This window comes from Ricinus communis, chromosome 7 (genome assembly GCF_019578655.1).
Source record: "Ricinus communis isolate WT05 ecotype wild-type chromosome 7, ASM1957865v1, whole genome shotgun sequence".
Classification (NCBI taxonomy): domain Eukaryota; kingdom Viridiplantae; phylum Streptophyta; class Magnoliopsida; order Malpighiales; family Euphorbiaceae; genus Ricinus; species Ricinus communis.
This window is the reverse complement of record NC_063262.1, coordinates 6,233,250-6,356,314: the sequence shown is the minus strand read 5'-3', so window position 1 is coordinate 6,356,314 and position 123,065 is coordinate 6,233,250. Positions and strand designations below refer to the sequence as shown.

Below are 123,065 nucleotides of genomic sequence, written 5' to 3'. Positions count from 1 at the left end.
AAAGCTAAGTAAGTATAAATTAATTATAGATGTTGATATTTTCATTAACTAATGAACAATATTTTAGACATTTAGTCATTAAACTAAGATCTAAAATAAGAAAATGGCCTATATTTCTAAATTAACTAAAAAGAAAAATAGCCTATTAAAAATAGACGGAAACAATAAAATTTTGGGATCAAATTGAACCTTATTCTTTAATGTTAACCAAAAGAATAAATTCTGGAATAGAGTAGGGCACAAATCTATCCATCACTCATTGTACTAATCCTGATCTTCGTATTGAAGTGAAATAATCAATTTCATTTCACATAATCACATACTTTTGCAAGAATTATCATAATGGGTACAGACATATCACTATTTATTCATTTATTTTGTTACTTTTTTCCTAATGATCATACTGCTTGATCAACTCGAAGGTGAGAAGGAGAGAGAGGTCCATTAACTTTCTAGTTAATAAGGAAGGACACGTGTGGTGTTAGATCACCACCAATGAAAGAAATCGGCACACACAAAAAGAAAAGAAAAGAAAACGAAAGGAAAAGCAGACTGTTTAATGTCCCCACCAAACAAAGTGCATCAACACTTGCAGAAAAAGCTTTTCCTCAAACACTCAGTATGTCGTTGAGAAATGAGAATCTTCGAAAGCAATATATTTTGCCTATGCAAACAGTCAAAAGAAGCGATCATCAAAAGATAGGCCCAAAATATAAAAAAAAGGTGAGCAAGTACTCATTATATTATGAACAGCTACAAAGAAGCAGACCTTCAAAATTTGATTTCTTTTGGAAACAGCTTCTTATACAATGTTTGCTTAGTGTGGTTTACTTTTGGGAAGTGTATGGCCCAATCTGTGTATGCATTGTGCACCAGGAATAGGATATGTAGTGCTTTTGAAACAGGACACTGACATGGATTTTTGAGGTTGTTGTTGGTTGGAATATAATAAGGGCAAAGGTTTAAATTGTCTTAAGGTGACAGAAGTGTCCTAATAGAATGTGCAACCCAAACCTATATGATATATTATCGTGTTTTTTTTTTCATAAGAAAATATGTTTATTTTATTAATAAGGTGGAATAAATATATTCTTTAATATATAAAATAAATAAATATATATATATATATATCAAATACTAAGAAACACAGAAAAATAATTATTTTTAACAATAATCAATCTTATTGATATAGTAATAGACTGTAATTATATAAAAAGTACACTCTATTTGGTGGTGTTAAATTATATATCAATTTTATAAATATTTTTTAACGAGTCTAATTGTTTAAATGTCAAATTTAATCTTTCATTCTTTTCTCGCTCTTACAAAGAGAAAATTCAATATATATATATACTATTACTCCTATAAAATATAAAAAAAAGAAGATAAGTTCATCATTCCCATAAAGAAAAAACTCATTAATTTTATAAGAGAAACCATATAAGTCTAAAAAATAAATATATTTATTAAAAATAATTAATATAAAATAAAATAATAAAAGGGACTGCTACCAATCCCAATAAATTGAAATATGAGACTTTGATAAAAAAAAGAAAAGAGATAGCTAAGGTTTCAATTCTTTATATATATATATTATTGGACGTTAGAAAAATAGGTCTAATTTTTTATAATTTATCTTTAAATATTACTTTATTTTATAAAAAAAAATTTCATTTTTCTGAAAAAAATAAATGGCAGATTTGACCATGGCAATCCTAAACAGGGATCATAGAGGAGCAGCATGTGTTTTGTGCTATCAAAATGGAGTTTCTAGAGGGCATTATTCATCTGCCACAATTGGTTAAGAGCAGGCCAACTATATAAGACAGAAAAATAGAAACACTCCCACATGCTTGTTTTTCTTTTTCTTTCTAAAACTCAAAAGGGATGTTTACCGTTATTAACTATTCAGAACAAACGCAGCAATGTAGTGAGAGATTCCAAAATTAAAGTTTGCGGACAAAGGATAACTTTAGCAATTTTAACTTATAATTAAGGTTAAATGTGGTCTTATATATGTTTAAATTCCTCGAGAGAGGGGCAGATACAATTTTTCTTTTACGAATGCCAGGTTTATGGATTTGATTAAATGGGTGCTTATTAATTTGTCTCATAATTTTTATACTTCACTTTTATTGTAACATGCAAAAGATTTGTGTAGTCTGTATTATATTATCAAAGAGGAAATAATACCATTAAAGAGCTCCTAGCCATAAGACTTGGAAAAGAAATTTATGGTATTCCGGTACCTATATTATCTGGAGGCACGCATATCACTTCCGGTAAATGTTTTGAGTTCAAGTTTTTGTCAATGCATTAGATAAATAATTTTTTTTTTTTTTAAGATAGGTATATATTGTTTGAGGTTCATTTGCTTGTCCATTAAAAGAAATGCACATTATTTGGAGCATCCGTTATTGAGGTGTGTTTGAGATTGCTGTTGAATATTAATAAAAACAGCTAGAATTTTTTAATTTGATTTTTTAAATTTAAAAAAACTCAGGAAATAACATATAATACAAAAATTGTGATTTGAAAAATACTTTTCAAACTTCAATACCAACCGACCCCTACAGAGCTGTGATCTTGTGATTCTTCCGTTCATAAACATGGTGTATCCTTTGCATATCAATTTGGGCCCAAATGGAAATAGATATAAACACACAGAGCCGGACACCACTTGTTGAATTCCGCCCGATAAAAGAGAAAAGAAAAGGCTTTGTTTAGGGCATGGCAGAGTGAGATCTTTCTTTTCATTCTTTTAAGGCGTAATTGCAAATTAAATTATCACTTTTAGTGTTTTTTATAACTTTAATATGGTATTTTAATTTTAGTAATCAGATTTTTACAATTCAAATCACCCGTACACTTTCAGAGTTAAAAATGGGTGTGCAACAACTCGTCCAAATTAAATGCCACGTGAAATTCAGCAATGTATTATGTATTTTACAATTTGGACTTTCTGCACACTTTATCTAAAATAAAGTAATTTTATTTTATATTAAAATACCATTAATTTTTAATCAGTTTATATTATTTTTTAAATTCAAATCACAATCTATTAAACTGTCTATAATTTTACAGTTATAAAAATAATTAATATTTATGAAAATAATAATCTTTTTTTTTATATTTATTTACAAATTATATTAATTTTTCAATAAGTATTATTAGTTGGGAAAAGTGATTGATATTATGAAAAATAATTATTTTTATTAAATTTAATGATTTAAAAAAAGTTGATAAATTTATAAAAAATTCTTAATTTTTTTGTAACGACGAAATATATTGTTAAATTATGAAAAATGACAATCATTTTCATATATTTTCATAAATTAAACCAATTTTTTGTAAATGTTACTAATTACGAAAAAATGAACAATATTATAAAAAATAATTACTTTTACAAAATATAATGATTTACAAAAAAAATAAATTTACGAAAAATACTAAATCTTTTTATAATCGTGAAATATATTGTTAAATTATAAAAAATAGTAATCTTCTTTCATATTTTTTTACAAATTATACTAATTTTTTGTAAGTGTTACTAATTGCGAAAAAATGAATTATATTATGAAAAATGATTACGTTTGCGAAATTTAATGATTTACGAAATAGTTTGATAAATTTACAAAAAATATTAAACTTTTTGTAATAGCGAAATATAATACTAAATTATGAAAAACGACAATTATTTTCATATAATGTTGCAAATTAAACTAATTTTTGGGAAGTGTTACTAGTTACGAGAAAATGAATGATATTATAAAAAAATAATTACTATTACAATGATTTACAAAAAAAATGATAAATTTATGAAAAATATTAAATATTTTTCTAAATCACAAAATATATTGTTAAATTATAAAAAAAGACAATCTTTTTCATTTTTTTTTATAAATTACACTAATTTTTTTTATATATGTTACTAGTTGTGAAAACATAATTGACGAAAAAAGTATTACATTTACAAAATATAATAATTTACAAAAAAATAATAAATTTATAAGAAGTATTAAATTTTTTGTAATCGCGAAATATATTGTTAAATTATGAAAGTGACAATCTCTTTTATATTCTTACAAATTATACTAATTTTTCGTAAATGTTACTAGTTGTGAAAAAATGATTGATGTTATAGAAAATTATTATTTTTATAAAATTCAATAATTTATGAAAAATTAATAAATTTATGAAAATATTAAATTTTTATAATTATAAAATATATTTTTAAATTATAAAAATAACAATCATCTTCGTATTCTTTTCATAAGTTACACTAATTTTTTATAAGTGAAAGTAGTTGCGAAAATGATTGATATTATAAAAAAATTAAAAATTTTATGAAATTTAATGATTTATGAAAAATTGATAAATTATTAAAAATATTAATTTTTTTTATTATAATAAAATTTATTGTTGAATTATGAAAAATGATAATTATCTTTATATTTTTTCATAAGTTAAGTTAATCTTTGTAGATCTTAAAAGTGTATAAATTTTTAAAACTAGCTTGTGCCAACACTGGAATCATCTGTCTCTCCTTTGTATTTCCAGCCATCACAATGTCTTTCTTCATCATCTTACCTTTCCTTCCTTTTCTTGTTCTTGCTGTCCTATTTTTGCTTCAAGTCAAGCTTGCATGGCCTTTCTCCTTTGTTCCCAAGTCAAATTCTGTCGTTGATCTTGCACTGTCATATAGTTAATCTTCTTACTGCAATTGCAGGAAATTCATGAAAGGAGGCAAGAAAATGGAACAATCCTTGTTGAATGTTTTTGTTGATTTTCGAATCTATAAATATTTTCAAGGAATGTTCAATTTGGCCCTTGAATTTTGCAGAGAGGTTAAATTTGACCCCTTTTGATGCTTTTGAACTAATTTAGTCTAAAATGTTAATTTTTAGTTCAAGTCACCTCATCTAAAAAAGAGTGTAAACCACTTCCTAGAAAAGAGAGTCATATACTAAAAAGATAATAAATTAATAACTTTAACCAATGTTATAAAAAATGTAAGAATTTACAAAATAAGTTTAACCATTAAATTAAATTAAAAAAAATATTTTAGTTGTTTTTAAAATATGTATTCAATTTTTTTAATAATTATAAAATAGTTTCTTTAAGAAATTAATAATTTTTTACTTTAATTTTTTTAATTTTTTAATAAAAAATGACTCTTACTTTCTTGTTTAATAACTAATTTGAATAAAAAATAGTAAAATTTTGGACAAAATTGGTTCTAAAAATAAAAAAAAAAGAGTGAAAGTCAACCTGACTATCAGAAAAAATAAAATTTAACTATAAGGTTTGAGAGCTAAATTGAGCCTTATTCCTATTTTTAAAGTAGTGAAAAAATGAAATTGTCATAATAAAAAAATTAGGATTTTGAATTTATATTACAAAAAATTACTATAAGTTCTTTAAAGTAAATTTGAAAATTATAATACATAACACAAAGGACAATAAATGCGTCTAATGTGGACGTATTGCAACATAAACACGAGATTGGGTTGGCGTGAGAAATCAATTCAAGGGAATGCACATATGGGATTCGAATTGCAAAAATTTAAAATTTAGAACTTTATTATCAAGATTAAAAGACCATGAAAGTGGTGAATTAATTTGCAATTAAGTCTTCCTTTAATTGGGTCCAAACAACATCTACTTTTCAAGTAATTCTTTTAAATAACAGTGTCTTAAGAATAAATAGAATTTAATTTGGTGGGTCTTCAAAGATATGGTATTTGTAAACTTGGTGTTGTGAAAGCCCGTAAGAATAGTCATGACCCACTACTTAATATTTAATTAATTAAGGTTTGGGCTGAAGTGGAGAACGAGCTTGCTTGCATTTAAATAGAAAAAGTTTAAATGCGTAAATTGTATTAATGGTAGGTATAAGCTTTTGTTTCAGTGCATTATATGCTCCTAACTTAGTATTATAATATAATCACTTTACCAACTAGCTTTACTCCAAAGTAATGGCTTTGCATCGAGTCTCTTGTTATTATTTTAATTAATAAATATTAATTAAAATTAAAAGAAATTATACATATTATTCTTATTTTAGTTATAGATAATCTTTTGTATTTAAATATTGAAATCAAATTATTTAATATTTGACTAATAATAAATAGTTATATATATATATATATAAAATAAAAACTTAATAAATAATTATAATTTAAAACACTACATTAAATACAATATTTTAGAATTTATTTTTATAATAGAACTTTAAATATTTAAGATTCTTCTTTTTAGTCTAGCATCATTAGTTAATACATTAATAATATTTATAGAAAAGCTGGGCAAAATAAATCATCCCCATTATATTTTGACCATTCTTTTTTTTGCCCTTTTCCCCTCTTTCTTCAAAGAAGCTAACAGTCAAAACAATTCTAACAGTAAAAAGCTGGAACCTGATGATAGGCAACGCCAACGCGCGCAATAAACCGCAAAACGCAGAGAAAAAGAAAAAGAAGCGCACGTTAGCTGAGAAACAAAAGGGAAGAGAAAAAAACAAAAGATTGCAGCGATCGGACTTCTCTCGGATCCGATTTACCGGGTCCGGTTCCTTGTCTAACAACATTCCTAACTGTGGAAAGAAATTATTGAAAAGAAAGTGAATAGATAAGAGGGGGAGAGATGTGGGTGTTTTACCTGATCTCGCTGCCATTAACCCTAGGCATGGTTCTTTTGACATTGAGGTACTTTTCAGGACCTGAAGTTCCTCGCTATGTACTATTCACCGTTGGTTACACCTGGTTCTGTTCTCTCTCCATTATCATCCTTGTTCCAGCCGATATTTACACGGTACTATTATCATTCCCTTTTTTCTATCTTACTCCATTCATTTCTTAATTTCAAATTTCTAGGGCTAATTCAATTTGATGCTGCAACCAGCTAAACTGAATACGTTCGGAGGTTTTTTTTTTTTTTTGTATTTTTTTTTGGTGTTTAGTGATTAAATTGATAATCCTTGGTTCTTATTTTTGAATATTTAACATTTTACTCCTACTTATAAATACTTTTTTTTATGTATAGGCACTTATTTTTTATTTCCAGATAACCACTCTACTTCATGTTATTGTCATAATCTTAACTCAATATCCTGTAAAAGGGAAATATTTTTGGCATTGAGCCAATGCCAAATGCTTTTGCTTTAGTTGTGGACATATTTTTTGTTCATCCAAAGAGAGAATGGAAATTCTTTTAACTTTTACATCAGGTTTTTTACTGAATAAAGTAATTATCAACTTAGCTGAGTCTTACATCATATGTACAGGCAAAATTTCATCTTGACAATGGAGGGATTTCTTTCTTTTGGAGCTGGTCATATTGGAGTACATTTTTACTTACTTGGTACGCCACATGTAATTTGTATTCTTTATTTCAATTCTTCTATCTGTTTATTTTTTACCACACCGAATTCTGTAGCCATATGGATACACAGACACATGATCCTGGTGTTGGTAAACGTTTCAAAGAATGCAATCTCTTTAAATAGTTGTGACCGACCTAGCTTCACTGAATGGACTTATGCATTCATGACAGACATGCATGAGTATTAGTTTCTTAAGGTGCCATAATATCAACTTATCTCCTATATGAACACATTTTCACTTAAACCCTATTTTTTCCAAGAAAAGTGGATTGAAATTTTTCAGGTCAGAAAAGGAGAGAGTCTGTTATATTGATGATACTATTACTCTTAAGAATGCTTGTAATAGAATTTATTTTTTCAAAACAATTATTATTATTTAATTTTTCTTTGTATATGCACGATTCCTCATTACTTTAAATATGTTATCTCTAAGCAGGGCTGTGGTGCCCCTTATTCAGGGTTTTGAAGATGCTGGAGACTTCACTGTAACAGAAAGATTAAAGACTAGTATACATGCTAACTTAGTCTTCTATTTAATTGTCGGAGCCATTGGACTCTTTGGACTTATTCTTCTCATCATGATGAATAAGATAAAGTATCTTTCTTACCCTCCTAAAGTTAATTTCCTTTTTGTGAATTATGATTCTTATTTCATATTCTTAGATTTGTTTTTTAAAGGTCTTTTAGTTCTTGATTCATTGTTTGTTTTATATTTGGTGGCTCCTTCATTCTTTTTCTTTCATTTACATATTACTATCTATTGCATTGAGCTTTTTCTTTGCACACTAAATTAATTTAGTTATTCACAAAGATGCTGTATGGGTACGGTAAAGTGATGGGTAAATTTAGGGATATCAACAGATACATATAGAGCTATCAATCTATACATTTTGCACTTAACCTTATCACAGTGTGGTTAGATCTCATGTTGTTTGCTAACTTCCTTGCAGGAGTGGAGTGCTTGGTTTTGCCATGGCATGCTCGAATACTTTTGGTCTTGTTACAGGTGCCTTCCTTCTTGGTTTTGGTTTGAGTGAAATTCCAAAGAGTCTTTGGAGAAATGCAGATTGGATAACCCGTCAAAAAGTTCTTTCTCATAAAATTGCAAAAATGGCTGTGAAACTTGATGATGCTCATCAAGAACTTTCAAATGCGATTGTCGTAAGTTTTTTAGTTCCTTTCCCTTATTATGAAGTCGTATTGCATCTCCACATTCTATGAAATATTTTTAAAGGCATATGACAAAACCAGACTTTGATATTTAAATTTTAAAAATCCTTTCTAATGTCTGTGCTTATAATTTTAATCATAATCTAGAAATTTATGATTTCTCTTGGGTGTTTTAGATTGGGGCTTTTCTTCTTCTCTCCCGTTATAATATGTGATTTATTAAAATTGCAAGTTTGACGAACTTTGATTTTCTATTGCATTGAATTTAGTTCAGTAGTCATGGTAATATCATAATTATCCTATATGTTTGCGCCATGGTGTATATGTTCTTCTTGGGCATTAAAAGGGCATGTTTCAATATCAGAAAGCAATTATTGGTTGTACCACACGTTCCAGATCAATATTACAGGATTAGTTTATGTTTTCTTTTCTTGTTTGATTAAATGAATTCTCTCGATTAGATGTGTTAGTATGTCTCTGTCTTTCAGTGAGATTTTATCCTGTCATATATTTTGTAGAATAAGCAATGTATTTATTTGTGCTAAGTCGTGTTGGAAAGTATTTAAAACTAAATTGTTCCTTAGGTATCTTATTTACTAGGGATCCAAAGTACCATGATTCAGAAAGTGCAAGTCCTAAATCGCAGTAATTTGTGATCTCAATAGTTGTAGCACATGATCCAGATCTCAGAAATTTGGGCATCCATCTCTGTTGAGATTTTGGAAGAATGATTGTTGGAAACATGAGAGTTGGGGTAATTTAGTAGAAGTTTGACATGTTCTTATTGAGGATGATACTGCTATAGTGATGATCCTGCTTGTTAACACTAGATTTTGGTAGATCAGGAAATCTTGTGTTTCGAGTGGGGGACTTCCTGGAAAAAAAGCTCGAATTTGTGGATGAATTATGAAAATCAAACTTCATGCTATGTTTCTTGATTTTGAGAGAAGAAGAGAGGGAAATGACAGCTCTGACAGTGATAGAGATACAGTGAGATGGGGCAACAGCCGAGTATGTTCTATAGTTTGTTTTTTTAAGTGGGCTTCAGTGGATTTTGATTAACTTCAAAATTGTTGTAGAGGATATGTTGGGTCCTTATTCATTTAATTTATGATAGGTCAGTAGTTAAGTTTGTTTATATGGTTTGTGGGCTTAACTTAAAATTGGTCATTAGTTGTTTATGTATTTAATTGACAATGTATTTTTAGCCAAGGAAATCCTAGCAACCTGATTACATGGTGTCCCCAAAACCAAAACACTGTCTCTAATAAAATGTATCTGCTGCTGTACGTGTCATAGGAAATATCTCGCAGTTTTAACATCTAACTTTCCAGTGGATAAATCATTGTATTTTGGTTCGGTGAGCAATGGATTAGTTTTTTTGTTCTAGAAGAAATGGGAGTTTTTGAATTAATTGTTCCATATGCATAAAACTTGTGCACCAAGGTGGTGGGTTCAATTCAGCAACTTATCGTCTTTTATTGCTTACTTTCCCAGTTTATTGATTGTGCTTTGCTTCAATAGGTTGCTCAAGCAACATCCAATCAGATGTCAAAACGTGACCCTTTGAGACCTTACATGGATGTTATAGATAACATGCTAGCTCAAATGGTATTTTGTTGTTCTCTCTCTCTCTCTCAATCGCTTTGCTTGATGCTCTTTTTCAAACATCTTGAAAATTCTATTCTGATTTTGCAGTTTAGGGAAGACCCATCTTTTAAACCGCAAGGTGGTCGATTGGGGGAAAATGATATGGACTATGATACAGATGAAAAATCAATGGCAACACTTCGACGCAATCTTAGAGGAGCTCGTGAGGGATATTATCGTTATAAAAGGTAAACTGAATGCTCTACTTTTGTACTTAATGCGTTTTCATCAGATGAAGGACTCAATCAGGACTTGTTCTTTCGCTTACCTCGATTTCTTCTTAATTCTGTATATTACCCGTAATGGCTTTTTTGCATCTATAATGTTAGTGTCTCTAAGTTGCTCATTTCATTCGCAAAACATTATCTATCCCTTCTTTTAGTGGATGTGCTTTTGGTCCCCTCGATTTTTTGGTGGAAAGTATCAGATCATGAATTCAGAACATCATTTTCAATTTGTTGGGCAATATAGTGATTAATATCTTCAAATCCAGGAACCAGTTATTTTGTTGTAAATCTTCCTTTCCATTTTTTCCAGTTGATGAGGGCCTTTAGATGATTAATAGGTAACAGGTGGTAAGGTAGATGAAGAGGCCTAGGATACGGATAGCATAAGCACGCGTGTTCCTTTGGTCTCCTAGGTCATAAATAATACATCAATGTTTGTAACCTTCACCCTTGCAAGTGCTTATATGCATATGTTTGCTAATAAAAAAATTCTTTTCTTGTACTGTATACTTTTAATTGCTGAGAAAAAGTACATTAATTACAAGAAAGGAGTTTTCATTGCCTTGTTTATGGGTTGTTCGCTTCTCATTATCAGTTCAAGAATTAATCTTTATTCAGCTTGACAGGTAACAATCTAATAAAATTGATTGCCTCCCCCGGAAAATATCATTTTATCTATTTTCATTCCTGAAATACAAGTACCCTTCATTTTGGATAACACGTGTCATTGGTGCTAGTATTCATTGGAATATTCCAAGTTTGTGCTTTCTGTCACTTCAAAATCTCATGCTGTTAATCTGAAGCATGTTAGTTAATGCTCTCAACACATTTCTCGTCAAATGATACTTATTGATTTTGGGATTTTACTTTTTGATGGTACACAAACAAAACTTGTCTCGAGTGTATTTATTTTTTGTTGCATTCATCTAATTTACTGTTTTGCAGTGAGTATATGACTTATGTCTCAGAAGCCCTTGAACTGGAAGATACGATTAAAAATTATGAACGTGGCAGCTCAACTGGATGGTTTGCCCAAGCTGTGCTTCCTATTTTTATTTGGTTTCTTTCTATGTATTTTTCTGAGTTATCTGTGTGATCCTTATACCTTTACATAATATCATGTCAGGAAATATATTTCCAGCTTCAGACCTGTTCGAACTGGTAAATTGGGGGCCCTCTTTGAGACAATGGGTAATCACTATTTTTACTTTTGTTTTCAGAGAGCTCTAAGTATTTTATTTATTTGATGGAAGATCTCGTTGTCTCAACTTATTGGTAAGATCTTAAGAGAATTGAAAAGTGATGCACTTTTTAGTTGGTTGGATTGTTGGTTCATAAGCAATGGTGTCAATGCAGGATGGGCTTGGTAGTTCTGATTGATGTGCTGTGTTTGTCTTATGATTGAGAAATAATTTTGCGTAGCGAGGATAAATTGACAAGCAAACCAGCAGAACCAGAGTTGCACTTGTTTATTTATGCAATACTTTAACCATTTTCATTTGGGGGTCGTTTGGATTGAGGGATTCTAAATGAGGGAACTTATAAAATTCATGGTTTTCAACTTATGTTCATTGTTTGGCAAGCAAAAAGACGGTCTAAATTCATGGATTTTAATAAATCCTTCACCCTCCGGTATCTCTCATTTCTTAAGGATTTTAATATCCCACCTCGCCATTTAAAAGCATGATGAATTGTTATAATACTTTTTTATTTCAATATTATCCCTAATAGATTTATATTATCCAAAAATTGTCCTTGATTTTAAACAAAAAAAAAAAAATTGAACTATCAATCCATTTTTTTTTATGTTTAATCCAAACAATGGAATTTTTAAAATCCATTAATTTTAAATCCATGGATTCTAGAATCCCTCAACCTAAGCAATACCTTGGTGTTATATCTTTTTTTCTTGTTTTTTGTATTTTGTAGCAAGTTCTATTGTATTAACAAATTATTGGCCATTGACTTGAAGCTGAAACTCTTAAAAACTGGTGTTGTCATGCAGAATTTTTTTGGCGATGCATCCTAAATAAGCAATTTAAGAAGCTCTTGGCTATCATACTTGGTACTATGTCTGGTGCAATTCTTTTAGCGGAGGCTACTCTGCTACCAACTGGAGTTAATCTCTCGCTTTTTTCCCTCTTTATAAACTCTGTAGGAAAGCAAGAGCTTTTAATGCAGGCAAATTCTCATCTTTTGTTTAATAATTCTAGTCTTGGTTTCTTAGATATTCTGTTCTGCATATATGTAATTATTGGTTCTTCTACTGAATTCATTTACTACTTATTGTTTTGTTTCTCAGGTGTTGGCTTTTATACCTTTGATGTATATGTGCATCTGCACATACTATTCTTTGTTCAAAATTGGGATGTTAATGTTTTACTCATTTACACCTAGACAGACGAGCTCAGTCAGTTTGCTTATGATTTGCTCGTAAGTTTTCCTAAAAAGGATATTGTTGTCAAGTCTTTCCCTTCTTCCATCTCTCTGTAGTGAAGTAGAAGCATAGAGATATTTAATACGATGTATTTGACATGTCTCTTAGGATGGTTGCTCGATATGCTCCTCCAATTTCATACAACTTTCTCAACCTTATCAATCTTAAAGCTGAAACCATATTTGAAAAGGTAACTCTCCTGACAGTTCTCATATACAAGCGTATCTTATCCCAGCAAAAACTAAAATAAAATTTGGTATTACCTGGTTCTGTGTAATCTCTCTGGTCAGTGCAAAGAAGTTAAAGATTATGTTTTTTTACTACATCATCTGGTACTGATAATGTGAGAACAATTTATAAGAGCCCTTGGAATGTGTATTTTGCTGTCCATATTGTTTTAGGAGTATTGCAATTCTACTCTTATCTTATATCTGCTGATGCTGAAACAAAATTAGGCATTACCAAGTTCTGGTTATTCTCATTGGTCCCTGAAAAGAAGTAAAAGTTTGTTTTTTGCTGTGACATCTTATACAATTGCTCTGGAGCATGCATTTTGCTATCCATAATGTTTTAGGAATAATGCAATTTTAGTCTAGCTTATTGAGTTATCTCTTTGACTCCATTGTTTTTGTGTATAGCCTCTTTTGCTTTAGGGAAATCTTGCCTTCTTGTAGTTGACATTTCTAGTGAAAACATTAATCTTCTTCTCTTGCTTTTTCACATTCAAAAGCAATCATTGTTCAATCTATATTGGGATCAAGGTATCATGGATATTTTAGAAATGAGATCAATTTTGTGAGTCTGTAGAACTTCTCTTGTCTAAGATTGCCTGTCAATAACTTTTACGTAAGATTACGGTAAAGAGAGAACAATATCTTTCAGGATGGGTTCCTTCCGATTATTTTCAAAATTAATGCTTTCTCTCCTATACACCTCTTATATGCTTACAAGATTTCCTGCATAATGTTATATAGTTTCTCTTTTAATTCTTAAGTCATGTATTGGCATTTATTTCCCAATGTTGAACTTGTGCTGGTCAATTCCTTATGTTTTTTTCTCTTAGGGTGCACTTTCCTAGCAATCTTTTATTTCAATAAGTGTTCTAATGAGCGATTCTCATTCTTTCTCATATTCTCCTACTTGTCGATTGACTGGTTCAATGCGGTGTATTATTATACTCTGATTGCAGCGAATGGGAAAAATTGATAAAGCAGTACCTTTCTTTGGAGATGGGTTTAACAGAATCTATCCTCTCATAATGGTTATATACACTCTGTTGGTTGCAAGCAATTTCTTTGATCGTGTAATCGGTTTCTTTGTAAGCTGGAAGAGATTTAGATTTCAAACTGAAGCAGATGATACTGACGGATTTGATCCATCAGGAGTAATCATCCTACAAAAAGGTTACTGCTTTATCTTTCATTTTACTATGGTATAAATGCAGCGTGCAGTGTGGTGCAGTCAAAATGTGTGTGCTTTTAAGTTGTCCACATTTATCAGCAAATATTAATAAAGTCTTGCTCTTTTTCTCTTTTTATATTATTTTTCCAGAACGATCTTGGTTGGAACAAGGACAAAAAGTTGGTGAGCATGTTATACCACTGGCAAGAAACTTCAATAGTGTGGATATTGAATCTGGCAGCAATAACGCAGTATGTATTCACATTTTTAACGCTGTTTCAGTCTATGATTGTTATTTTCTCAGACTTTTTTAAATGCTATTCTATTTTCATATGTAGTAATTGCACACAAAGTTTACTTGACTAAATATACTTGATGGTAGTTTTGTGACAAATAGTGAGGTTTATTTAATTTGGTCCTATCATTTAACAATTATCATTCTTCTTTTCTCTTACATCTTTGAGACAGTAGCTGAGATTGTATGTTGCTTTCTAACTCTCAAGGAAACTTTCCAGGAAAGGACTGCGGTAGAAATGAAATCGACGACTAGTTCAGTCACGGATGCAGCAAAAGGGAGTTCATCAACGCCTTTGAAAGAAGAGGGTCGTAGATATAGCTCCAGCAGAGATGCCATCAGCAACAAATATGCTGCCATGAGAGAGCAGAGTAGACACACGAACACTAGGCCTGTGGAGAAGAGCATTGCCTCTGCTAAGGTGTCATTGCTTGATGCAGGCAACTCTGAATCCAATAACACAACAGTAGGGCCATCTTCTGGATTGGCAACCAAATGGGAATCAATGAAGAATGGTTTTCAAAGTTTTAAGGCAAATATAGGGGCCAAAAGATTTCTTCCTTTACGCCAAATGCAGGAAAGTAAACTTGTCTCTCGCAATTCATCATCCGAATCTCTTGATGAAATATTTCAGAGATTGAAACGGCCATCTAACGAGCACAGAAGCAACAGTGATGATGATGAAGATGCAAATGGGATGGCATCAGGCCCTGGCAGATAATTTTTAGATTTGCCAATGGAGTAGGAACTGATGGATGTTGTAGAAATGGATACAAGATGTATAGATAAGGGGCAATACCCAGTGCATACTAAATATTCTTTCACAGAAGTTTAAGTGGCTGATCTGTCAGATGGAGGCAACTTTACACATACATCAGAAATGAGATACTCAGATAGTACGATAGGAGTGTAAGAGCAGAAAAAAAAAGTGTTACAACATGAGAGTTGAATGTATGTAGGAGAAATTTTGCCATTTGAATTATACCATTAAAAGAAACATTTTGGCATACGCTTTTATCCTTATTGGTGGCATATAATATGCTAGTAACATTGGAAAAATGATGATCTTAATGCTCTTTTACAGTTCATAAAAGCTGGTGATCTGCGTCTCTGGATTTCAGGAGGCTGTGTGGATTAATGTAGGGGCGGTTTATAGCGACACTAGAAAATGTCAGGTTTTTTCCAGTGTCACTTTTTTGCCAAATGATTGCTAACTCTGGTTTCTTTCAGGAACACCTCTTAGAAGTATGAGTTGTTTGTTTTGCAACCTTTTAATAGCAACATAAAACATTGTCCAAATTGACTCACCTAAAGTCTTAATTCAATACTGGTTTCTACTTCATTGATTACCTTTTACAGGAAGTCTTATTCTTGTCCTTCTCTAGGTCTTCTCCGTGTATCACTTTTATTACTTTTATATCGGTACTATCATGTTATGTAATTGTGAAATCCTCAAGTTGGATTACACTAAATGTTGCTAGTGACTTTGCAGGCACCATGGATGAAGAAGAAATTCTGATAACTTATAACAGTGAAAACATGGCTGCGGCTGTAACGCAAAATAATCAGGCTTCAGCAATTCTAATTCGAGAAAAACTCGGAAAGGATTTTCATTTTATTTATTCTTTTAATATAAAAGACAAATCTATCTTTTATGACCATATAAATATTATTTAGGCGAAGGAACACGGCTCTTCAGGTCAAAATTAAGGATGTTGTTAGGTGGGTAAGAAGAAAGAAATATTAGCCAACATGTGAAAATGAAGTGGGAAAAGAGGGAGCCATTCCTCTAAACTCTTATTAAAGAGCTTTCTTGCACATAAAGAGACTATTGATGTCTTAATCAAGGAAAAGAAAAAAGAACTTTAATTATTATAAAGGCACCCTGTAAAGAATGACATGATTGCCAATCAATTGAAAAAGGAAAAGATACCTTTTATTGAAAAAGTATTTTTTTCCCTAAATTATATATTTCTACTCTTATGTTTTTGAAATGAAGAAAAATAGGAAATGATAGTCTCCTCAAAATAATACATTTCCTTAAACATGAAAGAAAAGTTAAGAAAGAAAAGAAAATTACTACAACTTTCTCTTCTTTTTTTCTTCTCTAATAGTATTTATTTTATTAAATAAAAAACCAAAATATTAAATATGTGAAATATTACTAAATGCAATTTTATCTGTTTCAAATAAGGAATTTTTTTTTTTTTACTTTTCCTCTTATAAAAAAAATCACCTATTTTTCTTGCTCATTTAACTTCCTGACCAAGGGAAAAACAAAAAAAAAAAAAGAAAGAAAAGTGGAGGAGAAAGGAAGACATAATTCCCATTACCCACAAAACTCCACTTAAAAAAAAAAAGAAAAAAAAAAAAGAAATACAACATGTTCATCATAACACAAAAATAAGGTAGAGGAAAATTCACTGTTCAAGTGTCAATTATCAGCATGTAAATAAAATCTATACACAACTTTAAAATTCCTAACAATAACCCTTTGTTAATCTCCTTCAAGAAAACCCTTTTAATGCAATCTTCCCATCCAAATTAACCTCTTTTTTACCCTTCAAATGAAGCAACTTTGACCAAAACCCTTTCTTCTTGTTCTTGCCATGCGTCACATCTCCAACAAGACTTCTCGTAACAAAAGCAATCGATCTACTCTTCTTTAATCCATAATTACTACCCAGAGCGCTACTTACCTTAAAAGACATGGAACCCATAATATCAGAGGCTGTCCTTTGATGACGATGACGAAGTGGGGAGATATGATTAAAAGAAGAAACAGAGGAACAAGACATGACAGAAGAAGAATAAGAAAGTTCAGCAGCAGCAGCCATAGGAGCTGTTGCTGCAACAGCATATAACTTTGATAATCTCTCTCTTAAACAACAAGGACAAACACCTTGCTTTTGATTATGGTATGGGTGATCCATGCATGCTTTCTCCATTTTCTATTCTTTAAAATTTGCTAAAGATGGATCAAAGAAATCCCAGATCTTGACAATCCTTTTTTCTTCCAATGATATTCTCTTTGATGTCTGTATAAAAGAAAAGATAGGAGAGAGTATATATTTATATGGGGACATATACGTGTTTCGGAGAAGGTGGGTTTGGGTTAAGATTGGTCAATCTAGAATCAATAAAACGTGAGGCAATAGAATCGATAGCTTAGTTAGCTACCGTCACACGCCGGTGACACAGCCCATTTACATTTACTACTCTTATCTTCTGTTTGGAAATTTCCATAGAATGGAAAGGAAAAGAAAAGGAAAATAAAAATAACTTTTATTTACTTTTCTTTTTCTTGTTTGAGGGCATGGAAATTAAAGAAAGAATTCATTCTCTATTTTTCTACTATTTTCAAGTCAGTCCTTTACCAGGAATTCCTTTTGCCATTTTTTCAAAGATTTTTAATATGGACTAAATAGCAAAATAATAGACTTTTCTTAGTAGAATTCTCATCATGATAAATTAATAATAAACTTTCACATATATATTAAAAACTAACAAGTGTGATATTATTATTATTATTATTTTAGAAAAATAAAATTTGTAACCTGATAATATATTTAATATCTTATGATTATTTATTGAGTTTTAAATAACAAAATCGTAAATTGTTGAACGTCTTTAAAACACAAAATTACATGCTAGATAATTTTATTTTTTTTAAATAGGTTCCTAAAACAATAATAATTTAAAATATTTTTATAAATTGATTAACATTTTAAAGTTGTACAACTAGTATCGAAATAATATAAAGTATTTATATTTTAAAATTAAAATTATTATCTACTTTAGAAAATAATTTATTATTTAATATATAACAAAAAATATATTAGAAAAGTACTAATTTGTTTATACAGTTTTCTAAATGTACAAAGTGGAAAATGGAGAGACTTGTTATAAAAAATGAATCTAAGTGGGAGGAAAAGGTTGAAATTTGTAAAGTCGTCGTTTCTTTTTTTGTTTATTTATATACATGATTTTATCTTCATTTATATAATTAAATTAAGTAAGATATGTTAATTCCTCGTAATTAACAAGTACAACCGTAACTTAAGTAACTGTGATTTGGACAGCTGGAGTTGCTTCGAAGTTCAACCACGAGCTAAATGGACGGCGGGGATTGAAAGTAAAACGACAAAACAAATGGGACCCATAATAGGGTTGCACGTGGATAGATTACACGTATACTAATAAAGTCTCGATAGCCACGCTTTTTCTTTTCTAACCAAAAAGTCAGCCGCACGTGCACAAGGTTTTCTTTTCCCTCTACCGTCAATTTTTAATTCATATATATAATAAAATAACAATAATAATAAATATTTATTATTATTAGTATTACTTCTCTTATAAGAGTAAGTTATATTACCCGTTCTTTTGTTCTTGATAAAGACGTTGTTTTATTTCTTGTCTGTTTTGAAATATGATTTATTTCCTAACTATTAGTTTAATATATGTTTCTAACTTAAAACCAATTATGATATTTTGATTTTATTTGATTTCTTTTGTGAAATATAAAATTCTTTTTCATGTATATAATATTTTTATTGATATTTACCGTCGGCATATATTTAAAATAAAGTGCTTTCTAAATGATTTCTAGACCAATTTTATAATTTTTATGATTATTTTATTTTTATTTCTATTTAAAAAATTCTTAAAAAAATTATTTATTTCATCGAATTAAAACAATACGTAAATGTCTAAAGATATATTCTATTAAGTTCCATCTTAAAGAATATAGAATAATTAGATAAAATTTATAAGCTAAAAATTATTTAAAAATAATATTTTTCTTACTTATAAATATAAAAAAGCTAATTAAGAATTTTTTTTAATTCAATTTAGAAAAAATTCTCATAAAAATATATGAATTCTAAAACAATGTATAATTAGACATTTAAATTTTGATCATTTAATCACTTTAACACCTTAATTTTTTATTTAACCTAATAAATATCTAAACTATATTTTTATAACCTATGAAACACTTTTAATTTTTAATTTAACTTGATAGATACCTGAATTTTATTTTATGATAATTTTAAAATACTTATACATAATACACGCAAATGTATTAAATAAAACCATATATCAAAAGGTGTCTAGATATCATAAAATATATAAGTTGAAGTGTCTATCATATTATATCAAAATTAAGGTGTTAAAATAATTAAAATTCAGGTGTTTAAATATGTATTTGACCAATTTTAAATGAAATACTTAGTGAATTGTTTTGAGCAAATAACCACCATATATAGACTTTTATGTTTTATTAGAAAGATTAATTAGATAATTATTTCTATTGGTAAGCTTGATTGTTGTCAATTTAATTATTTATTAAATAATTGATAAACGTAATTATTGTTGGTTTAGGTATTTATCAAATAGGTAACAAATAAAATATAATGAGCATGAAATAAATTTGTCTAATTAAAGACAAATTGTGATATGGCAATTTATTTTTTTAAAAGAATTATAATCTTGATAAAAAAATAGCATATATGTTGAGAGGTAAAAGTTTAAATAAATTTAATATATAATTGACACAACAATAAAATAAAATCTATTATTTTATATATTGAGTTGTAAATAACATTATGTGAAATAATGTTTAAGATAAACATCAGAAAAAAATAAAAAAAAATAATTAAATTTATATATATAAATATTTTAAATTAAAATCTGTGAAAATCAGGAACTTTAAAGATTATTAAAAATTTATAAACTTTATAAAAGTAATTCGCCTAAAAGAAATCTTTAAAAGTTTTAATTAAAAACATTCTCCAAAGATAATAACGAAAAAAAAAATTAGAAAATAAATATGAGTTTAAAAAAAATCTATTACAAACTTTTCAAAAAAATGAAAAAGAATTGGTGAAAAGTTTTTATTTATAACAATGAAGAGTATTAAAAGTATATAAAAGTTAATAACTTTTTAAGTACTAACTTATTTTTATAAATTTTATAAAAATTGTAATTAAATATATTTAATTTTTATAAATTTTTTTAGAGTCTTTAAAGTCAATATTAATATCTCACAACTTATATAAAATCTTCTAAATTGATTATTAAATATATTCTAACTTTTAAATTCTATTAATTTTTTTAAAAATGACTTTAAGACGTCTACTGTTATCTTTTAACATCTAAATTCAATGCTAAAGTATTCTTGTGGACACCTAATTTGTAGATAAAGCTAATGATTTTAACTATTAGATTCTTTTTTGAAATATTTCATTCAACTAAGTTGTGGTATATGGATTAAAGACATTCAATTATGGATTTTGTAAAATTTATAAATTTAATTTAAATCTACCGCTTGATAAATGAAAAAATCTAAATTTATGGATGTAAAGAAAATTTCTTTCAAAATTATTTTTTTTTCACTTCCTCCTAGAAAAGTTCAAAATTTATTATTCTATTAAATAATGAATTATTATATTATTCTAATATAATCCATAATAAATTAATTTTATCTTAAAATTATCCTTAATTTTAAATAAAAATTTATCATTTTTACATTTAATCTAACTCATAGAATTTTGAATATATATTAATCTTAAATTCATAAATTTTGGTTAAATTTATAAATTCCAAAATTCCTCAATTCAAATGATTCTAATAAAATAATAGTTAATTAGATTAATTATTTTTAATTTTAATTGTTATATGATATAAAAGGGAATTAATAAATTTTATAGATTAGATTATCTTTGTAACTTTAAATTAATAAATTTAATATATATCGGATTATCTCTGTAACTTATCATTATAGTTATGGAATTTTCGTTGGTCAAAGGGTCAACTTAGTCACTAACTTGTATAGAAGAGTTAGATGTAGCAGATTTCAATATTTCAATAAATCTATTTTAAAAACTAAATAGATCTAAATTATACATAAGTATGTTAATTATATTATTTTTATTAGTAATAAAAAGATTTGTTCTTAGTTTTTATATATAAGTTTTTTAAGAAAATAAAGTAATTATTTTCCGCCTTTATTGAGCCAACCTATATATCTTTGCCACCTCATCATAATCTTCCAATGCTATTCATGGTTAACCTGGCAAACAAATATGAAACCAACAAATTGCTATCAATCCTCAATTTTCAACAAATGCTAGTATATATGTTACACTCATTATATTACAAAATAATAGATACCCTAACTAATTAAATATTAATTTTAATCATTACAAAAAGAAAATAATTGAAATATCAATTTAAAAATAATTTATTAAATATATTTTTGATGTTAATTTATATAAATAAATTAATTAATTAAATTAAATTTTATACTATCAATTAGATTTTTACTAAATTTATTATTACATAAAATTTTATATTAATTGTATCCTTTAATACATATAAATTTAATTTTTTAACATAAAATAGTTCAAATTAAATCAATGAACTATAAATAATAATAGCAGTTCAACTATGTACAAATAGAAATTAATTGATAAAAAAATATTATTACATATAATTAATTAAATTAATTTAAAGATATTATTTTTATAAAATAAGATAATTTTAAATAGAAAATAGCAAAATATAAATATAAATAGTTTAATTTATACATAAGATATTAAACTAAGATGAAAAATACTATCTAGTTAATTAGTATTTTAATTATGGAGCAATTTTTTACTTTTTCATCGCAAAAGTTGATGAGTTTTCGAACTCAGATATCTCATCACATCCATCGGTTTTAGTATAGAGAATTTATTATTTAATTATATTTAAATATATTATTAGAAAACTATTCAATAAAATGAGATAATTGAATTCAAAATTTATATTTGTTTTCTTTTTTTCTTTCTCTGAGTGAGCCTGATACACAAGTTAAAGCTGATGGAGTCTGTAAGGGAAAGAAAAAAAGAAAAAAGAATCACTTGTATTGATGGGGAGAGGTAGCCACGTGGTGTGTTGAGTAAACGGACAGCCGTGATCATTGGGATCTTTGATTACATGTGGGACATGCGAGTGATCAGTAGGTTTGTTCTTCCCATTTGATTCCTTTGTGATCAGATAATATAAACGTCTTTCTTCCGTGTTGGGTTGGGTTGTCCTCTTACTGGATTGCATTTCTTAATAAATGGAAAAACATGTCTCCGTTGTTGTGTTCTTTACAATTGAAATTGCTATTTTACATGTTGTAGTCAAAAACAAACTCACCCAAATAATTAAGAATGTCATGTATAAATTCCATATATAAATCTATAAATTAACTAAAAAGTCTAAGGAGCAAGTAGGAATGCTGTTTCTCATTTATATTTCCTCATCCTTTATTGAAGAATAAAGAGGATAGAGTGTTATCCAACTCGTCCGAAACCCGACATACTCGAACTTGAATTTAATATACAATTAAAAATTCAAATTCGAAATGACTTGAAATTGAAACCGCTCGAATCAAAAATCACCTGAACTCGAAGCAACTCGAGACTGAAGTGATATGAAATTCAGGTGACCCGACCGAAACAACTCGAGTATGAGACGTCAAAAATCAAAAATATCCTGAACCCTAAATCAACACAACTTGAGACTTGATAATTCATGAATTTATAACTAGCACAATCTGATTCAAAGTCCGAAAGGACCATAAATATAAATTTGTATTAAAATAAAATAGCATTTTGGTGATTTTAATTGTCATATATAATTAATTTTGACACTAATTTTTAAATATATTTTATTTTCAATTAAAATTCTAAAAAATATTTTTTGTAATATCATCTTTAAATTTTTAATTTTTTATCATTATTACTTTTAAGATTATCAATCCTTAAACAAAATAACTAGCTTGAATTTATATATATATATATATATATAATATCAAAAGAATAAAAATATTAAAAAGTAATCAAATAAAATAGTTGAAATTAAGAATCTTAGGATTTAGTTTCTATTTAAACTTTTCTTTAAAAAAAGAAAAGAGTGAAATTATTTATGTTATATTTATCAAAAAAATATTTGAGACTGAAAATAAAATTACACATTAAATAAAAAAATTAAATTAATAACTATAAGTAGTTCTTTTTATAATAGTCAGAAAATTATTTGATAATAAAAAATTAACTAAATAAAATCTCAATGTTAACCCCCTTTAAATTTAATTTCTTAATTTAAAAAAATTTCATAAATACACTAAATAATTAAGTTAAATATTTTTAAATTAGTAAAATTTGTATATTTTATTTTTTAATTTTTAAAGAAAAATATAAAATAAATAAAAATGATAGTTGAACAAAAAAGTGCCATGCAGATATAAAATAAAAAATAATCCACCAAAATATAAAACTTTGAACTCTAAATTCTTAACTAGAAAAGTTTTATTAAAATTAAATATATAAAATTTTATTAGACAAAAGTTATAAAATTAAAAATAAAAGCAAATAAATTAATTATAGAATCTAATTTAAATCTCATAATTAATTCGAAATCCAATCCAAAATTCGATTTAAAACTGAACCCTTATTGAAGAAAGATCCGTAAGACTAAGTAAAAGTTTGAAACTTGTTTTTTTTTTTTATTTTACAACTCAGCATAGTAAATTAAGACCCAAGTGGACCTAACTAGATTTCATATTCTCTTTCCTTTTTTCTTTTCTTTTTTGCTTCTCTAAAGCGGTAAAATTTGAATTACTCGAATTGATTCTTAAAATAGTTTCCCTGTATTACTAATTGCTAAAAAATTAATATATGTTTATATATATTTTAATTTCTAAAATTTAGATTTTTTAACACATGTGATTAATTTTTGACACATAAAATCTCTATTTTGACACGTGCACTGTTTTTATAAAGTTAAAGCTTATATGTAATTTTATAATTTTTCTATTAATTTATTGATTAATAAATTATGTTCTTAATTAAACACTTATTTTAATACTAAAAATATATATTAATAATAAATTAATTCTCTAATTAGATAATGATTATTCTAAAAAAATTATATTAATCATATTTTAATATTTATAAATTAGTTTTCTACTTAGATAATAATTCTAATTATAGAAAATAATATTTTAAATATTATAGTTACTATTAAATTAAATTTTAATTATATAATAATTTATAATTAAAAATAATAATAATATCAATTATATTGATTATTTATATAATATTAGAATTAATAAATAAATTTTTAAAAATAATTTTTATATTATTTCACTAATAAAATTTTTAAAAAAGTTAAAGACATCTAAAAATAGTTAGTTTGCTATTATAATTTAAAGTATTATAAATCAATATTAAATATTAAAAAATTATTAAATATTTCTATAAATTAGATTTTTTAATGAAATAATTATAATGGTGCACATATAAGCGACTAGTTAAATAAATTATAACATTAAAAACTAATTGAAACTAAGAAAATATATTTTACTATTGCTAAGATTAGCAATTAGGAACATAACAAATTACTTTGAAGTATATAATCTCAAGGCGTTTGGCTAAATCGGCATGTTATATAATATGGAATAAATATGACATCCAACTAAAATTAAAGATGTGCTACCAAGAAGGTCTATCATAGACTGAAAGGATAAAACTATCAAACAAATCAAATGATTAATACTAGTCTTGCAAGATCTATAATAATAATAATAATTGAAATTTTCTCATATTTTAGATAATATGCTTAACTATTAAATTGAAATTTAATGGTTAAGATCTTATTATCTAATAAACAACCATTCATTATATGAGATTTAAATTTTATTATTTTAATAAAATTTCATTTAATTGAAATTTATTAACAAAAACAACATAAAATAATAATACGTGGTTATTAAATATAAACATAAGAAAATCTAAATCCCGGGGATAATAATAAACCTTTGCACTACACCACACCCCTTACCTAATACGAGTATTCACTCCACTTGCATACTCTATCCTTCATTTCTACATTCTACTACTACTTTCCAATTTGAGTGTCATTGCTGAGACTCGAACTTGTGACCTTAGCTAACTATTAAGTGTTATATACCACTAGACTACCTACTATTTCTGTTTATAGTTTTGTTGTTATTAATAATATATCAACAAAAAAAAACCCTAAATCTAAATATAACAATTCGGCTCCCATTGCAATTGTTTACCGCCTCCTTCTCCTTTCAGTTATACAGCCTAAGTCCAAGCCCGACCCGAGCCGCCCAGATCCGACCTTTGTTTAATGCTTGCTCGGGCCGATCAAGCCGGGCCGGGCCGGGCTTTTCATAAAATTTCGGGCTCGGGCTCGGGCTTTAAGATATTAAAAATTTTTCGGGCTTGGGCGGGCTCGGGCTTTCCAAAATTAAGTCAGGCCCGGTTAAGCCCGGCCCGAAACCGCCCAGGCCCGACCCATGAACAGGTCTATCAGGAACACCTTTCTCTATTTTGTAGGCCTATCTGTCACCACTACGCTTTCTATAGAGAGAGAGAGAGAGAGAGAGAGATATACATTTGATTCAAGCCTCTGGTTTCTAAGGAGAAAAGATTGATTTTCTTGATTTTACCTGCATTAAACGATGTTGTATGGGGAAACTGAAGGCTAGTGGGCCTCTCCTTCTACAATCTTATGCAATTAGGAAGATGACTGGGTAGGTCCTCCTGCAAACTGAGAGCCATTGGGGCTCTCCTTTTACGAGGACTCTCCAATTCCAACGTATGAAGTCATAAAGATGGATTCGTCCTTCTAAAGGTATTAAAGAGCAATTCTACTCATAAAAGGTAAAAGCTGAGCTTATGATGAAGAAAGTTGCTTGCTTACTAATCCATTTAAAGTAAGTTTAGAGATCCTTTCACTCACATCATCTTATACTAATAGTCACATACAAAACATTTTTAAAAAGAAAAACGCCTGGAGTCTACGGCATGAATGCCAAAGCCACTGATTTCTATAGTCATGCCTCTTCCTCATCCATTGCCACATCTCGCAATATGGCTATGGCGCGTATATAAATGCTATTCGCCAAGAGGTACAACAAGAGTTTCGGGTGCATATGCAGACAAGGCTGGATGAGCAAGGCGATGCTACAAAAGTAGATGGAGGTGCAACTGGCAGCCACGCAGGAAGATATGCAGAAGCTACTGCAAACCAGCCGGGCGGAACCAAATTTTAATAAGTTTAACTTGGTTAATTATTATTTTATACAACCAAGTTTAAATTTAATAATTATAAATTCGAGTCGAAGTGGAATTTATTTCAAACTTAATCATTAAAATTTATTTAGAATTCATTTATCAATTTTAACTTGAATTTTTTAATTTTATTAATTTATTTAATAATATAATTTATTTCAACATATATTGAATCTATTAGTTTTATACATTTAATAATTAATAAAAATTATTATATTATGTAATAAAAATAAACTTATTTTTACACTTTAATTTATATAAATTGATAAATATTTATTTATATGTTAAATAAAATAACTAAAATAAAAAAAATATTTTCATATTTTATAAATTTAAATATAATTTTATTAATAAATTAGCTCACAAATAGGTTGATAGGTTATAAACAAACTAGCTCGCTAGCTAATGGGCTAAGCATTAGCAAAATTGGGTTGGATTTGTTAACTCTAATGAATTTCTATTAATAAGCTTGAAAGACATATAACTACTTATTGCAGAGATAGCATGTGGTGATCAGCTTTTAACTCTAACTGATGATTTCATTTGCCACTCATGACTCCTATAATGATAACATAAATTAAGATTAGATTTGTTATTTTTTATTTTTTTATTTTTTGAATAATATTTTTATGATTTAATATAATACAGTGGTCTTGTAAAAGAGTTTTATGATATAATTTGATTTTGTTTCATTATATAATTTGCATTTCTGAAAAAATACTTACATTAGCAATCGTTTTAGCAATGATTTTTTTTTTTTTAACTTTAATTTAGGATATTTTTTACTAAAAATTAATTAGCAATGAATCCTAAATTCATTGCTAAAATACGCAAGTATTTCATGAAGGAAAACTCCCACTATATCTTAGCGACGGATACAAATCTCATTGCTTCAAGTATCGCATATTTAGTAACGAACGCTCTGTCTATCGCTAAGAAGTGGGAAACTATTGCTGTACTCGACGATTAGACTTGTGTTCTGCTGTTAATTTGGAATAAAAATCCTCATTGAATTAGTGACAGACAGCCATCGCTAATAAGTATTAATCCATTGCTGATATTTGGTAACAGACAGAAAAGTCGGTCAAAGAATAATTAGCGAGAAGCACTTTATCAGCGACTTGTCCATCGCCAATATTCGTTGCTAAATACAACAACGGATTTTGGCCCTTAATTGGTTTGTTTTTGGTAGTATTATAACGGCGTTGTCTTTATATAAACTCTACTAGAAAATACATCACATATATGAAAAAGTGGGCAATGTCAATCTTCAAAAAACAAAGTAAAACATTAAAATCAAACTTACAATTTAAGCAAATATCCAATTAATATAAAAATTTGCAAAAAAGAAAAATAAAAGAGCAAAGAAAAGAAGAAGAACAAAAGAAACTGTCCATTTGCTCTCAAGGTTGATTCGCCATTGTTGAGAGTTGAGGTGCATGGATGGAACATGGAGAGGAAGATTATTTTATTTCGAATATCTCACTTAATCTCAGAGGGAATTAAGATTAAATTAATTCCAAAGTGCCTCTCTCAAAGCAAATATAATTAAGAATTTAGGACATATCCCGTGAATCCTTCGCATTGGGTACGTCAGTCCCTACATTCGTTGCACATTACTTGTCGTACACTTCATGTCTTCAATTTTATTTTATTATGATTTGGTTTGCAACATTCGACATCGTCAAAAACTGTAAATTCCTGCTTTCTGGCTTTCTTTTTATTTTTCCTGAACTCTTAAGTAATTTAATGATCGTTGAAGGCATTGCGAGATGTTAGTTAGGCTTTACATGAATGCCTATTCAGCCACTTCTGTTGGGTTCTCCGATTGGAGGCAGCTTTATTCGGCCCGTAGCCCATTTTGTGGCCTTTTGATGCTGCATGGTTCTAGCAAAAATGCTATTAATTAAATAGAAGATGATGGTCAATCCAAACTTGATAAGCAGTGTTTCACTATCATACTGTCATAAGCAGCTAAATTGTGGGGGTTCACATCAAGGGCTGAAAGTGGATATTAGATTTTGAAATAGGTGGGTAGGAGATCACTGATGAAATAAATAAAATATAAAATCAATAACAGAATTTGAATTAATAAGAATGTGTCTTACTGGATTAATTGTAAAATAAATAAAATTAGCTTTTATCACGTTTAAATCTTTGAATACTTTTTATATTAATAATGTGGAATCTTTGTTCTAGACATGGAATAAAATGGTTGAACTCATAGAGATACAGTCGATTAATAACATAATTATAAAAATAGTATGTAAATTTATTAAAATTTTAACATAATTATAAAAATAGTATATAAATATATTAAAATTTTGACATAATTATAAAAATAGTATGTCAATTTATTAAAATTTAAAAATTATGTGTTCAGACTTTTTAAAGTTAGAATTGAACGAATGAAATTAGTGAATATTTATAATTAAATATATATAACAGATGAATAGTAAGTTTTATGTTGTGTGCATGCATTTTCTTCCAAACATGAATATAAAAAATGATTGAGTAAATTTATTAAAAATATAATAATAAAATATTTAATCTCTTAATAATTAAAATCAGACTTTAATAATATTTGATATTGTAAACCATTCACTTTATAAAAGCAGTTGATATGAGGAATCAAATTAAACCGTATCATATTTTCACAGTGGATATGAGCAATTAAAATCAGCTTGATTTTCTTTTCTTTTCTTTTCTTTTTTTAAAGTTGAATCGAAAGTATCAAAACAAAGCTACTTATTTCAGGCACTTGCACACTAGAAATTCACCGAAAATAAATAGGAAAAAGAAAGTCAAAGATTAAAGAAAAGAAGAACAAAAAAAACAGTTTCTTTTGGACCCAACTTCCTCTTCCTAACTTACTAGAATTCTTCTTACTAGTTCCTAATATATTGCATCCAACAATCGAATGATTTGCGTATATAAAGTAATTATAAAACTAAAATTATTTATTATTCTCTCATTATATTTAAATTACGTATCACGAATCTAATAATTTGATTTAAACATGTCAAAAATAATCAAGTCATTCCAATTCATTATATGTAATAATATATAGTCTTTATTACCTTATTATAAAATTATTATTATTATTATTATTATTATGACGCTAGTGTTTTTGAATATTTTTATGTAAAAATAAAGACAATAGAGATTGAATTTTTTAATTTATATTAGGATTTGGCTTCTAAACTACTAGTTTTTTTTTTTAAAACATGCCATTAAACTACTAATCTAATTAACTCATTACACAAATGCTATAAATATAATATATAGATGATGTGGGTTTTTTTGTGCTGTGTAAGCATAAGCATAAGCATAAATGTGGTAGCTCAGGTGTCCTATCTATCACCTAAGCAATCAAAACAAGTCGTGAACTTGTTTTTCTGCCCCCACACTCCACGAGTCATTGTATTCTTATGATGTTTAATGCCCCCTTAAGCCTATCTCTGGTAAGGGAGCCTTCATCCTTTTTTTAACCCATTTGCCATCTGTATTTTCGAAAGGGTCCCCTAATTACACTTAATTGACTTCAAGAAATGGACAACTCTTGTCCATATGTCCATGATCTTCCCCCTGTCAAATTAATGGAAAAGTGAGACCATGGTACTCATTTCATCTGGGTAGGCCCAACCCAACCCCCAAGTTCTTCACATTTCACTCAGCACATGCTTTATGGGTTTGTTTTTTTTGGTTAAATTTGGATCTTACCTTTGAATCATTTGGTGTACTCATGTTTTTGGGCTTTCACATGTTTCACCCTAGTTCACTAAATGCTCATAGTTATTGCTAACCCAATTAAGCTTCCCCCAGTGCAAGAAAGAGTCCTGAAATAATATATATTTTCTTCTTTCGGTAATTCCTGTTTGTTAATTCCCATAACAGCAGTGCCTTTACTTGCATGTCTTCACCAGAGAAACCTCTCATTTTCACTGTGATAGGAGAGTGTAGAAAATTAGAGATGTCATAAAAATCATGTAATTTTCTTATGCTTGAAGATTGAATTGCGTTCTTTCTGGAATGTCTTGTCATGTTTCTATCAACTTTACAATGTCACATATTTGTATTGGCGCCACCAAAATATTTCATGGGTGTAATTGACTCTTCACCATAGCCAACCAGCTGGTGCAAATTATCCTATATTGAAAAGGAAATGCGTCTTACCTCTTCATTATCCTCAGAAAGGGTTTTCAGATTTTTAGTAGCCGAAGCTTAAATTCTGAAGTCACATTCATGAGCTTCTTTGTATCTGTTTCTTTCATTCAAAGTTCAGAAGTCACCAATTTTTGACGATATGAAGCTGGAACTATAAAATATATAACATGAGTATTCATTCACTAATAATAAATATTTACTGATCTTGATGAATATTAACTATCGTATTTGAATATTTATTCTCAAAATTAAGTAATTGGATATTACCTTGCAGATTATTTATTTATTTATTAATTCATGTATGCTTCTATGTCAATTTTAATATGAAATAAATTTGGACTTCATTTATTGAAAGGTTTGTTAACAATTATGGTTGTTAAACTCCTTCTCTCAAAAAGGTTGTTAAACTCGCATTTTTAACTAAAACCATTTGAAGATTTGTACAACAAAATCATAAAATTGGATTATAAAATCGTATGATTTTATAAATCATTCAAAATTACATTTATTAATTATCCTCTGCATTAAACACAATATTTTAGTAACATGAAATCCATAACCATAACGTCATTATATTACAATAATAAAAATTCTAGAATTAAGAGATTAGTATATAACAATATCAATTCATTTAGAACTGAATGATTTTTAATTTGTAATATTATTACACCGTATATGAGTAATTAATACGATGTACTTAAAATAATTATAAAAATCACCCTTCATGAGCAATTCAGTAATTTTATTATATTTTTAAAAAATATTTTGTATCTTTTTCTTACTTTGTGAGAACTAAGCTATAAATATATTATACTTATTTAAAAAAGAAATATCTTATTTAATTATCAACTTAGCTGCATATCCTAGACTAAATAAAAGTGTTATGAATAATATTTAAAAGAAAGAGAGAAAAAATTCAAAAACTTCAGCAACTCAAGTTACTCCAATTCTATAAAATGTCCATTTTTTATTATAAAGAAAATAAACTAGTACGGTAGGCAGATTTTGACAATATATATTATATAATATTATAATACAATATTTTCTTTTTCTTCTAAATAAATAAATGTTCACATTGGTCATCTAATTAAAATATAAATATAGTAATGCTGGAGGTGGGAGAGACTGTTGTTAGAAGGAGGTTAAGCCAAGGATTAAGGAATTTATTAAGAACTTGAAACTTTCCTAATTAAAGAATAAATTATGAACTTAAAATTCTCCGTAAAATGGCTCAGTAGGTTCTAAATTCCTTTTTTACTATTATTTTTTTTCTTCTATAATTGTTAACTATATGATTTTATATGGAGTTTCTATAGTATCTTAATGCAAAAATTATTTTATATGATAATTTTTATTTTAAAATATATATTTTAAATATATTAAACTTTAACGACTTCTGTCAAATGACTTAGTTTATAATTACATAATAATTTTTTATTGTAAGATATTTTATATAAAGGTTAAAAATTAATCGCTGCATTTCTATATTATATTAGTTATTTTTAAATACTTAAAATATTATCTTTTTATTATTTTATTTTTAATTTTTATATTAAAAAATTATTATATCCCTTAATTTTTACTGTAGTATATAAATTGTTCCTTATAATTTATTTATTATACTAGATATAGCTTGTCTTATAATATAACTAATATACTTTTTTAATTTAAAATCAAACAATCAGAAGACTAATTTAATAAAAAGTATTTAATTTTAATCATTAAATTTATTGATAAGTATCAAATTCGTTTACAAATATTTTTATTAAATTAAGAAAAAAATTTATTGTAGCAAAAATTAACTTTAGTATATAAAAAACAATTCACTAATATTATTTTACTTTCTCTAATTTTTAATATATTTTAATTTTAGTAAAATTTAAATATTTCAAAATATTTGTATTTAGAAAAATATTAAACACTCATATAATTTAACCTTTAAATTATATTAGAATTATAATTTTAATAAAAAAACTAGAAAATAAGTTATATCTTTTATTAATTTAATTATTTAATTATATCCTTTATTTTTGGTACAATAAATAAAATATAAGAATAATTTATGTATTTGAAAGAAAAGATAAATAGTTTAAAACTAAACTTAGTTAGGACAGTTTAATATAACTTTTAATAAAGTGATTTTTTAATATTAAATTATAAAATAATAAGACTGAAAATATAATTTTTAGTAATTAAAAAAAGTGTTTGATACAAAATATAAAAAATATATAGCAGTGTCTTTTGTATATATTATAAAAAATCCGAGAATTCATAAAATAATATAAAAATAATAAATCAACATAAGAGAAATTCCAATACCACGTATGAAAGAAGGGAAATTCTTCCAAGAAAAAGAAAAGGGTACATGTTTAAGGGGGAAGGGAAGAAAATATCTATGTTTCAAATAAATCGGCTTGGCTTAGCGGCTGTGGAGCCGTAGGAGCAGAATAGGCCGGAAAAAAGAAAAAGAAAAGGAACGAGGCAATAGAAATACAATAATAAAACACAGGTAAAGGGGCTGAACCCCATAACCCAAACAGTGGGCACAGAAACCAACGGCCCTGAGATGCTTCTAGGGATCTGTGCGCACTGCTCTTCTATTATTATTTTACTAATAATCCTATCCTACTTTTCTTTTTCTTTTTATAATGTATATATATATATATGATCATTTTAGACATTGGCAAGCCTTCCTCTTGGTCAAACTTGGCCGGCAAGAGACTCCCCGGTTCAAATCACCCGATCACCGGCTAACAACGCCAACTCTCCTTCCACAGACGGCCAAATTCTACCATTCACTTCAAATAACTTTTGAGTTAAACAATTAACTTTATTAGATTTTTCACGTTCCTAATAAATAATTAATAATTGATACCTATTTTCATATATTAGAATTCAACTAGTTAAATAGTTAAATTTAGTTATTTTAATATTAATTAGATCTAACTTAATTCTATCAAAATTTATTCACTTGTTTTCATTCCACTTTAATAATCTTTTTTTTTTCTATCGATTATAAAATTTAATTTTTTTTATCAATAGTGATTTTAATAAGTAATTCTTAAATATATTCTTTATTAATTAACACATGGATTACCATCTATAATTAATAGATGAATTGGATGGAGAGATATTCAAATTTTATTAAAATGAGATGAGTTGGTAAGCCTATTATTTAGGTTATTATATATTATATTAAAAATATTATAAAAAAATAACTAATTGTTTAAATTTCTACAATAAAATAAAAATGTACTATCAAATAACGAATAGAATAGAATAATATAAATATCAAAATAAATTTAAAAGTTAAATTTATAATTTTAATTAAAATAGAACAGGGCGTTACCATCTAAAAAAATTAAGTGTTGAGGTTAGAGAGTTAAAAGATGAATAGAACAAATATAGGAAATGGGTAATATAGACATGTGGATGGCTGAGTATGGGCATGGAAGTGGAACACACGGGTTTCCGAGTCCAGAGGAGGAGCCCTCATGAAAAAGAAATAAAGTTATGTTTGGGTGAATCCAAAAGCCAATCTTTTAAACTTTCTTTGTCTTTTTACTTATGTGTTTTCTAAATTTAATTGATGTGACTTGATACAGAGGGGTGGGCTCTACTCCTTTCACCAACCATGTGAGGTCTCTGGGACCCACTCTTACTTACTTTTGCGCCCTTCACTTTACCTTATCCCACGCGCCATTTGTCGAACTGCACTATTTCTTTTTGTTTTTTTTATTGCATTACTTGATAGGAGGTTTTTCTTCAGACCAAAACATTATGTGATATGACCATCTTCTTATGCAATACAAAAACCACCTCTTCCACTTGCCCAATTTGCCATTTTCTCTTCTCAAATTTCAACTCATCAATTAATGCTTATTTAGGTTTTATCTATAAATATATCTTTGCTCATGCTAACATAGGCGATACCCATTAATTATTAGAGAAGCTCTTAGATATTTTGCCTCAGAAGGTGCTCCTCTTTAAGAGATTTTTTTCTTCCAATTAGGAAAGGAATTTATCTTTGGCAACCAGACCATAAGAGATCGGTATAATTAATTAGATTTATAATTCAAAAAGCTAATTCTTAAAAGGCTATAACAGTTTGATGAGTTGAACTAATGGAAGCAACCAAGCATGAATTATATGAAAAACTATTCACTGTAGTTAGATATCAATACCACTAAGAATTTAAAAATATATATTAGTACCGGCAATTGATTCAGTATTGCATGATATCAGTATTATAAGTATTTTAAATTATTAAATTTAATCACAACCATCGAATAATATTTATATTTTATTCCGCCGCCGCCTTAAAGCTTAACAGAAAAAAAAGATCTAGAGGGACAATCTAGAACTTTGATGTTCATATATATAAGCGATAATAGAAGGTAAATTCCTTAATTAAGTTTCCACATCCAAGTTATAGTATTTCAATTTCTCTAATAATACACCTAACTTCATTATCAAAACGGATACACTGCAGATGATGTCTTGACACACTCGAAGCTTTAAAAATCTTTAAACAGGAGATTTCAGTATTCATTTGTTTTTTGTTTGAGAATGCCACTTAGTTATTGTTATTCATTCAAATAAATCGTAAGCACTGTTTATGCACTTATCTATGAAGGAAAAGAGAACAGAGAAACTTTCTAATAATCAGTGATTTTCTTCTTTCTTCTATGTATATGCTGCTTCTGTTTTTTTCTTTTGTACAAATAATTTCTATGCTAGAGTTTCTTGGATGTTACGAATGCTTACGCGCTACTGGAAATGCGAGCACAGTGGTGAAGGAATGGTGAGTGGCAGTGGTGGTGGCCCAAGACAAGAGCAAAGGTTGTCAACAGTTGCTTTCAAAACAGGCCTAATTTTCCGGGTTAATTGGGAGGGAGGGCCCAGTTGGACCCACCCATGATGTGTATTCTCTTCTGTGTAGGTCCCAGGAATCCTCAACTTCCTGTCAATTGCTATCTTCTTCCAAAACCTCCTATGCTGTTACTGTTGGTTCAATCTTTGCTGTAACTTCTGCAATTCTACTTCTTATTAAAGTTTCAGCAAATATTATTGTCAGAAACCCCATTCCCATCCCCTCCAGGCTCCACTAGAAATTAAGCAAATGTCTCATACTTCTAATAATAGAATGAGAAATACTATGCACCACAAATAAATGTACAACACATTTTTCTATATAAAAAGTTTCTTTTTTTTTTAAATCAAATAGAACTTCGTTGTAATAGCAAATCAGCAAGCATTAGGTTTGGAGGATCAAACATCCAAGATATGGCATCTTACATAGAATTACTAGCTCTTGCAAGACAATGAGCCGCTTGGTTTTGCAAAAATGCCACATGAAAGACATCTCAATACTACCAACATCATTAAGAAGAGCTTTACAATCATCTAACCATTTACTGAATTCAGAATCAAATCCAAACCCTTGTTTAAGAGATTGGAACACTGTAAGAGCATCGGTTTCAACAATAACATATTGAAACACTACTTAGCGTCCTACGATTTATTTTAATTTATTTAGAGCCAATTCATGAGCTATACATATTTGTAATATTAATAGGACTCTTATTTATCTAAATGATATAATGTGAATACTGAATAATGTCAAATAGTAATTTGGCACGAGTCAATTCATCAAATATGCAAATGATATGTGTAATGTCAGCTGCTCTGCGAATTATGGTAATTTCACCATATTATCTCAACTCCCTTGCTCTTACTTTCCAGATTACCAATCTCAGTTTTGGCACCCAAAAATACAAATTCCTTTTATGTCTCACCATTAGAATTTAATTTTTGTAAGTTAAATAATGTATTCTTAAATCTTAATGTTTGTAACATATTTATTTACCTACCTTTCAACTCTCAAAACTTTAATAAATTATGTTACTTTCCACAGAATTCTCTCCAAATGGTCATCATTACAATAAGCATTGTACAATAAGAAAGAAACAATGTGATTGTGTGGCTAGAGGTCAAGGTTTAGTCTTGTAATTTTGCTAGCCTGCCAATTTAACTCTCATGAGCAAGCATATGCACAAAAATCAACACACTTGATCAGGGTCATATAACAATGTTAAGAAATGGATGTACTTTTCATATTACCATTTTCAACTTCTTTATTTTCGTTCCCTTATATACATTAGAATGTTAGATAATTAATATATAACTATTAATTTTAAATAATTAAATATATGCATAAATTATTTAATATTAAATATAAAACACGTTACATACATTGTCCCATTGAAATATATTTACTATAGAAAAGAATTAGTCAAAAAATATTATACAGAAGAAATATTAATTTTCTTTTTTTTAGAAATGTAAAGGAAAGAAGTAGAATAATCAAATTTTGAAAAAACTTGAAGTTCACATGATATTATTTAAATTAGGATATTCAAGAGAATAATCCTTGGATCGGCTGTCATGGGTCACCGAAATAAACATGTATTGAGTATATTGATAATTACGTCAATACTATTATATATATATATATATATATATATATGATGAAAAGGAGGTTAAATATACAACTCATATGAGATCTAAAAGCAAGTTAAAAGACAAAACATGAGATCTTTGGAATCCTGAATTAGATTTTCTTAAGGTATTTTATTCCACCCATTTGCTGGTAATCTGCATTATTTTACCATATTATATATTATATAATAATAGTATATGATACATTTCTAATTTCAAGGTCTCAACAAACATATGTAAAAACAGTAGTCCTGCTGATTCTTGACTGAATTAAGAAGGGAATAAACAATTTAACCAAATTTCAAGACTATTCATGGACATGTTGGAAAATGATGCATGGTGGGTAAGCAACACCAAAATGGCCATTGCGCCCTAGTGCAAAAATACATTTACAGCTAAAAGGAGAGACATCTTTATAGAAATAAGATAAAATATTTCCAATTTCAACATGTGCTTCCTCAGGAAATTTCGTTACCGTGTTTCAAGTAATTTTATTTTCTTTTTCCCCTCTTGTAATATACTGAAATTTTGAGAAAGCTATCAAAAAAAGATGGTCGGGTGAAGTTAAGGCCACCTATATTTGTTAAGATCGGATTATAATTGGATATATATTTTTAAACAATACCCTTTAAGTATAAGAGAATAGTGAGGGACGTTTCAATAAATTTTAATTATTTGTCTCATCAAGTAATAAAACAATGGAACCGTTCTAAAAGAGATAATTATAAAAATAGTATTTACAGATTTAATAATTAAATATTTAAATTTTTAAAAGTTATAATTTGGTGTATAAATCTAGTAAATATTTATGATTGAGTGTATATAGCGAGTCAATAACATGTTATAGATTATTCATCTCAGTTTATTACAAAATAGTATATCAACTTGTTAAAATTTAATAATCAAGTGTTTAAACTTTTAAAAGTTATGATTTAGTGTATAAAATTAAAAAATTTTAATATATGAGTATGTGAAATCAACCATTACCTATATAAATATAATTAAATGTAGACAAATGAAACTTTATTATATTTTTACAGTTAAAAATAATATTTATATGAAAGAGCATATCATATAAACAATAAAAGATTACAAGATAGATAAAAATATATAAATATATACTATAAATATCATAAGGAAATGTTTTAATAATTAACATTATAGATAAGATTATCATTCTCAATAATAATTAATTTTGTTTTAGATATTTATAGTGATGGGTTGAAGAAGACAAAATGTCACTCAGAATTGAATATAAATTCTTTAAAAGAATTGATAAAGATACAGTGAAACCAGTATAGTAATAGTAATATTAAGAACGATGTGTTAATCTATTAAAAGTGGATACTTTTTACTTTTTTAATATTTTATTCTTTTTAATCTACTAAGTTGATAATATATTTTTTAAGATTATAAGTATGTAATTACTATTGACCTACTATATACACTCAGTTGTAAGTATTTACCAAATTTATATATCAAATTATAACTTTTAAAAATCTAAATACTCGATTATCAAATTTTAACAAGTTCATATATCATTTTTATAATTATTTAATTTTTTTTTATATAGATTACTGATTTCATACACTTAAATATTAATAATTTTCAGTTTTATACACTCAACTATAACTTTTAAAAGTTTAAATACTTAATTATTAAATGTTAATGATTTCACACATCATTCTTTAATTTATTCCTATATTAAATTCATATATCCAAATGCTAAAATAAGGTTGTACTTGTGTTGGTTGGATAGGATACAAACTAATCGTATAGTGTATATGACGCGCAAAGAGACGAACAAGAGAGGGATTTTATTTTCTTCTTTGATATATGTCTTGGTTGTAATTTCAATCAAGTGATGGACAAATTTGTCCCACCCCAACAAAAATTTGCTTCTTACATTTACCATATCCTTAAGTTTTCTCACTAATATTAATAAAAATATTATCTTTAATAAACTTCATTAATGATATTTGAAATTAATAGAGATTTGTAAAAGATAAACTAAATGAAAAATCAAGATAATTTTTTTTAACTAAAATAGTTGATGTTTTATTTAATATTCTCTAGTGTAAATACTTCAAAATGAATATGTGATAATTAAAAGCATATGTTTCTTTTAAGGATATAATTAAAAGTATATGTGTATATATTATCTTTATATATTTTTTATTTTTCTTATTTTCTTAAATAGTTATTTTAAATTAGGAGGTAGAGATTTTAAGTTCAAATTCTCACTTCCTTGTCATGTGAATTTTTATCGCCTTTTATAAATAAAATAAAAAAGATATTATAAATAAAATAAAGGAATAAATACAAAAAAGCACCTTGTGGTTTCACTATTTGATAATTTAGAATATGTATCTTTTTATACAAAAAAAGATATGTGGTTAAAAATTATGACAAAATGAAGTATTTCACCATTAAAAAATATTAATTGGTAAGGATTTAACTATTTTCATTTCGATCTGTTGTCATTATTATATTTCTCTTATTTGATAATATGAGTTTAAAGTCTAATAACATAAAACGTCATTTTTTTATCGTTAAATCGATCGCATTAGATCAATGATTTTTTAAACCGTAATTTAATAGTCAAATAATGAAATAGAAGTTGTTAAGCTCTAAACTCATATTATCAAATACATGCAATTTGATAATGATGGCTGATTAGAGAGAAGGTAGTTGAATTCTTATAAATCAAGACTTTTTAATTATGAGATATATTTTTTTATTATGATTTGTAATCAAATACTTTTTTTATCTAAAAAAAAATTACATACTCTAAATTGTAAAACAACGAAACTATATAGTATTATTTTATAATTTATCTGTAAAATATAACACAAATAAAAGAGGATTGTATTTATTTTACAACAAACATTATCTTGAATGATAGGTTTTTTTTTTTAATCTCATCTTGTATGGCTTTATCTGATTTATTTTTGCATGACAAATTCGAGCTCTCGTCTCTTTTTCTTATTTCTTTTCTTTTGGTTTTTCGAAAATGTTATTGTTTGCACTCCAACAGTCTTCTTTATGATAGTACTTCTGTTTCTTTAATCTATTTGTCTCTCTAAACTCAAATAGTACAAATCTCTTACATTTCCGTGTTATTCTTTTATTTTTAGATAATTTTTGGTTGGAAGCATAAAATTTATGAAATTTATTTACGAATCTAAAATTTATATACTTTAAATAGAGTGAAAGTTAATTTAGTATTCTACATAATCAAATTTGTATGGAATTAGTTATAGTTAAACTAAATTATAACAAAATATGTAATATTTCTAAATGAATTCCACATTAATAAATCAATACATTCTATAACACTAAAATATATCTTTCAACCTTATCGTTTCTATTTTATTTTCTCTTTAATGTCTTTTTTTTTAAAATAAAATGAATTCTTTTATGGATTTCAATTAAACATAGCATTAATGAAATTTATTGAAACCCTCCTATAGATGTAGTAATACCTTAGCTAGAGCTGCAGGTACTATAGCAAAAGTGATTGCAAAAGAAGGGAAATCGGCCACATTAAAATTACCTTCTAGAAAGGTTCGTTTAATATCAAAAAATTGGTGAATTAAAAAAATTTGGATAGAGTCGGATCTAAATGTTGGCTAGATAAGCGTCCTATAGTACGAGGAGTAGTTATGAACTTTATAAACTATCCCATGGAGGTGGTGAAGGGCATAAAGTTTTTATATATATTTTTGATGTATTTTTATTTTCTCATAGGATCAAATATTTTTTTTCCTTACGAAAATGTAGATAAAAGTAAAAATCATATTGCTAATATAATAAAAGAATTGTAGAAGAATTTATCATGTTGGTATATTAAGAAGTACCTTCCTAATGATAACTCAAATACTTTTATAAGTAGATATTTCTATGTGGAAGTTTACAATGATGCTTAATGACCTACGTACATGATAAACTTGACTTATTGGACAAAGCAACTAAAGAGTAAATTATGATTAATATTTCTTTTATTTGAAAATGAAACTAAATGAAGAGTCGGTTGGGTACGGCCTGTACTTTGTCGTGGTTGTGTTCTGGTGAATTTAATGATGTACTATTTTGGGTATCAGAAATCAGAGCTAAGAATGAAAGTCAAATTACTCCCTTTCCCGATGTAGTTAATCATTGTGAGTTTCGGGACATGAGTACTGAGTTGGAGGAATGATAATATGAAGCATAGAGTAGATTCATTTTTCTCTAATCTTTCAATGGGACCAGTTATATCCATGATCTTATATGAAATATTTGATTCTTTGTATGATTGCCGAATTAATCGTTCGAATAATGATTCAATTTTTATTTTATTTAATTTTAAGTATTAAATTTTAATTTATATAGTATCCAAACTTCAATTACAGTATTATCAAAATTTAATTATTGCATTGATTATTTATATCCACGATCTTATGTGAGACATTTGATTCATGTTTCTTTTCTTTTCATGCGATGTAGTTTTGATTACTACATGCATTAATAAAACTATATAATTGTAATCATAATGCAGTATGAAGAGACAAGTTATACAAAGGGTAAGGTTCAAAAGATTTAGCCTAGAATTCCTGGTGGTCATTCGCTGCAACCGAGAGAGAGTTTGCATGAGTTGAGATGGTATTGTCCTCTTATATTGGCTGGGTGAAACATAACTTGGGTGCTTCGGTTAATCATATGTATGTATTGTAGATGAATGTTAGAATTGATGAATAGAGACATATAGATTTAAGGCATATTGTATATTTATATATTTGAACTTTACTTATTTATTCATCTTAACACGTTAACATATAATTTAATTTGACAAACACCTAATTTTTATTTTTATAATCTTTTAAATATTTTTAACTTTATTTTAATTTAACAGACACTGAAATTCTATTTAATAATAATATTAAAACATTTGCGCATTATACGTATAGACGTGTTGAATGAATCTATATATCAAAAAATATTTAAATGCCATAAAAAAAAAGATATTTGTCAAAATTAAAATAATTAAATTATTAAAGTTGAAATTTCTAAATATGCACTTGCCCTAGATTTAAAAGAAGAATTTAATGAAGTAGCCCAAATTAGCCGAGTCTAATGAAGCAATTTGGCTCCAAGTTGATGGTGACGAGAATGATAGGGACAGAAGTGTTCCCTTTCACTAAACTTTAGCAATAAATCCAAAATCTTCAAATGTGCTTTGATTAGTATAATGTTTTGGTGTATTAACTTTTCAAACTGATGTCCCCACCATGGAAAATAAGACACAAACCAAACTCATATTTTATAAAAGTTGATCGCGACATGCCTCCCTACTCATTCTTCACTAAGGTAAATGTAAAACATTCTCTAGTCTGCTTGACTTGTAACTTGTCAATTTCTTCTTTCAATTTACCCCTTTTTATTATTTAGGAATATTACTCAACTTTAACTCTTTCATAATTTAAAAAATGGAACTTCAGATAAAAATATATATAATTACAAATTATGACACAAATAAATATTTTTTGTTAATAATTTTAATTCATAATTAGTTTACATCATATATAGATAAAGTCATATTAATGATTGATTAAAATAAAAATAATTAAGCTTTTGAAGATTTAAAATTTATTTTCTTCTTACTCTTTTTTAATGTTTATTTATATATTTGGGACAATTACAATATTTGACTCAAGTACTTTTCTTCTGGCTTCACAAAATCAACTATAAGAAAACTTGCTTCCCCCAAGTCTTACCAAAGGTTGCATGAATAGATCAACCTCATTCCTACGCTTTAGTTTTTTTTTTAATTCTCCCTTATATTGATTTGCATTATTTTTTTAAAAAGAAATATAGATATTCCATAAATGAGAATTGATAACTATATTTTGATATAACAGATAAAATTAAACATTAAACATAAAAGAATACATGTAGAGAAATTTATTTCTAACAATCATCAATCGTATTGATGGAACAATATACTACAATTCTGCAAAAAGAATGCTCCACTCAATAGCATTAAGTCACATATCGACTTTATAAATATCTCTTAACGAGCCTGATTGTTTGAGCGTCAAATTTGATTTGTTTTTTTTTTCACCAATCCTATAAAGGAAGAATTCAACATTCCCATAAAGGAGGATCATAAAATTTCTATAAAAGAAAAACTCAAAGCTATATATAATGGATGACTATAAAATTCTTTAAAAAAAATATTAATATTTATTTATAAAACTAATTAATAAAAAAAAGACCACCATCGATTTAAAAGTGATCAGCAGTGAGTCGAAAGATAAAAGGCGGTGTAAAATCATCTTGAAACCAGGTGATTTGCGTCATTTGTTTCATAAGAAATATGCATTTAACAATATATATATATAACAAGGATACAACATTAAATATTTTTCTTTTGAAAAATTTTAAATATTTCATTTTCTTGTTTTCTTTTTATTGTTCTATGACAAATAGTCAATTTTTAGTATATACCTTTTATTTAGGTACGGCCGAATGATTGCATAACAATAGTGAGCTACACAAAAAAGAAAAGGCTTTTTTTTTTTTTTTTCTTTTGGTCTACATGTGTGAAAAGAAAAGCCTTACTAAAGGTGAAGAATTTTTTTTTGTACTCCATCAATTTATAATTGGAGCTTTATGAATTAATTTTTCTATTCTATACTAATTATCTATTTTTTAAATAAAAAACTTTAATTATTTATTACTTTTTATATATCTAATAAAATATGAATTTTTTTATTTTTATTCTTATATTAGAACATGTATAGTAATCTTACAATATTTATAGAAAAGTAATGTAGTCTAATTTAGCTATTATTTCTATAATTAAATTCATTAAATATGTTTCTTAATTCAAACATACTGCTAAAAAACGAAAGTTAATATGGAATAGTTGTCCATAATCTTGAACGCAAGTTTGTTTTGACCTAATTAATATGTACATAAAGAGTTTTTAATTGTAATTTATATTTAAAATTATAATACATCGGAGGGCAAAAGCCACAATCAATAAACTACAGAAAGAAAACTAAATAACCTCCCTAGGCCAAGAAATGCCCATAATATCATATTCTTTCACAACAATTACATTTAGAGTTATATATAAATCAACTCATAGTAACAATAATATATCATAAACTTTATGTATCATATAATATTTGGAATATATTAACACATGCTTAAATAAAAATTTAACAAAACAAAACTATAGTGTAATTAAATCTTAATAACTTATAAGCAATGATATTGTTAAATTTTTTGAAAGGGTGACTCTAAATTTCAAAATATTATATTTATGTTTTATATAAAGTATATATGTTGTTCTTAAAAGTTTTAACTTATGCAATTTAAAAATTTATGATAAAATGATCAATAAAATTGTGTTATTTCAATCTTGATTATAAAACATATTGTTAACCTTATGAATCCTAAAAGACTATGCCTTTAAAAATCTTGGAGGACCGAGAATATACTTTGAAAAAATTTAAATAGTAAAAATTAGAAAAGTTAAAAGGATATTTTACTAAAATTATAAAATTAAATAAAATATTTTATAAAATAATCTGACACCTATGATCAGGTGATTTAATAAGGTTAATGTGTTCATGTGATTAACAACCGTTAAATTTTAAATATCAAAAAATGTATTTACCCATTAAAAAAGAGGAATATATATATATATATATATATATATTATTCTTCTATTCCTTGTGATCTTCCAGGGTTTGTAGTATATACTTATTTTAATAATGTAGACAGGGTAGTTGGCGTGAGTCCCTCTGCTTATTCTCAATAGAAAACTAAATTAAAATAAAATATCAGTATTGAAGAAGTGGCATACAAACTGAGGCATCAAGTGGTCCACTCCATGGAAGTGGAACCCAATCAATATTAAAATCAAATTTGTCAAATTCTGTTGAAATTTTAGGCAGGATGCTCTGGGGAAGGTCTCATTCTAACTTTTAAAATATATAAATATAATTATGATTAGCATAATAATATTTTTGCTATCAACTAAAGCTTCGGCCACACATATGTATATTGAAATTCTTAGGTAAAAGAAATTATAAGAATTAATTATTTTATGCAGCACGGTTCATGGTGGTCGTCATCATCTTCTACTTCTCCTTTTAATAATTTTTGGATGAACCATTAGGCTACAACTATAAAGTAAACTAAGTACGGTTTGAAACTAAAAGTTGTTAGAAGATGTAAAATCTCCTTTTATTTGGTTAATTTGCAAAATCCCATTGAATTCTAATACTATTGTTACTTTTTCATACGTTAAAAATAGACCTAATTAGCAATTAGATTTTGAGTTTTATATTTTTTAATATAAAGAAAGGGAAAAAGAAAAGATGGGGAAGCTCTTGTTTAGAAAAGTGAAAAACACGAAATAAAACTTTCCTTCTTTCTTTTCTCGCCTTTTTCTTTTTTACCAAACAAGGGCTTAGGCTTGGAATGAAAGAAAAAGAAATTACATCCTAAACTAACAATTCAACATATCAATTTTATGGATGTTAACTTTCTAATAATCTTGACTTCTCAAAAACTAATTATGTTTTACAATAAGGGAGATATTTGAATTAAACAATACCAAAATATTGAATGTTAAAAGAATTTAAGATAAAACCAACACCTAACATCAAAGATAGAAATGATAAATCTAAAAAGAAGAATTAATCTATAAAGTCATCTTTGTTATATTCTGAAATTCTAATATGACTGAACTTATTATATTAATAATTAATTTTAAAATAGTACAAGACCTACAAACTATTTTAATAAGATATTCAATTGAATGAATAATAACTTATTTCAGATCAGCAGTAAAAAAAAAGAAATTCGATAATAATAAAATAAAATAAAATATTGATACATTATTCGTCATTCATTTTATATAATATATCAACATGGATAATTCGTCAAGAAATATCCTATCAACATTACACAAGTTATGCATTGTAATATTAGATCTTAGTGCCGGCTCATTTTTATTTTCAGAAAGGAGTTGTAAATCGAACTAAATCAATTAGTTTAAGCTCAGTTGATTTATTATTGAGTCGAACTTAAATTAAGTGTAAATTTTTTTATGTTTCATGAAACTAAATGAATTTTAATTAAATTTTAATTCTTATAAATATTAACTAAACTTTAATTATGTATTAACTTACTAAAAAATATTGAAATATTGTAACAAGTAATAAAATTCATAGTTATATATAATAGTAAATATTAAAATATTAAATTTTATAAACTAGACTATAAATCTAATGAGTTGAATTGTGACAAATTTGACTTATTAAGTAAATTTTTATCAAATTGAATTGCGAGGGTCAGTGCAGGTACATTAAGCACCAAAGTGATTCCAAAAGGGCATCCAAATCATCACCTCCCAAAAAAGAAGACTGAGAAAAGATCAAAGGAGAAAATAGACGGTGCGTATGCCCATCACCTCCATGGTCAAAGATGTTGACTAAATCATAAATCATAAATCATAAATGTGAGAAAGAATGTCTTGATCTACTACCATATAGCCAACAGCATACCAAAACAACAGTGTCAGTCATTCTCATAGTATTTGTCCTGAACGGCGCCGTCTCATCAAAACTTTTTCCATTTTTCTATCGAACCTTACTGTCATTTTCACCCACCTTATTCTTGTGCTCCTACGCCACCCAATTAACCAGTAAATTTATCCTTCTAACTTCTCTCCCTTGTATAAATTAGTTTATTTATATATTCTCTTGTTACAATATGAACACTCAATTTAGTAAAATAAATGCGAAATAATAATAAATTACAATCTACTTATATATATATATATATATATATATACTCTTATTAATATGAACACTCAACTAAATAAAATAAATGCAAAATGATAATAAATACTATAAAATATACTATTAATATCGTACTCATGCATTGCTTGTATATGTATATTCAAATTTTTAAGTAAATAGTATAAAATAAAAAATAAATTTATTTGATTAATGAAATCTAAAAAAATTCAATGAATATTAAAGAGCTTCCAACAGGAAATATAAATAATTTATAAAAGTATGAGTTCAATTAACTAAGTGGTTATTTATAGTCATTTTGGTATTAATTGGACTCAATTTTAATTTTAATAGTTGGACTCTACACACTCATTTATTTAATTCTCACTTTAATTAAATTAATTTAAATTTTAATATTAATCTGACCATTGATCACCCGTATTATTCACATGTTATTACTACCCCTCAATCAACCAACATAGTTTCAAACCATCAAAAAATGATGGAAAAAAAAAAACCAACAATCTAAGTCCTTACTTTAAAAAAGAATACTAAAATGGAAAGCATCTCACAATTAGACAAAAAGGAAAAGAGGGAGGACGAATACAGAGAGAAACTACTGAGAAATGACAAGAACACAATCGAAGGGATGAAAGAAGAAAGAAAATAATTGACATAACAAAACGGTACTCCCGGGTTACAACAAAGAAACACTTGAGTTCCCTACAAATTTCACTATCATCGATATAACGAATAAGTAGAACTTTTTTAGACAAATAAGTTGCACTGTATTTTTAGTGTACGAGTGGTACAACACTATTTCAAAAATTTTAATGCAGCTGCATACTCAACATTCGAATTTAAGACTTTAGTTAATTAAGTTAGAAGAGTCATTTACCATCTTATCTGATCGATCTAAATTGTATATAGATATTTAAAGGTATTTTAGAGCTTTAATGATTTGTTTTTATATATAATATAATATAAAGATGTATTTTACCTCACTTTAATTTTTTTTTGTCTAAATTTAGAAAATAATGCAAAAAATGAGAATTTGAGCTAAAAACGCACTAATGGGCGTTAATTGGGTTGCGGCTATTAAAGGCTCAAGAATCAGACACGTGAGCTATTAAATAGTTTGGGCCTAGCTTAATTAATTAAGGCCTAAAAAGAAGAGTTTAAGTAATTATTATGTAATTAGTAGATAATTATCATTTGAATTGTTTAGTTTGTTTAGGACAATAAGAGATAAACTATAAGAGTTATGTGTTGAGAAAAGAACTCTAAAAAAGGGAATCTTTACAAGGAGTAAAGGTGAATTAGAACAGGGAGTTCTTCGGCTATTGAATCTCTCTGGAGAAGGGTTCTATTATTCTCTACAAAAAAATTCTAAAGTTCATCATCTTTGACATCTGGCTAGCTTGTGTTGCATCATTCTTTGAAGAATCAGAGAAGCTTTTCGAAGACGTAGAGAAAGAGGACTAATCTTCTTTATTTCTTGAAGAGCCTTTGAACTTTGAGGGAGTTTTAGTTTTTTTATTTAATTACAATGATCGTTAGATTAAGTATGTTAGGCTAACTCCTATAAGTGTTTAGTTTGGCTTTTTACTTATGTATGAACCTTATATATTTTGAGTTTAATGAATGATTTCTTTGTCTTCGTATGTTCATTAGTTTCATCTATTTTTATTGATTGACCATCATATCAATTTAGTAGTAATATGTGTTATAAAAATATTTAGGTTAAAGTATTAGAAACATCATATTTACTTTAATCTATGTTGGTATAAGAAACCTAAGTTGCATTATTAGCTTGAGTGACTTAAGGAAAAGGCACATCACCATCTCATTTGTTAAATTAGGGCTTAAGGGAATTAAGGGGATTACTAAGTAAAAGCTAGACTAAACGCTATTTTATCATATAGTTCATATTAATCATTTTAGTTGCATATTTATTTTCTGGTTATTTAATTTTTTTTATTAAACTAAGATCATTCTCAAGACATCGGCTTAGAGTGTTTACATTTACTTTCAGCAATTTGTGTGATAGTTGATTTTTATAATATATGATCGGCAATTCCTTATGAGATCGACCTCGTGGTGAGCTTACCCGAACTACCATTCGGTTCGTACACTTGCGAGTACTAATTTAGACACATCATTATCCACCTGCTCTTAAATATTTGATACAAATAAATTTTATAATTTTTTTTAAATTTATCTTTAGATATAAATTTAGTGTGATTGGCAGTTTGTGTTATATATCTATGAAATTGCTAATAATTAAATTAAATTTTATTTCAAATGAATTCTAAACTTATGATTATAGGTCATGTTTTTTACACTGTAATTGCCCATGTAAAATAGAATGAGAATTATATCTACATTTGAATCTTTTGTTTGATTGTGTGTAAATTATTTTCAATTCTATGTGACGAGAATTACATGCATATTCCTCATTGTATTAATGCCCAATTCCTTATTGTATTAAGAAGTTTGGAGTCAAGTTATACGTTAGTTATGTGCTTGATATTGTATGCAAAGATAGAAATGCTGTTTTTTCTTAAAAAGAAATATCAAATTTTACTTTGTTTAATTCTATGTAATTGTAATTAACCTAAACTCTCCCTATAGAAAAATTAATTTAAAGATAATGCGAGTTATATTTATTTAGTGAATATTTATGTGTTGAATATTTTTCTAAAAATATAAATAGTTAGAGCTTTTTGAAGTTGTAAGAGAATATTACCTTTTATATACATAATTGTATTATTTTTATCAACAAATGAAAAGTGATAATTATAATTTAAAATATTAATCGTTGATAATGTTACATTTAATATTTTTCTAAATAACTATTTAAACATATATGAAATCCATCTTTCATTTATATACCAATGAAAAATAATAATGGAATATTCCATTGCACTATATTACATCTTCTATTATATTATATTATACTGTTTTATTACATTACATCAAAAATTAAATAGTCTTATTTTATAATAAATATATCCTTTGATTTAATTATTTTATTTTCTCTTTCTCCCTCTTAATTTAATTATTATTTAAAAAAAATACTTAAAATCACAATATTAATATGTGGAAGGTATTTTTAAAAATTAAAATATTGAATTAAGTTTTACACTCAAATCAAACACAAATTTATTCTTTTGGAATAAATCCTACAGTTACTATATGGTATACCAAATTCCTAAATTCATTTGTAAATGAATTCTTCTTAGTAAAAGTCAAACCAAACACGATATTAAACTGATTTCACATGATATCTTATCAATACATGTCCTAAATTTAATAAAATAAATATTAAATACAATATTATTATGATTATGATTATTATTATTATTATTATTATTACTATTAAAATCATGTTAATTAAGAATTTACTTACATTGAATTAAAAAAGAAAAAACAACTTAAGAAGGAAGATAAGAGGGGAGCATCAATTGTTTGTATTCTTCCATTTAGCTTTACAAATACATAAAGTTTTTTTTTGGATTAGAGAGATATTTAAAAATACATTAGTTAGATATAACATTGAACCGATTTCACATAATATCATGTGGACGAACGTTCGAAATTCTAATTCAATAAGATAAACGTCAAAATAGAAGATTTTATCATTATTATTATTATTATTATTATTATTTAAATCATGTTAATTAAGAACTTAATTAGCAATTAACACATACCAAAATAAGTCCGCCCAAATCAACTCCGCCGATATGAATCGATAGTCTTAAACCAGCCTAAACATTTTTGTTTATTAGGGTATGGTGCAAATATAAAAGAATGCTTATAATGATCTCTCTGCGCTCCATTATTATTTCAGAAAGAATTCTTTAATAAGATTCTTAATATTGAAAGCTATATAAAATATAATATTAAAGTTTTCTATACAAAATAGTAACTAAAGCTGTTCTGTTCTAATTGGAATTCGAAGCAAGCAACACTTAATTTGATATAGAAGGTAGCTAGAGTACGTGTCTAAGCAGATATCATACAATAATATTATAATAAAATTTAATTTATTTAATGGCCTTTAAGGTGACCCAAAAAGCTGTAGCCAAGGTATATAGACACTTATTGCTAGAGCATATCTTTAAGATTCCCCAATTTACATGTATGATGACAACACCAAATCCTTAATTTTCTAATTAAAAAAGTGAAACACAAATTTATTTATAAAAGTAACATATAAGAAAATACCATCCACCAAATATACTCACTGTCACTTTCATTATCAAAAGACTCTTCTTTTTAGATTATTAAGGTCAAGGAATTTTTGGACAACATTACTGTCCAACCGCTCACATTTATAAAATCATAAACTGGTTCAGCACTGTTCGATTCTGAACCATGAATTGAACCGGCTATAAATGGAACGACTTATGGTTCGACTTCTGAAAGACCAAAATTTTTGTGAATCAGACAGAGATGGTTCGACCCTTAAAATAGGTCTACAGAAGAGTCTCACCAAATACTGTAGTAAATTGGCCTCTTTCTTTTTGTAACTTCATAGTTTAACAAAAAGCAAATGAAGTAACTACTCGAATTCGACTTGTAAAACATACAAATTCCATTAATTATTATCAGAAATGTGTTTCTAGAAATTAGTCTGATCAAATTTAAGAAATGTTACTCAACTCAAACAATTACGAGCTTAATATATATATATATATTCCTTTTATTAGAATAGATTTTTGTTCATAATGGATTCAGTTTAGTTTGATTGGTTCTTGAAAATAATATCATTTGCGGATTAGACCTATGATAAACCTTAATTATTAACCCTAATTAAGAGGTGGAACAAAATTTGGTCCCAAAATTTGTCTTCATTAAAAAAGGGTTGGTGCACTTTAAAATCCACAACAAGAAAAATAATAGAAAGAAAGCTAAAGAGAAAGAAAGCCAACAAAAGTAAAACACCAAAAAACCTGAAGTGCGTTTGATATATAAAAAAATAGAGCTCAAAACATAGCATTCTTCTTTGTGTGTACAAAGTGGAGCATGCCACCCTATGTGTTAGCTGCTTGCAAATACAGATCATAGAATATAAAATGTGATAAAGGAAAAAGAAAAAATCATTGTTAAAACAATTAACTAGAATAGTAGAGAACAAAAGTTTGGTTTTCTTTTTCTAATCATATACATGGAAGTGGGGATAGGGAGATATATTAAAATAAGCTAACGTGAAGCACCTGAAGTGTTAAAAAAATAAAAGAAAGAAAACAATAAAGAGATTCCAATTGTAATTTTCTTATGGAAAAAAGAATTACCTTATTTACCTTCACAGATTTAGTTTAGGGAAAAGTATAAAAATATTATGTGATTTTACTGTTTTACCAAGTATGTTGTTATATATCATGATAAAAAGATAGAATTTACTGTTAAAAAGTTTCAATCTGTAAATGCTCGGTCATCTTCACTCTAATCAGTCATCATCATCAAGTTGCTTATGTTTGATAATCCGAGTTTAACATTTAATAACTTCTAATTATATTATTTGACCGTTAAATTACGATTTAAGAAGTCACTAATGCTTCCAAAAAAAATTCATTAATTCAATAGGATCGATTTAATGTCCAAGTAATAACATTTTCAATTATTAAACTATCAACTCATATTATTAAATACGAGAAATATGATAATAATAGTTGATCAGAGAAAAAATAAATAAATTTTTATCAATTAATATTTTTAATAGTAAAATATATTTTTTATCACAATTTTTAAATACATATTTAAATTATCAAATTATGGAACCACAGTGTATTTTTTATACTTGTCCCTCTAGTTTAATATGTAATTTTGTTTCTGCATAATATTAGATGTTACTAACTAGTGCCTCTTACATTAAATATATCCGTTAAATGACATGGGAAAGACAGTTTTACTCTTTATATATTATTAGTATTTATCCCTTAGTTAGATTCGAATCTGTAACGCTAATAATCTTTTCATTGATTTTTGTTAATCAATTTGGTTGAATATTATTAATTAAATTTTTAAGCAAGCTTAAATAGTTTTATAATAATTAAAATAATCATAATATATATAAAAATATAAAAAAAGCTTTATTTATGAGTTATTTTAAAATATTATGAGGATATGAACTATATAAATTTATAAATATTAATTTAATAATTAAGTACTATAATCAAATATTAAGTTAGTAAGTTATATATAATATTTAGTTATTGATTAATTAAACATGTTAATTTTATTTATTTTTATAATTTAATAAGTGGTATTTGAAAACTATAATATTTAATTATATAATTTTAATTTATATAAAAATAAAAATTATATTTAATTTATTAATAATTTAAATTAATAGATTGACGTATACAATAATAAAATTATTTAAAATAATTCTAGCTAATTATCTATAATTAGAAGATAGACTTATAATAGTAGAGTAACTCAACAGTACTTTAGCAAAACTCTAAAATTTAATTTTCTTTTTCTATGAAAAACTAGATTTGTAACAAAAATAAGTAGATTGTAACTAATTTAAAAAACATTAACAAAATCAAAATAAAATTGAGATTGATATAAAGTCATTCACTATTCACATGTGAGCTAAGGATTTCAATGGCCTTGACTAGTGAGTGCTCTTTTAATTTCAATTTTATTTTTTTGATAGTGGATATATATATATATTATATGTTGTGGGAATCATAGATAAAATGAAATTTAGTTTTGGTTCCCACAACATCAAAGAGTATATAATACTATAGGATATAGAAAATGAGTAATGGGTACTAAGAAACCCTAAAAGGGAGGGTCTATTGTGGGTCCAATTTTCATACGTTCACTTTGCTGCAGGGATTGGTGGAGGCATGTGATGTGGGGCCCCCTCTAATTTTTCATACAACAAAGTCATTTTCGTCGTCGTCGCTATCGCATAGAAATTTGCAGGAAAGCTGGAGGATAGGAATGTGCATATATATTATATTATTATAGATGTCTATGTGCTTTCTTCCGACTGGTGACAGCTCATCTTCTCTCACTGCCAAACTTATACACAACGCAACTTATACAAGTTATGAATTTTGCCCATTTTCATCAAATTTAATACTTACAAATTGAAAAATCAACAAATTTTATTTTTAATATCTGTCAAGAAATAATTAATTAATCTCCTTTATATTAGTTACATTTTTTAGTAAAATATAAATTTAATGTCAGCAGTTAATATTTTATACATTATAACAACTAATTGTTTATTTACTTGCTTTGCACGTGAATATTAATTTTTGATTCTTTATTATTTAAAAAATAAAATAATAAATATTTTAAAATTTACCATTATATATTAATATTAAAATAATAATAAAATCTTTAATATTAGTAATATCAAAAACATTATTTTTCCACATGTATATTCGTGGATTTTTACTAATTGAACTCAATGTTATTATACATTATTCGTTTTCTATCATTACTCTTCTAATTTAATTAATTTATAATAAATTTTTTATTTTTTTTTAAGAAATTTCTAAGATAAATTATTGTTCATATAATAAAACATATAGCAACTATTAATAATTCTTATTATTCTTCACATAGTAAAAAATAAAACCACAATAAGTTTAGGATAAAAATATTTAAAAAAAATTGTAAAACAAAAAGTAAAGAATAACAAAAAAATTTAAATACATAAAATTATTTCAATCATAATAATAAATTTATACATTTATTACATGAAAGCTTCTAACAAAATTTACGTGTACTTAATTATGATTATATTATGTAAATAGTATATTTAATGGATTACATAAATAATATATATTAAATATGAATATATTTATTATTTACCTGCAATGCTCAATATTTTTTTGAACACTTTAGTAGTTTAAGAATTAAAAATAACACTTTAATAATTTAGAAATATATTTTATAACCAATGGTGAAATCTTAATAAAGTTGGACTTTAGAGCTAAAATTGTTATTAAATTATTAAGATCATTTATCGATAAAATTAATTAATATATAATCTATATTAATCTAGTTAACTAAACAATTAATAAGAAATTTTTCTAAATTATCACTGTACAACTCTACCATAACAGACAATTAATCTGTATTACTTTAAATAGTTTATTAATTTTATACAGTTTAGGCTGTGAATGAATTCATATATAATTTTTAATTATTTATAAAAATCAAAATTATATAGATAAATTTTACAATAGTCAAGGATCAATATTTAAATTCTAAAATCAGATAGAAAGTTTTAATAAATAAAATAATATATTTAGTTGATTATTAACTAAGCATTATATGTAATTGACTAATCTAGTATTTAATTGTATTAATAAATTATTAAAATTAATAATACATATACTTTTTAGATTTATATGTTATCATATATCTATAGTACATTAGAATAACTTATTATTTATTAGATAAATTAAAATAATGGGTTGTCCATTTAATAATAAATTTAACAAATTTACTAAAATGGTCTTATTGATAATTTAATTATTATATTATTAAATATAAATATTATTTATTGTGAATATGAAATAATCAATTTTCACAATTATTTTTTTCAAAAGAATAATACAAAATTTAAATAAATAATTATAATTTGACGAAAATTTCACTTTTTAATATTAAAAGTATTTATTATTCTGAATTTGATAAGTTTTTATCTTAATCAAATCTAACAATTCTAATGTATGGATCAATTTATTTTTAAAAATAGTAGAATTTAGTTCAACATTGTAGTTTAAGGATTATACTAATTTTTTTATAATTTTAAATTTTAGCAACAATTGTATTTTATGTCGTCAGAAATAACAAACAACAAATTTCAGTTAAAATCTTATATAATTTTGTTAAATATAGTAATAAAATATTTCTTTAAGAAAGGGAAATATAAGTTCTTTAAAGTAGAATTTTAATTATATAGGAAAATTATGAAATGCATTTATCATCTTTAGTTGGATTTTAAACCAAAATAGAAATATAATATCTGTACTAGGATAAGGTTAATAGAAAAGTGTACTAACGAGTTTAATTTTTAATATTCACATGCATTGCATCCGCATGAAAAATTATTCATTTATTTATTTATTTTCATAATAATAAATAAGAAAATAAAATATTTAAATTTAAAAGAAAATCACAATCAAAATTTATTTATTCAATAGTGTTATAAGCAATGTATATCATCTAAAATAATGAACCATTAACTCATTATTAAGATTTAACAATAATTTCAAAATAATTAACATAATTTAAACATAAACCTTTTAAATTTTTTTATAATAATTTAGGTAATTTCTTTACAATTTAGAAATTCTTGAAAAATAAATTATCAAGATTCCATTTAATTATACTTATCATAAATAATAATAATAGTTTAAATAAATTTTAGATATCTTAACCTAAATATAGTTTTAAAATTAAAAGATTTAATATTATAATTTAAATAGTAAGAAGAAAATAGTTCATATTAGAAAGTGTTTGTTAAATACAAATATTGTAAATTACATAATTATATAGTTATTTTATTACGCTTTTATAAGACATCTAACTCCTAATTTTTTAAATATATATATATATTAAATTTATTCATTAATAGCTATACAAATAATTAATATAAATTTAATATGTTTAATTTAAATATGAATTTACGATAGAAAATAGATATCGTCATTATCTTAGCTCTATAAATTTTCATAATGATAAATTTAAAATATTTTAACTTTTTATATTATAACAAGTTAAATAATTAATATTTACATGCAATACATGTGAATAATAGAACTAGTGTTTATTTTGGCATTTGAATATATTTTAATTTTTAAAATTATAAATAATGTATATTATTTATAAATTTAGTATATAAATAAAAATATAAAATTATAATAGATAAAAATTTATAATAATTTGTATTTTTTATTTTTAAAACTGCAGATTACTATATAATTTTTTTTAAATTGCAATGTAAATGTTTTTATTTGAATCAGAAAAATTATAAATAATTGATAAATTTGTTAATATTCAGATTATTATAACATACATTAATAGTCAAATTAAAAATATTTTTATCAAAAATAGTTAAATGTAATGATATTAATTACAAATTTTAAATTATTTTGAATTTTACACAATTCAAAATAATTTATAAAAATTGAACCGGAAGAATATTAGATTAGTGATTGAAATGGAAGTACAGAATTCGGTGGGTATGGATTTACCCTTTCTGAACAAAAGGAGATTGGTCATTACATAGCCACGTAATGTTTTTATGTAAAGAGAAAGAGAGAGAAGAGAGAAGAGAGATTATTTTTTGCACAGAAGTATGTGATGATACAAAAAGCTGCGGCTAGCAGACATTAAACATTACACAAACATGTTTACGTATAAATTTTGGCCACCCAATCATATTGCTCATCTTTTTATGACCCCTTTAATCTTCTCTTGTCTTTTTCTTTACTGGCCACTTTCCCTTGGTTAACTTATGCTCAATGCTAGTTGGAGCGTGACGGAGCTGAGTCCGGTCCAAATTAATTACAGCTATGCCATTTTTTTTTTTTTTACTTTAATTTAATTTAATTAATTAATTAATTTAGTCTTATTTTGACCGTGCATGTACGATAATTATTGTTATTTTGATTATAAAAAATTAAATTTATAGATACGATTTAATAAATTTTTTAATATTTAACAAATTAACTATTACTATAATTGATATTACTATTTTTTAGAATTACTTTTTTTATATAAATTAAAAGATTAATTTATTAGTGAATATAATATTTTAAAATATAATTTTTTATAATTAGAATCATTATTTAATTAGAAAACTAATCTATTAGTTAATATACTATTAAAATATAATTAATATGCTATTCTTTAAATTAACTATTATCTAATTAGAAGACTAATTTGTTATTAATATATTATTTCTTATGATTATAAAAGTGTTTAATTAGAAATATAATTTATTAATCAATAAATTAATAGAAAAATTATAAAATTATATATAAATTTGAATTCCATGTGACAAAATTAGTACACATGTCAAAATAAGAATTTTATGTGTCAAAAATTTAGCACATATGTTAATTAAAATTTAGATCTCAAAAATTAATACATATATACTCTTTATGTTTGGTTGGAACCCATTAAAAAGTTTATTTCATCTAAGAAAAATATATGAAAGAGAAAGTAATATGAAAATAATAAAGTTAAAAGAAGATATTTTAATATTATGAAATATATTGGCAAACTAACGTGAAATTTATTTAGAAACTTTATCTATTTTTATAGAATTTAGTCTAATTATAACCGATTCTATACAAATTTAAATATGTTTGATTTCATTTAAAGTACGTAAATTTTAGATTTATAAATGAATTCCATAAATTTTAACTAAACACAATATTAAAAAAAATATTTCTAAAACATAACTTTAATTCTAGCAACATCACCAATATTTTTTTCTTCCAAAAGTGACAAAAATATAGGGAACCAAAAGAAAGCTCTTTTGTAATTATCCTCCCAAGTATGCATTTCCCAATTTTTCTTAAAAAGAAAATTTCGATGGAACGGTCCAATGTAAAGTTCATATTTTTTTATGTAAAATTATTATTGTTATTATTATTCCCTTAAGTTTTGATTATAATTACACTTCCATCCCCTATTTAGAAATCAAGTGAAATTATGTTTGAAGTTTTAGAGCATCTCTAACAATACTTTTATATGTTTCTATTAAATTATAAATAACTAACTCTTTATTTTAATCTAATTAATTTTTTATTAATAAAATAAAAATAGAGAGAAATAAATAATGAGAAAAAATGTAATTTTTGAAAAAAAAATAAAAAAAATTATACAATATACTTAAGAGCAATTTAAAGGGTACTTTCTCCCTCCTTAAATTTAAAGAGAGAAAATACAACTTTAAAATTATTTTAGAAAAGTAGGATGAATTATATTATCTTGAAAGCTTAATTTTTGCATATCTTTTCTATAATAGAGAAAAAATATGATTTAAATGCTTGTTGGGATATTTTTTCTCTCGAATTTTTTCTCTCTAGATTATATTTTAATCTTTGAATTTTATAAAATACAAATATATTACTTCTTGAAAAGTAGACACAAAAACAGTAAACATACGAGGGACTGCAATGTTGTTTTATTTAAAATCCCAAGTATGTGATTTATTTTAAAAGTCAAAAGTAATTAGAGTATATAATTTATAAAATAAAATAGAAAAGAATATAATTAAGGCCAAGAGTCGAAAAGGAAATATTAATTTCAGTTTATTTTTTCGTCTATACAGTTTGGTTCTACCTCATTGCTAATTAACTTTCTTGAAAGCAAGAAAAGAAGTTGCCCATAAATTTATGTTAATAGAAAGAAGAGAAAGACAGAGAAAATGCATAGATAAAAGAGAAAAGGAGAAAAGAAGGTAGGCTTATGATTATTTCTCCATTACAGGAATTCTTCCTCCATGGATTCAAAGATGATTTTTCTCTTTCTCTTCCATAACTACTTTTTTACAGGGGAGAGGGAAAGAAAGCTCCAATTACGATCTAATCATTCCCGCACGGCTCATTAGAGGAAAAGAAAAGAAAGATATCTCTACGCATTTATCATCGTCACCTTTCCCCTACACGTGCTCTCTCTCTCTCTTTCCCTCTTTCTCTCTCTTACATTATTTTCTAGCTCCAAGTCCCCCTTTTTTCTGGGTTCTTTTGCCATTTTTTTGTCCATTGATCTCACCCTTTCTTTTCCTTTTATTCTTGTTTCTTGTTCATGGACCCATTTCTCCAATTTTTTCAATGGAGACCAAAGTTTAGAGCTTTTTAATTACATAGATATAATATATACTATACTTCCATTAATTTTACAAAACTCTTGGAACTAACTCTCTCTCTCTTCTTTTGTTTCCTTTTTTCTTTCAAGATACCACCCCCACTTCTCCACTATTTGATTGCCTCTTATTACTGCGCCCTTGTTTCTTTTGTGTTTTCCTTGTCTAATTCCATTGATCAGGGCAGTACCATTGGAGGGTAGGAGCTTGGTCATCAGAAAAGAAATTACATGCCTCTTCACTGCTAAAGAAATTGTGTTCTTCCATCTTCACGAACTGGGTCTGATTATAAGCTTTTGATGATGTGAACTGGAAGCAGTCTAAGGATGATGAAGATGCAGGTGGAGGAGACATAATTAACTGGTGGTTTTGGAGTATCCCAGATGATGAAATTGGACTGTTATCTTCATTTAAGATCGCGCTCGAGTCACTATCTGATGACCCATCTTTGAAGTCTGGGAAAAAAGTTGCCACCTCTGCTACTCCATTGTTGTTATTGAAGCTATCATAGTTCAAGTCTTCTTTTGTTTCTGCCGCTGCCAGAGAATCAACTAGTGGTGGCTTTTTGGTTGCTTTGTCATCAGATTCCGGCAAGATTATCTCTTCTTTAACAGAAACATTGCTTTCTGTATTCTCATCGTTGAGCTTTGCCTTCAGTTCTCTTATCTGCAGATCAAGAAGCATTACGATCTTGAAAAGATTAGTTCTTTTGCTTTTGTAAGGAAGCAAAATAGGTTATAGTAATATTACTGGAGTCGTGTAAAGTGAGATTTCGAGTTTAAAACCAGTTACAGCTGAATTGACCAAATAAAAAAATAAGGATGAAAAAAGTAAATATCATCATTGATTGCATAAACACTTGCCTCTTTGAGTAAAGCTTCATTGTCATGCTGGAGGGAATCGTAATTGACCTTAAGAGATTCATAATTGGCTTTAAGAACACCATAATCTCTTTCCAATTGCTTGGTTTTCCACCGTGCACGGCGGTTTTGAAACCAGACGGCAACTTGTCTAGGTTGCAAACCAAGTTCTTGGGCTAGTTTCACTTTTCTTTCGGGTTCCAGCTTGTTTTCAACTTCAAAGTTCTTCTCCAAGGCCTTGACTTGATCTACACTCAGTCGCCTTTTTTTCTCCGCGACATGGCCTGATTCTTCTATACAGGCTTCCTCATCTAAACCATCCAACATGGACTGAAATTCCCTCCCATAATGGTTGCTGTTTCTCGGACTATGTTCATCTAAAAGAAACACACAATTAAGAAAGAAGAAAAGAAAAGTTAGTGGATGAATCAAGCTTTATACCTAAAGAGAATAAAGTGAAAGTCAAGTATAATTGATAAATACATGACCAAGTCTTGAAAAGGAATAAACAGTTGAGAGTTATTATGCAATTACATATATCACAAAAAATAAAAAAGAAGAACAGGAAGAACAAGAAGACAGTATAAATATCACATGGGCATGTCTGAATTATTTATGACATGGAGCATTAAAAGGAAAGGAAAAATTAGTGATGGGTTTGTTTGTAATAACCTGTAGATGGACAGATGGACATCAAAGCACCAAGAGAATCAGAGCTGCCAAGTCTCTTCATGGTTCTGAAAGAAAGAAACAACTCTATAAAGATACAGAGATCAGGTCTTTCTTCTTCTTCTTCTTTTTTTGTTTGTTAATATTTGAGTGTGTAAATTTGTGGATTTCAGTGAGCAAGAGAGAGAGAGAGAGAGAGATAGAGAGAGAGAGATGTCTTTTAGAAGCTCAATATTGAGAGTGTTTTTGCTTTTGGTTTTTTTTTTTTTGGTTTTTTCAAGGTACAAGATTTTCACTTGTAAGGAGAATTCTTAAGTATGCTGTTGCTGCTAGACCAACTTGTACAGTAGTGCTGTATAAAACTGTACAACAACCACTGCTGCTGCTCTCTATTTTCCCTCCCATCATCTTTCTTCTTCTTTTTCAATACTTGTCCTACTACCACTTCACCCTCTAAACCCATCCAAAAGAAATCAAGTAAAAGAAACCAAAAACATAAACCAAAACCAAATTAAGCAACCCAAAAGAGAAGTTAAGTTAAAAGTATCAAGAAAAGGAAACCCTCACTCTTCTCTTCACTATCTCTCTCTCTACATCATTACTTAATCAAGTTCATGCTAACAAGCTAAAAAGAACTTTGAATTTTTGTATTGTACCCAAAGTCTATGACTGTTCATCTACAAAGAAAATAAGAGAGAGAGAGAGAGAGATAGAGAGATAGAGAGACAGAGAGACAGAGAGAGAGAGAAGTGAAGTAGCAGTTCACAACCCAGCTGGCCTGAAACAATTTCTCTCTTTAAATAAACCAAAGTTGGGTTGATGGGCAACATTCATATGAGTTAAATTCTTACTTGGGTTAGGTAACTCAAAACAATTGTTTACCGGTTATAGCCGGTAAACCTAAATTTTGCATTTGGATTGAATTTTGGGTTCATTTCATTTGGAGCTTTCTTTTTTTTTTTTTAAAGAAAAAATGGTGACAGATATTTTTAGTTTTTTATTTTGAGTAGGACAGAGATGAACGTTGTGGTGCAATGGGGCTGTACGGCTCGGCTTTTTTCTATAACGGCTTAGCTTTTTTAAGCTGATGGAGATCTGTTTTGGCGTCAGCGGATTCTACGCCGTGTCACTACGGCCTGGTCGGTGCGATTAATCGGATGAGTTCATCAAAGGTGTTTTTTTTCTCAATAAAAGATCAAATGTTAATATTACGACAAATACATCTAAAGGTAAAAATTACAATTAGTAGCGGTCTGGAGTCGGTGGCCGATAATTAATAACTGATGGCTGATAAATTAATTTATTTAATAAAATTTTATTATAATTATTAATATATTAAATGATCATTTAATATATAATATATTTTTAAATTTATATTATATTTAATGATACAAATTAATAAAAATAATTTCTAACAATAAAAAGATATTATGATTAATTTTTTAATTCAATTCTATTTATTATTGAAAATATTTATAAAAATTATTTAAATATAAAAATTTAGATTGAAACTCTACTAATAAAAATTCTAATTTCAAATACTATAATTATAAATATTATAATTATTTAATTATTAAAAATAATTTTAAAATAACTATTTATTATAAAATATAAAAAATTAATTATATGATATCAATTTAAAATAAGTTATTATTAATAAGTTTTAATAAAGATAATCGTTACAAATAAATAAAAGAAATCAAATAAGCTATCAATTAATAAAAAGAAAACTCTAAAAATAGAGCTGATACAATCAACAGTTGATTGAAACTAAATCATCTATCAACTGCTATTTTTTAAGTCTTTACTAAACGCTTTAATATAGCTATTTAGTGAGAAACAACTATAAGCTATATTAAACCTCTAAACTAAATTCTTTGAATATGTATAAATTTTTCTATAAATTTTTTTCTTAATATTATAACAATTTTATTTTATAATTTAAAAGCATGCTCTATATGATGATTATTTTATATTACTTTTATTGATAAAAATGATTGTTTGGATATTAAATTTAATTTTTATTAGTCTTATAAAAAGATCATTTTGAGCTTACCAATTTTTTATGCGCAACAAAGCCATTAGTGCCGTAAACAAACTGAGCCGAGCTGAGCTTTAACGAGTTCAAATTATGTTCAGTTTAATTTGGTTAAAGCTCGAGCTCAACTCGTTTTAAAATTTTTAAACTCATGAGTAGTTTGAGCTCAATTGTAAATAATTTATTATTATGTTAAATGAGTTAAGTTCAAGTTCGGCTTGTTAAATAGTCAAATAATAAAAAAAGATTGAATTTGAGCTCAAATTTATTAAATATTTTTAATATTATTATTATTATCATTATAATAACAAAATAATTATCATAGTTATTATTATTATATATAAATATACATGTATATTATATAGGCAATATAAATAAAATATATTTATAATGTATAAATATATATAATATATATAATTTTATAATAAAAAATAAAAATAATTTAAATTCAAGTTTGAATCATTAAATAAGCTTATAGATAAGCTAATAAATAAGCCTATTTATAACCATATTGCGAGCTTTCTAAATAAATCGAGCTCGAGCTCGAGCTCAAGAGGAGGCTCGCGAGTATGCTTGTGAGCCAATAAACGAACTAAATTCATTCCAGCTCAAGTTACTCAATAAAGTTATCGAGCTCGAATAACTTGACGAATAATTTTGAACAAATTTTTTATTTATTTAAATTCCATGTAGGTCACGAGATGTTTGATTCTTATATATTCCTAAAAATCGCCTAAGTTTTATTGTCACTTTTAATATTTTATATTTTGGATTTTTTACTTTCAAATCTTTTCTATACATTAGGTGCTTCTGAGAAAAGAAACTGTAAACTCTCAGTTTTCAAATCCCATAGGGAAAACTTGTAATTTGCTATTACAAAAGGGACATATTTGGATTTTCTGTCTACATCAGATATGGAGTAAATATTTAATTATTGTAATTTCTTTAATCACATCAATCATTTAATATATTGGTCGATGTTTTAACAGGAATAATTTATATAAATTCATTTTTAATTATAAAAAGTAAAAAATATGTATATCAGAACTCAAAAAACTACAAAAAATTTATGAAATAAGTATATGTCAAAATAAAATTTCTTATATAATGTATTCTTGATTTGAAACTCAGTTATTAATTTAATAAATTTTGATATAGATTTAATTAGTCTTTCATATTTTTTAGATGTGGAATGAGAGTTTAAATAGGGAGAAACTTTCTCACTAGATAGTGAGATTTATATGAAAGAAAGAAAGTTGTCCCTGTTATAATAATTGAATTGGAAATAATATTAGGCCTCATAAGACTACTTCTAATCTTAAACTTGAGCTTAACTGGGCTCTTCTTTTAACCCTATATGATAATGGATCAATTCTGTGAATTACATTATGCATTCTTCTAAGCTATTATCCAATTATTCCATTTATAAAGTCACAATTTATTATATATAAATTATAATTAAAATAACTTATCAACTACGAAAAACACCTTTCTAAAATTTTAAATAAACAAATAATTAAATTCATATAACACTAAGGATTAATTAACATGACAATATAGATAATGTAATGAAAAATAATATTAGTTGCATAATTTAATATCAAATTCAATAGTAATAATAATATTTATTAAAAATTAATCATTTTTAATAATATAAATAATTATAATAAATAATATATATATATATATATATATATAAAATAAAGCAGAAATAAAGAAAAGTTAAATAGCTTACCACCTAAGGAAAACATTCCTGTAGAAAATTAAATAAGTCAATAAATTCTAAATTTATATAATATTAACAACTAATTATCATGACAAAATAGATATTTATAATTATAAAAATATCTTAACATAGTTTAATCTCAAATCCTATTAAAGTAGTAATACTTATCTAAAATTCTTTATTTATATTAAATTTATTAGAAATTAGTAATTTCAAAAATATAAATAATTATAATAAATAATAATAGTAATATAATATAATATCAAACTATAGAAAATAGTCATATTCCTCTAAACTCTTTATTTATATTAAATTTATTACGTTTATAATCTTCCAAGAGTATAGCAGTATTTTTGGTTACTCGACTAGCAGTAATAAGAGAATTATTAATTTCAACTTTTCACTTTTTTTTGTTAGTTCTTAATTGAAATACTCATTTAATTAAAAGATTTATCAAAAAGATTATAAAATTATGTTATTATTTATTTTATATAATGAAATTCACAAGTTCATAAATTTAAAATTTAATCATAAAAAAATTACCCTTATAAAACACCGATATCATAGCTAGTTTTATTATAGATGTACATATGAGAGAGCTCCCCTCTCCTCTTTTCTCTTTTATTTTTTTATTAAAATTTCAGTTTTTATCTACCGCCGGTATTTTTTTATTAATTAGTTTTAATAAATAAATAAAATATTTTTTTTTATAATCCTCCATTATAAAAGTGTTAGATTATGATTCTCTATTATATAGGTGTTGAATTTTTATTTTATAAAAATGATGAAAAGAAAAAAGAGATTTAATTCAACATCCAAACAATCAGATTTATAAAAGAATATTTATAAAGTCTACATGTGGCTTAGTACAATCAAGTAGAGCATTCTTTCCGCAAAATTACAATCTATTGATTTATTACATGGTTAATAATTATTAAAGATTAATTATATATATTTTTAATATTTAATATATATTTTTATTTTTTATATTAAAATTATATCAAAGATATATTTATTAATTTTTTTATATATAATATCTATATTTTTTATAAAAAAAAATGAGAATGCTTTAAAATAGTTTGAATAGCAAAAACTACTAACTTAATAAATATGGAAATAAAATAGGATGGAGAACTTTAACCACTCACTCGATAGATACTTGACCGACACACATATATATAAAAGAAAAAGCAACTTCTAATTATAAATATGGATACCCGAAACACATGTTATATTTTGACAACGTTGTTTTTATTCCACAGGATGAGAGATTCTAAACATTTGTACATATCAACAACAGTTTTAACCGCATGCAAAACATGGTAATTTAGGATCAGATGCCAAATTATTCAACAAAAGTTAGGGGGTTTATTATTATTATAGTACTAGTTTGGATTTGTAACACCCGTACCTAAGAAACTATAATAATAATAATGATAATAATAAATAAATTAAGGTGTAAAATTAAAATAACAAATTGTATTTTAAAAACTCTTGATGAAATATAACAGAACATTGTCGAGTCTTAAATTTAATTTTTTTTTTAATATTGGAGTAAAATAAACAAATTTATTAATCTATATTTAATTAGTTTGGTTGAATAGCAAATTAGATAAGTGATTTATATAAATGGTAATATATTTTAAAATATCATAATTGGAGGCTATAAAAATATTTTCTTGAAGAATATATTTGGAGAAAGGACAATTTTAATTAGCAAGATGGTATTGGATTTAATAGGAAATAGTAAATAATTTGATTAATTAAGTTTATTTAGTGTTAGAATTAAATTGAAATTTATATTTGAAATAAAGGCTAAAAGTATAATTGAATTAGTATGTGATCAAAATAGAAATTATCATCTTTGGTATTTTTATAAATAAGTGTATCGATGGGGGTATTTTAGTAATTTTTTCATTAAAGATAAAAGTAAATAAGTAACTTTGCATTTTCCGTCATTTTAATTTGGCCCAAAAGTAGTGGTTAAGGATTTAAATGAAATAACTGATATAAGCTTAAGGTCTAAACAGAAATCAACCAAGATCAAATATATTAAAAAGATAAAGGGAGAACTAAATATGGATATGGTTCGAAAAAAGAAGAAAAGAAAAGAAAGAAAGAAGAAGGAGGAGGAGAGAGAGAGAGAGTGCTTGGAGCTGCCTTTGATGGTAGGTAGAGGAGGAAGCTTCTGTGGTGCGTTGAAGCTGGCCGTAGAAGCAGTTGACATCGACGAGCATGGCAGTAGCACCGGCGGCAGTGAACAATGGCGTCAAGTAGCAGAAAATGGAAGAAACAACAACAGCTCTTTGATGTCATTCATGGCGTTTTCGGCAACAGTGACAGGTGATTCCAGTGGCAATTAACTTGCCTGAGAGTGGGCTTCCATTTGAGGGCACTAGCAGTGCTGAAGGTGGTCGAAGAAAGGAAATTCGATGAGGTGAATAATGTAGGGGTAGTTTGGTTTTTCAAAATTTTCAGCCAATGCTATTGTGTTTCAGATGATCAAAGGACATATTTAGGATTTACACATCACAAGCTTTCTGTCAACACCGATTTTGATTCGATTAGACTTTGTTGGAAAATCAATGGTTGGAAACTGTCCGTGATATTTCTGGATGACCGGGGGGCTGGATCAAAAAATCAGATGTTGGATTCTTTCTCTGTGCATTATTTCAAGTCTTTAGATGCGCTCGGATCGTCGGTCGAACTCCAGCGGCCGGAGGTGAGTCGATTGATTTATCAAGTGTTGAGGTAATTCTTTAGCCTGTTGATTCTAGAAAGGTTAATTAAAAATTTTATTGGTATTACTTAGAAAAAAATGATGATTTAATGTATACAGATAAGTATTTTTGGAAATTACAATATAAGTCATTAAATTGAGTAAATTTAGCAATGTGATAATTTATTAAAGACTATTATTAGTTGCCTTATAAATATTAATGAGATAAAGCTAGTTAATTAGAATAAATAATTTAGTGGACCATAAATCGACAACCAAAAAGCCTAAAATTAAATTTAATTATGTTACTAGTAGATAATGGATATACTAACAGAAGAATAATATATTTAATTAGAATAAATAAAGGTAGTAAAAATTTATATTTAAGTGATTAGAGAAAATAGGTGAAATTAATAGTAGCTATGTGATAATAATATTGTTGGCCTGAAATAGTTAGTAGTTTATTTTGATGTCTAAATTGTGAGGTAGATTAATTATTATTTTATATTCAAGGTTAATTATAATGGCCAGTAAATAAATATTAATATTGGAAAAGAATAAAATTTATTTTTGAGGTCTCGGATGAAATTTTTATGGATTATGTTGTGTGAATTTTTTCTACAGATTTTGGACCTGTTTTTATCAGAGGAATTAGTCCATTTTATAGGGGAGGTGCTGTCGAATTTTCGGTAGAATTTACTAAATAGGATAGATAGAGAATTGATATAATTATGCTAAAATAAGTTTAGTAATTTAAAAGATAGAATTAGATTTTTAGATATTCGGTAGTAAACGTTGGTTAAATGTTATTAGAAATATATTTAAAATTAATTCTAAAGTATGCTTGTGCATGAAATTCTAGGATTTGTGCGCTCGAATAATAGTCCAGAAAAAATTAGCAGAGAACCTTAGTGAAGGTATAGTTGATCGAGTCCTGCATGCCAGGTGAGTGGATAAACTTATAACATTATAGTTTTCTTTAATATATATATATATTATAATATTATATATGTAATTATATGCACATATTTTATATAATAAATGCTTTATCTTATAAAATTTTCTTTAAATAAGGAAAAGTCGAGTAGAAAAATGAGAAATATTTTTTGTAGCACCTGAGAACGGATAATGGTATTTTAAATTCTTATTATTATTATCAAAGGATTATTGTTGTGATTGACATAAATATACACACTCATTTATGTAGCCTATATGATCACACCTTGGATGTCGGGAGTTAATTTTTAATTTTATTTTAAATTTTAATTTAATATATAATTATTAAATATATAATTATTAAATTAAATTATATAATTATTACATCAATGGAACTTTGGGGAGTGCTGTCGGTAAATATACTATCTTTGGGACAACGCTCGATATATATATACTTTTGAGGCGTATATTGGGTGGTTACTTTTTGGAATATTGTCTACATGTATATGACAGGGATTTTGTGCTTTGGTGCTGCCAGGTTAAACATCCGTTGCGCCAAAGCTGCCAAGGATCAATAGGAGATATTTATTAGTGTGCACAACTTTTTGCTATACTTTTAATTATTGATACTATTATGGTTGTTCTTATTATTACCATTACTAATATTACTGGTAAGGATAATAAGTAGTTAGTTTTACGATTTCGTCCTCTGACGGTTCAATTAGCTATGTTCACATTTTCTTTTAATTATTGAGCTTGATGTATAACTGCTTGTCTATTTCTTCTTGTTATTTGTTTGTTTTCTCACTGAGTTTTACTTATTTTTATTTTTCTTACGAGTGTTATACAGGATGTTAAGAGTTATACCAGAATAGAAGTAGTAGCAGTTAGAGCTTTGAGTTGCTAGACTATACGATTCGAGAAAGTGATGATAGAAGATTGGATAGTTAAGTCCATTTTGGTCAGGGAAGTTACACGATGTTTTTATATAACTTGTTAACTTTTCAGTTGCTTTAATAATCTTACCTTACCTTAGCTAGACTCCTATTGTTGACTTTAATTTTGAACAAATTATCATTCTTCTCTTATGATTCATGTGATTAATAAAAAAATTAATAAACAGCGACTCATGAGACTATTAGTAGTATTTACCTTATGCTATAATCCATAATTAAGACTGCTAAATAGTAATTAACTTGTGCTATTTCCATCTCTTTCTCATGCAAAACACTATAGTTTTGACGATATTCCTGTTCCTATGGAGGACCATCTAATGATTAACTAATCTTTTTCTTGATTCAGATTTTAAGGAATTAATAGCGCCATTACTTCCATGAGATTATTGTTCTCATTAATTAGTATATGCACAACGTGTTCAAGAGCTATATATTACCAATTCCAATTTAATACACTATGATAACATTTTTACTTAGGTTCCAATAAATATGCATCATTTTACTTCATCAATTATCTCTTCCTCTTTCTTCTTCTTTTATTTTTTGTTCTTTTTCAGAGCAGAGGTTTACTAAGTATTATGCACCATGCATCTTGTCTTTTCTTTTTGTGAATATGTATTTAAGATTAATCTAAATAATTAAAAACGTGTTGAGTAGGGCCCTTACATGTAATAAACACTATTTTAAAAATTTTAAACCAATTGTATATCTATAGTTCGAATTTGAAATTTTAGTTAAATTAAAAAAAATTCTTAACATCTTATGTAAACATTCTTAAGTATCATGCAACTTATTTTTCAATTCAGCCAAATGTAAAATATAAACCTATAAATATTGATATTATTTTAATTTTAATAAATTTATTAACATAATTAAATACTAAATTAGTCAATTATATAGAGTACTTAATCATTGATCAATTAAATATATTATTTTTATCTATTCTTAGAATTTAATTAGTGATATTTAATAATTAAAAGATCCAATTATAAACATTTGACTCGTATAAATAATTAAAAATTATATATAAATTATTGACAATCTATATTAGTAAAAGAACATATAAAATAAATAAATTATTTAAAATAATATTAATTAATATTCTATAATTAAAAAAATTAGTGCCCCAACGATACTATAACAAAACTCATAACTATAATTTAACATGTGTAATTTATTTAAGAATTAGATGCATTCCACTGCAAATGGCTAAGTGATCATGTCCTAAATTCTAACTTAGATAAATCAACGAGGACATAACTGGCTAAGCAAATGAGCTAAATATGTAATATATTCATCCATTTTGATAGTTTACTTTCAAATCTATATAAAAATTAAGAAATTTAATTTTTAAGTTAATGCTATTAATTACTTACTATTTTCTTTTTAAAGTACTTTTCTTGAAATTTAATTTTTTTACTAGATGAGATACACTCAATTATACACTTTGTGATAATATTTATACTAATTAATAAAAGATGTTCTTATACTTAGCTATTGAACTAACAATTTAAAGAAAATGAAATATAAGAGTATTATCAAAATGGGAGGGATGAGGAAGTAATTAGTATTTACCCATCTACTTTATATTAAGGCCAACAAAGGGGCAAAACTAAGTTGGTAAGAAGAAGAAAGTACAAGCAAGCAGGCAAGAAAGGCCATAGAAGCAGAAGCAAACAAGATGGTGGTGGTGCCACATTCTTCACCTCATTAAATTTCTTTCCTTTGCATTTTCTTTTCCAAGGAATTGAAGCAATAATTAGAAGATATTGCCTTGGTTTCTTCTCCTTTTCTATGAAATGCTTTGTCTCCACTCTTTTTGCTAAGTTGACAACAAACAAGAACGCACATAACATGCATCATTGCATAATCTTCTTTTTTTCTTTTCCTTCTTCTTTTCTCTATTTTTATGATCATATTAACAAAAGTGGAACATTCTTTGTTGCCAGGAAAAATTTTCAATTCTGTTGCAATAGATGCACATAATCAAAATAATGGCCTTGTACTAGTATTGTAGTTAAATGAAGCCAAATAAACTAGAACTAACTAGGCCCCAGGACAGAATATATGTGTCTGTAAGAGAATAAAATTGAATACCCATTTCCAAACACAAACTGATAGATCAAACCAGTGAATGAATAATTGCATATTCCAATTAACATCAATCAATTGTGCCAAAAGTTGATTCTCATGATTTCCCATTTGTAATTTATCAACAATAGTGAATTTTAATATATACTAGAAGATAAAACCAATAGCTCAAGGACTGAACGTCTATACTTTCGAGTGTCTATACTTTCGAGTGCACATTTCGTAAATAGAGGAGATGGGAATCCAAAGCTTGATATTTACTTCTCCAGTGCCAATATTAGGAGTTTGAGTACATTATATACCAAACATTTATAGATGAGACAGACCCAGCTGGTGTCTTAATTCTTGTGGTGATCAAGAACCCAAATAAAGTGTGAGCACTTACAGCACAAGTTCCTGTAATGTCAATTTCAAATAACCTAATCTTGTTTTTCCAATGGTGTACATACTTGGATAAGCAAAATTTCCCAAGCTGTGATGAGCAGGTGCAAGTGGGATTGTAGCTGTATTATGGTCATCAAAATTCAAAATTCAGGCTACAATTGGGTACTGCCACTACTGCAATATATACAACTTTAGGACCCACATTTCTCTTTTTCTTTTTAATTTGACAACAACACGTGTGAGTTGGGTCTTTTAATTACATGGTTCTCAAAATCTCTAAATATGAACATAGCCAACCCCACATAAAAGGCAATTGGTGAGTTGTGTGCATGTGAGATTTCTTTTGTAGTTGTCCTCAAAAAAATGTCGAATTTGTGAACTGCCATTGCATCCAAGATACATAAGAGAACGCTTTGTCCTTCGAAAACTATTATGTGATCAAGACGGTCCACAAAAGATGAACGTTCAATCTAAGGCTTCGTGAATCATACCTACTCCTTTCTTTTTGTTTCATATATATCCAAGGCTGAAATCATTACCAGTAATAATACCACCTTCTTCTCCTTGACGCATGAAATCTTAAATCTCTATCTTTACATCTCTTACAAACTGTGTCTGAAAGATACTTTACTCTCGTTTTGCATGCTTTTTAGACTTATATATTAAAACCAAAAGAAGAAAAGAAAAGAAATTGCATCACGAAGGTCTTTGTTTTCCCCAGCTTGGCGGATCGCATCCCTGCGCAAAGGCATTCTTTATGCGCCAATTACTGGGCAAGGCCGAGGAACCGCCATCTCTTTTCATTTTGTTTGGGCGACGGGTTCCTATACAAGTCTGGAAGGAACCAATGGCGTTCGTTTAAACAATACACAAGGAAAGGATTACATTGCTATATATACATAAAGTTTCGTCTAGGATACTATCTTGGGAATACCTATTCAATTCGGATTTGGTGTTTTTTTTTTTTTTTTTTTAACTTATTTAAATTCGTTCAAAAACCAAGCTTGATCTTGTTCTTAAGCTAACTCTGGAAAGATAAATGCCGGACTCTATATATTTATGAATTTTTAAGTTCATTATAAATAATATGTTTATCTATAATGATAATAAAGACACAAAATTAAGTAATATCTTCTTATCTTTTATCTTTAAAAATAAAATGACTAAAAAATCATTATATTTTATTTTCAGTAGTATCAAGTTTTCTTAAAGAACTATTTTATCACTTTGAACTTATTAATTTTTGTATTTTTTGTCAATTAGTAAAATAAGTAAAAAAATAAAAAAATTAATATACTTAATAATTCGAATTTGATTTAGATTTGACCTTTTTTTTAATATGTTTAAGTTTATTGAATTCGAGTTGATCTGAATTACTAATATAATTTTATCAAGCTAAATCTAACAAATACAATCGATTCTGATTGAATTTCACTCTTAAACAGACTAAAAAAAACTTAGTTGATGAACATAAATTTAATTTGATATTTCAACTTATAATCAATAATCAAAATAGAGTAATTTTTTTTTTTCACTTTCAGTACGATTTATCCCTCATGTCTAACAAAATATAAAATAGGAGAGCAAATGTGGCTCCTGACTGGCTCTCTGGAGCCCATTTACTTTGGTTTGTAACCTAATTTTGGGTGGGGGATCAACCCACCAAGACCCTCCATAATGTGTTATTGGCTGATGTGACATTCTCTTCTAATTATTAATGAAATCCGAATCATTCTTATTGTTTATCTTTTTATCAAAAAACACCTTGTGATATATGGCAATTAATTCCAGTGTCAGAAAACCTATTTGGATATTTGGCTCAGTAATAAACTTCTCATGTCTCTTAATTAAGGTAAGAAAGAGAGGCTCTTTCACTTGATTGCTGGGCTTAGAACTGTACTTTTCTCAATCCTCTAACTATCACCTAAAAGTATAGTGGTTTAAGTGGCTTACAAATATGTATATATTATCATATCATATCATTCAATATATCTTTAGAAAAAAAAAAAGAGTTGAAATTGAAAGACAAAAACGACTGAATGTGTTTGATACACGTCACAAGCCGAAGATAATTTTATTCTTTTTATAAATTTAGTATTTAATTTTTTTAATTTTTTAATTTATTGAACCTGCTAAAAATATTTGACATAATGTCTCTAACTGATTTTATAAGTTTAAGTGTTTCCGTAACTTGTTTTGAACAATTAATTGACTTAAATATTTTCTTTAAAATAATCTGAAATTCTGTTTCTTTTTGTTTTTTTTTCTTTTTTCTATCTATTTTTAGAATTTATACAATTTTTTTATTTCTTAAAAGATAAAAATAAAAAGCTTTTTTCATTTATCAAAATAAAAAATAAACACTACTTTTTATTCTTTTATTTTTTTGCATTCACTTAAAAAAGTAAAATATATATATTGCTATCCCTCAAAAAATAAAAAAAATTAATCCAAAATCTTTATTTCTTTTACTTTTAAGAAATTAGAAAGAAGGAAAAAAAGACGAAAGAATAAATAAAAAAAATTTATAAGTAATGAAAAGTAGGGATATTTAAGTCATTTTTGTATAAAACAAGTTAAATTATTACTTTAATCTATAAAATCTGTAAGAGATACTATAATATATGTAAATTAGCAGATTCAGACACTTAATTGAAAAAAATAATTTAAATATTAAAATAGATAAATTAAAAAATTAAGACAATAAATTTATAATTAAGCTACAAAAATATTTAATCTTTCTATATTATCTTAATTCTCTTGTGGGATCTAAAGCTCTTCATATTTAGCTGTACTATATAAATATGTGTCTATATAGGGTATGGCAAAGACCTTCACTTAAAAAGGGGGAAGAGGATGATTGAGCATGGGACATATTTATTGGTGTCGCTGACTTGCTCAAACCTTTCCCAACAGAGCAATTTTTTGCATTCATCAACTCATCATTTTTGTATGGATAATATTGATAAAGCACGTCAGGTACTTGTTTTTGGTCATCATAGCTTATTTGAAAGAACCCTTATAATATTTCCTATAAATATATATAATATAAAAAAATCTATGCATACATATGATCTTTATATATGAGTATACGAGCATGGCACATGTAAATGACCATATCTTCTGGTCTCTAGTTGAACAATATATACACCTGAATTGGCTATTATATGTGTGCAAGTGCAGGATTCATTCCATAACGAAATGGGTCAAATGCTAATAACTTTCCTCTCACATGCATGCATCCAATATTAATGCAAGGATGTTGTTTTGGTATGTGCAAGGTGCAATACCTTTCCTTTTCTTTCTGCCTAAACTGCTTAACACATTTTTAATCTGTAATGTTAGTTGACATAAAATCCTTTTACTGATGAAATAATCCAGGAGAGATTGCAAGTTTAAGCAAGCTAAACAAAAGCCAAGAGGCCAGCCGCGGACCTGAAAATTCTAGCTAAGGGAACAAATTCTAGTTAGAGAGGCAATCTAGTATTTTAGTTTGAATTTGGGGTTGGCTAAAATGGAACAAACAACAAAATATTTATATATATATAATCAAAATTTTCTTTAGTCTTTCATCAATTTTTCTTTTTCTCATTTCTGGGGGGGCGACGATTCCGCCTCTGCAAGAGGCTAACCCCAGATAACCAATTTTATGCTTTGAATTGCAAGATTAAAAGAAAAACCCTCTTTTGAAAAATAATAGTATACATTCATATGATGTTAATTTAGTGATACACAGTAGATTTGAAGGCGTTGAATAGATAATTTAACTGCTTGCAGCATTCCAGCCCAATTAGTAACTCACTGCATGAAAGAAGGAAAAAAGAAAAAGAAAAACAAAGATATACATAATCACACATGGCGTAGCAAAGAAACAAAAAAAAAAAAAAACAAATCTTATATGCCTGAGCAAAGTGGATCAAGCATTATAATATCCAAACACCATATACTTCATCGTTCATGAATATCAAGGCCCTTGCCACACGCCACAATTGAAGTCTTGTCGACTTGGACCAACATACTCAATACTTCATTTCTTTTTCCTTTCTTTTGGAATAGAAAATTTAAAACTGAATATTTCGCCACCGCTCTTCTTAATCTAAAATTACACCACAAAATAAGCCAAGTTTATATTCTTCCAAGCTGCCCAATGAAATCTGGCATGCAATAGTGAGTTAAAGATATCAAAATTATTATTTTTCATTATATTTTAATTTCAGATTGAGTGATTATTTAACAATTTACAGAATTCAAACCCACACAGGCCCTATTAACTTAATAATGAATATAAAATTTAGCTTATTAGGTGACCCAAAAGTCAATCTCAATCTAAAGTGGCTAATAACAATTCACTTTCAATTGCAGAAATCAAAGTTAAAAGGCGATTTTTATTGAGAGGCAAAAAAAAAGAAAAAAAAAGAGAGAGATAACGGCAAACCTTAGACCCATTTTCTGCAATTTAAGAAGTGGAAAATATAAATGATCTAATTTTTTTGTAGAAAAGAAAAAAAAAAAAGAACAGAAATTCAGACAAGCCATAGTCACTTTCTTTTAGCATTTGCATGCAAATACCTTGGAGTCAATTTTAACATTAGACCAAAGTATAAGCATGTCGGGAATCAAAAACTTTAATGCCCATCAACACTAAAAATGACTTTAAAAGTTGTTGTCCTCAAGGCAGAGCCAGCTATATAATGGACCCACAAGATATACACATTAATCTTTTCACTATGACCACAAAAAGCTTGAGAGATAGTTTTAAAAGAACAAAAATCTAAAGATTTAGGACACATAATTTAGGTAATGTGGCAAAATCTTGATGGAAAGGAAATATGTAAATTTGTGGATAGAAATAATTAAATAAGGCCATGAATGCAAAAAACTTATGTACTTAATCTAATTATAGATACACAAATAGACTATAGAGACACCCAAACATTTTTCAGTTAACTATACATTGAACTTACATATGTATATCAATCTCCAAAGCAAGAACCCAAAAGAAAGAAATGAAAGTATAATAAAGAGGACAGGGATCACATGGCATTTCATTAAGAGAGGACTATATAGTTTCCAGAATAAGGGAATGGAAAGGTAACTGTGAGTATGATGTTTCAAAAGTGACAGAAAACCAACACATGAAATTTTGTTTTCATGAACTTATTCTTATAATAAAATATGTATATACTTTACAGAGGTGGAAAGAGAGAGTTCTTTTTCTTTTCTTTTCTTTTCTTTTTTATATATTTTTTTTCCTTTTCTCTTATTTGTTAATGGATCGGATAGCTCTCTTTTGGAGGTGTATGGTGAAGAAAGTGCATATAGAATCTATTGCATATGAGTTGGGTTGGATTGGGTGTGTGCAAAATTAAAAAAGAGAAAGAAAGAAACAAAATTTAAAAAGTTGTAAAAATTGGGAAAAGAGATTTGGTTAGGTGAGAGAAGTGTTTTGGAGTGTGTTACGTAGACCCCTTAATGGAAGGCAGCTTTTCTTTTTCTCTATTTTGTGAGTGCTGTCTAAAGCCTAATTTGAAAAGTATGAGAAAGTAGAATCTTGCCAAAAGACTATGTTTTCTTCTTTTCTTTTTTCTTTCTTCCCCTCCTCTTCATCTCTTTTCTAATCTAATTATTTCAAGTTATATATATATATATATATACAATTTCATACCTTCTCACTAAACTTTAATCATGGAGAATGTTTTGTTTGGACAGCTTTGAGGAGTTATTATGAGCCAAATTTTCAAGCATGGACATGATAATTTTTATAATTAATTGAAATAGACATAGTTATTTAGCAAACAAGCTCTATGGGCAGTTCATTCTCAAATGTTTGAAATTCATTTTATATTTTTTGTTATCTAGATTTGGTGGATACTTACAATTAATTGAAAAATTATTTTTTTTATTATTTAGATTTGGTGGATACCCATGACTAATTGAAAAGTGATATATTTGTAAAGTAATTTATATTTTAATATAAAATGATTGACACATACTTCACTATTTTAAAACTAATAAATATGTATCAATCATTTATCGGTTTGATGTACAGCTGAGAACATACATCAAGCCTTATATAAAAGTTTTCCTAATAATATAATCAATCATTAGTCATTTGAAATTTTCTACTGGAATTGGTATTCCATTGGCCTGTCTTTGTTTTCTTTTTCATTTGATTTTCAGAAAGCAGGAGTGAAGAACTAAAGAGAAACTTTAGCACCAAATAAAATATAAGTGCAATTTGATTGATAGTAGAATATATAGTTTCATGTCTAAATTTTACTAATTTAATATCTGACACTCTTCAATTATTATTTAATCTATAACATTTCTCAACTTCTAATTTTAACTACTTTTATATCTCAATTTTTTTAACTTCTTTCTCATCTATATATATTTTATGTTTTTATTCATTTATATGGTGAAAAATTAAAAAGAAAAAGAAATTGCGAAAATATAAAAATAGAAGGTTAAAGGTGAAAAATGTCAAAAAAACAAAAGGTGAGAGGTGTCAAAAGTTAAATTAGCATAAACGGTGTTCCATTTTTGTCAATGAAAATAAGCATGCCCCATTGGCTTCCTGGCAAAAGCTTTTGGATTATCACTGATTGAACTAATTAGACCTAAATTTGATAGGATGTGGATAGTAACACTCACTGATGATATTCACACAGAATTGCCATGCAAATGTTCAAATTTAGACATATTCCTCTACTGGCAGTTACTTTATCTAAACCCAAATGACAACATAGTCAATCCTCTAATCAATTACAACAATGGGGAAGCTTGACTGCTTATTTCTCAAATTTCAAACACATGCTAAATGGGTCTGCTGCTTGTATGTATAGCCTTACAAAAGAAAGACTTAAGTCTGAGCCACTAGTGTGTCTCCTCCTTCCTTTTCCTTTCTTTTGTTCTTCTTGTTTCTGTTTTTGTTCTTCTGTTGCTCACCTGCTTCACTATCTTTAACATTTTCTACAAAATCTTCTGATGGAAATGATGGGTTCTCAGCTGCTCCATCTGCTTCAATTTCTTTTTTTCAAATTTCTACTTCTAGATCTTCTCTTTCAAATTTTTCTTTTGCATTCTTCAGACGTTATCGAGATTTATCTATTAATAAGTTAAATACGTATGTCAAATTGGAAAAAAAAAATAACAAATGGTTATTATTGGTTTGTATTATTGATAGTAATTTAGAGCTTTGAGGATATTCTTAAGTAATATTCTATCATTTATTTGTTAAAATATCTAAAAATGATTACGAACAAAAGAAGAAAGAAAGTGAAGACACTTTAGTCATTTGGCAGCTCTTATGATGTGGCAAATAATATATTCATCCATTTAAACAAATTTGAAGTGAAATAATACTTATTTGATATATTTTATCCAATTCAAATACTTAATTGAATTAAAAAAATTAAAATATCAATCAGAAAGTTAAGCACCAGACTTACAATTACTTATATACATAGATAAAAAATTTAAATATAAATAATTATGATAGTTATATACTTTTTATGTATCAATCATTATATTAAATAAAAATATTTATCACATTATGTATTTATTATTGTATTATATTAAGTAATTTTATATTACCAAATAATATACTCAAAAAAAATATAATGTAATCTTGATTTTATTATATCTGGTTAGGTGAAAGATTTGTGTGGAAGAGGGTTACCACATTAACGACAAATCATCTTATTGGACCTCATAATGAATCATGAAAATTAAGTAAACACTTAAACTCAAATATGCAATACACAATGTGTAAAGAAACACTTTGTTAATCTAAGTTAAGAAAATATTAACTGAGAACTCTGAAAGTTAGCATTTTTTTCTTTTTTTTTATGAATTCTTCTTTAATATCTCATTCTTCTTTTTTTTTTTCTTTTCTTTTTTGTTTTGGGTAGCTAACAAACTAAGAAGATGAACTTGGAATGTGAAGAAAATAAAAGAGATTTTAAACAATTTAAAAGAGTTGCTGCAACATATTTCAAATGTCAATGATTCTATAAAAAATTCTTTATAGATAAATGGGACCCTGATGCTCATTATTTAGGTTGAATGCAATGAGCATTAACTTATGCTTTTCACACTTGTACAGACACAAACTGAGATGACTACAATTACTGCATCATATTGAATCTTCTCTTAGTCATCATTTATATATACACACACACGAGTTCTGAATTCTGGTGCCTGCTTTTAGTGATCTCACATTATGACAGGAGGAGTATGATACATATTCATTTATTATATTCTTGATGTGAATTATTAGTAGTAGAAAGTTACATGTTGATGTTGGTTAACTTGTCGTGCATGTAACACAATTTTAATACTTTCTTCCCTTCCCCTCTCTTTCCTTTTTTACCTCAAAGTTTGACACCAAAAGATTTTGCATTATGCATTCCGCAAGTCCCAAGTACACATCCTATGATTGTTTTAATCCCATGAGCCAATTGAATGAGAATCCTCAATTTAACATTATTATTTACATCTTCTATTGTAACTTCAACAGCCATATTCATCTTTTACCATGTTATTATAATTCCTCGTTTAACATCTAAAAATTATATTTTTTATTTTATAATTTTATATTAAAAAAATTATTATATCAAAATTTTCGTTAAACAATCATTGCTTAGGTTTGATCTTATAAGTTCTGCCATTTTTTTATATAACACATAAATTATTGCTTATAGTTATTTATTATACTAGAAATTTATTGTCTTTTAATAAAACTAATTATTATCTCTTTTATTTAAAGTCACGATAGTTAAAAAAACTAAATCAATAAAAGAAAATTTCAACTTAATCATTAAATTTTTTTACTTGCTCTTATTTTTAGTATACTTTAGTTTTAATAAAACTTAAATATTTTAGAAGTACTTATGTTGAGCGAAATATTAAGAATTTATATAATTTAATTTTAAATTATTAAAAAATAAAATAAATATTATTTTTATTATTAATTTCGTTAAATTAGAATTATAATTTTGATAAGATATTTAAGAATCAAAATATATATTTTGTATAAATTTATTATTTTAATTGTATTGACTTTCAAAATGCAAGAAGATTTTAGTGTAATAAACAAGATATAAATAAAAAAATTATATATTACACTAAAAATCAAGAGGCAAATAGTATACAGCCAAACATATTTAACGATTTTTTAATGAAAGAACTTTTTAGTATAAAATTATAAAATAAAAGAATGAAAAATATAGTCTTTAAATATTAAGAAGTAGCTAATATAATATGATAAGATACATGTGCAAATAATAGTTAAAAAGAAATAAAATTTCACCATTTATCTATTCTTTTGATAATAATTACAAAAATACTCCTATTTTTTTTACTTTTTTCAAAATTACCCCTGTTGTTTTCAGAAATACCATTATTTACTTATTCATCTTTTTTCGTTTTTTCAAAATTAATTTCAGATAATTTAAAAATACCTAACGTATACCATAGTTTAATAAACATATAATGTTTGCTGTTAAATATTTGAGTTGAATTTTATTAGCAAACATTTGAGTTGAATTTTATTTCATTTTAAAAATTTCGAGATACCTAAAATATACTATTATTTGGCAAACATATATCTTTTTTCGTTCAGTTTTTTTTTTTTTTAAATTTGTATTTTATTTCATTTGAAAAAAGTTGAGATACCTAACATATACTTGATGTACATTATTTTTGGTTAAATATATATTTTTTGTTGTTATTTACGTTAAAAATATACTGGACATATTTTTTTTCTCAAATATATACTCAACATGTACTTTTTTTTTTAAAACTTGTAGTAATTTATCTAATTTTTCAAATATGATATTTTCGACACATCTAAATCTTTAAATAAAAAAATACTTTATTTATTCATCATTAATATCAAAAAATTAAATAAAATACAACAATATTTCATAAAAATTTATTTATTTTAGATTTATTATCAATCAAAAGTATACTGAACATATACAATTGTTCTTTAAAATATATCCAACATACACTTTTTCATCTAAATAAACCAAATTAGATATTTTTATAAATAAAATTTCATTTTATGGTATTTAGAAATTTATTGGTTAAATAAAAAACATATAAAATATTTTATTTTTGTGGCATTTATGAAAAAAGCTCTTAAAAGTTATAAAAGGTACTGCTTAGTGTCGGAATGATATTCGGCCTGGCCCAATTACTTGCGTATAGTTTTCGAAAGCTCAATTAAACTCGGCTCATGACCCAGTTAATTATTCTAGCTTGGATAGACCCCGTTACAACCGTTAGTTAACGGTTACAAATTGGAGGAGTGAAAGTTTAAGTAAAGTTTTTTTATAGCGAATATTGAGAAGAAATGAGACATTATGGAATGCTTCCTGGGATCTATAATTCAATAACCAACAATCATTCACACACAAAGATTAATAATTATTTTCAAATTAATAATTGAGTTAAATTTATTTAGTAAGACTTAAAAAACTAATTCTATCGATTTTAGTTTTAAACGTTTATATTGATATCATAGCTAATCTTCTTATAAGAATTAACATTATTATTATTAGAAATGATAAGTAATGATTTGTTTTATGTTAATATCATAGCTAATCTTCTTATAATTAATATTAAATGATGATTATTTTGACATCATAATAGTCAATCAATTATGAAATTTAATATTTATAACATTCAAAACTATAAATACTTTTAGTAGTATAATTTGAAAATATTTTTGATGATAAATATAATTGAATTAACGAAATTAGTTATAATATTTTTATTAATATAAGTTATTTTTATTTGTTATATCATTAAAAATAACATTATAAAATAAAACACATTTTGAACTCTCAATATTTATTTAACACCCTAACAATAACGGTTAATAAAATTTTATTATATAATTTAATTTATTAATTATTAGTTATCAACAATCAGATATCAGCTATTAATTATCAATTATCGACTATATTGATGAGTTGAATCAAATAAATTTTAAATTTTAAGAGTTTTAAGTCTTAAAACCTGTAAATTTTAAAATTTTAATTCTTAAGATTCTATTTTATTATTTTTTTAGATCTATAATTTTATAATTATTTATATATAAAGATTTTAAAAATTAAAGTATGATCCTCTCAAATATAACTAGATATAATATTTAATATTTGAATGATCTCATTCTTTAGTTTGTAATCAACGTGTTAAAATTTAACTAAAATTAAATACTTATTTATTAGATTTTAATTATTTGATAAGAATCAATAATTCAATGTGAATTAAACTGTTTTTCTTTTAAATTTTAAAAGTAGTTTGTTATTTTTATTTAAATGTTAAAAGTATTTCAATTATTGGAAAGGCTTTGTTTACAAAATCATTTGTTTGTCTTATTAATATTTCATTAGGATTTAAAGAAAACAATTAAAACATACAGAATAAAATGATACTAATTCCAATTATTTTTATTTAATTTTTAATATTTGTTAGCTTACCATATATTTATCTATTTATTTACACTTATAATCAGAATTAGATGTTTTTTCAAAAGAAAAAGAGAAATTGAAAGAAGAATCTAAAAAGAAATATTCACAATTGGGAACTAGAAGCCTAGAATACTAGTAGGTGAAAATAAACGACGACGTAGCAATGAATAAACTAACTATGCAAAGAAAGCGGATAAAGAAAGAAAAAGTGAAAAAGGCCAAGAGAGGATTTGCCACGTAAGCAGGAAATTAGATATATCCACACACAATTCAACACTTTGATTTTGCTTGGTGGCGGTGTTGTTATTGACGATGAACGGTGCCCTTCAGCTAACTTTTGTTTGGATAAATAATTCAAATCATACAAATATATAAATATTTAATTTTTCTAAGGCATGGCTTCTGTTTATCTCTACATTTCCTCTTTCAATCCCTCTCCTTTACAGTGAGTTCCCTCTTTCAATTTGTTAATTTCATTTTTTATCTGATTTAGTAGAAACATATAGTTGGTTTCGTTGGACTGAAATTCTTGAAAATTGTATCGCTCAGTTTTGTGTTTCTTGCTCATGTTTTCTTGTCTGGTTATTCAATTACTCAAATAATTTATTTCATTTCAATTCTCGTCAAATTATGTTAACTGTAGTTATGATTTTAGTTTTTAAATTTGAAAGATTTGAATTCTAGCAATTATATGTATTCAATGAGCTGAAGGTTGTTACTGTGCATTTTTCCATTTTTATTGATCATTATTTTGATAACATAGCATTGTTACTTGGGATTGCAATTCTGCATTTTTTATTTTTTTTTTTAAAAACAAAAATTTTGTTTTCATTGTGTTGCCTTTACATTTATAACTAATAATTTGCTCTCTTTTTCTCAGAGGAGGCTATAAGGGTCTGCATTGTGCCTATCCATTTGCGCCAAATGATTTAACTGATCTAGTAGTCTCAAGCAACCCCACTAGGAAATTGTGTTTCAGGTTGAAGGGTGTTAGTCGAGTTAGAGCCTCATTGGTATCTGGAGAAGGTGATCTTCTCTCTTATCATAATAACAATGGAGCTCCAGGACAAGATACCATCGTTAGCAATAAGTTTAACCCATCACCTGGCCTTGAATTACAACCTGATGCAATAGGTTTCGATACACTTTCTGCCGAAATAACTCCCACTACGTCTGCTTTCTTTCCTGATGATGATGAGTATGATCTTGATCATCCTACTGATGGATTTGCTTCTATACCTGAGGCCATTGAAGATATTCGTCAAGGCAAGGTTAGTCGTCGTTATTTCCATGCTGCATTTAATTTGTTCAATGGAGCAATTTAAGAACTAAACTGATTTTGAATAATGTTGCAGTTAGTAATTGTTGTCGATGATGAAGACAGAGAAAATGAGGGAGACTTGATAATGGCAGCATCAAAGGCAACTCCTGAAGCTATGGCATTTATTGTCAAGCATGGAACCGGTATTGTATGTGTGAGTATGAAGGGAGAAGATTTGGAGAGGTTGGAACTGCCCCTAATGGTAACACACAAGGAGAATGAGGAGAAACTTTGCACTGCATTTACTGTTACAGTGGTATGTTGCTATAAGTTTGTTTTGGTCAAGTTTAAATGCTTCCTCTTCTTCTCCTTCCTGAAATAAGCATCCAAAAGTATGAAGGATTTGAAACTTTTAACTTTTTATGTAGAAACAGGTATATACCTGTATGTTCTCATAAGACATTTATCTAAAGTTTGATTCACGCATTGCAGCTATAAAGTCTATATGCTTGACAATTAACCTAGTTAAGCATTCAACTTTCACCTATTCATTTTGTGTCTATTTTCCTACTCCTGTTAGTACATATCCCAGTTCCTTGTTTTCCTTTCCCTTTTTCTTTTCATTATATACAGTGCATAGATGATTGCAACATTATTTAGGCAAATCTAACAGCTTAGTTGCTTTCCTGAAAAAAAGAAAAAAGGTTTTAACTGTGTCTTTGTTATACCTTCAAATTGCTTATTTTATTAGCTGGTTCCAATTCCATGTCCAACATTTTCCATCCTGTTTACATAGGATGCAAAACATGGCACAACAACAGGTGTTTCGGCTCATGACAGGGCAGCAACAGTGTTGGCTCTTGCCTCTAGAGATTCAAAACCTGGAGATTTTAATCGCCCTGGTCATATTTTTCCACTTAAGTACAGGGAAGGAGGGGTTTTAAAAAGAGCTGGACATACAGAAGCTTCTGTTGATCTTTCAATGTTAGCTGGGTTAGAGCCTGTTGCTGTTTTATGTGAGATTGTTGATGATGATGGCTCCATGGCTAGATTACCTAGGCTTCGCCAGTTTGCACAAACAGAAAACTTAAAAATCATTTCCATAGCCGATCTAATCAGGTAACTATTTTAATTTTTAGGTTTCTCTATTTGCATATCAAGGTTCAGGGACTTGCTGCCCTTCTTAGCATAATATCAATTAGCAAGCTTTACTTCAATTGCCTGAAAAATGGGTAACTAGCATTTCAGGATATTTAGCATATTCTACACAAAGAAAAAACAGAAAAGTATACCTGTGGATTGGTACATCTTCTCAGTGAACAAAAAGAAAACAAAAAGGGCTTTTTTTAAAAGGCACTCTTCGGGGTTCAGATGTCGTGTTTTGAATTGCTATTGGGTAGTATCCTTTTTTAATTGTCTCAATGGTGTTTTTGAACAATTATTGACAGATATAGGAGGAAGAGAGACAGATTAGTGGAGCTGGCTGCTACTGCTCCAATACCAACTATGTGGGGCCCATTTGAAGCCTACTGTTACAGGTCACTGCTGGATGGAATAGAGCATATAGCAATGGTCAAAGTAAGCTATCTATCTTAACTCGCGTTCTCAGGTAGCGGTTCATTTTATGCAACAATAGTATAAAATCACCTGTTATCTTCAAGTTATAGTTTGAATTTTGGTAGTAATTTGATGTATGCTATGTTCCTATATTGTATTATGATGGAATCTTTTAATTAACTTAGTATCTTGTTTAACTTCAAAATCTATTTTCCAATTATGATTTGATGTATGCTATGTCGTTTTTTAGGTTGCTTTATTGGACATGTTTCACTTAAATGGAACGATTTTCAGTTCTTATTGTTAAATACCTGCATAGTCAGTGATTTGATTGCTCATATGCTCTGTAACCAGTGAAAATGCTGTAGATTGACCATAATTGTTTTCAGAATTCTCTCACTCAGTAACATGAAGGTTGGATTCTGGACCATGAATGTGAGCTTAAAGCTAACTTCTTTTATAGACTCCTAACTTGAATTTCATATTCAGAAGTAGTAAACACAGCTATGATTTTGGTTAGAAAAAGGTTGTGTTAAGGTTTTTGAAAAATTAAAAGGAGTCTTTTGTTTAAAATAATGTATGGCACATTTTTAGAGGCTGGCCTTTGTTTGTGAAGGTAAACAGTTGATTTAAGAGTTATGGATTGCAGCTTTCTTTATTTGACGAAGAGAAAAAAGTTATAGTTTATTAATATGAGTTTTAAAGCTTATGAAGAGTGAATAAAAAAGTATGCTTGCCTAAAATGATCTTTTTAATTTTTCAAAAATAAAAAGATCTTTATAATCAAAAGTAAAGGGGAAAAGCGGAAGATGAAGAACTTTGAATAACCTCATATATAGACTTCTTCATTACTCTTAATTAGTTTAGGCATGACAGCTAGGTATCATTGGCTACTATAATTTTTGAATAATTCAAAAGCTATATGGCGTGTGCATCAAGTTGGTGCTCAAGTTGGTTCGAGCTCTGTGAACATAAAATCTGTGGAGTCTTTAACTAATTAGAAACATGGATGAAAGCAAGCCAGCGCCAAAGAAAAATGCTAAGAAAATTAATGTTTGGGTTCAGTAGTAACTAGACCATATTATAGAAGGCTGTGAGTACCCTGGCATCAAAATCAATCATAACGTTTTATTTCTTTGCATTCAAGGTCTTTTTAGTCTTGACCATGATCTGTGCCATTGTTTCTCCTTTAACGTTTTTCTTATGTTATCTTTGTTTGTATTTTTAATCTTTTGAGTGTGAATTCCTATGTCTTAATTATTATTTTTTTCCCTAATTAGAGGGCACTATCTTGGACTTGCCAACACATACTTGCACCTGGATTTTTGCAGATCAGTTTTTTACCTTTCTTTTCTATATAATTCATGTGTAGGAGACCCAAATTGTTTGACATCATCTTTCTTCCTTTGCCATTGAGATTTCACGGATTAATAATGAATGGCAAATAGGATGTAATGTATGACTGATGTGAAGTATATATGTAACAGTTGATGCTATATGCTATGGCGAATAACCAGGCCTTTCGAGGAACTATCTGTTTTCTGTAAGTTCATATGAGTTTAGCACTGGGTGCATGGCCATCTATACCTGCCAATGGGTGTCAAATCCTCTTTTTGCTGCCTCTATATCTGATGCTAAACTTTTACATTTACAAGTTTTTTGTTACGAGAAAGGGATTAAAATTTTGGAATGAGCAGATTGTCCAATGTCAAATGGTAAACAAATGAAAATCTCAATAATTGCTTGGAGAAATTGCTACCAATTGCCTATGCATATTGCATAGGCTTTGCTGGGTGCTTGTTATGAGTCTTAGGATTCCAAGGATATTGTCTTGCAAACTTGTCAGTTATAATTAGGATTTAATAGCTCCTTCGCCAGTTGCACAGCTGAGGGAATATTAATACCATAGAATATAATTCTTATCTACTAAATCATCTGCGAACTGTGCATATTCAACTTTAATTCAATAGTTGGGCATCCAAGCTGCACAATATATAATCCCCAGAGGGTTGGCAGAGCTTGATTTTTATTCATTTAAACTGGGAGATTATCACTCACATTGTTGTTGCATCTATCACCAAACTTGAAGAGAAAGTATGCCAAATTAAAATTAAGATTCTTTTCCATTATATACCATTGAGAGTAGAAAGTTTGTCACTTCTGTAGGTCAATGCAAATGTTGATTGTTCCATGCAATATGGTTATAACTTTATTGTCCTCTTACCTTTACTGCTGATTAGAAATATTGTTTTACATTAAGGGTGAGACTATTTTAGTCCTATAAACAACAATAACAGTCTGAAATATGCAGGGTGAAATTGGGGATGGTAAAGATATTCTTGTGAGGGTGCATTCTGAGTGTCTCACAGGTGATATATTTGGATCAGCTAGATGTGATTGTGGAAATCAGCTAGCTCTTGCTATGACACAAATTGAGGCAGCTGGCAGAGGTATATTAGTTTACCTCCGTGGACATGAAGGTAGAGGAATTGGTTTAGGCCACAAGCTTCGGGCCTACAATCTACAAGATGATGGACGGGACACAGTTGAAGCCAATGAGGAGCTGGGTTTGCCTGTTGATTCTCGGGAATATGGACTTGGTGCCCAGGTAGAAACTGTTTCATCTTCTTAATAATATATAATATCTCATCAATTCTGTGGATTATATCTGCAGTGTACTATCTAGTCCTAGCCTCATATGCCTTTTGTTGTTTCAGCCATGCAACTTAAAGAGTTGCACTTATATGACTAAAAGTGGAATCATTCCTTATCTAGATAACTCACTCCTACTTCAATGTAATAGCAATTTGATTAATAATTTTTATACAGCTTATATTATTGCACTAGATTAGGTTATCTTCATTGGTAGTTTGGTCAATTTACATTTAAATTTTACGTAGAAGACAAGGCATTCCAGCCAGCTAGGAACATGTTCTTTGTGGATCTTGTGTTTTGTTCTTTGGAGTTTGGATTGAACATCTATGATTAGGACAGTAATGTCTTATGCAACCATGCATAAGATGTTTTGTTCTTGTTATGAATGCTTGTGGTGATGTTCTTACACATTCTCGTCTTCCTTCAATTTTTCAGTACAGCATGCATATCGTTTTTCGTGTTTGCAGTCTAAACTGAGGCAGCTAAACGTGTGACCTAATCTTTTGCAGATACTACGAGATCTGGGTGTCCATACTATGAGGTTGATGACAAATAATCCTGCAAAATATGTGGGGCTTAAAGGTTATGGCCTGGCCATTGCAGGCAGAGTCCCATTGTTGACTCCAATAACTAGGGAGAACATGAGATACTTGGAAACTAAACGTGAAAAGATGGGGCACATTTACGATTAACGTTTTAATGGCTATGTACATGGTATCATCGGGTGAGAACAATAATTCAACCGTTGGCAGTCCAATGAATGGTTTATCAACGGCATTATCATTTGCAAGCATGTCTGGCGAATCAGTAAATTGAGATGGCAAATTCAAGTTCTTTTTCTTTCTTGCTTGGAATTTTTGCAGTGAGCATTCTTTGTTGTTATACCTTCACAAACGGGGTAAAGAAACTCCCAAATACATTACATTCCTTTTCATAAGGCCAACCATGATGCTGCTTGGAAATCTTCAAACAAAGAAGCTGGTTTGGCTGTACTGATCTGCAGTAGGTAGCAGTGAGAGACTACCTGATGGAAGGCTAAAAAAGAGAGGCCCTTTGTCCTTCTCTAGTGGCTGAGTTGTGGCAATTTGAGGAGGATTATCCTTAATTTACTGCAATAGAGGCGACAGAAATCATAATTGAATCTGATTTTAAGAAAGCAATTGGAGCCATGTTTGAGGTTTATTCTTCTTCAAGTCTGGGTATTTGCTTGCTAATATAGTTTTATGACATAAGAGAAAAGGTTCAAATTCTTTGATGTTTCGTAATCTCTCCTGTTCATTTCTTGGAAAGAAATTCGGTTAATAAAAATAATATTGTAAAGCTTATCAAGGTTAAGAAAAATGAGGAAAATCTTTTCCTTATCTTGCATTTTTTTGGTCGCCATGGATGGGAAGGTCCCCTTTATTGATCTGATCTGTATGGCCCTCTCCTTATAAATGTTTGAACAGCCATCAGTAATCCAAATCCAAATTATGCTTCAAAATCTTACATTACACCCAAACAGTTGATTAGAGGGGATACATTCCACTAATAATAATAATATATTATTTTTAGAAAAAGGCTAGTTCTGATATAGGCCTGAGAATGTCTTTGTAAATTCACTGTATAAAATTCTTCAGGATTTTCCATGAATAATAAACATAACTACAATGTAAAATTTGATCATCTAAATAACCCTTTCTCCCCATCTATTATCTTTACAAAATGTTCTCTTTCCATGAACCATGCCAAAAATCATTGACACAGATCAAATACTATTATGTATATATCCAACTCAAAACAAATATCTACATCCAAAAGCCAGTCTCACACCAGCAATCCCTATACAAAATGCCCATGCCAAAATCCAGCACACCCCGCCGCCGCCATCACCGCTTCCACAATCCTCTCCGTCTTTCAACAATTTTTTAACCCCTTCAAGTCTTCCTCCACAGCTGCAACACCATCTATTTCCTTGATGTTTCCCTTCTGATTGCAACTTCATTACTTGAACCTCAAGTAACCTAACCCATTGACGATATGCAAATAGTTGCATGGATTCCCTCAACAGAGCATTAGAAATACAATCGTTCTCCTTAGCCAAACTTGCAGCTTTCTTCTCTGCTTCTCTTGCTCTTGTTTGTGACAATCTTAATGCCTTCAGAATCTCCAACTTCCCATTCTCACCACCACCAACACTTCCATGTATATCAAACTCATTGTTTTCCTCTTCTTTTCCCATCATGCTAAAAACCCTGTTCATAGACGATCTGATTGTCCTATCTGACCCAGAAAACACCTTTAGTGGTGGAGGAAGATCACAGTTCTGCAATAGATCAATACTTGATTTTCGAGCAAGCAAAGCACCCATCAATATATCGTTCTCATCCAAAGCTCCAGGATTTAACTTCTTGTTATTATTTGATGCTGCCCAACCTGCCATTCTTTGGCTCTGTTGTTGCAATCTTTGGCTAATTTAGATTCAGTATTTTAATTATGAGTTTTTAGTCTGTTGATGAAAAAGATTGGAAAAAGAATGGGTAGTTAATTTGAAGCGTGAAAGAAAGAAAGATGGGGGGTTGGTGGGAGAAGAAGTAGGTTATCTTATGCTTATCTTCTTGAGAGAACCCTCCAAGAAATGCGAGGTATCATTCTATATTATACTTTGTGAATATCACAATATTGATGGGTTTAAATTATATAAAATTACGTTTTGATTTTGAAATGGTATCAGTGGAGATTTAGTTTTTGTTGCTTTTAGTTGAGGATATACATTTCTTGCTTGCTTGGTCAAAGAGATACGTTACAACCAACTCCCAAGTCTCAACTTGATTAGGTTCCTGCGTAAGTTAACTGAAAGCTTCTTTCTTCATTTTCTCAAAATAGAGGATCCTAAAGTAGGAAGCAATTAACTTTCAGTTTTGAGTACCGCATCAAGTATATTTGTTCATAGCTTGTACATGTAGTAAGTGGATGGAATAAAGTCGTTTTTGGGCACTTAATTTGTCGGCCTATTTATCGATTTTTTTACTCTCTTTTATTCCTTATGATTATAATGGTGAAGAGTGCCGCTACGATGGTGTGTGATGGTTGGATCACGTGATATCAGTATCATGTTAAATTTTAATGGTTTGATTACTTATTTTAAATCTCAACTATTCAATTTTATTTATTTAAATAACATGTAACTTGAATAACTGGTTAAAAAAATCAAAATTAATTTAAAATAATAGTAATAGATAAATAGTCATTTTTTTCATAAATAACTCATTTCCATTCATCAAATTAATCATGTGGAAATTAATATATTTTAATTTATTTTGTTTCTAATTCTTTTCTTTTCATTAATACAATCAAATATTTGCTTAAAATAGGAAATATGCATTTATTCAATTTTATGAATATTGTTCATATAACTGTAATTGATAGGTCTTATAAAAATAACATATTAATGAAGCAATCAATTTACATATATTCATCAAATAATTTTAAATTAAAAAATCAATTTATATAAATTATTTTTTCAAAATTAATTTAATCGTATATTATATCTATTATGGTATTTATATTATTACATGTATTAAAAAAATTAAATAAAATAAATATCAAGACGGTACTACTTCAAAAATGCTAGATGAAGTCCTATTATAATAGGATTACAGTAGGTTATGACATTTATTTGTAATAATGGAATAAGAAAAATTAATTGAAATCAACAAAAATATGGTACATAGAAACTTAATCTATTTAATTGAAAAATTATTTATTTTTATCTTATTAACCTTTATGATTGAACAATAAGAGTTTTGTTTGGTATCATTTAACACTAATTTATAGGTATATATTGTTGGATTTGATTCCATCAAATATTAACATTCATCGCAAATCTCTTAACATAGAATGTTTTTCAAATTTAAGTCCGTTATAGTGAAAAAAATAATTATATCATAGATTTTTAGTTTTTTTTTATGTTTAACAAATTAAATATGCATAATATATATTTTAATTAACTAATTTCTTTTTATTTCCTCTGAAATTTAAAAATATTTGTCATTTTCATATATACTATCTTAATGCAGCAAAAATTTATAATAAAAATAATTGAAAGAGAAAAGTGGTTTGCTGATTCTTTTTTGAATAAAAAGCATTTTGTAATTGGTCTAATTTTAATTCTAATAATTTTTAAATAATATTAATATTAAAAAATTATTATTTATTTTACTTATTATTGTAGGTACGAATAATTGTAACACTGGTCTCATATCATAACAGATCAAATTGTCGTGATGGTGAGGGCAATAAAAGTGGGAAGGGAAAACCACAAAGTTGTGGTAAGAATTATTTATTTAATATTTAGCACTCTTTATAAATTCAAATATTATTATTATTTTACTTTTGCAAATTTAAATAGTTCACACGTTATTTCATTCAATTTAATATCTTGCAAATCAAGTGTACATATAAAAATAAAAAAATAAATAGCGTAGTGTGAAATTCTCATATTAATATGTTGAAGCTCAATAGTCATGCATCATCTTTCCACTCTTTCGATTTTAATATTATACAGTAAAATCTCTCTATAATACTCTGTATGAAAATAATCTCTATATAGTGATAAAAAATTACAGCTCTAATTTGGATCAATTATAAATAAGAATAGACTTTTTATTATAATAAATTATAAAAATTTTAAGTCCTATTTTAAGAAAATATTCTTATAAATAATAATATTTGTATATATAACTTTAAAAATATATGTTATGCTATGTTTTGTCTTACTATAGTATTATTTTATCTCATCAATCTTATTTATATAATATAATATAATATAATAAAATATTTATATATCTTATCTATAGTTTCTATCATTTCACCAACAAAATTAACTATTAAGTTATAAAAATAGTTAGTACTCGTTATGACCATAAATTTTATTTAATTTCAAGTGTATGATTATAAAAAAGTTTTATTATGTATATGCAATTAAGTGATGATTTTATTCTAATTTTAAGGAGAAAAAAAGGTGTCGCAACTGGTCTTAATTTTTAAATAAAAACAGAAGTGGACACCAGGCATTAGATGGCAGTGTTTCAGTATCTACTGGAAATTCGTTATGTGAAGATTAGAAAAATAAAATAAAATAAAATAGTGAGTAATAGAAAAAGGAAGAACATAACCACGTAAAGAAAGGCAATTGAATTAGAGTAATGATTCAATAATTAGAAGTTTGAAATTAGGGAGAGGAGGAGCATGTAATTTGACTTTCAGCTCAAATCAGAAAATTGAAGAGCTAAATTGATTATTACTCCCCCAACCTTCTCAGTCTTCGAGTCTAAAATGAATAAAAGTAAAATTTATACAGCCTTAAATTGATTATTTAGCTTTGACTTTTTATTTATAATTAATTTACTTATATTAATGTATAATTATTAATGATTTTATGATCTTATAATTTAAAGTATTTTATTTTAATTGCAAATATATTAAAATAATTTTATTTAACTATTATTTTCTTTTATTTTAATAAATACTTAACATTATCAATTTAATATTATAGAAAATAACAAATATATAGTCAAATAATGGCATCATATAGCCATTAATTTTTATTATATTAACTAATATTTTATTTTAATAAAAACTTAATAATATTATTTTATTTAATTTATATTAATATTTTCTCTGTTCCACTTTAATAGTCTATTCTTATTTTACACACAGATTAATAAAATTAGTTATTTTCAGTTAGTATCATTAAATTTTAATACTTTTTTCTTATAATATATTTGATAATATTTGGATAAGTAAAAAACAAGAGTACCATATGATTTAACGGACGAATTTAAGTATGTTATTTTTTAGACAAAGAGATGTATATGGTTATAAATCGTGAAAAAAAAATAGGTATTTTATCATTAAAATATTTTGATTTTTAAGGATCTAGTCATCTTCACTTTGATCAGCCATCATTATCATGTTGCTCGTGTTTGATAACATAAATTTAAAGTTTAATAACTCATAATTTCATTGTTTGATTGTCAAATCGCAATTTAAGAAGTCATTAATTTGATGAGATCGATTTGATAGTCAAATAATGAAATTCAGAGTTGTTAATTTTTAAACTTATGTTATCAAATATATACAATATGATAATAATAGTTTATCAGAGTAAAAATGGCTAAATTCTTGTGAATCATAACTCTTTAATGGCAAAATACATCTCTTTATCGCAATTTGTAACCACATACCTATATACTTAAAATTATAAACCTATAAAACCATAATGTATTTTTTTTATACTTATCCATAATATTTTTAACGTAATGCACAATTATCCAAATAATAGACTTGTCAACTAATCCATTATCTTATTTTACTCTAATAAAATTTGAATATATCTCCATTTAATTCATCAATTAATTATGGATGATAATACGTATATGTCATTTAATAGGGGGCATATTTGACAATTAGTTATTAAACTAATGGACTATCAAAGTGGGACAAAGAAGGCATTTTATGCCCTGGCCCCTAGTCCACGTTGCAGCGTGAGCCAAAGGCAGGGACATACGTGCGAGACTCAGTCCCACCACTTTAGTTGTTCTTTCTTAGAAAAAATTGAAATTATAATAATATAAATTATAAAATTAATATTATATATAATTTAAAATTATATATTAAATAAATAAATATTTATATATTTATGAAAATTAATTTTTATTAATGCGTTATAGGATTGTTATAATTATTTTTATTTTAAATAATAATATAAATTCAATTTATAAATAACTAAATAGAATTTTCAATATTTTATAATTATTTATAATATTTTTATGAATAATAATATATTAAATATTTGTAATGCCTTTTTAGTTTTCTTTATACATGACCTTAAATTTTATGGGTTAAAAATAGTACAAATATCAAAATGTGTCAGAATACACAGCAATCCTGTTAAAAATATTTATATCTTAAAATTTTATATATAAATTATAGATAAATAAAATTTAAAAATTAACGTAATAGTAACATATAGTTTTTTTTTCAATTAGTCATACTCTAGAGAATTAAAAATCGATATACTTTTGGCAAATAATGACTATTAAAATAATATAATATAATTTTTAGGAACTTTTTATATATTAAAATTTTATCTTATTAGTGAATGAAACTAATTTCTTTGCATATTTTTCAATTTAAGTATCTCATCAATATGTAATTGATAATTCCATAACCAAAAGTACTACAGTTTTATAATGGACATCAATATTCTTCATTCATAGGATAATATTCATTATTTATTGTAACAATGTTCATTTTGTATTCACTCAATTTTTTAAATGTTTATTATTTTAATGAAGAATATTCATTGTCACGACCCCACCCATGGGTCCGTGACCGGTACTAGGGAATGGGTAGGCGTAAGGCTACCGAATCCCGTAGTAAGCCTAACTCTCACTAACTCAATTAAATCTCATCTCAAATTTATATTATGTAAGACACAAATTAACTTAACATTAAATCTTACACAATTGAATCGATCTACCAGAAGAATTAGGCGAGATCCGAAACTACAGAAAATTACCATTGATACCCCTACTATTACTACTGTGGAGAATCTAAGATTTTTACAATTTGACATACCAAATCGAACACCATCCGATGATGAAGAAGTCGGGTTATTGAGTAAGAGTCGCCAGAAGACTATCAGTCACAAATCTGAAAAACAGTAAATGGAGACTGTCAGTCTCGAGAGTGAGTTAAAATCAAATAATCTAGATACTATTGCAGTCTTCACAGAAAATATTAATTATTCAAATTAGTATATCAAACCATTCACATAAATACAAATCATATTATAATCATACCATAATAAATAAATAAATATTTCTACTTTTACGGGACGAGTGGCTCAGTAGAACCCTAACCCCAAATTCTAGTAGCCTCTCGGCTCTCTTAATCCCACAGGTCTGGCACCCAGATAGCAAAGCTCGACCAGGGTCCTTATCTCCAGCCTGAACACTTGATTCCAACTAAGCCGGCGCACAGAGAGCATCGCTCGACCAGGGACCTTACCTCCAGCCTGAACACTTGATTCCAACCAAGCCGGCGCCTAGAGAGCATCGCTCGACCAGGGACCTTACCTCCGACAATTTACTTAAATCAGCCCAGAGAGCCATGCTCGACCAGGGCAAAACTCATCATAATCTTATTACATGTCCATGATCATTACTGGTGCGCACGCGGTCCTGATGTAACCCATCAGGCAGCATTGTTCTACAAAGCCACATTTCTCAAATTGCAATCATCACATTTAATAAATATCATTGTCTAATGAAATCATTCAACACATATGGAAGTAAAGATTAAAGATTTAGGGTAAAGCAACATGCAATTCGTGAGGAAAAATAATAACGTTTGTATTATTATAACATTACTAACCATAATAAATTATTTTCAATAATTGATAATTAAGTGAAATTATTAATATTGTGGTAATAATAATCATACTAAGCATAAATTTCTAAAATAGCATATTAAATTCAGTCTTAGCAATAGTGCAACGATTAAGTGACTTTAACTCACCGATTTGGCGACCTCCTAGCTCTGCTCCGATGCCTCGATTGGAGCGAGCCGAACAGACAGATCATCTAATCACGGAAAACAATTTATCAAAATGCTGAACAATTACAGTTGACCATAGGTCTAGATTCCTAGGACTGACTGTCTAAGAATCTTGACTCTGGTGAATTCTATCGAACATTCGGCAAAACCTCTCTTACAACACGGACGTTTGCACCCCATAAAACGGGTCCAGGACCTGCCAGAAAAATACTACAAATATCCAACAATTCAAAAAAATGGGAGTCGGGTCCCCAGACTTCACATTTTTCCCGACTCCGCTACACAGTACAAAACACGAGGTAGGCAAACTGACAGACAATTATTTTTGACTCACAAATATTAAATACACAACACAAAACAATAAGCACGAATTAAATCAAGGAATTTCTAAAAAAATTAACGGGCCAGAGAAAATTACCGAGACGCTCGATCGCTCGGTCGATTCGCCTCCGGCTGCTAGAGTCCGATCGACGATCCGAACACACCATCGGACTCAAAATGACGCGCTGATGACGATCTCCGCTTTCGATTTTCCGATCTGACACCTAATCATCCGGAGAGATTTGCGGACGATCTCGGCCGTCGATTTGCAAACGAAGCCCGATCACCATGAAACCGGTGCCATTGAGAAGCTTGACCCGAGGATAGTCGGGATACATCCTCCGATCGTCCATAGCTCGCCGGAGCTCGCCGGAAAACCCAAAAATGCCGACTGCCCCTTAAACTTCACTTTGTCGGATCTTGCAACTCTGGCCACCCCAGGCGTCGCCACTGTTGCCAGAAGAGAGCCCTCAACTCACCGGTCAAAACAAGACCGACCTCACCGCCAAAGGATGCCGGAACTACTTAATGGCAACGATACAGCTCTCCCCTTCTTCTTCTTTTTTGGTCATTGTCACTGCCGGCCGGGCTAGCCGTCGGCCCTTCCTCCAAATTGCCGCCACTGCCTCGAGCGGCCTCCACGACCCCCACTCCTTCTTCCCCGAAGTCTCCTTCCTACCCCGATCTCTTCTCTCTCCTTTCTATTCTTTTCTTCTTTCTTTCCTTCTAATATCGACATTGAGCCCCCGAACTTTTTCTTATTATAATTTGGTCCCTTAACTTTTTAATTACTTACAATTTCATCCTGCAAACTTTCTAATTAACCCCTAAATTTTTCTTTAGCCTTTCAATTTAGCCTCTAACTATTTAATTTGGACCAAATTAGAATTATTGAAAATATATAATTACCTAAATACCCCTGCCGACATAAATATTTACAAAAATACCAAACATATAAATTCCTATTAAACCCCCATAAAAATAAAATTATACTTTTAATCCTTATTCCAAAATAAATTTTCAATTTAGTCCTAACACAAAATTAATTTAAATAATAAATTTCCAACTTAAAATTTAATACCACTAATTAATTAAAATACCAAATTTTCTTAAATTCCTTTTATAAAAACACTCTTTACAATTTCTCCATAATTTTTCAATATATAATTTTATTTATATAAATATGCATTTGGGGAAAATTTGAATAACCAAAATATAATCATTTCTCAAATAATTTACTTAATTAATTTCTTAAAAATTTAAACTAATAGGATATAGAAAAATGACTCCTTTTTTAGTCTAATATTAAAATTCAAAATTTGTATTTAAATTATTCCAACTAGACCAAATAAAAATTAAATTAAATTAATTTAATAAAAACTCATTATTAATATAATCACTATTAAATATAAAACATTTCGGGTATTACATTCATTATTTATGATCTATATGTTCATGAATTTGTTATTATTAATTCAGTAATTATAAATTAATATATGTTTTCGTTTGAAAATGATGATGATTCTTTATGAAAGTTATATTCATTATTTTTGTGATGCATAATAAAATACTTTTGTAATTGATATAAGTATTCATCATTTATAGCCATAATATTCAATAATTTATTAATAAATATCATATTTATTAATTTATTTAAATGGATATATATAACATAGACTTAATATAAATTATTTTTACAATTAGTAAAAAAAAATCAATCTAAAATTATCCTACAAATATTTATATTGTAGTATAAATATCTATTTAGTAAAATAAAGTTAATGAACAATGAATATTTAATATTTCAACAATGAACATTTAGTACATATTTAACGAATGTAAGTTTTATTCGGTACCGATTTAATGAATATATTAAAAAAAACACACACATAAAAATTTTGATACACGTATTGTACCTGGCCAGACCATAATATAATGTGGTTCAGGATGCAAGATATAAAGCCTTGACAAAAAAAGTATTATATTACATTTAATATTATCATTTTATTTGATTAATATTTAATAACATTATAAATTCTTATGTACGCCACATGTATTTTTTTATTAGAACTATATATATTGTAACTTTATAAAATGTTGCCCAGTTATATATATATATATTGTTTATTTATTCATAATTTCCTAAGCGTATCTCAATAGTCTTCTCCATTGTACTTTCTATTATACTCCTTTCGTTCTATAGGATAGCCTTTTATTTTTATCTGTTATAAATTAAGTTATTTCTTAAATTATTAGTTTAGTAAGTCATATGTTAAATATATCCTTCATTAATTAGTATAAATATTATTATATACAATTAATTCTCAAATTTTATACATTTTCTATACGTTTTAGAGACATAAGTAGAAAGAATATATTTATTAATCCACATATGAATTGAAAATAAAATATATTTTTAAACTAAAAAGAGTATCATAAATAAATTTAGCTTTATATTTTACATTTGTCTTGAAATTATACATGTCTCAATAATACCGTTTATTTCACTCTTTATTTTAATTCTTCTATTAATAAAACTATAATTCTAGTTTTTTTGGGCAAACTTTACATTTTTCAATAAAGCTAGAGTTTAATCTTTTAGTGCTAAGGAACCATAAGGGCTTACTACACATTCAATAGTGAAATCTCGGCTCTTCAAAATTTTAAAAAAGGAGCGTTGATTTAGGAATCTAACTCAATTTTAGGTAAAGAGGGAAAGGATTTTGCTGGGATGCATTTAGAGAAAAGAAAAGGTAGATGCTCCAAGTGATATTATTACTATCAGTCCTACTCTTACTCATTTCGTACTCAATTGGAATTAGTTTTTCTAAAAGAACTTATCAGAACTAATATATCACACATTACATAGTAAAAAATAATCACTATTAATAACTCGGTCAATGATTGAGCTATCAACAAAATCTTCTAAGGGCTGGTTTTATCTTCGGAGTATTTGCAAAAATGGTTAGAAAGCGCCGAATGGGGTTGTCCGACTATTTATTCTGATGATTAAATCGGTAATTTGTAAAAAAGTAAATTAAATATAATGAATATGTAAAATAACATGTACCTGTAATCGTTAGACCATAGTTCCTTATATAGACATCGATAGTCTTTCTATCCTACTAGAAATAGAACTTCATAGATGTAGGTCGGTAGTTATAATAGGACTTGTTCTCTTGATTATCTGAAAGATTCTAGGTCGAATCGGGCTCTCTGACTAGAGCCTGTCCATAATATAATCTCTTAGTTTTTCTATTATAGTGAAATATAAACTTAGTCAATTTCGTCTTTTTTAGACATAATAGATTGATTTATAATATTTTATTATCAATTATATTTGATATAAAGAGTGATAAATTCTGAATAACATCAATGGATGGTAATAAAGAAATTAAAATATTAAACCTTTTCTAATTCTCATAAATGAGAATATCAATAATTTCGTTCTGTAATTTGCTTATTGAAGAAAAGAGAAGGGATATGACCATACGGTCTCTTTTTTCTCTTTAATTACTATGAATAGTTATGTACCAAAATCAAACTGCTATTAATTGGACTTGGTCAAGGAGATAGAGTAAATTTATTCTGGAGCCACATAGGCTACACCGCTAAATTATATCATGAACTCAGATACATGTAACAATCTCTCGACCTGAGTTATTTAACATCTGTATGAATAATTGCTAAATTTATAATACTTTTTTTTATTTTATTTTAAGACCAACGTATATACTAAATGTACTTTTTCTTTTATTTGCTTTTATAGTCTTTTACACAACAAAATAGTCATGTCCAAACTAGTTAATTCTATATTTCATAATATAATTCTATATTTGATATTTTAGTAAATTAATAATTGTATTAAGTATTAAATTTTAAAATTAATTTTATTTTCATTAGAAATATTGATTATTTTATTATTTAAAATTAGTAATTTAATTAGTAGTTGATTTTTATAATCAAATATTAATAAAGAATTAAAATTTTATTTGTGTAAAATTTTCAATATAATTTTTTATTTAAAAATTCTAACATTTTTAGTAGTTTTTTTAATGACTTCAAGGATAGTTTTATTTCTTTTTATAAAATATCATATTTATTTTTTATATGACATTGAATTTTCACTGTCACACATTTTCATTAGGTTCATTAAATATAAATTGTAGGTTCATTGGTAGTACAATGTATGTTCATTGAAGATTTATTGTTAAATATAGTTATAAATAACAAGATCATTAAGTATTGCTTATAGATTTATCAATTTGAACTGTAAATTTATCAGTTAAGATATGAATATGTTTTTCAAATTATGAATTTCTAAACTATAATATATAAATTTCAGATGTTCGTGTGATGAACTTATAGTTTATAAATTATAAACATTTTATTTTTAACCTGTGAATCTGTATATTTTTATGAACTTCTAGGATATTATATATGAACATAAGATATACTTATAATGAACTTATAATTTATAATTTATGAATTTATTATTAACTTTCGAACCTGTAATTTTATGATTTAAAATTCTCAATGAAATTTTTATTTACAAATTCTAACATTTTTTATTAGTTTTTTTAATAACTTCAAAGATAGTTCTAACTTTTTTTTTTATAATATATCATATTTATTTTTATGTGACATTAAATTTTTACTATTATGCATTTTCATTAGGTTCATTAGATATAAATTGTAGACTCATTAGACATAAATCATAGATACATTGGTAGTACAATGTATATCTACTGAAGATTTACTAATAAATATAGTTATAAACAACAAGATCATTAAGCATTACTTATAGGTTCATCAAATATAAGTGTAGATTCATCAATTCTAAACTCTAAATTCATTGGTTACAGTATGAATTTTCCTTTCAAATTATGAATTTCTAAATCATAATCTATGATCTCATGTGTATATATTATTAACTTATAATTTATAAATTTTGAATCTTTTATTTTTAACGAATGGACCTATATGTTTTTATAAATTTATAGGATACTATATATGAACTTTAAATATACTTGTAATGAATTTATAATTTATAATTTATGAACCTCTCGTTAACTTACAAACTTGTAGTTTTAAGATTGATGTTTACAGTTTTTACTAATGAACTTATGTTCATAACATATGATTATGTTTTGTAGTTATAATTATGAATATAAATTATTAACTTTGATATTTTATTTTTATTTTTATTTTTATATTTAAATTTTAAAATTAAAATATTATTATGTAATGATAAGAAATAATTAAAAGTGAGAATTTTTAAAGTAAAAAGTAATATAATTTAATACCTATATATATATATATACTAAAAATATTTTAATATAAAAATTAAATTGTTAACCTTATAAAAATACTAGCATATTATTAAAAGATAAATTTAGTATTGTAATAAGAAAAAAAAACATAAAATACACTGAAAATATAAAATACACTAAAAATATAAAATTAAAATAAAAAATATAATAAGAAATTAGTAACACTAATATTAATACAGTAAAAAGAATAAGAAGATAAGGCACAGTAAAAAAAGAAAAGTAGTCACTTTTAACGTTTAAAGTAAAGACCTTACTTTTGGTACATGAGAAATCATAGACTCGACTCCGTAATATAACAATTCGTCCACGCCAAGGCTGAAACAGTTTAGGCCGAATTGAGCCCAATCAGTATTTGGAAAAATGATGAATAGATTTGATGAGATGATGCTCTGATTTAAATTGTTATATTTTTGTAATTTCATAAATTCATTGAAGCATTTTTTTATTCAATACATCCTAAAGTTTACGCGGAAAAGAAGACCAGAAAGGTCCATTTCTAAGCCAATTTTAAGTACAAACAGGGATGGAAGAAGCATCGAGTAAATGTCCCAGCGCCAACAAAGTCTTCCAATGAAAGCGATATTTCCTGTATTACTGCAATAACTTTGTAGAAAGACTGACCAAAAAGAGTCTTCATTATCATCAAAATCTGGGCCATTCTTTGTGCCAGCAAGAAAACTTCAAAAACAGGCCCACCTTTAACGATCTTCTTTTCTTTTTTTCCTCAAATTCTACATACCTACATGCTCCATTTCACACGCACTAGCACTTTTTCAAGTATGCTTATGTATTATCCCTGTCCCCTGTTTCTGTGACTGTTTTCTGTCAGCAAAAATGAAGCTTGATCAACCTAAATCCGGTAAGGGTTCCGTTGATTATTGTGATGAAGATTGCAACCCACATTTAAATCTTGATGGGAAATGTAATGGTTCTTGTTTCCAAATCTGTCCTCTTGTTTGTAAGTATCTTTGTGTTGATGGAAATCCTTTTCCTTCGCCGCCTGTATCAAAACAAGCACCACCACCAAGGCCACGGCCACCAAAACCACGACCAGAGCCTCTTCCACTTGAGCCACCGCTAGTTCTGCCGAACCCATTATATGAGGCAGGAAGTGCAGCTCAAAAGCATGTACTCACAACAGGTATGATCATCATGGGTGGCTTCATTGGTGCTGCAATTCTTGTTTGTATCTTAGCTACAATTTTAAGAGCTAGGAATAGAATTTCAACAAGATCGAGAAGTCTACCGCCTATAATTTTTGCTACTCAGGAGGACTTTCTCGATGAAGATCAAGGACCACAACTCGACCATCCTATTTGGTATATCAACACAGTCGGTCTTCAACAATCTGTTATCGATTCGATCGCAGTTTTTAAATATAAAAAAGATGAAGGGTTGATAGAAGGAACAGAGTGCTCTGTTTGCTTAAATGAGTTCCAAGAAGACGAGAGTCTCAGGCTCTTGCCAAAGTGTAGCCATGCTTTTCACATACCCTGTATTGATACTTGGTTAAGATCACACAAGAATTGCCCTTTATGTCGTGCCCCTGTAATATCCGATAACTTTGATGTTCAAGTGGAGTTACCGGAATCTACATCGAGTGACTTGAGCTCAACTGGAGGATCACAGACGGAGAATTCTACAAATAATAGTGGGTTGATAACGATAAGCAATTCAGTTGGAGAAGATGGTACTGATGAAGTGAGAGATGGAGATGATACGAACTGCGCATTACCAATTGAAGATGAAACAATTGGTGGAAACTCGAAAACGGGTTTGAATTTCGCTGTTTTGGGGAATCATTCTCGAGTACAAAGTGATTTAGTTGACACCAGACTGACAATAAAGGCCGAAATGCAACCTGTGAGGAGGTCTGCTTCGTTGGATTCCTCTTCTGCTATGGCAATTTATAGTTCTGTAGGTAAAGTTATTCCTGGTAAACATGGAGAAAACTTGGATATCCAAATGGTTCGACTAAAGCACTCAAAATCGAAGAATGTTCTGAAGCGGGGAAGCAATGGAAATATAAGTTTCAGGAAGCTGATGAAGAGTTCTTCAATTAGTCATGCATTGCAGAAGGCACCTATTGCAATGAAAAGGTCATTCTCCTCAAGTGGGAAGTCATCATCTTCATCGTCTAGACTTAGCAGAAGCCAAGACTCAATTCTTCCCTTCTGAGAAAGAAGCTGTTTCTTTGCTGTGACCTGTCTTGTTTCAGGTTAGTTAATTGCAGAATCTAGAATTGCATTGCAAGCATTTTGAAGGAGCCTAAATATACATATAAATATATAATTAAAGCACAAGATGCACTCTTTGTACAAGGATATAATAGAAAGCTTACAGGAAAATGAATCTTTCAACAAAGGAAGAATATCAAGAAACATGTTCTTGATGATGCAGTTAATACTTGACATCACAGGGTGCATTATATGTTTGGAAAACAAAAACAAAAAACAGTCTTCGAACTGGACTTGTTATTTGTGATCTCTCTTCCTCTTTTACTATTCAGAGTTTCTGCAAGTAAAAACATACAAGCTTTTGCTATAGTGAATCTTGTTCTTCTTCTGTCTGTCTGCTAGAAACCTAATACCTGCTGTAGTGAATTTTATCGAGTATTAAGGAAGTAGATTGCTAGTTGCGAGATTCCTAATCCTAATACTCTAAAACGTCCTTTCATAAATTATCATATTAAGACAGCAAATTCTTGTCAGTCTCAATCATGTTCTTGTCCGAACCAACAACAGTCTTTTAATCGTAATTCTGATTTTCCCATATAATTTTTCATTAGGGTGCTCAAAATATTGCCCAGCTGTATTCATCCGTTAAATTAGAAGGTTTAGACTCATATCTGGGTGAACAAGGATCATAGAATAAGAGAGCCATTAATGTCATTACGATCTTGATGTGTGTGTACTGAATTATGTGGGTATTAATAAACAAGTTGGCCTTGCATAACTAGGAAGTTTCCAGGAAAATTCCTCTTCAAGTTGATTATATAATAAATGTAGTCAAGAGTCGAGAAAACTAGCAATGAAGTGTTGATGGGACTTGCTTTCCAACTGCTGCATTATCTCTTTCTCTTCTTTTTGCTAATTTGAATGGAATAGGGTTCAAAATGACCCTCATAGACAATGCTAATTCAACTTCTTTTACCTTTACGTCAGTTTAGTCTCTACTCTAGACTTCATTAAATAGGTTAAATTTGACTCTTTCTTGAGATACTTGACTTGTACACTTGCACTTCCTATAAAGTTTAATTTGGCATCCATCAATTCATGCCGCGTCAACTTTTTGTAATTTTATAAAATAATTTATTTTTTAAATTTAATTATTAGATTCTTAATGGAGTCAACTTTTTAATATTTAATAAATCAATAATTTCTATCAATTAATAAATCATTGAGAAACTAACTTTATTTTTCTTTAGATAATTGAAGTTAATAAATTAATAATTCTAACATTTAATTCATTAAATATATTAATTATAAGAGAGTTCACTGTATATTTAGATTTTTACTGGTTGATTAAGCAAACAAAGAGGTTGATGATGTTGTAGCTTTGGTGTTGATAGTGCCAGCAGCTTTGGTTTCTTAGATCGCATCTATTCTCCTGTATTGATAGATTGGTGTCTTTAAATCCTCATGGGAATTGTATTTATATTTCTAATTGATGAACGATTTATTCAGAGGCTATGATGATTGTGTTGGATTGTAATACGGTGATATTGCGGGTGATTAAAGGGAATGATGGTAATGGTGAAAAGATAATAGAAGTGGTGTTTTCATGGATTTTATGGATTTGCTATATTTAAAAAAAAAAACATTAAAAAATTTGGTCTCTCTACTTGTCGTTCGGATTCAATTTGATCCTTGAAGGTATTTTCTCAAGCTCGATGTAACTCTTTTCTCACGCTCTCATTATAGCACGTGCAACTTATTCTATCACAAAAAAATAAATAAATAAATTGAATTAAGCAAATTGGAAAATATTAGGAGCTAAATTGATCACGGAGATAAACAAAAAAGTCAAATTGAGCAAAACTGTAAAAGTCGAGGGCCAAATTATACCTTATTTCAACTAGAACATGTGCACGAGATTAGAAGTAACTATAATTCTTTTAAATACGTCCAAATCAGAGTTTTCTCAAAATATTTACATTCTCATTAATAAAGCATATATTATACATGCTGACTTACCATTACAAAAAACCTAATGTTAATAAAAATAAAAGTTTAGGGATTGAATATATATACAAATAAAAGTATAGGAGGTAATTATCAAAAATATAAAAGTAGAGGGGCCACAGACCAAAAAAGTGAGATTAGGGGATCATATAAGGAGGAAAATTAAAATTAATAATCCCTAAAAATAATTATATTAAAAAACAAAGGACATGTTTATTAATTGTCCTCAATTCTTTCTTATTCTTCTAATTATTACTTCATAAAAAAAAATGAATCATTTTAAGTAATTAGACATTTTTGCTTATGTTTCTATCTAAATAGCTATTTTGTCTTTAAATAGTATATTTCAGATTTTTTAATAAATAAAAAATTCTCTAATATATCACCTTTTGTTTATTGATTAATTTATAAATTTATGGTACCATGAGGTCTTGTTTTTTTAAAAAAAGATATTATCACTTTGGTAACTAGTTTTTATTAATACTTCAAATAATTTTCATTTTAATCTAATAAAAAATACAATAAAATCAGTTATATGTAAACTAATATGATAACCATTATCCCACGCTAATTAGTTAACAAAATTGGAGTAAATATGCCTTTAAAGGTTTAATTTCATTAACAATTACAATCAAATGGCAGATAGGGACATATTATCTATAATCTCAACTTAATCATTAATTAATATTAAAATTCTAAAAAGACGTAGCAGGAAATTCTTTTTTTTCCTATTAGTACTAAAGTATAATTTAGTTTCCTGTAATTTTTTTTTTATTTCTGACTTTTATAAACCCTATTGAATATAAAACTTATCTTTTTCAAAGGATTTCTATTTGTGGTTAAGAAATTGAATACATCTTCACTACAAAAGGCAGAATTTATATAAATTATTGCAATATTTTTTTATTTTTCTTAGGATGTGATTTTATTTTATTTTTTGTTGGATGCATATATAGGATTGGTTTATAGGATGCCTTATTGAAATAGATTGAATATTTAAATGGAATTATTTCCATGCTATTTGTTGTTATGTTAGATCAAAGAGAGAGATATACATGCCCATATTTCTCTCATTTCATTTGGTGATAAAAAATATAATTTTTTTATTATTTTCTAGTTAATAAATTCATTTAATTTGAATAATTTTTTAGTTTTATTTCTTCTTAAATCCATCTTTCATCTTGCCTAGAATATTTGTGGTTTTTACATGAATTACATTATGTAGCAAAGCTAGCTAATTATAATACTATTTTAAGATAATATCATTTTAGAATAACATCTGCGGGGTCAATGGGCGTTCTGACTATTTTTATGTTTTTTTTATCATGCAAATTTAGAAAAAAGTTAGTCTATTTATCTTGTTTTTCTAGCATGTCTTTTTGTGTGCTTGTTTGCAAAACTTTTAAAACATTCATTAGTTATTTGATAGGTGAAACAATTTTCAATTTCTTCTTCCCTTTTTTAAAAGATTAATATCAAATAATTGCAGATAATCATTTAATGTAAGCAATGGCAACCATGATATAAAATGATGTATTATAGATAGTGTAGTATTGTGTAGATAACATGCCTATACAAATATTAAACCATGTCCTAGTGAATCATTACAACTTTTAATCTGGTAAAAAAAGATAAAAGATTATTGAAAGCCAATATTCACACAAATTAATATAATAATATATGTCTAGTTAATAATTTCTTTCTTCTTATTTTAATTTCAATTAACAATTTTGTTCTATTTTTATTTTTTTTCTTAGCTAAATTGAGTTATAAAAATTAGATCAAATGATCAACTGTAAATGTTAATCATAATATTAGAGTTTAGTATCAATGGATTTATTGATTAATTACTTGCTAGCTCGAAGAATTAATTAATTATTTTTTATCAGACAACTTAGCTTGATGTTGCCGTTGGGGTCGAGAGAGTCAGATATCCAGTAAATTTATTAAAGGCTTTTATATAAGCTAGTTCTTATCTTATTCTCGTGGAATGAATTATTCTATTATTTAATAATTTTTTTAATATGATATATTATTGGAAACAATTCATATTCATGAAAGGCCTAAAAGCTTCTAGACTTTTTTTTTTTGCAAGATTATTAATATTAAACAAGTTAATAAGTTACAAATTCTAATAAATTATTTCATGTTTTTTAAGTTATACTTAAAATTTATGTATTAGCAAATTTAGTTTTTAATTGAGAATAATATTGTATCAATTGTTTATTTCTTTTTTATTTTCATTTTTATTATAATCATAATTTTAATTTTGGTGATACTTGAAGTTGTTTTATGCATAGAATAATCCATTTTATGCAAACTAAAATAGGAGATTTCATGAATATATTCATTATTGATAGTCTTTAAGGCGATTATCGTCAAATTATATAACTATTAGCGAAATAATAATTTAAAAATTAAATTTCAGGGACAAAAATTATCTCTAATAATAAGATTTAGAGGGATAATAGTTATTCTCAAAGGTGGGGCAAATATTGAAACCTAAGTAGGGATAAAAATCATCTCCTAAATTAAGGATGAAAAACATCCCCTAAAGTGGGATCAAAAATCGTCTCCAAAAAAAGAAATGAAAATCATCTACCGCGGATTAAAATTATCTCTTAAAGCGAGGACAATAATCGTCCTCAAAGGTGAGGGATAAAAGTTATCCCCAAATATGGAGACAAATTTCATCCCTTTTGTAAGAACGGTAATCGTCCTCAAAGATGAAGGATGAAAATAGTCCCCAAATATATAGATAAACATCGTCCCTTTTATAGGGACGATAATTGTTCCTCCATTTAAGGATAACAGTCGTCCCATAATAAGGGATAATAATCTTCTCTTAATGTGGAGACGATAGTCATACCTTCAAATAAGGACTATATTAATATTATAATCCCCTATACAATAGGAGAAGGAAGTAATAGGGATGATATGTGGGGATGATTTTAGTCGTCCTTAATAAAATTGAAGATAATTTTTAAAAGTTGAAAAGAACGAATTTTATCATCTCTTATTATAAATTTTTTTGCAGTGAAAATATGTATTTCTTCTAAGAAAATACAACAAAATTTCCGCTCAAGGTTGTATATTATAGAAGAAGTTCTAACTATTTGTTTAGTGGCGAATAAGATGGCTATTTTTTATTATTTCAATTATAAATAATAATATATATATAAAAATTTAATATTTTATTATTATTTATAATATTTTGAAAAAGTAATAATAAATTAAATATTTTTAGACATCTTTCTTAAGATTTTATTAATATTGTAAAGCTTTAATAATTTTAAAGAAAAATATTATTAGTGTAATAATATAATAATTATCTTAGAAATGTTTATTAATTGGTTTTTATTATTATAAAAATTAATATTATAAATATAATTAATATTAGTATTTTTTAGAATAAATAATTTATTAGAAAATACTATTAGTGTAATAAAATAATAATTATTTTTAAAATATTTATTAATTGATTTTGTTATTATAATAATTAATACTATAAATGTAATTAATATTACTAACTTTTTAGAATTAAAAATTATTGTATAATTAAAAACTAACTTATTAGTTAAATAAAACTTTAATTTAAAAATTTAATTTTTTATAATTAGAATTATTGTCTAATTAAAAAATTAATTTGTTAATTAATATAATATTAGGATCAAACTCTAAAAATATAATTTATTAATTAATAATAAATAATAAAATAACATATAAGTTTGAATCTCATGTGTGAGAAATAAGTACATATGTCAGAATAAACATCAAAGTTACAAACATTAAAAAAGAAATTATTTCGCAATATATATATATGAGAAAACTCAACCTAGTAAACACAAAAGGATTAAAAGAAATTGCTACTCCATGTATAACCATAATTTTTCTTAGAAGAAAGACATTGATTTTATTGGACGATCACAATGTCCAAGTTGGACATGACAAATGAAGGAAAGAATTTCTTCCAAATGAGTTTGGTCTCATTGAGTAACTGAGAGTTTTCAGTATTAGCAAACCTAGGAGCAAAAATGACAAAAGCACTAGAAAAATAGCCCAAAGTCCTTACAATGTCAAGGATGATAGATCTATAAATTATGTTAGAAGAAAAGCAGTCTTTCAAAGTGTTTATAACAAGAATTAGTTACTTAAATTCCAGAAGTTGTGATAATCTTCAGAACTCATGTTCATAGGATAATGATGTTGAATCTGTTTACTACTATTATAACAATCATAGATATAATTGCTTAAGCTGTTTGCTGCTAGAAGAATAATCTATAAAACTTATTTCCTTATATATATATATATATATATATATATATATATATATATATATATATATATATATATAAATTTTGAGATTTAAATTTTTTGATATATGTGCTTAGTTTTTGACACAAAAAAATTATTTTGATATGGGTACTTATTTTTGACATATGAGATTCAATGTTATGTGTAATTTTATAATTTTTTTATCAATTTATTGATTACTAAGTTACATTTCTAATTAAATATTGACAGTAATTTTAAAAAATAACATATTAATTAAATTTTAATATTGTATTAACTAATAAATAGTTTCTCAATCAGATAATTATACTAATTTTATCTTAAAAAATATCATATTAATTATATTTTAATATTATATTAACTAATAAATTAATTTTCTAATTAGATAACACTTCTAATTCTAAAAAATAATCTCTTAACTTATATTATTAACATTATATTCAATTATATATTAATTCTTTTAATTTAAATAATGAAATCTGAACGTATGTAAAGTTGGTCCGTACACTGTAAAAAGCCATTCAAAAAGAAAAGAAAAAGAAAGAGGTCAGTTCTATATCTGTGCCATTTACATTATTTAGTCAGTGGATTATTTATAGTTGATTCAGATTTTTGGCTTTTCTTTCTCTTTGATTCCACTATTTTTGGATGTTTATGCATACAGCAAAAGCACCCATAGTTGGTGCAAGTTATAGTTTTGAATCTGCACCTCATAATTGATGTCCATTTTCCAGTTCCAAAAATTGTAGGTACAGGCATGTTTGAGATGGTAAATAAATACTAATTAAAGCTTTAGAAAGCTGAGATGTTTGTAAAGCTGAAGATGTCAGCAATCGCTGCTTCTTGGGCTGCCTTTTCTTTCTTTCTTTGGGATTCCTGCTAATTTTTTGAACTGCAAAAATAAAAGGAAGCAATCAGTGGTAACTTCTGCTATCGTGACAATAAGTCTAAAATCTGTGTCGCTCCAGTATTATCTTTAATACTAAATGGTAAAAATTCAAAGTATTTTTACAGATAGTATAAATATCTCATAAATCATTTCCTCAAACTCAAATTCAGACTTTTATAACTCAACAAAGTGCTTTCAATCAATCACTAGACTATCACTTTTAGTGATGGATTCCTTCTAATTAGTGCTGTAAACGAGCTGAATTTAGCTTTTTAATATTCAAATTTGACTCACATCAAATTAAACCGAATCTGAGCTTGATAATTTTTTTAAAAAATTTTAAAACTCGAAAGTGGTTTGAATTTGAATTTAATAAGCTCGAGCTCTACTTATAATTAGCTCGATATATTATATAAACAAGCTAAATTCTAGCTTGACTCATAAATTAACTTGCTATTTTATATAAATAAGTTAAACTCGAGCTCAGCTCATATACAAATTCGAAATAAAGCTCGTTAAGTAAGCTCAAATTTATTAAATATATAATTATAAATTATGTAATTTAGAATAAATTACACATAAAGTAAAATATGTATTTAAATCTAAAATCTAAATAAACTCAACTTGCAAGTTCATAAATGAGCCACATCGCTGGCTAAAATGAACCGAACACTATTAAGCTCGAATTTAGCTCGTTTACGAGACGAGTTCGAAAATGAAGTTTGAACTAGTTATCTTTATCTCAATGAATGAATTCAAACAAATTTTTATCGAACCAAATTTTGAATAACTCGCAAGCCGGTCGGCTTGGTTGTAGCCTACTTCTAATCGATGCTTTACATATATATATACTGCAAGACTGTTAGCTCTGTGGTAGCTTTCTTTCGTACTTATTTGTTGTTGTAGTGAAAATTCGTATCCCTTTAACTTCGGCTTTTCAGCGTGTGTCTTGGACTTTTTGAAAGACGAGCAGTGCATTACTGTGGTTGAGAGTATAGATAGACAGATGCATTATTCTTACAATTCATCCAAAATTTGATATGATTATTAAATACTACATTCCATTTTGAATATTTTGAGGTTTTACTGTGCGAATTCTTATATTAGACATGTCACAGTTATGTACCCTTTTATTTGATCTTCTCAGACATGTCCATTCTGTACTCTTTTACGTAATTTTCTTTTCTCAATTCTTTTATTAGATAGTTGGCGGTTCTTTTCCATTATTATTACTTCTTTCCTCTCAAAATGATACTTCTTTTTTCTAAATTATAGTAACTTTTTTAATTGTTAATTGAATAAGTAATGATAAAAAATGTCCTTCGCTTATTAACATAGCTTAAATTAAATCTTAAGTTTCTTACTTTGAAATTATAACTTTTTATTTAAATAGATTTTAGAGTAACATTAGATCTTTTAATTTGAATTGTATAATTACAAATTCTAGAGTAAAAATAGATGAGTTGATAAATCCAATAAAATTAATGTAAATAATTGACACATAAAATTAGAAAATAAAATAATAAAACAATTAATGGTGTCGACTGAAAAAAATTTCTTAATCTATATTTAAATTGAAAGTCGATGCACAAATTTTTATAGATAATATCAAGAGAGTTTCAAATTCTCACAAATGAAAATACCAAACATATGACTTCTTTATTAACAAGTTCTACATTCTTACAATTAAATGCTAAAAAGAAAATCATTTTACAATAAGTTCAATGAAGTTCTAATATGGTCATTATCAGTCCTATCTATAGTTAGTCAATTCCCAGAAAGTAATTTTCCCTTGCATTTTAGTCCTGGAATTTTTAAATAATAACATTTCTCAATTTCTCTTTTGTATCGTAATCTATTTTTCTCTTTCCGTTGGTATTTCTTTCAAAGGTTCTATTCGTTCTCATTTGCAAAAAATTATTTCTTCTCAGGGTTTGGCCTCTTAGTTTCTAATGCAATTCTTTTCTCAAAAAGTAAGACATTAAACAAATAAAATAAAAATAATAATTAAAAGATTTAAGCAAAAATTGAGCAGTGAATTGAATATAATTACAAAATGGTTGTAGTGAGTTAAATATTACGGAATATGAAATCTTGCATTCAAGGTTATAAACTTTGTTGAATTTTATTTTTCAGAATTTCACATATATATGTATATATATATTTTGAAAAATGAAATGACATGAATTCTATATTTCAATTTTATAATTTCAATTTACTTTCCCTCGTCTTATCTTTTTTATACATTCTTTTATTATAAATTATTTTCAATACAGTTTATTTCATTTTTTATTATAAATGATTGAATTTCTTTACATTGTGTTTAATTAAAATCTATAAAATTTATTTATAAATCTAAAATTTATGTGTTTTAAATAAAGTGACATTGTATTTTGACTGAAATCTATTAAAAGTCAATTCTTTTGGTGTTCCATTTTTTTTCTCGAGTATTTATAAAATTTATTTGTAAATCTAAAGTTTATATGCTTTGAATGAAGTAAGAGTTAATTTAAAATTCTACATAATCAAATTTGTACAAAAGTAATTATAGCTAAATTAAATTCTAACAAAATAAATAAAATTTCTAAAAGAATTCTACAACAGTAAGTCAATATATTCTATAACACTAAAATATTCTTTCAACTTTATTATTTTTATTTTATTTTCTCTTTTAAATCTTTTTCTCAAATGAAATGAATTCTTCAATGGATTTCATCCAAACATGACATGAAAGTTAATTTAGAATTTTATATAATCAAATTTATGTGAAATTGGTTGTATTTAAACTAAATTCTAATAAAACATATAAATTTTTCAAATAAATTCTACATTACTAAGTCAATATATTTCATAGCATTAAAATATCTCTTTTAACTTTATTCTTTTCATTTTATTTTCTCTTTCATATATTTTTTCTAAATGAAATGAATTTCTTAATGGATTTCAGCCAAATAAAGCATTAATAAATTTCAACCAAATATAATGTAATTATCCTTTGGGTCTAAAACTTTGATATATCATTTGAGAAATTTATGATAAATGATGGGTAAATATATATATATATATATATATTTTATTTAGTAAAGATTTCACTCAACATCAATTCATGTCATATACATAAAAATTTGTTATCTTTTGCTTCATTGAATAGAGAAAGCAAGCACGTAACATTACACTCCACATTCAGAAAGTTGGAGTTTGATATGGAAAATTGTTTGTCTCCCAAGCTTAATGAAAAGAACTATTTTTGGACTCAATCATTTTGGAAAGATGTCGACCTTTTTCATCCCTACGTTTTCAATAACCCAAGAAGATCTATATGGACCCAACTATTAACAACTCATCTATTAAATGAGCCACGACATCTTTAACAGAAAAAGGAAGAGGAGTTGCCAATTATAAAAACATCTTCCATACATTTTTTTTTATTTTTTAAATATAAAATAAAAAATTAATTTGGCTCTCTATGTATGGAAAGTTACTCTATATTTAATAAATACATTACAAATTTTTATATTTTAACTTAATTGATATTTATAATTCTTATTTTTTTATTGATAAAAATTTAAAAAATTATAAATATTAATATTTATAAAAATAAAATAAGATATATAATAAAATATTTTACTTTTTATACGTAAATATTTATTAAGATATTTTTTATTATAGAAATTATGTTTTTTAAAATAAAAAATACCATTAAATAATGCTAAATAGATGTCAATATACAGCAGAAAAGGTCTGTCAGTTGCATTTAGTCCAATAGAGAAAAGAAAATTCGATAATAAGTTCAGGTTAAAACAAATTAAAGAGGGTTATGTTCATTAATACAGTCTGTCATTTTGTTTCAAAGAATTAACGAACAAAACGCAAATTGATGTGTTGGATTTATTCATAGATTGGCCTGATCTCAAATTTTTTACTGGAACCCAAATTATAATTACCTTACAGTTTTAGACCAATTAAATTATGCAATTGGTTTTTATTCAAGTTATGAAATGGATGACTTTTATTATTATTATTTTGTTTTATGAAAACCAAAGTATATTAATAGATGTAAGGGAAGCGGACAGATAATTATGAATACGTTGTTGTCCAGAGCATCTGAAATTCCATTATTCAAAGTATAAGTAATTTCACACGCAACACAAATTTGAATCTCTTTATCGTAAAGTGATATTTCTCAGGACTTGTGGGCCTAAATGTAATATCAAATGCTGGCGCCTGCTTAAACTTTGTTTAATCAATAATTAATTTGGGTTTTGAACAAATTTGTAAATTGTATATATAAGATAATTAAAAGGGAAGGAGAAGAAAAAGAAGAAGAGGAAGAAGAAAAGAAGAGCTAAGTTAAGTTTAAGTGAAAGTTACACCAGTTCACTAATTTGTTAGGTGGAAATGAACATTAAATCATGAGATATTAGGAACAGTCTGATCTTGAATCCTACCCACCATTTCATACACAGCAGTTGCAATCTCATTAACTGAAGTCAATTGACACTCTTCTTCAGCCTGCAGGCAGCTCAAACCAAACAGGAAATTAATTTATACATTTATATTAACATCATTAGCTAAATTTAGCATTTGACCACTACATAAGAAATTATAATATTTTTTTTAAGGAGTAGAAAAAACAATTCTTTAAAACTAACCTTAACGCTAAAAGAATAAAGCACCATGTGATCAACTGTAGTTGTGACATTTATGTGAAGAATACCAAGGCAAAGAGAGTACAATCCGCCCACTATCTTCAGTAGCTGTTTTGGTTGTCTTCTTATTAGTATTTTAAGATTCGCGTGGCTTTCTACCATTGTCACTTCAACATCTGCTTTAATGGCTGATCGCTTTTTGCCCGTTGACTGATCATCAGAGCTAGTTGAATATTGAGGAAAGGTGAAAAAATATGAGAAAAGAGAAGAAGAAGAAGAAGAAGAAGAAGAAGAAGACTCCATTTCTGTTGATTCTTTCTTGATTCTTTTATGAGCTTCAAGAGATTGTAGGAGCTGCTCCAGCTCCTTTACAAAGTTAATAGCTCCACCTACTATTGATGCTTGGTCTCCCTGCATGTATGTGTGTGTGTGTGTGTGTGTATAGATAGATAGATAGAGGGAGAGAGAGAGAGAGAGAGAGAGAAAGAAAGAGAAAGAAATCGATTAAGAAAGATCAACAACTTTTGAAGATAGCTAGAACACTGCACAGTTTTCTAAAAGAAACAAAGAAATGTACATTACAAAAGTACTCAGAAAAGAATGTTAAAAGGAGGCTAGCTATTTACCCTTTGAACATAAGAGGGAGGCATCATAGACCGAAGAGCAGAAAGATAGTCATTCATTTGTTTTCTCCGATTGCGTTCAACAGTAATGTGTGTCATCCTCTGATGCTCCACTTCTTCTTGGTTCTTGAAATTTCTGCTTCGTTTTCTCTTTCGTCGCTGGCTTGTGGTTGTGGGTGCCGGAACATCTACCAACGGAGGGAAATATCCTTCAATCGGAAAGCTTTCTTGAGAGAAAGAGTTTGTGTCCCATTCTTTCACGTTTGGAGCACTTAAGCTCCAAATATTTGAATTCAAAGTAGACCCAAATGCTGCTATTAGAGTTTCATTGTTACAAGCTTTTTCTCCTTCAAAATTATTGAAGCCATGGATCCACGGTCCAGTACTTCCACCTCCAATGGTGTAGATATCCATGTAGCCATTACCAAATGGGTCTTGTTGAAGCACCACAGTATCTAACGCCATCTTAAATCTCTCTCAGATCAAGCAAATATTTTATTCTAGCGCACGAAGCAAGCAGAATGAAAAATAGAAGGAAGCAAACGTTTTTTGGTAGCCCTATATATCAGTACCATGTAGACTATAGTCTATAAAGATGAATATTTGGAGCAACCCACAAAATTGTGGCTCTCTCATGATGGAGAAGTCACTCTGTCGATTTTCTTTTAAAGGGCAAAGAAATCGATTAATTAGTTGGTCTGCCAAAAGTTTTCCATTATTTTATATGCCAAATTGCATGAGAGAATTTGTAGGTTTTGTGAGAGAGAGAGAATTTACAAAGGAACAAAATATATTCAAGCCTCAAAGTCTTTGTTCACCTAAAAAAATTTTTCACTTTTACGTATGAACTTTGGGAACAAGCATTTTTTGATATAATGTCTAATAATTTTATTTAAGCAGCTGCACATAAACTCCCAAAACCTATCAAGTAGATCCTAAATCAAGCATAATATTAAAATCTTTAACTATCATAATACATGGTACTGGTAATAATTAAATAACAATTACAAATCATGGGTTATATGCAATTCAACGAGCCTGTGACTCTTCTTCCTGTTGCTGGGGTTGGTCTAATATTCCTTTCATTGGTAATAATGCAATGCTTTGTTTGATTATGGGGCCATAGAGACCGTTTAGACATTAGATTCCAAAGAAAGAAATACGTGGCAAAATGGGGAAGATCGATTAAAGGTAAAGACTTGTAGCTCGCAGGCAAACAGCAAAGAGTCAGTGAGTGAGTGTGTAAGAATAGGTTCGCCCTTGGTAGCAGGGAATCCATGTGACCATACAAACAGAAAGGAGGGGCCAGTGCTGCAATCATCTATCATCCTTTTCCAAGAATCAATATATCTGCTGCGATTTAGATTTTTCTTTCATTTCCTTTCACAATCCATCTATTAACCTTTCTTGTATGCTACTTATTACCTCTACATGACGTACAAGGCATTTGAAATAGTGTTGTGTAAAATGAAGGGAGTAATTAGTGTCTCCCTCCCATGCTTTAGAAAATAAAAAGATTATAATTAACTAACACGTGGGAGAAGACGTGAGCAGTACGTCCTTTAATAGAAACCCTAATCAATACGTCCTTTAATAGGAGCCCCCAATATCTATAGTGATGTGTGCAATAGGGGCACTTAAAATGAGATATTAATAGTGATTGGTGGTTGTTTGATAACTTAATATATCAATAGATTGATGAATATAAAGGGAATGTTTGGGAGAATTTTTAGGAATCTAATGTGGAGATGAAATAGTGTGTAACTTACATGATTTTATTGCAAATTCGAATGGTAGTTACAAGGATTGGGAATGAATTATTTTAACAAACTCAAATAAATTGATAAAAGTAATTTTTTTTTTATTTGATTGATTTAGTCAAAATCAACCGAAAAAAATATAATAAAATATTAATAAATAGATAAATTATATAATAATAATTTTAATCTATATGAGGTCTAATAGGCGGTGAGTTACATAAGAAGAGATAGCTATCTTCATATACTCATCTAAAAGTAAAATCTCATCAAATGAGGAGATGAGACTTAAACTCAAAACCTTCACATTATTGTTATTTGAGTTAGTCTTTAAGTATTATAATAATAATAATAATAATAATAATGTATATGGTGATGATATTACCATTAATAATAATAATAATAATATTAATATTAATAATAACAATGATTAGAATCGATGAAATATGGTTAAGATAGATGCATCATCCGCGACCACTTCTAACAATATAAGTTTGTACTCATCAGCTGCTTGTGCTTATACGTTATGTTTATGTTCTAGCTTTTATACTTGCCCTCTTATCTAATAAACAAATTAAAATACTACGTATTATATATATTCAAATTATTAAATTAGTAGTTCCATCACCTTCTAAGATTTTTCTTTTAATTGGTTAGATGATTTAGAAAATAATAAGAAACATGTTGACATATTATTTTAATTTAAATAAATTAGCAAAACTTTAATTTAAGATCCATCACTAGATAACTTTATTATTAATTTATTTTTTAATTGCTATCACGAGAATCAAAATTAGATTCATACATGAATGAGAAAATCTAAAACTCAGGATCATTGGAATAGCCCTCAGGTTTACCCACTTCCTGTACTCTCTCTCTCTCTCTCTCTACATATATATATATATATATATATATTACAATATTGCAAAATCTTGATCAATTGTTATTTAAACATTTGTTTGATTTTTCATCCGCAAAAATAGCAACAAATTAAGGTCTCATTAAGTTTGTTGCGGCATATTAATTTGTCTATGTAGAATATTGTAGAGGCCAGGAGGCAAAGAGACATCATCTCCAACTGGCAAACCTTGAATGTATCACTTTTATCATAATTTATAAGATTCGATGTCATCAAAGTCATTACGAAAGTACAATTTGATTCGAGTGAACATAATTCTTTTTCCTTTTTCTTGGGGAAGTCTCTTTGTGTATAATGTTTGCCATGTACATTTACATGTACTTTGTTTGTTTGCTTAAATTGTTTTCATTACCTAGATTCCAATCATTTCTACTGTACATGATGACTGCTGAGCTAGGAAACCGTGTCGACCCACTTGATTTCTTTGCTTCTTTGCTTTAAATTGTGTTTACATCAATCTTTTCGAATAATCCCAGAAGAAGATTGTGCTAAATTGTTTTCTTTTTGAATGCAAATCTATTGCATGAACAATATCGTATTCAGCTGCAGTCTCCTTGTAAGTATTGACTAAAACCGTAGCCAAAAATGACTTGTAGAATGGGAAAAGGTACCAACTTAGCGAGTAATACTGCTTGATTTGAGATCATATCTGGAGCTTTGCCATTAAGATAATATTAGAACCTTAATTAAGTTCTCTTATGGTGGATGAGTTATGTTAGAAAGTCTTATAATCACCTATTGTCTCGATCATCATTGTTAGTGACATATATTAGACCTACCACAAGCATATAATGCATGAAACGCCAACGTTGTCCCTATGCCCCTATCGCTATAGCAAAGAGTTTATAATGATGATTGCAATACACTTAGCCAGATATGCTTTTGCTGAAAAGCTTCTAGTGCAATTTATATTAAACGAATGAGTAATTTATAGAGTTTGGCAATTCACATTAAATATCATAATTTTTCATTAATATAAGAGTCAATATACATATTTTTTAGAGTTATTTTAATTCTCAAAAGAGGACGATGCATCATTCTGATATTATAGTTGTGCAATTTTTTTATTTTATATTCTTTGATGTGTCTTACATTAGGAGTTGATTAGTGAACCAGTAATAGAGATAAAAGAGCGAGGCTTGTCATCCCTTCCATTAACATTAAGGGATTAAGGGCGTAAGGACCCCTGCTTCCTCTTTCATTAGAACACATGTTCACAAGTCATCTTAAAAGGACGAATTTCAAAAATGATCTTTTTGCAAGTTCATCTATAAAAAATATTTTGTTAAAACACTCTTGATTAATTTATATGCACAATTTACAATTTATTATGGTAATTAGTGGCATCTATTGCATATTTTGAATTATTTTTTTCATTTATAATAGAGCTATACGGTCTCAATATTCACAACCTAACATTAAATTTGGTATAAACTGATAAGAAAAAAACATTTTTAGCAAAGAAACAATCACTAGCTATAGAATAGAATTTCATTGCTAAATACCCTTAGCGATGGAGTAGCGAAAAGATAAATTTATGTAAGCATAATGCTCCTTGCTGAGACTTTCAACGACTGAATTTTCTATTTGTCACTAATTTAGAGACAAATTTATTTCCCTAAAGTTTATTAGTAACATAATGATTATCACTTATTGGGGGATGATAATTGCTTCTTTAAGACGCAATTTCTAGCAATTGACACTTCCATCGCTTTTTCCAAGGCACAACAGTTGCAATATTAGCAACGGATCGTAGGCTGTAGCTTAATTTAGCGACATATTTCGTCTGTCACTAGACTTAGAAATGAAACAATCCATCGCTAAATAATAATAAATTTAATTTATGATTTTTACTAGTCATTGCTACCAATTTGATTATATCTTCATCCATACAGATATGGCAGTGGAATAGCAGTCATGGACTCTACCAAATTCCACATACAATTCAGAAACAAAGTTAAATCTGCCGTAGATGAATTCATACATGAAAGTGGTATATCATAGGCACTAATCCAAAAGAGTAGCTTCAGTGAAATTAAGGCTGGACAATTTCTCATCACCTTTTAACAAGAAATTGTTTTTATTAAAGTGCCAGGGCTGAATTATTCAATACTGCTTGGAGTTCTTTCC

General features: G+C 27.2%; 8 protein-coding genes across 16 annotated transcripts; 4 read left to right on the top strand and 4 right to left on the bottom strand.

Moving 5' to 3' along the window:
- The first annotated feature begins 6,377 nt into the window (after positions 1 to 6,377).
- On the top strand, positions 6,378 to 15,635 carry LOC8280788 (LMBR1 domain-containing protein 2 homolog A). 3 transcript variants are annotated; one of them, XM_048376691.1, is made up of 14 exons: positions 6,378 to 6,813; positions 7,286 to 7,362; positions 7,821 to 7,979; positions 8,335 to 8,545; positions 10,079 to 10,165; positions 10,253 to 10,392; positions 11,377 to 11,457; positions 11,558 to 11,622; positions 12,437 to 12,612; positions 12,734 to 12,864; positions 12,977 to 13,058; positions 14,058 to 14,271; positions 14,420 to 14,520; positions 14,773 to 15,635. In XM_048376691.1, the coding sequence occupies exons 1-14, from the start codon at positions 6,646 to 6,648 to the stop codon at positions 15,283 to 15,285; spliced, it is 2,205 nt and encodes a 734-aa protein (XP_048232648.1). In that variant the 5' UTR covers positions 6,378 to 6,645; the 3' UTR covers positions 15,286 to 15,635. The 3 variants fall into 3 exon arrangements, with proteins under 3 accessions (XP_048232648.1, XP_048232649.1, XP_048232650.1); XM_048376692.1 differs by having other exon boundaries at positions 6,380 to 6,813; positions 14,785 to 15,587; XM_048376693.1 differs by having other exon boundaries at positions 6,749 to 6,813; positions 7,843 to 7,979.
- Positions 15,636 to 16,784: 1,149 nt separating this feature from the next.
- On the bottom strand, positions 16,785 to 17,656 carry LOC8280787. The gene has a single exon (XM_002534478.4). The coding sequence runs from the start codon at positions 17,510 to 17,512 to the stop codon at positions 17,072 to 17,074; it is 441 nt and encodes a 146-aa protein (XP_002534524.1). The 5' UTR covers positions 17,513 to 17,656; the 3' UTR covers positions 16,785 to 17,071.
- Positions 17,657 to 59,612: 41,956 nt separating this feature from the next.
- Positions 59,613 to 62,339, bottom strand: LOC8284910 (homeobox-leucine zipper protein ATHB-6). Its single transcript, XM_048376857.1, has 3 exons — positions 61,561 to 62,339; positions 60,892 to 61,265; positions 59,613 to 60,694 (listed from the first exon to the last, which is right to left on the bottom strand). Exons 1-3 carry the CDS (start codon positions 61,619 to 61,621, stop codon positions 60,194 to 60,196), a joined length of 936 nt encoding a protein of 311 aa, XP_048232814.1. The 5' UTR covers positions 61,622 to 62,339; the 3' UTR covers positions 59,613 to 60,193.
- A 4,978-nt stretch (positions 62,340 to 67,317) lies between these two features.
- On the top strand, positions 67,318 to 70,102 carry LOC125370517. 7 transcript variants are annotated; one of them, XM_048376336.1, is made up of 4 exons: positions 67,318 to 67,664; positions 67,820 to 68,043; positions 68,903 to 68,985; positions 69,515 to 70,102. In XM_048376336.1, exons 1-4 carry the CDS (start codon positions 67,400 to 67,402, stop codon positions 69,552 to 69,554), a joined length of 612 nt encoding a protein of 203 aa, XP_048232293.1. In that variant the 5' UTR covers positions 67,318 to 67,399; the 3' UTR covers positions 69,555 to 70,102. The 7 variants fall into 7 exon arrangements, 6 of the variants coding, with proteins under 6 accessions (XP_048232293.1, XP_048232294.1, XP_048232298.1 ...); XM_048376337.1 differs by having other exon boundaries at positions 67,320 to 67,664; positions 69,827 to 70,102; XR_007216552.1 differs by lacking the exon at positions 68,903 to 68,985 and having other exon boundaries at positions 67,323 to 67,664; positions 69,515 to 69,647; positions 69,827 to 70,102.
- Positions 70,103 to 84,151: 14,049 nt separating this feature from the next.
- LOC8278151 (bifunctional riboflavin biosynthesis protein RIBA 1, chloroplastic) lies at positions 84,152 to 90,686 on the top strand. Its single transcript, XM_002534056.4, has 7 exons — positions 84,152 to 84,335; positions 84,771 to 85,161; positions 85,246 to 85,467; positions 85,948 to 86,270; positions 86,600 to 86,729; positions 89,020 to 89,316; positions 89,873 to 90,686. Exons 1-7 carry the CDS (start codon positions 84,286 to 84,288, stop codon positions 90,053 to 90,055), a joined length of 1,596 nt encoding a protein of 531 aa, XP_002534102.2. The 5' UTR covers positions 84,152 to 84,285; the 3' UTR covers positions 90,056 to 90,686.
- Positions 90,687 to 90,950: 264 nt separating this feature from the next.
- On the bottom strand, positions 90,951 to 92,030 carry LOC8278149. Its single transcript, XM_002534054.4, has one exon. The coding sequence runs from the start codon at positions 91,783 to 91,785 to the stop codon at positions 91,138 to 91,140; it is 648 nt and encodes a 215-aa protein (XP_002534100.1). The 5' UTR covers positions 91,786 to 92,030; the 3' UTR covers positions 90,951 to 91,137.
- A 12,034-nt stretch (positions 92,031 to 104,064) lies between these two features.
- On the top strand, positions 104,065 to 106,190 carry LOC8278152 (RING-H2 finger protein ATL54). The gene has a single exon (XM_002534053.4). It carries the CDS (start codon positions 104,456 to 104,458, stop codon positions 105,797 to 105,799), a length of 1,344 nt encoding a protein of 447 aa, XP_002534099.3. The 5' UTR covers positions 104,065 to 104,455; the 3' UTR covers positions 105,800 to 106,190.
- Positions 106,191 to 117,310: 11,120 nt separating this feature from the next.
- LOC8268524 (transcription factor bHLH94) lies at positions 117,311 to 119,658 on the bottom strand. Its single transcript, XM_002539090.4, has 3 exons — positions 118,263 to 119,658; positions 117,640 to 118,047; positions 117,311 to 117,499 (listed from the first exon to the last, which is right to left on the bottom strand). Exons 1-3 carry the CDS (start codon positions 118,722 to 118,724, stop codon positions 117,398 to 117,400), a joined length of 972 nt encoding a protein of 323 aa, XP_002539136.3. The 5' UTR covers positions 118,725 to 119,658; the 3' UTR covers positions 117,311 to 117,397.
- Between the last annotated feature and the right edge of the window lie 3,407 nt (positions 119,659 to 123,065).

Excerpts from the sequence above, each read along its gene's own strand:
- LOC8278149 (XM_002534054.4), bottom strand. The coding sequence starts at position 91,785 with ATGGCAGGTTGGGCAGCATCAAATAATAACAAGAAGTTAAATCCTGGA.
- LOC8278152 (XM_002534053.4), top strand. The coding sequence starts at position 104,456 with ATGAAGCTTGATCAACCTAAATCCGGTAAGGGTTCCGTTGATTATTGT.
- LOC8280788 (XM_048376691.1), top strand. The coding sequence starts at position 6,646 with ATGTGGGTGTTTTACCTGATCTCGCTGCCATTAACCCTAGGCATGGTT. Across the intron at positions 11,623-12,436 it reads GGCCCTCTTTGAGACAATGG|AATTTTTTTGGCGATGCATC; the intron begins GTAATCACTATT and ends GTTGTCATGCAG. Across the intron at positions 14,521-14,772 it reads AATCTGGCAGCAATAACGCA|GAAACTTTCCAGGAAAGGAC; the intron begins GTATGTATTCAC and ends CTAACTCTCAAG.
- LOC8280787 (XM_002534478.4), bottom strand. The coding sequence starts at position 17,512 with ATGGAGAAAGCATGCATGGATCACCCATACCATAATCAAAAGCAAGGT.
- LOC125370517 (XM_048376336.1), top strand. The coding sequence starts at position 67,400 with ATGGATATGGTTCGAAAAAAGAAGAAAAGAAAAGAAAGAAAGAAGAAG. Across the intron at positions 67,665-67,819 it reads GTTTTCGGCAACAGTGACAG|ATGATCAAAGGACATATTTA; the intron begins GTGATTCCAGTG and ends ATTGTGTTTCAG. Across the intron at positions 68,044-68,902 it reads TCGAACTCCAGCGGCCGGAG|GATTTGTGCGCTCGAATAAT; the intron begins GTGAGTCGATTG and ends ATGAAATTCTAG.
- LOC8284910 (XM_048376857.1), bottom strand. The coding sequence starts at position 61,621 with ATGAAGAGACTTGGCAGCTCTGATTCTCTTGGTGCTTTGATGTCCATC. Across the intron at positions 61,266-61,560 it reads GTCCATCTGTCCATCTACAG|ATGAACATAGTCCGAGAAAC; the intron begins GTTATTACAAAC and ends TGTTTCTTTTAG. Across the intron at positions 60,695-60,891 it reads ATGAAGCTTTACTCAAAGAG|ATAAGAGAACTGAAGGCAAA; the intron begins GCAAGTGTTTAT and ends CTTGATCTGCAG.
- LOC8268524 (XM_002539090.4), bottom strand. The coding sequence starts at position 118,724 with ATGGCGTTAGATACTGTGGTGCTTCAACAAGACCCATTTGGTAATGGC. Across the intron at positions 118,048-118,262 it reads CTCCCTCTTATGTTCAAAGG|GGAGACCAAGCATCAATAGT; the intron begins GTAAATAGCTAG and ends ACATACATGCAG. Across the intron at positions 117,500-117,639 it reads TTTATTCTTTTAGCGTTAAG|GCTGAAGAAGAGTGTCAATT; the intron begins GTTAGTTTTAAA and ends AGCTGCCTGCAG.
- LOC8278151 (XM_002534056.4), top strand. The coding sequence starts at position 84,286 with ATGGCTTCTGTTTATCTCTACATTTCCTCTTTCAATCCCTCTCCTTTA. Across the intron at positions 84,336-84,770 it reads TTCAATCCCTCTCCTTTACA|AGGAGGCTATAAGGGTCTGC; the intron begins GTGAGTTCCCTC and ends TCTTTTTCTCAG. Across the intron at positions 85,468-85,947 it reads CTGCATTTACTGTTACAGTG|GATGCAAAACATGGCACAAC; the intron begins GTATGTTGCTAT and ends CTGTTTACATAG.